Source organism: Micromys minutus, assembly GCF_963924665.1.
Source record: "Micromys minutus genome assembly, chromosome: 22".
In the NCBI taxonomy this organism is placed as follows: domain Eukaryota; kingdom Metazoa; phylum Chordata; class Mammalia; order Rodentia; family Muridae; genus Micromys; species Micromys minutus.
In genome coordinates this window covers 43,645,255-43,789,433 of record NC_137957.1, presented here as the reverse complement: position 1 = coordinate 43,789,433, position 144,179 = coordinate 43,645,255, and the positions used below count along the sequence as shown (strand labels likewise).

At 42.5% G+C, this 144,179-nt stretch overlaps 3 protein-coding genes and 1 pseudogene across 4 annotated transcripts; 2 read left to right on the top strand and 2 right to left on the bottom strand.

The window, feature by feature from the left end:
* Nucleotides 1-7,580: 7,580 nt before the first annotated feature.
* Nucleotides 7,581-7,888, bottom strand: LOC308435161 (histone H2A.V-like; annotated as a pseudogene). The gene has a single exon. The product of its transcript is annotated as a histone H2A.V-like (transcript).
* A 38,813-nt stretch (nucleotides 7,889-46,701) lies between these two features.
* On the bottom strand, nucleotides 46,702-47,400 carry ASCL1 (achaete-scute family bHLH transcription factor 1; the record flags this gene model as incomplete). The annotated part of the gene is made up of 1 exon (XM_080935070.1): nucleotides 46,702-47,400. The coding sequence occupies one exon, from the start codon at nucleotides 47,398-47,400 to the stop codon at nucleotides 46,702-46,704; it is 699 nt and encodes a 232-aa protein (XP_080791196.1).
* A 14,975-nt stretch (nucleotides 47,401-62,375) lies between these two features.
* Nucleotides 62,376-62,930, top strand: LOC308434838 (large ribosomal subunit protein uL22-like; the record flags this gene model as incomplete). Its single annotated transcript, XM_080935274.1, has 1 exon — nucleotides 62,376-62,930. One exon carries the CDS (start codon nucleotides 62,376-62,378, stop codon nucleotides 62,928-62,930), a length of 555 nt encoding a protein of 184 aa, XP_080791400.1.
* An 8,990-nt stretch (nucleotides 62,931-71,920) lies between these two features.
* On the top strand, nucleotides 71,921-131,374 carry PAH (phenylalanine hydroxylase; the record flags this gene model as incomplete). Its single annotated transcript, XM_080935267.1, has 13 exons — nucleotides 71,921-71,980; nucleotides 77,968-78,075; nucleotides 85,877-86,060; nucleotides 103,117-103,205; nucleotides 111,580-111,647; nucleotides 115,176-115,372; nucleotides 117,577-117,712; nucleotides 118,687-118,756; nucleotides 123,854-123,910; nucleotides 125,666-125,761; nucleotides 126,253-126,386; nucleotides 129,215-129,330; nucleotides 131,206-131,374. 13 exons carry the CDS (start codon nucleotides 71,921-71,923, stop codon nucleotides 131,250-131,252), a joined length of 1,362 nt encoding a protein of 453 aa, XP_080791393.1. The 3' UTR covers nucleotides 131,253-131,374.
* Nucleotides 131,375-144,179: the final 12,805 nt, after the last annotated feature.

Below are 144,179 nucleotides of genomic sequence, written 5' to 3'. Positions count from 1 at the left end.
TAATACTGGCTTAGGCCAGTGCGGTAAGGATCCCGAAAGACAAGAGCTCAGCTAACTCTGTTTCTTCCTCTGCATCTGTCCTGCCCGGGTCGCCAGTGCTCTTAGAGATTCTGAGTAAGAAAAAGCCCGCTTCGGTGAGGGCTGCAGAGGCAGATTGCAGCCCATGGGTGTTACATCTCTCTGCAAAGAGAACCTGTTACCGGGAGCATCGTTGTGTGAGAGCTCCTTTGCCACATACTTGGGACTAGGCAGCCGTGCTCACCCTGAAGCTGGGCACTACCCAGATTGCTCCCAGGTAGCCAATGAGTGAGACAAAAGTCTGGTTTGCCCAAGCAGATCTCTTCCAACAGCTCTTCCACTGCCTCGCACCCTGTCTTTTTTTCTGCTGTGCCTCTCCCCTCGTTTCAGAGGTTACGGTCGTCTGCAGGTCTCTGCGTGTACCTCTGCTCCCTCTTTCTTTCCTCTTTCATCTCCCACAAGTCTTCCCTGTGAGTAAATCTTGCACGCCAGGTTCCTTTTAGGCATCTGCGCCTCAAAGGTCCCACGCACATGCGCAGAATCTGTCCTCTTAGCTTTATGCTTTAATAGCTCTGTTCTCTCTCCTGTGCTTCTTGGAATTTCCGTTACCTGCTTTAGCCAGTAGGAAAAAGAAATGATAACAAGCTAAATATAAACTGAGTTCTTGCTGTGTGTCATGGAGAAGGTGCTGGAAGTTTCCAACGTCAAACGGTTTAAGTCTTAGTCCATTGTGTGATGTTGTAACAGGAACGCCTGAAAGTAGATGGTTTATTTAAACAAAACAAAACAATAAACAGCAAACAAACAAAACCCCAGACATTTGTTTTTCTCATATTCCTGATGACCGGGAGTCTAATGTTACGTCTCTTGCAGGTCCAGTGTTTCTAAGACGGCACGTGTTGCTGTGTCCTCCAGAAATGAGGAGCTCTGTTTCCTTCTGTGAAGAGACACAGAAAGGTAAGTGAGTTTAATGCTATGAGGGTCATTTTTGATAAGAGCCTTAATACCATTCATCACAAAGAAGCCCTCCTGGTCTAATCACCATTAAAGGTCCCTCCCTTAGTACCATGCCATTAGCAATACCTGGACTGGAAGACAATTCAAACTATGGAAACTAGAAAGTGGAGGAGCAGGAGCTGGACTTCGGTGGGATCCTTCTTTGACCAGTTTCAGGCTTTCTATCTGGAATGGGTACATATCTATGCCATGTCATGCCAGCAAAAATGTCACAGAACATCTCCCTTCATCTCCCTTTTATTTTGGACTTCCAGCCTCCAGATTTCTATTACAATATGCTGATGTTGTGTAAGACACCCAGCTGTCCTGGCATTGGCCATTTCTTCTTGTTGTTTATTATTTCCTGGGCTCCATACTGTCAAGTGGCTCTTCTCTAGCTCACAAACAACTAAAGATTAAGCAACCAGCCTGTCCAAGTCTCTAGGCATGGTGACTGCTTTATGGAAGCAGGCTAGAGGACCTTTACTAAAGTCCTTCTCAAGAGCTGCTCTACTGAAAGCGGGTGAGCTTAAGAACGGTGATGCTCATCTTATTAAAGTGCTTTGCTAGCATCTTCATCCCCACTGATGATGGAATTCCACATTTGGAGATGAGGACTTCACATAGCTGCTCAAGCTGAGAAACTCCTGGAGAGAAAGAAATCAATGCCATGAAAAGCCAACCTGGGAAATGACAAGAAAGGGGCTTCCAACAAAACATCATTTGAGTATGTTCCTGAAGCTGTATCCTCTGCACATTTGCATATATGCTAAACAAATTCTCTCCTATTGTTTGAATTTGTTTGCATTTCTTTCGAAAACAATGAAGTTTTAGCAGAATGGTGTAGCTAGCTTTGCCAAAACTAAACAATCTCAGGTCACTTTTTCCTTCCTTCTTCACTCGGTCCTCCATTATCCATCTGGTAGGTTGTCCCCTCCTGCACCTGTGGAGAAAAACACCAGCACAGGGGTGAGGATTAAAGAGGATTTACACATCTCATCTCCTCAGTTTACACCAAACTTGAAAGGGAAGGTAATTTTAACTGGTTCTCTTGCAGACTCACCTTTCCAAGTCTTCCTCTTACAAGTTCAACCTCAGTTATAGTGCGCCAAGGACACCTAGAAGGAGTCTGTAAGGGAAACTTCTATCTTGGTTGATCTTATCAGTCTTGGTGCTGAGTAATTAAAATTAGAGTAACAAAAGAAAATTGACAAAATGAACTGGTGACCTGCTGTCCTCAAATGTGGCTTTTTCTTTTAGAGAAAAATATATAAAATTGATTGTAAAGATTGGAAAATTCAAATACACATGTAATTTTACTTTTGACCACGAAATTAAATACACTGAACAGGATAATATGCTGAGCTGTCTGTGGTCCTGAAAAGATGGTGACTAAAAATATGAATATTTTTGCTATTTACTTATATGTTGTAATGACATATTTCCCACACCCATAAAATTCAGCTTTTATATTGTTATACATATGTAAGTAGATGGGTGTAAACCTTGTGTATACCTTGAATTACTACCAAACAAATGGAAAGAGTGATTCATCAGACAATCAGAAAGTACATTATATATTAACCTAGATAATAAGGTATGAGTAACTGTGTGTATTACATTCCAGGCACACTGCGAAACTCTGAAAACAACAAATGTTTTCCTACCTCTCAGGAATAATTCAATATATTCTTTGTTAAGCTTGGCTTAAATGTTGGTTTGTACCCGTGCACATCTCTTCAACTTGAAAATTTCTTACTTCTCTCTTCCGACAGTTATTTCTAGCTGGATGTACATATTTATCTATATTAGCTTCCATGGAGCTCTGGGCAGTCAAATAACAGGAGCTATATTTGGGGAAACAGCAACCTTTTACCACTGTATACAGAATTGGATGGCCTTGTTGCTGGGTACCCAGAGCTAGAAGGAAAGACTCCTGTTGCAGAGTGGTCAAGAGCATATTAAGCTCCCCACTGCTGGGTAAGGATGAATGAGCAGGCAGAGAACTTGAAATAATAATACTAATAGAGTAAATAAGAGTGCAAAGGAAGCTGCTAATGAGAGCCCTCTGTGGGGAACAGGAGAACAAAGATGAAGAAGCCCCTGCTCATTCCTCTAGTCTCAAGAGCACTATAAGGATGCTTCTTTGGTTACCATTAGTTTCTTATCTCCTCTTGTTTCAACCATCTTCCAACATCTCATCCTGAAGCTGTTCTTGCCAAAGAAGTATAGTGACTGGAACCAACCAGGTTTTCTGAACAGCAAGGTTCCCTTCTGGGATCTGTTACTTAGCCCCCAGGGCATAGCTCTCTCCTTGGCATCTCCTTTACCAAACTTATCGGAGCTCATTCCTGTTCTCCCACTGTATGTTTATAAATGCTTATTAACTGCCATGAATCCCCTGATCATCTCCTCCCTACACGGTTGGGGGGCTCTTTAAAGAGGGTGGCCATTCCTTTAATCTCTGAATTCCTGGATCCTAGATCATGTGTGACCCATGGAGTAACCTCTGTCACATGCAATGATTTAATGCAGTGGTTCTCAACCTTTCTAATGCCACAGCCTTTAAATATGGTTTGATATGTTGTGGTAACACCCAACCATAAAGTTATTTTATTGCCAGTTTGTGACGCTAATTTTGCAACTATTATAAATTATAATATAAATATGTGATACTCAGGATATTTGATATGCTACCCCAAAAGGGTCGAGCGCCACAGGTTGAGAACCACCGATTTAATGACTATATTGTGAACCTCCATTCTTCTGCTTTTTTCAGTATCTCATTCCCTCCTACCAAAAATGACACGAATTTATTTTTAAGAAGCTGACACTCCTCTCCTGACCCATACAACATGACCATATTTTAACCCTGAGCAGAGGGACACAAATGCTCAGTAAGGGCGGGGTTTAATAATTTTGGTAGTGCTGTCCAGATGTTCCTAGCTGCTGATGAATGGTCAGAATCCACTGAAGGAAGGGAGACGAGGTAGAAGGTAGCACATTTGCTAAGTGTGCAGAGACAGCTAGATCGTGTCAACCCAGCTGAGCTGCAGACAGGGCATAGTAAACCCTAGGGTCTGCGCACCTCCTGACTCCTTCATTAAACAGCTTTGTATCTGAATGGCGGCTTCCTTGCCTGAACTATTTTGGTACATCTATTATTGGCTCCCATTTAGCGTCTGTTTATTTAAATCTGCTTTCAACTGGAACATAATTCTCTTGATTATTGGTTGATGCTGAGACACAGTAGGAATACAGATAATTGTCACTGTGCACATTCTGCTGGAAATGTAAAATTATTATCTTTAGAGCTGTTGAGTAGGGTGTTTGAGCACTAATGTTATACAGCTTGGGCGCGTGGAATGTGTAGAGTGCTAATTTGTTGGCTCCCTTGCCTTCCTCCACTGGCTGTCATCTGAGCCTCCCCAGGAACCCAGGCAAACACCCAACTCCCTGGAGCATCTACTATTCACTCCCGATGGGGGAGAGAGAGGGTCATTTCCAAACCTTAAGAACATTGGGGCTTCCTTTGTGGTTATCAGAGACCAAGGGATTGCAGATGAAGGTCCCACCCTTGACCCTCACTTGCCCAAACCTCTCTTGCTTTTCTGGGACTGCCTTACTCAACTGCAAAAATCAAAGTGGGTGGGATAGCTGCATAGCCCAAGTCTCACTCAGCAAAGACATGGTTAGAATGAAGGCTGTGTCCACTGTCTCTCCACTGTTCATCCTTCCAATTCCTACCCCCTTCACTTTTCCCATCCCCCCCCTGTCCTCATCCCTCTCTCCTCACCTGCTCCAATCTCCCCAACAACCCACACCTACCTCCAGCTGTCAGCTCCCCACCCCAAACTAGCTGCCTCTTCATTTACAAGCAGCATCACTAATTGCTTTTTAGGGTCCCTTTTCTGCTCTCTGTTCAAAATTCACTGGGCGTTCCCAGCCCCTTTTATGCTACTTTTTCTGAATCTTTTCAGCCTCTTTTACAAACTTAGCACTTTCTGTGCCTCTTTTAGTCTTTCGGAGAAGAAAGAGACTTGAGAGGGTTGGGTGGGTTTTTTTTTTTTCAGTAAAGCGCCTTCTCTGGCACCCCCTCCCCCGCTCCCTCCCTTCCTCTGTCTCCACCCCCACTCCCCGCACAGCACACGCATTGGCTCTCCTCCCACTGAATGGGGCTTTGTGCAGGGAATTTCCGGAACATAGCCCAGTGCCCAGGCCCCAGTGTGAGGAGAGGAGGGGCCCAGCCTGCAAGGAGACCCTTAAGCCCACCCCATTACCACGGTCACTGTTTGCCCCGGATTCTCTAAAAGGCCTATTGTTGCCTGTTGCCAGGTGTTCCTTAGCAACGCTTGAGCCAAGCTGCCTACCCTATTTAGACCCAAAACTTTTCAATGGCCTCCAAAACCCGTGCTTGTCAGTGCTGTAGACCGCTCCTCAAACAGCCTCAGAAGGGAGGGGGGGGAGAAACCAAACCATCCCCCAGCCGTCTGCTTTACAAATATCTGTGTTTGAGGCTGCTTTGGGACGTCTTGTCTTTTGCCTAAGATCAACGGGCCAAACAATCGCAATTAAAATTTCTCTCTCCGAATGCTTAGGCTCCTTCCCCCCCCCCCCAACCTCCACCCCTACCAAGTCACAGACCCCTCTCTAACTTAATATTCAGCCAGGACTGGGTTTCATCATATTCTGCAAGAGCCTCGTGACTTTTCTTCTTAAACCATTTCCAAGGAAATTGCTTTATTGCTCTAGGACAGTTGGATGGGCTTGTGTGCAGGAGGCTGACCCTTTCTTCACTCTGGAGGGAGGAAGGTAATAGAATCATGGAGTCTGTGCTCCATGAGGAATCTTGGTGATGGTCCCAGATGAGGGGTCTGGAAGTCCAGATCCCGGAATGGTCTGGCACGACTCACCTAGTGATTTACAACAGATGGGGGATTCTGGACCCTAATGCCCCTGACCCCTAAGCCCGGAGCTTCCCTGTACTCCACTAGGATGAAGTCAGAGAAGCAGGCTGTAAGAGGGGAAAAGGGAAAAGGCAGAAAGAGAAAAGAAATCGAGACAGACAGACAGACAGACAGACAAGGTCTTCGCTTTCCAGGCATTTGAAGCATTTAGCGTTACTCACTCTCTTACTTAGATGCTAGGGACAAAGCATGTCTTCTAAGACACTCATTATGGTTTGAGTATAAACTGTCCCTTCAGACTTGGGTATTCTATCTGTTCCCTGGGCAGTGGTAACTGTTTGGGGAAGTTATGCAGACTTGTGGATGTGGCGTCTTTCTGGAGGAAGCGTACCACCGACCATTCTGAGGGCTGTACCCAGCCTCCAGTCCTCGATTTGCTTCCCTGACTGTCATGTGCTCCTGCTACCATGCTGTCCTACCCAAGTAGAAGAGGCCAAGAAAGCATGAGCTTAACCTTCTGAAGTATCAGAGGCAAAACAAGCCCTCCCTTGAGGTGCAAACATGCCCTTGAGTTTCTCTCTACCTATATCCCTTCTGAAAGTTCCAGGCATCTCCCCAGATCCTGAATGACACGGAGCTGGATGCTGTGTGGTAGAACTTAGGAGCCAGGCAGCTGCACTGTCTCTCTCATGATTATCACTTGATGGGAGGAATGGGACGATTTAGCCACAGTTCCGGGACACGCAGAGCAACAGCCGAGCAAGCTCCCTTTGCTCTCTTGTCCAGGATGGTCTGGTGCCGTAGATCCCGGCTCACCCTCTTATTCAGGTCACTATTGTCCGTTGGACACAACAAACTTCCTCTAGTCTCAGGACCTTGCTCTGTCCTCTGCACTGGAAGCTCTGTCTCTAAAGTCATTTTAAGACTGGCTCCATCTCGCTCGCAACCCTCTTATCAGCAGATCATCCCAGACTCACACTCTCCAGGTTCCATTTTTCTCCTGGTCTTTTGCAATTTCCATAACGTTTGACTTTATACACGTTTATGATTTGTTCTTATTTATGAGTTGTGACAGCTATAATCCTATTCTTCAACCTCATAAAAAATTGTTCTGTGCAGGCGTGTGTAATTGATTTGTCATAACCCCAGCTTCAAGCATAAACTCTGGGAGCGAGAGCTGTTGCCCTATCTATGACCACAGTGACAGAGTCTAGTACTGAGCCTAGTCCGCAGAAGGTGCTCACTGGGTATTTGATGAATGCATATGCAAATGGGATGTGCTCATTCGTGGTAGAGAAGGAAAGCGTAAAATCCAAATTTCCATTTCTTAGGTGGCATCTTTCTTCCTAAGGGAAGAATAAAGATAAAAAGGAGAATAGTTGTAAAGAGTCTGACTTCTTTCTTACTTTCTTTTTTCTTTTGTGTATATATATATATATATATATATATATATATATATATTCTATTTTTGTATTAAACACAAGTTTGAATCAACACGTGACTGTGACCACAGGGAAAAGGACTTATCAAACTCCGAGAGTCTAAGAACATACAGATGTGTCTTTTATCTTGTCTACAGCAATTGTCTATGCTTTCCCACACTCCTCGCTGGTACCCTCTGCCCCAGTTACACACAGTGAGGAGAGCAGGTCAGTGACTCTAAGCAGTTTTCTGCTGCCCCTTCCTCCGGATCAGAGACTTGTGGATGTGCCGGATCACACCGCCCCCGGCTATGGTACCCTTCATGAGGGAGTCCAATTCTTCATCACCTCAGATCGCAAGCTGGAAGGGATGTCAGTGATGCGCTTTACTTCGAGATCTTCAGAAGCATTACCTGCGAACTCCAACACCTCAGCTGTGAGGTACTCCAGCCCTGCTTCACTGTACACAGCAGCAGTGGCGCCTACCCGTCCACGGTTTGTGCTGTGAGTTTTCAAGTGACTGTGGATGCGGCCCACAGGAAACATGGCTCGGTCACGTGATGCCCACTGCAGCCTTGAGCTGCCGCCGCTGCTCAACACCCTGATTTCTTTGATTGGTTTGTTGTTTACTCTGGCTTTTGTGTCTTGTTCTTGGACAGGAGCTGGCTAGATCGCCTAGGCAAACTTTGAACTTGCGGTGCTTCAGCCTTCGTTGCATAAATGGCACATACTCCCAGCTGTTCTAATGGGCTTTTAAAGTTTCTCAACCTTGAAAATTGTCACTTCTCTTTCTAAGGGACCTTTTTGCCGTTGCTTTGCTCCACACTGTCCCCCACTAAAATTATCAGAGACTTTCCCCGAGTAGTGTGGCCCTCTGAGAGGTTACTAATCACAACAATCTAAGATTTCTTCCCATTTCAGGTGCCAAGTTTTGTGCCAAGTATTACCTCTGTTGAACATGCACGTCATAGCCAGGACAGTGTGAAACATACCAATTTCTGATGGTGCTACAGAGCAGAAAACCCACTGCATCTCAGGTGAGAAGAGAGGCAAGTTTTCTGAGAGCTGAGGTGTGTGAGAACTGGGAGCACGGGCTGGGTCTGGATGCAGACAGAAAACAAGCAAGTAGGAGGTGGAATGATGGGAGAGAAAGAAGCGAGAAAGATGGTGGAGAGACGGAAGAGGAAGAGAAGCCGACTGGTTGGTTTGCTATGAAGAAAGAACTGGAAATGAAAAGTCAGTCGCTGCCCTTGCTCCATGGGAAATGATGAATTACACTGCTCACCAGTAGAGCCACTAGCAAACATACGTGCTGGTGAGCTTATGCCTTCTTCCTTTGAGAAAAGGCACACTAAGGCACTGTGACTCCCAGAGCTACATCCTAGCCCAGGAAGAAGTGCAGGACCTGAGGAGTCTCACAGCTGACTGACATGTTCTCCCTGTGTTGACTTCTCATCAATGGTCTGTCTGCTAATCTCTCTTTGTGGTTGTGGTTTGACCATGAGACTGGCCAACTGCATGTTAAATTATAGTTTTCTGTGATGTGTCTGTGCCGGGGATTTATTTCCTTTGAACTCATTGGAATGGACAAACATCTAACCAGCCTACCTTCAGAAGATACCATTGCCGATGAGGGAGCCAATCCAGTGAGCAGGTGCCAGAGGGAGAGATGGAAGAGAAAGAGGAGTAGAATAGTTCATGCACTATGGGCAGCCTGAGGTGAGCAGTCTGCACTGCTACTTGAGGCCATGGGGAAGTCCCCCATTCATGCTGCCACCGGGGGTTATGTCTGGGTCCGTGGTACTGCAGCAGTAGGGTCTGTGCCCATGTCTGGGGCACACATTATCACCAAAAGCCAGGCAGATGGCCCCTGTATGGGCTGCTGCCTACAGCCATGTAGGTGTCTTAAGACTGAGCAAAGATGGACCCACTCTCAAGGCTGCAGCACTAGGAAAATCCCCTTGGGCTCACAGTTGCATGGGTGTAAGCAAGCTGGCAGGCAGACCAACTCAGCCAGCACCCAGGCCCAGAGCTTTGACTTAGCCCATCCCCAACATTTACCCCATCTATAAACTGGAACGCATGAAGGGGACAGTCCTGCAAAACTAACGCTGCAGTGTCTGCAGGCCAAAGCAGCAACAGGATATCCAAGAGGAGTCTTAGTGCAGATCCAGAGGCTCTGAAACAGACCAAGGACTCATTACAATGAACATTCGCAAGTGGAGCTATTTGGATAGAAGGGTTTTGTTTTGTTTGGGGCAGAGGTTGCAGGGCAGAGGGCAGATATGGGGAGGTGGGGAGATGAGTGGGATTGGGGTACATGATGTGAAGTTTACAAAGAATTAATTTTAAAATGTTTAAAGAAAAGGAAATTAAAAAAAGAAAAAGAAAAAAAATCAGACCACAAGGAGAGAAATGTGTAGGCTTGGGCTTCAAGCCTGGTCTTCATTTTACACATTTCACAAAGGTCTTCGAAAGGTCTTTACAAATATCCTCTTCCTTTAATCTGAGCACCTGGGAAACGGAGGCAGGAAGATATCTTTAAGTTTGAGGCTAGCCTGATCTACATGCATAGCAAGCTCTGAGACAGCCAGGACGATATAGAGAACTCCTGTCAGAACAAAAATCCTTTGGCTTAGGTTGGTGTGGGGTCAAAACTAATTGTCAGCTTCCTACTCAGCCCCTGGTCAGCATAGAATGTTTCCTAGAGCCAGTGTGTGAGCTTGAAGTGGGCTTTCCAACATGCTGTTTTGGAATTCTAAACTTTTACTGCCATTTTTACAGCCATTCCTGCAATGCGTTAATTCAACAATTGTTTACTGCGGCTCTTCTGTAGCCCAAGCACTGTGCTATGAGCTGTGGGGACATTTTCTCCTGGTAGCTGTTTTGTTTACATTTCTATTGTGCATTAAAGCATCAGATTCATTCTTTCTGATGTGCATACATAAAGGAGAAATGATTACTTAACCTTTCTCAAAGCAACTGATCATTCTTGAAGTTCTTAACAACCCTACAGGAGTCCTATAATCTCTCTTGTAGAAAAGGTTGGTCAGTGGAATGGTTTAAGTCCCACTGTGCAGTGCTAGCTGTTTTGTGGCCCATCCAGAACCCTCCATTTCTTTCTTGTGGCTACAACAGGACCTGATTCTCTGGGGAACTGAGCTCTCCTATTCTGCACGGTTCTGGAACGACTGCAATAGAGTATCTTACTCTGCGCTTAGATGGTAAACAGACAACATTTTCACAAGTGTTTGACATTGTGCCCATGCACCCAGTATGACTGGCACTTTTTCTCTGTCTGTTTTCACCTCAATAAAGTAAAAGATACTGTGAGGCAAAACCAGATACAAAGGTACAGAGTTTTACAGGCAAGGGGCCCAAGGAAAAGTATAAGCAAATGCTAGAAGTTGAAGGTCCCCAGGGATCATGAAGGCTGCTGCCACTGATCTCACGGTGAACTGAGAAGTTGGAACTATAGAGCAGGCAGGCAACTGGGGCTCTGATAAGGAAGGTCAAGGGTTATTGTTCCTGAATGTCGTCTAGATTTAGACGTGGGAGTCAAACTGAGAGTTCAGAGTTTATTAAGGAAGAGTTCAATACCGGAGAGCAAATAAGTCAGCAGCTTGCAAATGACACCTGGACAATTGCTACATATGTTGGGTTGCTATCTTTGCTAACTTTGTAGGCCAGTGATAAGGTAAGCCCTAGTAAAGGCGAATGGCGGCTAATATCACCAGTTCAGAAGTGCAGACCCTCGGAGGATACGGTTTCTTCTTTTACAAGTTTCTTGATCCAGGCCTGAGTTGTTGGCTTGATTGTTAACACAGTTGCTGTGCTAGTGTGAGAACCCGGACTGAATTCCTAGCACTCACCTGAAAAGCATGATCTGGTCCTCATGTGTTCATGATCTCAGTGCTAGAAAAGTCAATTCAAGTGGCAGTCTGGGGATCCCTGGTCAGCTAACTCAGCCCATTTCCTAATCCCCCAAGAACCACAGCACTCTGAAGGACTCTGTCTCAGAAACCAAGACAGGAGCATCCACTCTCTCCCATCAATATAGTGCTTGAAGTCTTAGCTCGAGAGTAAGTCGAAGGAGGAAAATTAAAAGAGCTACAAATAGGAAAAGAAGGCAAAACATCTATTTGCAGATAATAGTCTATATACATAAGAGATCCTAAAAACTCCACCAAAACACTTATTGACATGAGATACACTTTCTCATTCAGTTCAGGCTTCCAAATAACAGGTTTATAGTTCATAGTAGTGTGCCACAGCAACATTACTAAATTAACACAACCTTTATCTTCTAATGATCTCAATTGTGTAGACTGGTCTCATAACTGATCACTTGAGAACTCCACACTGATATTTTCCAACTCAGCTTTGCTTCTCATCTTCTTATCCTTGTTTTGTTGTCATATTGAGAGCATCCAATGTCTACCTGGAACTTAAAGAATCCTTTGGTTCTTTCATTCGTTGTTTCCTATGACAGATGGCTCCATCTTGCCCTCTGTTTACCTACTAAATTGATTACCCTAGGTCATCAGATCCTTATCTCTGAGATGTAGACTACCCAGTAGTCCCATCACCGTCTCTTTCCCAACCAGTCATAGTCAATGCCAATAAGGTCATCTTGGACAGCCAAGCCATCCTCCTACGGAGAATATGACCCTGTCTGCACCAGCATAACTACAAAGTAAAGTCCACGCTCTTTAACCAAATGCCATCGACACTTTGCTGTACTGTGTCGCTCTCGTCCCTTATCACTCCTTTCCCTTAAACTGCACATGCACCACACACAAGCACATACGTGTATATGCATGAAGAAAACCACAACATACTACTTCAGTTCTCCCATATTCTTTAGCATACGAGCCTCTTCTAATCCTTCCTTATCCAATGTCTGTATGATATTTCCCCCAGCCCTTCCCTGTCCACATCCAGAATAAGGGCTTTAGTCTGTGGTCCCACACATGTGTAATCCAGGCTCACTTGTGGTGTTCATCAATTGTATTCTGGTCTTTCATTTATGCATCTGCTTTCCCCACTGAAAGGTGAGCTCTTTCTTTGTTTAAGGGCACAGTAGTTTGCACCATGACTTTCCCATTTGCTTTCCTCTTAAACACCCAAATTCCAGCTTGTCAAATTTGGAGTTACTCTCATAAGAGACCATAGAGAAAGAGTTGGATCAGCACTGGCCTTGTTTCTTGTTTCTGCCACATGTGAAGGGGTATAATTTAAGAAAAATAAATGAAACTAACTTCTGCATAAGTACATAACAACGCACTTTCTTTTTTATTGATCCTTTAAGAATTTCACACCATGTACCCCAATATACTCACCCTCTGCCCTTACAATCTACCCAGCAAAAGGAAAAAAAAAAAAAACAATTGTAGAAGCTGTAATGTATCACATTATGTCCCATGGGGTACCCATTTATCTACACATTTTTAATTGCAAAATGTTCATTGTAATGAGACATTGGTGTGGTTTGAGGCTTCTGGCTTAAGCTACACTATCAATAGTGGATTCTTACTGGAGCTCCTCATGGATGGATATCTTTTTGTTCCCCTGTGTCATGAAGATTCAGCAGCTTTAGGTCTGTAGGACCAGCCTCTTCATGCACCTCAGCAGTTCATAGATGGGGTAGATATTGGGGTGGGCCAACTCAAAGCCCTGGATCTAGCATCTGAGTGGTAGCTGAGCTGACCAGTCTGCCAGCTCTGGGGCATCCACATGTCTACCTGAACAAGCTCACCTAATGCTGCAACCAGCAAGGGGCAGAGCCAGCTCTCTTACTCTCACTCCCCTGGGGCTGGTTCACATGCACCCATCCCAGCAGCTCCATTGTGCTGCCCAGGTGAGGTACAGGGCCTAATTTCCCAAATGCTGCACCATATGAGGGGCAGGGGCAGCTCTCCTGCCTGAGGTAAGTAGTAACTGTCAAGGGGTCAGAGGGCATCTCTCTATCATACATGGTTTTGGGACTGGCTCACCCATGCTCACACCCTCAGTGCTACCTCACCCATGTCAAAAATGGACTTTATTAACTTCATGGCAAGAGATGCCTTCCAAGTCATTGGACCTTGTGATAAATATTTCAGTCCTTATAGGCTTGGATTTATTGACACAGAATTTATCTTTTTCCTTCAGAGGCATGTTTTTGTGTTTACTGAAATCCAGTAGTTACCTGTAAAATACTAAATAGAATAAATGCATGTTGCTATAATTTTCACTGATAAAGTGCTCTGAAAAGCAGAAACCTACAAGGCAGATGGTATTTGGAAATTTTCCAAACAGTAGATCCTTAGACCTACCTCATCCAGCCTCTTCTGTAAATTCTGGAGCATTGTAGAATAAACCAATGTTAGGAGAAAGTGACTAAGGTAGAAATCTGAAGTGGCCAGACTCCTCCCGGAGTGCACAAGACAAACATTTACATGAAGAAGGCAAGGAAATGAAAGTTGAGAGAGCTGCTTCCCTGTCCATTGGTTACAGGTTGTCCAGTCAGTCAGTTTTCATCACTACAACCAAAACACCTGACTAAAACAACTTAAAGGAGAGAGGATTCTTTTTGGTTGTGGCTTCAGAGGTTTCTTTCCATGCTCATGCACTGGGGCAGAATGTGCTATCAGTCAGGACATGTGGTAGAGGAGTTTCTTCACATTGTGTGAGTTATGAAGCAGGAAGAGAAGAGCGGGCCCAAGACCAGGCATAACCTTAAAAGGCATATTTCTGGTGACCCATTTTTCTCTAACTAGGTCCTGCTTCCATTTTCAGAAACTTACACCAGCATCCAACACATGAGTTGGCAACATTTTGTATTCAACTCATAGAAATATCCAAACTGAAATCTTGGGGCAGGGGGAGGATATGTTTACTTTATAAATTGCTATAACATCATATCTGTTATGAGTTGACTTTCAAATAAATTAGTATTGCTTTATAAAAATGAAGGCTTTGGGATCTGGGGGGCGATCTCAGTTGGTAAGATACTTACTGTGTAAATATTAATACCTGAGTTGCATTCTCAGCATTCATGTTAAAAGCATGTTATGGTAGTGTGAGATTGTCATCTTAGCCTCTGAGAGTCAAAGGTAACGAATCCCTAGTGCTAGCTGGCTAGCTAGGCTAGACTAATTTTCAAATTCCAGATTCTAGTGATCTTGTCAGAAGACAATGTAGATGGGTACTGAGGAAAGAGATGCATAATTGACCTCTGGCCTCCATGTATGTATGTGTCCATGTATGTATGTATGTATGTATGTATGCATATGCACAAGGATACATTCACACAAAGTTTAAAAATCTTGTGTGTGTGTGTGTGTGTGTGTGTGTGTGTGTGTGTTGTATCCTGTAAAAGTCACATCACACTTGGATTTTCTTTTCTAACATTGTGATGTTCTCTGCTGACTCTCATTGACTATCATAAAAGGTAGGACCGGTCAGTTTTGTAGCTTTGTATGGAGCTACACTGGGAGTTGAAAGAAAGAGGACAAATAGAGTTAAGAGATAGAGTTAAGAGTCGCATGTCCTGAATTCGTGTCTCTGTGTTGTCGCTTCTCAACAAATAAAAGGTGAAACTGAAAATAACTAAAAATGAGGACTCTGGAGAGAATATTGGAAATGAAAGAAAAGCTGTAATTTTCTGTTTGTTGGAAATCTAACTCTAAAAAGAAGGAGTAGGGAGCAAACTGGCAGAATACAACGGGCTACTGGGACTTATTATTCCTAGCTTTTAAGAACCAACTGCTGAATTTCCCTAAATTGTATGAGTCAACTCTTTTAATATGGCCACAGTGAAAAACTACCTTAAATAAAGTTACAAAATTAGTAATCATTATAATTAGCAAATATTTTAAACTCACTGTTCCCACTTTGATGATGTTTCGTCATTACCTATGCTGTTAAGGTTATTTTGTGTATTGAATCTGTGCCTACACGATGGGAATGTTATGTTAATGGTTTACTGCTATTTATCACTTCCTAATTTGGTTAGCAATGCCTAGTGGGTGTTTAAAATCTTCTGTGGTAAGAGGACTGTCTTCTATGTGACATGACAAATTATGTGGCTTATAATGATTCCTTTTTTCCCCAAAATGATACTTATTAAATATAGTCTGGTCAGAAATAAAATTTGATCCTATGGCTACGGGAATATTTACTAGAACAGTTAGTATGTCTGATGAGAAACACAGACATTCTAAAGCTTATAGTGTGAGAAAGACTGGAGGATATAGTTTAGATGCATCATGTCACCTGATAATTTCCATACAAACTTGATAATATTGGCTCCATTTCTATAAACAAAGAAAGTGAGACTCTAAAATGAAAAAATACCAAGTCATTCTGCCATACACTGTTTTCAGTAGCAAGGACAGTGCAAAAGAGATGAGAATAATTAATCCATAGTAGTTTTAATTTAAATAAGTAGTCAAAGCACTTGAAGAGGGAAAGTTTTTTTCTTGGTTACAGAATGCTAATTTCAAAGTAGCTAAATAAATAATAAAATATATTGGCTCCTATAACTAACTATAAAGGGCCAGAGGTGTATATTTAGTTTGTGGTACCATATGCCTCTACCACATATTGTTTTGGGTCTGACTTCATCTCCATACCTGTAGCAGTTTTGGGTCTCACAACTCCATCCAGATAAAATGTCATTATTGCATCCCCACAGATGATAACTCTTCAAAGAAAACTTCCTGTGGTGATTTGAATAAGAAAGTGCCCCTTTAGGTTCATATATATTTGAATACCTATTCTCCCCAGTTTGTGGAACTATTTGGAAAGGGTTGGGAGGTTGACTTTGTTGAAAGAAGTATGTCACTGGAAGTGGGCTTTGAGACTTCAAAACACTCCATAATTTCCCTCTTTCTCTCTGCCTACTGTTTGTGACTCAAGATGCGAAACTCTCAGCTTTTCTTCATTGTGCTATCATGGATTCTAACCCTCCAAAATCATAAACCAAATTAAATGCTTTGTTTTATAAGTTGGCTTAGTCATGGTGTTTTGACACAGCAATAGAAAAGTAGCTAGGCTATCTTGCTTAGTTCTAAGGCAAATTTGAGTTGCAAATCAGTAATTGAGATTTTTCTCTAGGGTCATAGAAAACCATGCACAAAATGCCTAAATTATCAGTCAATTACCCATTCTCACCCCTGAGGATGAGATAAGCATACTCTAAGGTCATAGGCTCTTGAAGCAGAGAAAATCATTTGAATATAAACAAGCTTCTTGATTTTTTAAATTTTTAATTAAGATGAATTGACTTTATTTACTCTTTTCTTTAAAACAACCATCAATAAACAAACAAACAAACAAACAAGAAAACAAACAGCTAAATAAGACAAATAGACTGACAGATAGAGATAAATAGATAAAACAGTGATTTTTCTAGATATAGAACATCTCGGACAAAGAAAGACAGTGATCCAGCCAAAATGAAACACCGAGCAGATAAACTCTGTAAATGTCTAAACTTCATTCTAGAACTCAACTCTGAGCTGTGCTGTGAAAAATGCCAAGTATGCAAATGATGCCTGTTGATATACCTGAAGGCTAAATCTGGAAATTTGAAGAAACCTAGGCAACCAGACATTGACAGCATACAGAAGTAGAGATGAGATAATGAGAGAGAGAGAGAGAGAGAGAGAGAGACAGAGACAGAGAGACAGAGAGAAAGACAGACAGACACAGACAGAGAGAGGGAGGAGAGGGGGAGAGGAAGAGAGAGAGAGGGAGGGAGAGAGAGAGAGAATCATAGAAATATTCAGTAGTTATCTCTAGAGTCATCAGAAGAATGCTGAACAGTGCATAGTTTTGAGAAACATACCCAACACTTTGAATGAATTAAAGCAAACGATGCCAATAATAATGCATATTATCAAGAACCAGACTCAGAAATTTTATTTATAAGACATCAGTTACAGTTCTAAAGGGAAACATAAAATGATTTGCTTAAGGTAGTTAACCTAGTTTAAAGGAATGGCTGAGTTTCTAAAATAAGAATTTCCCCATAACTCTTAAAGTAATTTAATTTTATTCCAGATCAGAGCTCAAGAATACTTGTACGAATGTAAGAACATCTTGCACACAATAGATTCGGCCCAAAGTAACTCTGGTAATTTTTCAAGCAAAAATTACCAGGTAGACATGCAAAGGAAAAAACCAATAACCTGAAAAATCTACTATTCAAATTGACCCAGAAATCTTATCACTAAAATTAATAGATGAATATATTAGCATAATCGTAACTATATAATTCAAGAATTTAAGGAAAGTTGTACATGTAAAATACAGACGTGTGAGAAGATTTTAAGGTCAACTAAACTTACAAAGACAAAAATTAAAATGCCTCAGATGGAATGAAAAGACTAATCATAGCTTATATATATTGATGATTACTGAATATGAATACATAGCAATCAAAAAGACCTTAAGTAAAAAGAAAAAAAGAGAGGCCCATCCTGGATGAAGTAGCTTCAAGTATGCTAAAATTTTGGTAGTGGAGGGTGGGTACCTATAGACCCTATAGGAATATAATAATGTCCTAATATAATGAACTACTAGCAAAAAATGCTAAAACCTGAAGGAAGCTGTAGATTCATAAATTCAAGAATTTCAACAATTCTCCAGCTCGGAAACATGAAGAAAATTACATAATAGTGACATCATGATCAAATTATTTAAAGCAAAGCATGGGAATAAAATAAAAAAAATCAACCAGGAAGAAAGGTTTTATAATGCATGCAGAGAGCAAACATAGGGACAACATTATACATTCCATCAGAAAATACATGTGGGAAAACAATAAAGTAGCCTGACTGAGGGGTTGGGGATGAAGGAGAGAGGAAGACTCTCTTAACTTGAAGACTTATTCCCAGTGAAAATAAATTTTAAATAAAGGGTTTTTTTCAGACATAGAAAAACTCAGAGCTCACAGTCAGAAACAGACTATAGAAGAGAACATTATAAACAGATATATAAGTTATATTAAATAAGTATCTTGACCCACCAAAGAAATTCATAGCATCAAAATTATATGAGAAAGAAATGTGTGCACAGACAGAACAGACCCAGCATGTCTTACTTACAGGCTTCTTTTTTCCAGGGATCAATCCACACAGAACCTGTGTAATGTCCAGGTTTTTGCAGTGGTAGCATATGCCAACTACTTCAGTGTATCAGTCCCCATTGTGTGCTCATTGTGAGGTAATTTTTGTTTGCTGTTGCTGAAACAACATGTTCCTTTATATGTCAGTTTTCCTTGAACTTGGGAACCTCCTGCCATTTGCTTAGATCCTTCAAAATGCTGGGATTATAGATATAAACTATCATGCACAGCTTCATCAGATTCTCTTATCCTCAGTGGGTAACATAAGCACATTCTAGTGATGCAGTTGATTGAGCTGCCATTGAAATTTCTAAAATGGCTCCTCCCGGCCCACCTTCATCAGTTCGGAACTTGACCTCTTACTGTGGGTCCAAGGACCCATTGTTCTTCCCTGATGTCCCTTTCAGTCTCCATCCTTTTATAATTCTCACAAAACCACAGCATAGCTCTCTACCAGGGACCTCAGAGCTACTATCCCCCACACACACATGCTGCTGAAATTCAGGGACCCCCTAAGCCCCATAATTAACTAGGACCCAGAAGCAACCATACAAGAAACCAAAAAACAGACAGAACACCTACCTAGTAAAGATTCAGTTGTCATAACTTCAGATGTCTATATCTCGGTGCGAAAGCACATACATGGACAACCAAAACATTATGCTTCCTCCAAAAGTCTGCAACCCGATTTACTGTTTTAGGCTCTGAGGAAAAGAAGCAAAAAGACAATGAGGAAAAAAAGCAAAAAGACAAGGACTTCAAAATAACAATCAGGAATAAGTTCAAGAACCTTAAAGAGGATATAAATATATGTCATAATAAAGACCATGAGAGGAGGTCCCTGGGAGCAGGGAAGAACTGCAGGAATGCTCTCCACCCTAAGTGGAAGGGTGAGTCAACTTCTTTTACCCATGTTCTACCTAGGTAAAGGCTGCACAGAGCTCTCTCGGTTCAAGCAGTGGAATTGAACAGGGGTGCATACTTCTAGCCCAAGCCCAGACCTGGTCCAGCTGCATCTGGATGGGTGATCCACCCACGCACAGGCCCCGAGAGTTTGGAAGAGCAGCAGAAATGCTTTCCATCCTAAGCGAAAGGATCTACAGGAGAAACAGGATCCACACAGAGACAACAAGATCACCTATAATCACAAATAACAAGATAGCAAGAGGAAAGCAAAAAAAACCTAAGCAATGGAAATCAAGACAACCTGGCAACATCAGAACCCAGCTCTCCCAACACAGCAAGTAGTGGCTTGCCAAACACACCAGAAAAACAAGACTCAGACTTGAAATCATACTTCAAGATGATGATGTAGATCTTGGAGAAGCATATAAATAACTCCTTTAAACAATTACAGGAGAACCAGAAAAAAAATCACTCAAAGAACTACAGGAAAACATAACCAAACAGATAAAGGAATTGAAAATGGAAATAGAAACAATAAAGAAAACACAAAAAGAGACAACCCTGGAGATGGAAAACCAAAAAGAGAAATCAGGAGTTAAAGATGCACGCATCACCAATAGACTACAAGAGATGAAAAAGAGGATTTCAGGGGCCAAAGACAACATAGAAAACATAGACAAAACAGTCAGAGAAGCTCCTAGCCCAAAATGTCCAGGAGATCCAGGACACAATGAGAAGACCAAACCTAAGGATAATAGGTGTAGAAGAGGGTGAAGAATATCAACTAAAAGGCACAGTAAATATCTTCAACAAAATCATAGAAGAAAATTTTCCTGCCCTTAAAAACATAAACATACAGGATGCCTACAGAACTCCAAATAAATTGGACCAGAAAAGAAACTCCTCCCAACACATAATAGTCAAAACACAGAATATTTGAAACAAAGAAAGAATTCTGAAAGCTGTAAGGGAAAAAGGACAAGTAACATATAAAGATAGACCAATCAGAATTACTCCAGACTTCTCAACAGACTATGAAAGCTATAAGATCCTGGACAGATGTCATACAGACCCTAAGAGAACACAAATGCCAGCCAAGGATACTATACCCAGCAAAACCTTAAATCACCAAAGATGGAAAAATCAAGATATTCCAGGACAAAACCAAGTTTACACAATATCTGTCTATAAATCCAGCCCTACAAAGGATGATAAATAAAAAAAATCCAACACAATAAAGAAAACTACACCCAAGAAAAAGCAAGAAAAAAAATCACAAAAAAAATTAAAAGAAGAAAAGCACACAAATATAAGTCTACCTCTAACAACAAAAATAACAGGAAACAAAAATCACTATTCCATAATTTCTCTTAACATCAATGAACTCAATTCCCCCAATGAAAAGACATAGACTATCAGACTGGATATGTAAACAGGATTCAGCATTTTGCTGCCTACATGAAACTCATCTCAGAGACAAAGTCAAACACTACTTCAGAGTAAACGGCTCGGAAAAAACTTCCACACAAATTAAGCCAGGAAACAAGCTGGAGTAGCTATTCTAATATCAAATAAAATAGATTTTCAACCAAAAGTCATCAAAAAAGATAAGGAAGTACACTTTTTACTCATCACAGGAAAAATCAATCAAGATGAACTCTCAATTTTGAACATCTATGCTCCAAATACAAGGGCACCCACATTTATAAAAAAAATCCTACTAAAGTTCAAAGCATATATTGCACCACACACAATAATAGTGGGGGACTTCAACACCACACTCTCGTCAATGGCAGATCATAGAGACAGAAACTGAACAGAGACACAGCGAACTGGAGGGGAAGGGGTGATGGGAATGGGCGTAGTAAAGGGATAATATCTCAAATGTAAATACAGAGTATCTAATAAAAATATTTTCTTAAAAAAAGACTGTGAGAATAATTTGAGATATGAAAGTAAAATTTAACAAAGAAATAGGATCATTAAAGAAGATCTAATCTGAAATAAAACTAAAAATTAAAACTTCAGGAAATTAACAAATTTCAGTTCTTGAAGGCTAGATAGAAGAAATGAATACTCTGTTAATAAAAAATAAAACAAACCAAAAATGGGTTAAACCTCGACAAAATTTCAGGCACATGAAGTCTCATGACACTATGCAATGACCAAACCTATGAATAGTTATAGAGGAAGGAAAAGAAACCTACGTAAAGGGCAAAGAAAATATATTTAGTAAAATAATAAATGATAATTTCCCCAATCTAATGAAAGAGATGCCTACCAAGGTACAAGAGGCATACAAAATACCAAATAGAACCAGAAAAGAAACTCCTCATGACACATAATAATCAAAACACTAATCTACTAAACAAACCAAGGATATTAAAAGCCGCAGGAGAAAAAATATCAAGTCATTATAAAAGCATGTTTATTATAATAACTTCAGGCTTTTCATGTTGAGTCTGAAAGCCAGAAGCACTTGGATGGATATTTTACAAGTCCCAAGAGACAACAGATGCTACCCCAGAGATTTATGCACAGAGAAACTATCAGTCACGGCCTGTGAAGGTAAAAACAAATTTAAGCAATTCTGTCCACCAAACCAAGCTCTATAAAAGCCACTAGAAGGAAACCTTCAGTCTAAAAACACAGTTAACTATACCTAAGAGAACGCAGAAATAAATAATCCCAGGCCAATTGATCAAAATAGGGGAAGAAATATACCAAAACAAAATATTAGGAGTCAATGAACACTACACAATAATAATTCTCAATACCAATGGTCCCATTAATTGCCTAATAAAAAGACAGACTAACAGACTAGGTTAGAAAAATAAAATCCATGTTTCTGAGGATCAAAGAAACACTCCTCACCATCAAGGACAGACTTCACCTTAGGGTAAAGAATGGATAAATGGTTTTTTTTTTTCAAAAATTTGAAAACATTACAAGAAGATGGAAACATTTCTGTATTATCTTCATTGTGATGGTGATACAATATATATGTGTGCATATATTATATACCCACCCATATATGTATATATGTATATATGTGTGTATGTATGTGTTAAAGTTAGAAAAATGGTATGTATTAGCATATGCAATACAGACTATGCTAATTATTTCTCAAAATTGTTTTAAAAAGTAGTTACCAAAAAAGAAAAAGGAAGATTGAGTTTTTACGAGCTAACAAATGATCACCAAAGAGATTGGATTTTCTCCAAAGTCTTGTTGCTAATGTTGGATCCAGTATTATAAACTTAATCTATTTTATCCCACAGTCACAATCTATTAGAGTGGCAAATTAAGAGACATAAGTGTTATCTACTGCCATAACAATTTTGTGTAATGAAACATCCCCACATTAGATAATGTGGACCTTGTCAGAGACTCTGGAACCACACATAGCCTAAAACAGGCCGATAGCTTTCCTATTACTCTCAGTTAGGAGCATCCAAGATTTCCGTGCCAGGAAAAGTTTCGGTTAAGGTAGAGTGGGTCTGCTTTGTTGAGCTGTGCAAAGATATGAATTTAGTTCAATAGTCAAGCCAAAGCCAGGTTCTATTTGTTAGAAAAAGGCAGAAAAAGCACCCTGGCTTCAGAGAGCATGTGATTCTATTGCACCCAAAATAAAATGCAATTTTAATAATTGTTATTAATTAAAATGTTGCTCTTTAAAAATGCTTTTAAGTATCTAATTATAAACCATCTTGCAGAGCTCATTATGGACAGACACTGAGATAAATGCAGTATAGGAATAATTGTATTCAATCTTTGTAATAGTTCTTTGACATAGAGGATGTTAATAGCTCCTTCTTACAAAGAAGCAAAGTCAAGCCTAGAAAGCTGGTAGCCCGTGTCCAGAGAGGCAGAAAGCAAAGTCTCCACCTGAAGCCTGCCTAACTCCTTGCAGTCAGACAGACTTGAACCATCAGAGACTTCTTCTCCATAACATCACTCAGGAGAAAAATGATCTCAAAGATCATCTACTGGCAATGCAGACACTATGCATCAGTTTAGGAAGAAAAAAAGATACAGGAATCTAAATAAATGAACCACAGGCAATGAAGTGGCAGCTGTAACCAAACAGAAGCTTTGCAGTCAAGTCAAAGTTCAGACAGAAGACCTGACCTTGCTAATCCTCAATAACATTCCACAAAGTAGAAATGTACAAATTCATACTATACAAAACTGGTATCATCCTAATAGAAAGTCCTGACACAGACTCAATGGCATAAGAAAACTACAGGCCAATATCATCAATTAAATATTTTTAAATTAAATTCAACAATAGCAAAATAATATACAACAGTAACAAAACCACAAATTGAAGATGCCAGAGATGTTTGTGGGTAAGGAAAAGTGGTATTATTAAAATGACCGTATTGCCAAAAGTGATCGGCAGAGAGTGCAACAGCCAACAAAATTGCAATGACATTCTTCACAGACATTTTTTAAAAATTTAATTTCATGTGTAACACAAAAGACTCCAAATAAACAAAGCAGTTCTGAGTAAAGAGGAAAACTACTAGAAGCATTTATCTCCACCCTTGATTTCAAATTAACAGCAAAAATAACAAAAACAGGGTAGTGTTGGTCTAAAAATACACATGGAGACCAACAGAATACAAAAGGACCTAGAAATACAGCCAATTGTTTCTACACACACACACACACACACACACACACACACACACACAGCCTCTTCAGCAAATGGTGCTGCAAAAATTAGATTTATACATGTTTATAAATATAAAAGGCTGAAACTAGATTCCTATATTCCAAGGGTAAACAGATAACTCAAAATGGATCTGAGTCCAAAACTTCTAAAGGGAAATATTCCAGATATTGTAATATGCAATGATATTCTGAGTAGGACTCCAATGGAACAGAAAATGAGAACAGCAATTGGCATACAGGACTACATCAAGTTAAAAAACAAAACAAATGAGCAAAAAGCAACATGTTGAAGACTGTCGTCAACAGAATGAACACAGCACCTATAGAATAAAGAAAATCTTGGCCAGCCATTTATCTCACAAGGGACTAATATCATGTATATATAAAGGACTCAAAGAATTTAACTACTGAAGAGCTGGTGATCCAGTCAGCAGATGGGAAAATGATCGAAATAGACACTTCCCAAAAGAAATTTTAAAAAGATCAGTAAATACACAGGAAAGTTTTGTTTACTGTCTATATTGTAGGAAAACGAAATAGAAACTGTTGCGATTCTGTCTCTGTCCAGATGGCTATCCGTATAATAAAACACTTGCTGGGGAGAATGTAGAGACAAAAGAAACCTTTCCGTTTACGCCAGCTATGACATTCCTGGTGTATGCTCAAAAGAAACAAGGTCAGCGTGTAGAAGGCATCCATGTTCTGTGTCTGTTGCACTGCTGCTCATGGTGGGGAAGCTATAGAATCAGCTTAGGTTCCCCTCAAAAGATGAACAGAAGAAAACATGGAAACATGGGCACACACAATTTTCAGACATGAAGAAGAATAAAAACATGACATTTTCAGAAGGATAGAAATATTGTATTTTCTGTATTGTGTATTGGTGTTGTATATTGTATTGTATATTTCATTGTAATTAAGTGTTGTGTATTTCATCGCAAATAATATTGTGTATTTCAAAAAAAGATATGTTGTGTGTTTTATCTGCTGGCTTGGAAAACTGAACCTCAAATAAAAATCAGAGGCAGTAAAGATCTGCTAAGTTGCATGCTCCTCTACCCATCTTGGTTTGAGAAAAAGAAGGATGGCTGGATGTAGTAAATTGACATTTAGGGAAGACTGGGATAGACTATATGGAAGATTGAGGGTAAGAGAGGGTAGTGGGGAAGGTGAGTATGGATGAAATGTCACATTGAACTCTTGTAATATGAGTAAGTACACGCATGTATGGTCATGAGCAGAATATTAATGACTTCCCTCAAAGTTGCTGATCTTTCCACCTAGATAGAATGACAATCCTGGCTAGAACCTACACTAATAAATAAGGAAGACCCAACTTGCAGGAGGATGGGGGTGGCATAAAGATTCTTTGGGTGGGTGCTATCAAGACTTTTATATGAACTTTCCAATGTGAACAATTAGTTGTTTATGTTATCAGTTGAAATATTATTCATCTAAATCTGTGTGTGCATGTGTGCATGTGTGTGTGTGCATGTGTGTGTGTACATGTGTGTGTGTGTGTGTGTGTGTGTGTGTGTGTGTGTGTGTGTGTGTTGAAATCACCACTTCTGGTACCTGTGGATATGTAGATTTCTAAACTAACCTTTAGATATAACCAGGCTACAGGAATTCAGGATCCAATGAGTGATATCCTTACAAAACGAGAGAAATTTAGACATACCCAGACAAGAGAATACCAGTTAAAGGCAAAGTCAAGTATCAGAGTGAGGTGCCTCTGAGCCAGGGTCACCAAGTACTGTTGGCAGATATGTGATTTGGGCGAGAGAGATATGGAATCAAGGTTCTATAAGATCCTTCACCCCCCTCCTTTGTGCGGCTAGATGCAGATGCATAGCTGTGACAAAATACAAGAGGGTGGCGTACTAAGTGAAGTCAGCAAGATGAATGAGACTGGGTTCTACTCTTGCGGATCTTCAGAGCCAGCTTGCTTGAACTTATTACATGGACAGGGGTGAGAGAGAATTAGTTTTCTAGCTTTAGTTTTTTACTAATGTTATAAATACACCCCTGATAACCGAGTGGTCCTGTGTCCTCACAAAGGCAACAGAGATGCGTCAGATGCTAGGCTGTGGTTTATGGTAGTTGGTTAAATCATGGTGCTAGATAAGATCCGTGTCCTGCCTGTTCCACTCTGAAAAAAATAATGAGGATGAGGATAGATCTCATTACAATGGATGATATCCCAAGGAGGACCACTTTTAGCAACAATGGAACTAAAGAAAAGACAAACATGAGACTAACACGTGTGTCTTAGTTAGGGTTTTACTGCTGTGAACAGACACCATGACCAAGGCAAGTCTTATAAAGAACAACCTCTAATTGGGGCTGGCTTAAAGGTTCAGAGGTTCAGTCCATTATCATCAAGGTGGGAGCGTGGCAGCATCCAAGCAGGCATGGTGCAGGAGGAGCTGAGAGTTCTACATTTTCATATGAAGGTTGCTAGTGGAAAACTTACTTCCAGGCAGCTAGAATGAAAAACTTATAACCCACACCCACAATGACACACCCATTCCAACTGGGCCACACCTTCTAAGCCTGCCACTCCTTGTATGGGCTGAGCATATACAAACCTTCACATCGTGGCTTCACAGCATAGTGAAAAGTGGCTGAGCCATTTTGGAAGTCATTTAGAGATGTGCGCTAAGATTTTAAAAAAGGAATATGTTCCATTAGTCAGTCATTTTGCCTTTCAATGTCTAGCCTTCAGATAGATCACAGATATATGGCTAGGTGGTATACCTAATGAGATGCTTGCATGAATAAACAGCAGTGCATGATGTATCGAGGCTGTCTCTAGAAACTGGATACAACTTTTGAAGTTTTCTGTAGCTATTTTCATTAAGTGTGATCTGTTTATATTATACTAATACAGTTCTCAACCTTCCTTTTTTTTAAGAATTATTTATTTTATGTATATGAATATATACATAATGTCTTCAGAAACACCAGAAAGGGCATCATACCCCATTACAGATGGCTGTGAGCCACCATGTGGGTGCTGGGAATTGAACTCAGGACCTCTGGAAGAGCAGTCAGTGCTCTTAACCACTGAGCCATCTCTCCAGCCCTAGTTCTCAACCTTCCTAATGCTGCAAACCTTTAATACAGTTCCCCATATTGTGGTCACCCCCGACCATAACATTATTTTTATTGCTACCTCATAGCTGTAATTGTTCTACTGTTAGGAATCGTAATGTAAATATCCGATATGCACGGTACCTGATATGTGACCCTCAAAGGAGTTGCGACCCACATGTTGAAAACCACTGTCCTAATACATAAATAAGACGTATTAAACATATTGCTCATGTGCTTTAAAAATAAATTTAGAATAGTTTATAAATGTGACATAACATATACTTTATAATTCATATGCACGTAGATTTTTTGAGAGAGCAATATACTATAATTTTATTTTACACTGTTTTATTAGTTCCTTGAGAATTTTTTGCTGTGTTTCGATCATATTCACCCTACCATCCCCAACACTTTGCTTAACATGATAATCTGCAGGTTCGTCCATCTTTCTGCAAGTATATGCACTGTAACTTCATTCTATTTTTTAAAAATTGCTTATTAATGTTTATGCATGCATGTGTCACTTTTAGATGGGCATGTCAAATATGCTGAAGATGCATTTGAATGAGCAACTGGTGAGGGTTAACAGGTTTTAGAACCCCATGTTTCCCTGCCCAGGCACCAACCTTGGCATCTCAATACTCCTGCATCCCCTCCCCCCCCCCCAGCTCTGCACAATCCTGTTCTCCATCGCATGACCTGTGCTGTGCGGAGAAAGCTGTGGATAAGACATCACCTGGTCCCCGACTGACCTTTACTTGTCTTGACAGTGTGAACTGTAAGATTGCTTTCTTTGGTAACAATCAGCTCCTGGCAAGGTTAGGGTTGGCATAACCCCTTTGTTCTAGATCAACTTTGACTGCATAGACAACACACTCGAGAACCTTGAAGACCATGGCTGCATAGGCTGCACACCAGACCAAAAGCTCCCTGAACACAGGACCAGCTCTCTATACCTTTGTGATTCCCAGGATGCTTTTAGGACAACTGCCAAGCCTGGACACCATGCAGCTGCATGATAAAGTTGCAACCAGTGAGCTAAGGAACTGAAAGACAGACAAATTTCAAAGTACATGATGGTACCAATGGACTCATAGACCACAGGGCCTTTGTTCTAGTCAGAACGCTTCCCCTTCAGACAGATGCTGGGCTGTGACTCCCTGCCTTCCTCAGGTGATGGACAAATCACACTGGCCACCACATTCCACAGTGCATTCTACCCTTAAGCCCTTTTCTGTGGCTTTGGTTGCTTCTTGCTACTGGGTTCTGTCTCTTTCTTTTACATGGTGGACAAAGAATCAGCTTGTTCCTTTACTTTCTTCGTCATTGTGTCTCTTTAGAATAGAAACATTCTGAACGCAGGGGACTTTGCTGTCCTCCCTAAGTACCATCAGAGTCTAAAAGAATGGCACACATGAGAGGGTGTAGTTGCACACACACACACACAAAACCCAGGCAGAAAAGGCCCGCTAGATCACTGGCTTCTCCAAGCCTCTCATTGCTCTGAGAACAACATAGTCTAGAGACTATATCTCGAGAAGAAACCAACTGAGAGTCACAGAGCAAGCGGTGGCTAAACTGGGACTGCCTTTCCCCTGCCCACTGCATGCTCCTAAGACAGCATCCTCTCACCATCTTGAGCAGGCTTCCTGCTCCAAGTGTCCAAAAATTGCTTACACATGGACAGCCTTGAAGAACAGCCTTTGTTTTTGCCTCGAATGTTCAAGTAGAGGACATTATTCACAGTAGAAATTGGTGAACTCATTTTTAGATTATAAAATACCACCAAATGAGCCATAGAATTATTCTGAGCCTAGAGACCACGTGGAAAGATTTTCGTATTAACCATTTCTATTTCTAAATGGGTGTTTTTTTTTTTTTTTGTTTTGTTTTGTTTTGTTTTGTGTTTTTACATAATCTTGGCTGAAATAAAGAAGCTGTGGGATCTAGGCTTTGGATTGTGTAAATGAGCCCACTAGTCCCCACACTTTTCAGCAAGATAAGGCTGGAATTACATTTACAGAAGAGCCTGCCTATCTCTCTAGCAATCCGGCTCCTATGCTGGCCCCTTGGTAACAGCCTGGCAAATCCGCAGAAAGAATGCAACTATACGGTTTGTGTATGGACTGGGAAGTTAGTATGGCTTCCAATCGCCTAGCAGGTCATTAATCATAGGCCAAGATAGGCCATCACAGCAGCCCAGAGTAAAAGCACCCTGTATAATGCCTGCGACATCATGTGTAACATGCAGCTTTTGGCAGCACAGATATGGAGGGGGAGAGGGAAGGGGGAAAAACCATTCCCCTTTTAGGAAAGAAAACTTCTACTTATCTTTGATTTGCATTCAGCCCTCCCTCAATAGTCCTTAAGCCTGTTATTTAATTCATTTTGGTGCCAGGGTTCATCACAAAGCAAAAACCTATGCAGTCTGTGACCTTCAAACCCCCTGTCTTTTCTTGTCAGTTCTATGTCATTTGTGCAGTTGAACTCCACCAATTTGAAATGCTGACCTCTTCCGTAGACAACCGTATTCTCCTTCGGTGAAAGAAAAAGCCCTGGGCCGACAAACCACTCAAGCGGGAGATGGCAAGAAAAGAGAAAAGTGGTTGACTCGTAAATCAATTTCCACAGCCCACCCAAAACCCACACACACATTGAATTTGTATAATTTAAAAAAAAAAAATTGCTGAATGGGTTGATGAAGAGGAGGCCTCCAAGAACAAATAAAAAAATATGAATTGGAGGTGGGAATTCTGTCCCCAGCCAGCAACAACAGCATGGGGGCCCTCGCCTTTACACCTGGGCTCTCTGGGGTTGTTTGAAAAGAAAACGTTGAACATAAAATGCAGAAGAAAGTTTCTTGTCCCAGCCAAAGAGAACAAAAGGGAAGTGTTCGCAGGGAACCAGAAAAATAGGACTGGAGTCATCGAGCCTAAGAGTTGGTAGTATGCGGCTTGGGTTTGTGTACGACCCAGGTCATAGGTAAGTGTTGTGAAGACAACACTTGTATTTCCTACTGCTAACCTAACCTTGAGAACACAAACAAGTATTTCCTACTGCTATGCCTTAACTCCTGCCTGCTTAAACTGTAGAGCTTTGCTGGACATGTGCAGATTTATGTAACTATTTTTTATAACCCCATCACTCTTCAGTTAAGTTTTTCCCATCACTGGGACTTACCGATTGTATGCACTGCCATTTTATTAAAATCTACATGCACTGAAAGTCACCCGAGTGTGTGTCTGCACTAGATACCAAGAATGTAAAATGCTGTCCCTTCCCTAGATGTCTAACAACTCAGTGTTCAAATAAAATATAAAAGCCCCCTCTTACATGGAAAAAGTCATGAGAATAGAAATGAATCTTTCCCTTAGCACATGAATCTGTTTCCCTTGAGTTTGCTTTCTCCCATCCTTTTATTCTTACTGTTAGGCTGGTTTCAATCGAGAAGACAATTTCCAACTGAGACTGAATTTCGCTATCTGTTCCCTGGACCTCCCGACTCTAAAGAGTTAAAAAGAATGGGTCTCTTCTTGTGCTGTGGAAATTGTGTTTCCCCATTATGAGGCACAGTCTAATGAACTCTTTTATTTCAGTTACTTTCAAGATTCATGCAACACTGCTAGACAATTAATGAGGATTCACAAACTGTTATAGCTGAATAAGATAAAGTGTCATGGAGTTTCTGGCTCCTTTTCTTAAGGGGCATTGTTCTCCAAGCTACAAAATGCTCATTGTAAACTCCTGGTGGTCACTATGAACTCTCTCTCTCTCTCTCTCTCTCTCTCTCTCTCTCTCTCTCTCTCTCTCTCTCTCTCACTTACTCACACACACACACACACACACACACACACACACAATCAAATAAAAGTGATTCTAGAAGTTTGTCTGAATTTGAAACAAAGTTCAAAGTTGCTTTGCTTTGACCATTTCTTCCTCCTTGAGCAAAACAAAGAATTAACTAGAAAGGCGTTAGGCTATACAGTGAAAAGAGATACACATAACAACAAAAATATGCACATATTAAGGGCAATGTGATTAATTTGTCTAAATGGAATTAAGGAAGACTTCAGAGAGAAAATGCTGTTTGAGGCACCAGATCTGTAAAAAGAATATCTACATAAAAAGATACAAAGAGGTAGAAAAGCAGGATGTTTGTTATTTCCTGGGCGAAAGGTCTGTCAAAATGACTGGAGATTATGGGGAAAGCTCCATCTAGAAGCTACGCCTTCAAAGCCCTTCTTGACTGTTCTTTGGGATGGGTGTTCCATGGGCTACAGCATCATATTTGTGAGCTTTACCCTGACCCATGTAGCATGCTCTCAGGTTCATGGTAAGAATTTTCAGTCATAGACTGAGTAAAGCAGAAGCTATCATGGCCAACAAGAAACTATGAAAGTATCTAAACCAAGAGGTACGATATGGTCCCACTCTGGTGGCACTCATGTAGTCTCTATATTATTCTAAAAATATTCTGGTAGCCACAGTGTGAAAGGCAGATAGATGGAAGAAAGACAAGAATGAGGAGACATAGTAAGATGAAAAGTGTCTGATACAAGCGATGACTTTCTGAACAAAAACAGAAGTAGTGGATTCAGAGGACAGGAGCTGAATGTAAAGAACCTGAAAATGCCCAGAATCAAAGAAGTAATTAGTTGCTTGATTATACACACACACACACACACACACACACACACACACACATATATATATTACACAATATGCAACATACAACATATAACATACAACATACAATATAATATATAATATGATGTATGGTATGTGATATATAATTAAGATATGACATATGTTATATGATTGCTTTATGATATATAGTATATTATAAATATATTATATAAACATATATAATATATGTAAATATATTACATATTATATATATTATATATTATACACACATATATATAGATATAGATATAAAATCCAAGGAAAAAATATATAAAATTTGGGTATACAATCCAAGGAGAAATAAATAACAACAAAACATACGCATGTATCATGGAGAATATCATCTACTTTTCTGGGTTTAAAATCATATGCTAATAATATGTCCTTCAAATTGCAGGTGTCATTACTGACAAATGTCTCTAAATATGAAGACTAATGCCAATAATTATTAACCGAGGTATGACTGTAGTAAAGAACTTCAGTATTTTCTCTGCTTTCTAGAGATTTGTGACATCAGACAAAAAGCCTTTGGAGTTAACGACATCCACTGGAGAATGAACAAAGAAAATGTCAGATGACCTGTGTTTCTGGCTGAAAGTGTTGCATGAATGGAGTGTACAAGACTGGAAGGCAAATTGAGCATTATTCTTGCAACATTCATTATTCTTGCAATATTCATTATTCTTGCAATTTTTATTGAGAGCCAGGGAGCTATTAGTGAGTGTTCGTTTAAGACCTCTAGGAACACTAGAATGAGATAATAAGAAAATTATTGGTGTTTACTGAAGATGCCAGCCCAGCATCTGTATAACCCTCCTTGGATATTAGCAGAGCCTAGGTATCCATTTTCCCAGCCTCCTTTACATCTATGCTGCCACCAGCAAGGACATCCAGCCCTGCCTGCGCAGGAACATGACAGTAAGTAGGACAAAGAAGGCAGGAGAACCTGTTGGAATCACAGTACCATTCAGGGCTATGGCAACCATCCAGTCCAGCTAGCAACATCATTAACATCTAGTGCCTGGTCCTGGGGTTAGTATTGGTTCAATCCTTTTTATCCAAAGACAAGTGACAGCAGAGACTATAACCAGATCTGTCTAGTCTGGGCAATAGTTAGTTTGGGCTGCCTTAAAGCCTCATTTTCAAGGCCTATATTTCATCACTGGATTTAATATTTAAAATAATTCTATAATGTAGCCAAAGTTCTTTCTCCTTTAAAGGCCTAAGTTTCTCTTTCTTGTGATTAAGTTTGTATGTTTCATTTTCCTTGTTTGTACATCAGTTTTACTTCATAAATAAAATCATTTCGCACTCATCGTCTTCCCCCTCCTCCTTCCCCTCCTCCTCTCCCTCCTCCTCCCCCTCCTACCCCTCCTCTTCCCCCTCCTCTTTCCCCTCCCCCTACTCCTTTTCTTCTTTTGACAGTTCTGTGAAGTATATTTATATGTCCCCTCAACAGGTGAAGAAGAAACAGGGGCTGTGTGAGGCTAAGGAACCTCTTCAGGTCAACACCAGGTTTTTTTTAATAAAAATAGAAAATGTGATTCTTCTATGCCAAGCAGGCAGAGGACTTTTTATTAACATCCTGCTCATTGGTTTTCTTATGAATTAAACAAATCACTAATTTTCAGAGCCAACAGAGGCAAGAGTGCTGCTAATCCTTACCAGCGTCATCTTTTCTGGTCTTTTTTATTCCTGTCCAGGTGGCTTTATTTTTTCATTTGAAAATGTCATCGCTGCCACGTCATTAGCAATGTGCTGCTACCTGACAGTAGGAAGGCTCATCCCCAAGCCATATGGCCGAATTGAATCTACATGGTCACGGTGTAATCCCGTTGAAATGGTTTCCCTTTGCAATCAAAACCGAATTTCACACTCTACCAAGATGGGGACAGCTCTTGTCTTCCCAGGAGTAATATAGATCTCCCCAGGCAGCCAAGGCCAATGAAAATGGCTTTCTTCTCCTGGCTAGCAGCATGTGGGGGCAGGGCTGGGAGGTCAACCTGAATGGGAAGAATCTTGGAGGAGGGGAGGAAACACTAGGGAAATCAGAATCCAAAGAAATTCTCTCCACCCAGCTTCTATGGATGACCACCAAGGATGGTCAACCCAAGTAACTTGGCGAAATCAATTTATGGAATATATATGAAATGTTTTGGGGGAGAGGTGGATTTTCTAAATGACTCGAAGCTGCCATTTCTAGAGTTAATTATATACCCACACAGGAAGGTGGAGATGACTAAGTTGCCCATATGCTGATCTTCTATCCAAACCATCTGGTTGTCCAAAAGCCTTGTAAATGTTAAGCAAACCTCTCCTCCCATTTATCCCAATGCATTCCATTCTAGTCATGTGAGCAAATGTGACCTCAAAGTCAGTGTCTCTAGTGTAGTAAGACAAGCAGAATCAGAGAATGAGGTAGCTCTTTTGCTTGGTTAGCACACTTGTCATGGCGATTTGGTATTTGATTGTATGTTAAGATTTTTGTGTCACATAAGGACATCCTCATACAAGTATGTAGTGTACATTGAGCATCTGTGCTTTTTTTTTTCAATAAGCAAACACCAGTTGGCAACATTGTTTAAAGACTGGCAACATGCAATGGTTTTGCATGCAAGTTGATACAGTGCTGACAGAGCCCTAATTGAGTCAACCTTTTTGAATCCCAGAGGAGAAAATAAATTCAGTTCCCTCCAACAATGCAGCTTTCCTTCTATAGTTTTGTCCCGAGGATGGAATGAAATTGGTTATAAAAGTTTCCATTGGTTCATGCGTAGGGCAGAGCAAAATAGGAAGAGAAAGAAGTTTCTACAAAAATAAATGAGGGGTGGGGAGGGCTAAGATATCACCCCCATCCCATCACCATTGAACCTCTCATTATAGAAAACAAAATGTTTATAAATACTTGACCACGAGAATTTGACTTTCTCCCTTACCATACCAAATGTGGGGGACGGGATCAGGGGAGTATTTTGGACTGCAGCTTTTGGACAGAATCTGGGAAAGCATTTGTGTATCTAATAATGAATCTAGTAAGCATGTAAAAGTGATGGGCATAATGTTATTTTTTTTAAACAGGCAGATGTTGGCTGTTCTCATGCAATAAGGGCTTTGTCTTCTTTGTACTCATGTATCATTAAATAACAAGAACACATTCCAATCTTGCTAAACATAAAGCTACATCATCACTTTAAGAGTTAGAATACAGGGCCTGAAAGATGGCTCAGAAAATAAAAAGCATTTACAACTAAATCCGAGAATCTGAGTTTGAGTTTCGAGCTCTACATGATGGAAAGAAAAAAACTCCTGCAAAGTATCCTCTGACTACATACTCTGGCTCATGTACAATAGGTCAACACACACCCACAAAATAAATGTAATAGAAATTGTGGAATTACCCGCCATCACTAGAGAAGCTTCCTCCTGCAGCAGGTGGGAACTATTGAGGGTCCCACAGCCATAAATTACACAGAGTGAGAGACCTTGGCACACTCACCTCTAAATGGGATGTATGCGTCAAATTCTTCCCCTCAAAACTCAGGAAACCCTGCAGAAGAGGAGCCAGAAGGAGTGTAAGAGCCTGAGAGGAAGGAGAAAGCCAGGAAAACAAGGCCTTCCTAAATCAACATAGGCAAAGCTCATATGAATTTACACAGACTGAGGCAGCACACACAGAGCCCCCACAAGTCTGCACCAAGTCCTCTGTGTTCATATTACAGCTTCCAGTTTAGTGTTTTGATGGGACTCATGAGTGTGCAAATGAGTGGGTCTCTGATTCTTGTGCCTTCTCTTGAGCTTTTTCTTCTGTTGGTTTGTCCTAACTTCAATATGATAGTTTTGCTTTATTTTTTCATATTTTATTTTGACATATTTTCTAAAATAGATGGATGAATGGATGGATGGATGCTTGAATGAATGAATAAATGAATGTATAGATGAATGAATGAATGAATGAATGAATAAGAGAAAAATGTAGCCATTGGAGTAAAGGTTAACAATTGAACCTGCCATTATACCCACTGGGAAAAGGAAAGGTTATGTTCCCCAATAGAGTGACATTGGGTGTATCAACCGCTCCAAGGTAGCCTGGAGTTCAGGAGTAGTTAGTTGATCAACATATATAAGAGGCTTCTGAGACTTTTGTATGTTTTTATTCGGTTACAGTTTGGTTGGTTTACGGGGGGGATATTTTGTTTTCTTGATTATTGGGGAGTTCTATTGTATTGAGTTTTTGTTATTTTGAGAAAGCACATAAAGTTGACTGGGAAGGGAGAAGAAGATCTGGGAGGATTGAGGAAACGGGAAGGATATGATTGAAATCTATTTAAATGTTAAAATTGTTTTAAATAATCAAAAACACAGTAATAATTTTTTGAATTACATTTAATTTTGAGGACACACAAGTAATTATGTAAGCCAATATTTTAAGAATTCAACTAGCTTCATATATTTAACATTATTTTGTAAAATCTACCCAAAAAAAATACTGTCTGCTGTCTATGTTTTGAACTTGTCTGATTTGTTTTTCCTCATAAACAAGTACCCAGGATTATATCAGAATTAGATGATGTGTTGTCATTTTTAAATCTCTGGCAATAGATGAGCTACTCACAGATGTCACACAGAAAATGCCCCTAACTTATGTGCCTAGTAAATGAGGGTGACATTACTGAGGGTGGGGGAACAGCACAAGTCGGGCACCTTCTAGGTTACCTTCAGCAGGAGGAAGTGGTTCACAGAAGTATGTGTTTCTACTGCTTCCAAGTGATGTATCCTCCAAGGAGCAGGCACTACCCCAGGAAGAGGAGTCCTAAGGCTGACCTGGCCCAGCTTAATCTTCCCAGGACTGAAACATTTGGTCACTGTGGTTTCCTGTAGGTGTTGGCAAGCAAAGAACTTACCGCTAGTATGCCAGGCCCAGGACTGATATCATTCTTCATACTCCCGGGTATCCATTTAAGCAATTGTAGGTAAGATGCCTGTGTGGGAGAGGCCAGGGTCTTGCTCATCAGGTCTGCCTTTATTTCAAACATTAATAATCTGAGAGTATTAAAGCAGGTTCGCATGCCTCTATCCTGCCACTGTTTTGACCAGCAGCCCACAAGATGATTTGTTGTGGATCTGTGCATCTGAAATGCAAAGATGCTTTTTCAGAGGCGGAGGAAGAGAAGAAGGAGGAAGGAAAGAGAGAAGAGGAAGAAGAGGGAGGGAGGGAGGGAGAGAGAGAGAGAGAGAGAGAGAGAGAGAGAGAGAGAGAGAGAGAGAGAGAAGCCAAGGGAGATAGAGTGAAGATCAGCCCCAATATCCAGAAACTAAAACATTACACAGTGAACTGGTATAAAACTGAGAAGCTGAAAATGTTGGCACAATTATTAAACGTGCATGGGATTATAAACTGCTTACACTCTTCGGTTTGTATTGATGTGTGAAAACTGTAATAACTGATCTATGGCAGAATGAGATCTGTATGTGGGCAGATCAGCATAAGTAAGGCACCTTCTAGGCTACCTGCATATCCTAATGCAGATCCGAGAGTTTAGGGAACAAATCTAGAAGATGTCACCAGTGTCTAATGTAACGGGAATAATTACCTCCTAAATCTCTGTGCATGGTTTTCTGAAATGCTTCCTCCTGATGCCTACGGAGAACATCTACATTCTGACCCACTTTAAAACATGAAGAGGGTAAGGATACAGAGAGGAAGCAAGGGTACAGCTGACTCAAAGGCCCAGTGTTCATTTCCTCCTAGCTTCAGTATTTTCCTCCATGAAATGGGTTGACAGTGACCTACCTGCCTTACTAAGGAAACATAGCACATACAGGAAGCCAGTAACTGATTCTTGTCTTGGAAGCACTCCCTAATGCTCTACCACAATCTTTGTTTTAACCCGAATAGCGTTGGCAGTGTGAACAACACAGAACAGTGGCACCCATGCCAGCAATCTTTGTCATTCATGGATGTTGTTGTATGCATGCTTAGAACATGCTTCCTTCATATATAAAAATGATTGACTCATTTCACTTGCCACTGATTTCATGAGCATCTACTATGACTTCATGAGAGGCACGTTCATAGGATTTATTTGAAACTGGTTTCGCCATGGTCCTTGCACATAACTACTGTCATCTCCACTGACACAAGTGTGGGTCTCTGTGATAAGTGGCCAGCAATGGAATCCTACTCGAATCTCTTGATTCAGCATCAAATATCCGCCAGAACAAAAACAATGCTCAAAGGAGATCCGGGCAGTCTTTCTGAAGAGTTCCTCTCTTTCTACCTTTCTTTCTTTCTTCTTTCCTGTCTTTCACAAGTTCATGGCTATCAAGTATCTGGTGCCAAATCCTATTCTAAATCAGGGAATATCCTCAATGCTTTAGTTAGCTTCTTCCTTGCCGGGACAAGGCTCCTGACAGAAACAGTGTAAAGGAAGAGAAGGTTTGTCTTGGCTCACGGTTTCATGGATCCCAGTCATGGTGACAAGGAAGGCATGGTAGCAGGACTACCTTTTCTTACGGCAGCAGGGCATGACACGCGCAAACGGGAAACATGACTGGGTCAGATGTCAGAGTGGCCTTTTAACTCTGAGCCACAACCTTCTATCTGCTTGACCTGCCATGGTCCCCAAACTTCAACACCTTCTGAAACCGCACTGCCCACCAGGATTGCTCAAGAGTCAAGCACATTTTCCCATTGAGGGGGAACTCTCACACTCAAACCATGGCACCCGAAACATGGTGGAAGATGGCTAAGGACATGCTTATGTACTGGTAATGCTCTCAGAAGCATGTGCAGAGAGTATTGCTCCCTGTATCCTAGCACAGAAACAAGAAGCTGGATTATGTTGGAAAGCCTATAGAATCCGGAGTTGGCAAACCTGAGTTCAAAGTCTGTTTCTGCCACCACCTGTAGCTGTGGTCCTGGGTAAGTCATCTCGGGTCTCTGTAACATACTGTTTTATACCCAGAAGGTAATTCTAATATACACCATATGTGATAATAATATACAGTCTTGAGGGACTACTCCACTCATAAACAAAATACACCATCTGTTGCTTGAAATACACTCAGTAAATGTGATAGTACACACCTTTAATTCTAGCATTGGGAGGCAGAGGCAGGCAGATCTTTGTGAGTTCAAGGCCAGACTGGGCTGCATTAAGAATTCCAGGACAGCCAGGGCTACACAGAGACCCTGTTTCAAGGGGTTTTGGGATGGGTGAACAAAACAAAAGAAAAATAATATAGTCTTTCCTTTAAATATTCCCCTAATTAAAAAAAAAAAAAAAAAAAAAAAGCAAAGAGGGCTGCCTCACAGTCTTCCTGGGCAAAGAGCTGTCTACTTACAGGACTGTGCTGTGACCTCTCCCTGTGACCTTGAGGAGAGAGCAGAAGCTGGGGACATCCCCACACACCTAGGCTCTCACAGAAAGAACACTCCTGTGGACTCCAGCTCCTTTGGCTTGCAAATCCTTGCTCCTTTGGCTGTCGAAGACAAGGGGTGGAGGGTCAATTCGCCATGGTGGTTTGTATGTGCAGCATGTCTGACAGGCTGGGAGAGGAAGGCGTTAATGTTTTCTGACAGGCGACCCCTAATTGTGGGAGCTTTTCTTCTGGTGCTTTCTGTGAAATTCTGACTTAGGCAAGCAGCATAAGGAAGCGCTCAGGCATTGAGCAGGGCTTGCCCTACACTGAGCTGGGGAGCTTGGGGTGGGGGGTGGCCCAGGATTATTCATGAAGACTTTTCAGCTGGTTTTGTCTTTTAACTAACCTTTGAGTTTGATCAGAGGGCTGGCCGGCCTCCCTTTCGCCAAAGGCCCTGCTGGCACCTGGACAATGGTGACAGACTGTTTTTCTAGTAAAGAAAGATAGCGGGGGGGGGGGGGGGGGCGGGGGGGCCAGGGTAGGGGACAGGGGCGAGCTGTGAGGACTCTGAGGGGGAGGCGACGTGCCACCATTACTTCTGTCTGGGTCTTCTGGATAGGAAAGGTTGTTGACAGAATTCCCAATCTCCCCCCAACTCTGAGGCCACCGTTCTGTCTTCTGCTTCTCCTTTTTCAACAACTCTATCTCCTCCCTGCACACAGTGGCTGATTCTCCCATTGGCGACTCTAGTGCCCCGCTTTCCCGCAGCAGTCTTCTTTTGCTCTCTCTTCCCTGCCACCACCACCGCCTCCCCACTCCCTTCTTCCAAAGAGTTTATTGGCTGGAAGCTGCTCCAATTTAAAAAAAAAAAAAAGTGTGATTTTGCTGTTGAAATTTTAGACCGGAAAGGGGGAGGATAAAGAATGGTGACAAGAGGATGGAGAAAAAGGTAGGAAGAGGTGGAGTGGACGACAAGATGTAATTGTCCTGGACCCTCAGAAAGACGGGTCCGTGTGGGACAAGGATTGGGGAGATGGTCACTAAGTGCCCTTGCTTCTGGCATGTGGGGAGCTTTTTGTCTCCTGCATCTATTTTGGGTGCGAAACAGTTCAGACGCAGGGCCCAGACCTCTACAGCCCCGCACGATATAGAAAGTGACTCCCTTAAAGAAGCGTGGGTTGGCCGCTTTCCCCCAGCTCATCCCCGAAATAGTCCCAATAGCCTTCGCATCAAAGGTGGCTTTGTGAGAGTCTGGCCGCCTGCGGAGGGGCGCACGCCAGACTTCTGGGAGCTTTTCCCACTGGGCTTTGCAACCTCTCTCCATTCTCGGGCGCCCCTCTTCACTTCTTCCTCTCCTCTTCCCTCTATCCGATCTCCCCTTTTCCTTTCCTCCTCTCTACTGTCTCCCTTAATCTAATTCGTTCATTTTGGGCTTCACCCCCAATCTATTCCCCCTAGCGAGCGCGGGTCCCCAACCTGCTCTCCTTTCACCTGGGCCCCTACCTCCCTTCCCCACTCCCTCTGGATCAGGTAGCCCCGCAAGTACCCAGGCAGCAGCTGACAGCAGACGCATGCCTGCAGCCAATCAACGCCCGGATGCGCTGCAGCTTGAATAAATTATTAAGCCCGACACGCGCTCGGGGCTAGCGCTGCACACTGCAACTTGCTTCCTGCCATTAACCTACACACCCTCTTTTGTAACAACCTAATCTTGCATACAAAGGAAGAACGCATATAACTTGGACCCACGCTAGGGCCCAGCCGTTCTCGCGTGCAGCAGGGAAAGAGCACTGGGGTCAGGAAATCTATTTCCTTTCCTCCCTTTGCCTCTATATCCTGGAATTTCTGGGAGAAATTTGAAAACAGACATGTCTCAGCCCAAGGGTGGAAAGACGTGTAGAGACTCCAAAGCCATAAGGAAAGTGCATGCAGTCATTCATTGGCTTTAGTACACGGGAAAGGCATTCTTGGCGTTTTCTTTTCTTTTCTTTTTTTAAGAGTCATATATTGACGATTCAAGCTATGACAATGAAATCCTAGAGATGCTTGGCTATTTATCAGAATTTCACCATTGCCCATTCCCCTTTAAATAAGTGCTTACTAACGGTCATGTGACCATGGGGGGGGACCGGAGGCTCCACCTGCCCTAGCCTTTGCTTATCTTATCCAGCACCATCTCTCCCAACTTCATAAAGATCAATAAAAAAGGAGAAGGTTGAAAGACAGCCATTAGCAGCTCTGAGGCCCTTTCACTTGGTGTTCACCCCTATTAAAGCTATACTATACTCCAGCGCCATCAAATGTATAACTAACATCTTTTCCAAACTCGCAGATAAGTCATTGCTGGTCTAAAGAGATGGAATAAGATTTTCCCGAGACGATGTTGGAAAAAGTTTGTGTCAACCTTAACAAGCCTCCTACTTGAAGTCTTACACTAGAGTGATCCTTCCATTTGGTCATGAGACATGATGGTTGAGAAACAGTCAGGGACAGCAGAAGATTTGCCCCATAAGGGGCAGATGAGAAGAGTCAATAGAGAGACAGAAATACTGAGGGGTGAGGGCAAATGATCCTGGAGAGGCGGCACCCAAGAGCAACAGCTACCTGCAACAATGGGAAGCCACTGTTAGCAGCATCTGAGCCTGCCAGAGGGAGGGATGATTGTTACTGAACACCAGCAAAAGGTGTACCTGTGGCAGAAACAACTCGACAAGCTGTAGCCTCCACCCAAGGGGCCTCCACTTCCAGAGCAAGTGAATAAAAACACAGATTCCCCCAACCCATCTCCTTTTCTAACTCTGTGCCCTTTTCTGGTCCCTCTCGCTGGCCAAACCTAGCAGGAAAGCAAGAGAGCAACAGAGCTCCTATGACAAATTCTCTGTCAGCTTGCTAAGACACGGGGGCAGAAACAGACAGAGAACAACTTTGAAGGTTAAAGGTAGCAGAATGTGACACATCAGCGGAACACTGCAAGCCACCCAGATGGTTCCTTTTCTCCAAATAATAGTTTTCAGTCACCAACGGTGTTGATGATAAACAAGACAGGTAAGGTCCTTGTTCTCAGGCATGGAACTTACTGCTGCATGCCCCATACAAGGCAAGTCACAGCAATCACACAAAAAGCAAAAATACAGAATCTTCACATTCACAGGTAAACCCTAGGGAGAAACAGAAGAGTAGCCCCACTGACAGGCGAAAAGACTGGGTGATGGGGGAATGCTCCTTGCAGGAACTGTGTGAGCTGGAGTTTCTAAGAAACTTTGATTCTGCTTTGATGCTCAGATATTGTTCTGTGTGGACACTCAGTACAAATCCAATCTGATCAGTGATTTAGGTAGGTTTGGTTAGTAGTCAGGGTGAGAAAAAGAAATCGTGCAGGCATATTTGCATTGGGCTTGCAATTTCTACCATAAGGCTAGTTATTCGATCCCTTTGTGTGGTTTAATCTACATTCTGTGGATGCTGAGGAATTAGGTTGTTCCTTCCCTGGGCTAATGTCCCTGTGGTAAGGTAGAGTGGGAAAGCATGCTTTGCCTCCTATGCTGCAAGGCACCCCTACTCTCCTTTGAAATTCCGGGTAGAAGACAGTAAGAGAGCATCTTCCCCCCATTGCCTGAGGGTTCCACCTGGACCTTTCCCCATTCATTGGCTCCTACTTCTGATATTAAGACCGGATGTGGCCTACTAGCCTACTAGCTCTCCATCCCAGGTTCTGAGGAGGAGCTACCAGCTCCAGGGTTAGAGAGTGCTCCTCCCTCTCTCCTCCCTCCCTCCCTCCTTCCACCCCTCCATCCCTTCTCTCTCTCCTCTCTCTTTTTCTCCTCCCTCTCCTCCTTCTCTTCCCATCTCTCTCCCTTTTCCCCTTCCCCCTTTTTTCTCCTTCCTTCTCTAATTCTATTTCCCCTCCTCTACTTCAGTCGGATATTCACACTTCACTAGTGGTCTTGGTGTCCAGGTTGTTTACAGAATAGGTAAGATTTCTCAGTCAATAACACAAACCAAATCTTCCCCAGAGTGCCTCCCCCAGAGGCTTAAAATGTGGCGAAGGGCACAGGATGGCTGGCCGCTGGGGTCTACATTTTGTATTTCGCTGACAGCCCTAAGCCCGCCGCGCAGCCAATAGGCAGCGGTGATTTATGGAGCTGACTAATGCTGGCTGAATGCGGCCTGTCAGAGCTCCGTGAATGGCTTCCCTTCGCTGCACAAGCCCAGGCTTTGTGTTGCTAAGCGATTAGAGCAGATGTAATGAGATTTTGCCCATTCCTAGCTTCAGGAAAATTGTGTGTGTGTGTGTGTGTGTGTGTGTGTGTGTGTGTGTGTGTGTGTTTTGTGAATTTTTGGAGTTTGCCTTCACATTGTGGCAAACGACCCCCTAACTTTACCCAGAGTTTAACCGTCTTGATATTTCCCATTCAGAAGCGAGTGAAGGAGCACCTGTCCTTACAGGCAGGAGAAGAAGAAGAAAAATCCCTTTTGTAGGAGTTGAAACATTATCCCAATGTTATATTCATAGTCATAAATGACTTGCAACACTTTCTTTGCATACTTAGGCCACTAAATCAAATGGAAAGGAGCAGGGGTGGGGAGGGGTGGAGGGGAGCCCTTAGTTCTGGTCTTTCAAATAAGATAAAAAACAAAAACCACTACTACAGAAGCCCTGCTTCCCCCCCCCCCCAAGTAAGCTCTAAATTGGCCCACTGCTGGCAGAAAGTCCGATTATTTATGGCGATGGGGAATTTACTGATTTTTTCCCCTTAATTACGCCCATCTCTATGAAAGGAACTGAAGCCTCCATGCGCATTCTATAGAGGGTCATTTAGCAAAATGACATCAGAGGCCATGGCATGCTCCACGCATAGCGGCTTTATAAAAAAAAAAAGTTATTCTGTGCCACTAAATGGTATAGATATACCAACACAGACTAGATTTTTAACTCTGGAAGACGTGCCGGCTCTGCGCTCTTTGTTGGGTTTTGTAAGATGCATTTTGCGCCTGGCTTTCCGCTTGGCTGGAGACACGCAAACTGAATCTACAAGTGACGCCGGCAGCGAGCAAGGAGCCTGCTAGCGGCCCAGTAGGATTCTGATCACGTACTTGCTAACTGACAAGAAGCAAGCCAGCCAAAAAAACCCACCAATTTCTTTTTGAATCTTGGTAATTGGGTACTTTTACACGCTGCTCACGCTATTGGGATAGAGTCACGGGCTTAGATAGGCCAGTGTCTCAAAGCGACCACACATTTGTACTACATTTACATATTCAAGTCTAATCCCTTCTGCGAGGAATTTGTGTCATATGGAATTTTTACTTTAAACTGGGATGGAAAGTGTATATTTTGAGGTGAGATGTGTATTTTTATGTTGAGTGGAAAATATGTGCCTAGAAGCAAGAGCAGAGGCATCCACCCCATCCCTGGAGTTCATTTGCAGAGAGGGAGACCAACTCCCAGCACCAGCTTTCAGCATCCCCCAGAGACCCAGGCCCAGAGGAACTCAGATCATCCAGTGCCCATCTCCTTACAAGGATAACCTCGAACGGGCTGAGTGGAATGTGGATCCGAGGAGCATCTCCTCCCAGGTTACTGTCTGGAAAATTGTCTAAGGATGCATAGTGCCCAGTGGGATGATGTCGCCACAGATTACCATCTATGTCCCTAGGAGCTGTGTATATGCATGGCGAATAAAAGAGAAGGGACAACCCCCTCCCCCAGCTTGCGCACACAATCAAATCATCACAAAGCTACCGCTGCAGCAGGACACGCTGAAGCGCTGAAGCGCTTATCTCTCTCAGCACACCACCACTGCACACCCTTGGCATCACCCTCCCTTTTCGTATTTTTGGTAGCCCAGCCAGCAGCAGCAGCAGCAATGGCAGCAGCGCCAAAGAAGACATACAGGCAAACTGATCTTTCTTTCTCTCTCGCTTCTTTATATATATATATAAAAAGGAAAAAAGTTTTATTACAAAACTAGTTTGTATAAAACAGGGTTATACATGTCTTTGTAAGTTTGTAATAAAACAGTAAAGGGTGAGGGTGGGGCGGGAAAAGGCAGTGATAGAAATTTCCAAAAGGCAACCCATGGAAACCAACCGGCTGCCACTTTGAGTTTGGAAAGTAGCTGCATAAACTTTGTTCTCCTTTAACAGTTTTTAATAACATCATTAATACATTAACCACGTTTCTGTGAAGTAAGACACATTGGTGCTGAAGTCATTCTGGTGGCATTTAGATCTCACCTATGAGGAGAGTTCTTTACAAAACCACATTGGGGTGGGGGGGATGGCAGTCGTAAGGTGAGCTACACATCTAAAGTATGCAGAGGTAATCGCATTACATGTTAAAGTATCAAGATATACACATTTTAAACCATTTGTACAAAACTTCTATAAATTTTTTTCTCTCTCTTTTCTTATGTACAAAAATATCTTAATATATCCCCAAACTGGTTAGGATAGATACAAATAGATTTTTTTCTTATAATAAAAAAAATTCACAATGATTGGAAGCATTCTATGAAGAAACAGAAGCCAAAGACAGTGGGAGGGTGAATGTGGGGTTTGGGGAGGAGGCCACCAGGCTAGGGAAAGGGTGTTCGAGAACTGAGTATGGCGAAGGTAAATTTGCTGGAGGCAAATGTCCACAGCTCGCTGGAATGGGGGTGACAGAGGAAGGACATCAACCCAGTTTCAGGGGGGCTAAGACAGCTTTGACAGAGGGTGGGAGATGAAGGCACTTGCAATGCGCTTTCAGCCCTGCCTGTTAGTGGTTGTCTGGGAGTTAATATACTCTGTGTGTGTGTGTGTGTGTGTGTGTGTGTGTGTGTGTGTGTGTCATGCTCCAGGAAAGGAACCCATGACTTTTGCACACCATCTGTGACTGGGGCTTGGGTTCAGACAGCAGTCATTCCTCTGGTGTCTGGAAAGGATGGGAGTGCGGAGACACTGGTTGAGCCCACCCCTGTTGGCTGAGAACATTGCATCTTAGTCAAGGTGCCCCTGGAGACTGGGTGTCTGACTTCTTGGTTTCTTTTCTTCTTCTTTTTTTTTTCTTCCCTTGTTTTTCTGCCTCCCCTTTCGAAGTCGTTGGCAAGAAAACACTAAAGATGCAGGATCCGCTGTCACCCTGTAACAGGAACAAGAGAGGTCAGTGTGATTTTGGATAGGTGTGGTAGAGGCTGTGAGGAGTCTTTCCGGGTAAAACAACTCTTTGGACAAAGTCCCGGGATTCAGTACCCAGGGTCTCTGCGCATCACCTCTATCTTCTGTTCTTGGAAACTTGGGCAAAGCTACTTTCAGGGGCCAAGACTGAAGCTAACACACTAGAACTTGAAATAGACAAACTAACAACATAGTAACCCATCCCCACCCCCGCTTTCTTGGAGACAGCCCCTACCTACCATGAACCCCCCCCCCAAATAGAAAAGGGGGCCCAATCAAGAAAGACTCTGCCCATCCCCACACGAAGTGTACCTGCTTCCGAAGTCTGTTCCCAGGAGGGCCTGGCAGCCCCTCAGAACCAGTTGGTAAAGTCCAGCAGCTCTTGTTCCTCTGGGCTAAGAGGGTCATAGGATCCCTCGTCCGAAGAGTAGGATGAGACCGGAGAACCCGCCATAGAGTTCAAGTCGTTGGAGTAGTTGGGGGAGATGGTGGGCGACAGGACGCCCGCCTGGAAGGCGGCGGTCACTGCGTCATGCTCGTCCAGCAGCTGCTGCAGCGCGCGGATGTACTCGACCGCCGAACGCAGCGTCTCCACCTTGCTCATCTTCTTGTTGGCAGCGCCGTTAGGGACGTGCTCCCGGAGGGTGGCAAAGCCCAAGTTGACCAACTTGACCCGGTTGCGCTCGCGCTCGTTACGGCGCGCCACGGCGGCCGGCTGCTGCTGGGGCAGGCTGTAGCCGAAGCCGCTGAAGTTGAGCCGGCGTTTGCAGCGCATCAGTTCCGGAGAGGACGAGCGCTGGCGCTTGACCTGCTTGGCCGCTGACTTGTGACCGCCCCCTGAGGGCTGGCCGTCCGCCACCGGGCTCAGCTGCGGCGCCTGCTGCTGCGGCGCCTGCTGCTGTTGCTGCTGCGCGCTCTGGGCTGCCGCCGCCGCTGCCGCCGCCGCCGCCGCCGCCGCGGTCGCGAAGAAGCAGGCGGCAGGCGGCAGGAAGGGCTGCGGGGGCTGCGGCTGCGGGCCGGCTCCGCTCTCCATCTTGCCAGAGCTCTCCATGCCGGGCCAAACTGTCGCGGGGGAGAACGAGTCGGGGACGCTAGAAGGGAGCGGGACTGCGAAGCGCGATCAAGGAGGGGGCGAAGGAAAAAGGAGAGGGGAAGAAACGAGCCCCGGAAGAAAGTTAAAGGGGGAAGAAACGCGCAGAAGAAGGCAGAGTTGTCAAGCTGCCGCGGAGGAAGGTGCCTGGGTGATCGTCTTCCCTCTGCGCCGCCTCCTCCCTCCCCTCCTCCCGCCGCGGTTGGCTTCGGGAGCCTCGCGTGGCGCTCGCGTGTGCGGCCGCCGCCGGCGCCTTCTCGGTTTTAAAAGAGGGAAGGGAAAAGGAAAGCAGCCGCAAAAGTCAGCGCGGAGCGCGCTCTGCCAGGTCGAGCCGCTCCCGGGCTGCGCTCTCTTGCGCCCGCTCTCTCCTGCTCCAGTCTGGGCTTGAGCCTGCTTCTGGGATTATTTGGTTGAACCCCCTTTCTTTCTAATTCCTCTTTCGTTCCCCCAATTCGCCCTCCCTAACCGGCTCCCAGCCGGTACGCCTTCCACGTTCCCTGGCCAGAAGTGAGAGAGTGCTGGGAGGCTGCGGTGTGGCCGCCTTTTCAATGGGACACCCAGCCCCACGCGCAGCCCTGGCCCCGCCTCGCCCCCCACTCCCCGCTGCTGCAGCGAGCGGCTGTAGCCCTCACTCCCCCTCTTTCCCCCCCAGCTCCCTCCTCCCCCCCCAGCTCCCCCCTCCCCCGTTTGCCCGCGCCGGCTCCTTGCAAACTCTCCATTCAGCCGGGTTTGTTGTTGCAGTGCGTGCGCCTGGCGCGTGCCGGACTCCCGGCTGAATAAACAGGCTGCGCGCTCGGGGCGGTGGCTGGGGAGCCAGGGTGTGGCTCTAGAAATGGGGCCCTTAAAAATGGGGAGGGAGGTAAATGACTCCTGGATTTGGGGTGTCTAAGTGAAAAGTCTGGAGGGAAAGTGTCTTTGAAGCCTCTTGAGAACTTGGGAAAAATGCACGGAAGGGTTTAGGCAAAGTGGCAAAGGGAATTCGTGGAAGTGGGGGGCCGGGTTTCTGCCCCCTCTCACCCTTTCTTCTCTTCACAGTAACTCCGGAGAGTTCTTTGGTGACCCCCAAAAATAAAACATATTTGCCATTAGGTTTAGGAGCAAAGTATTGGTCGCTCGCTGTATGAGAACTTGAGTTCTAGCCCCTTTAGTCCTCTAGCTAGCTTTTGGCTCTTGCTAAGTTCTACCTTGTCTGAGCGGCTTTTCCCTCTGTAGCCATATGGGACTGCCAAGGCAGTTCCATCCAGCTTCAAGGATAGTGTGCTGGACACAACTCGCTAAGGGTGGGAAGGATAGGGAGACACGAACAGGTTGACAGTTCACTAAGAAGCTGAGACAGGAGAATCATAAGTTGGAAGATTGTTTGAACTACATTTTGAGACACCCCTCAACTTAAAAAAAAATGTGTGTGTGTGTGTGTGTGTGTGTGTGTGCGCGTGTGCGTGTGTTCGTGCGCGCGCTCAAGCACTAGCAGGTGGCTGTGCGGAGGCACGATCATTGTTGTCAGTAGTTTAGGTAAGTGTGTGCAGGAAGGCACTCGAGGTTATCTGTTTCTGGCCCTCTATTGCACCCGCCATTCCTCGAAAAAAGTGCTCGCTAGACACGATGGGAAAGAAGGGCACGCCGGGATATTTTAGATCGTCTGGAGAAAGAAGCAGTGGGCTGTGCGGAATGGAGGGTGGCTGAGTTTGAGCTAAATGGAAAGGCTCCTTGTCCCTCCTTGTCGCAGGCGCCTTGGAGGCCTTGGCGCAGCCTCCATCCCGCCCCAGGCGTGTGCCTGGCGGACCGGTGGCAGGCGACTGGGAGTGGAGCCCGCTGAGGCCGTGTGCTGGCACCGCCAGAGAAGGGGAGGTGCCTGCTGCGGTCACTGGGACAGTGCCTGCTTAGGCGCATTCCCTGGGCCCTCGGCCTGGCACTCTCTGTCCAACCAAGTCCAGCTTAGAAACGCCAGGCACTGCAGACAAAAGGTCTCAGACTGTTCCGGTGCACCCTGTAGGATAGTTTCTGGTCTGGTCTACATCAGCAGAACTAGGCGAAGGGCACGCCTCTGGTAGATTTGTCCAGAAGTCCCCAGGCCTAATCAAGGACTGGAGTTCAGTAATGATTATGGTTAAGAACCAGGATAATGGCGTCTGGTTAGTCGCTATTATTATTTTAATCATGAGAGGAGCGAATTTCCAGTGTCTCATTGCACAGCCTAAGCTGGCCTCTTGCCAATCTTCATACCTTAGCCTCCTCAGCCCAGGGAGTATGATCAGGCCACCACTTCCTGGCTGGGACGATTGCTTCTAGATGAACCTTTTTTTGTGAAGATGGGTCATTCTACAGAGTCCACGAGGATGACCCAGAGAGATGTCCTAGACGCGAGTGAGTGGCTATTTAAGTAGTAGTGGTATTCCTGTACAGGATGAAAAGGTGACTTCCTAAGTGATTCGCACACACAGGTTGCCTTGGCGTTCTCTTTGTATGAGGATAGGTTTGGGGAGGACAGGGTGTAGCCAGGCCAATTCTGTGCCCCCCCCCCTACTCACACTGCAGGTAAGCTCTATCGTAGCTAGCTTACTGACCTCCAGAAGTCTGTTTCCTCACCTGAGCCATGGTTCCCCCACACCCTCACAGAAGCAGAGACTGTGAAATGAGACTGGATCCGTGAAGCCATTCTCAAACACCCACCTAGGGCATGCGCTGTGAGAGGGTGTGTATACTATCTCTGTATCAAAACTACTAAACGTCTGGGGTGCTTTATGAAGAGGAAGGATTCATCTAAGCTCACAGTTTTAAAGATTTTAATCTGTGATCAATTGGTCCTTTTGTTCTGAGCCTGTGTGAAATGGCATATCCTGGCTGAAATACATAGATTGGCAAAAACCACTTGCTTTATGGGTAGAGGAAAAGGGGGGAGGGGACAAGAGAAGAGTTTTGGTTGTTTGTCTTGTTAATTTGACATACCTAGACATATCTGGAAAAGTAAAATCTTAATTGAGATAATGCCTCTGTCAGATTATCAGTTTACAAGTCTGGGAGGGGCTTTTTAATTAATTAATTAATTAATTAATTATATTAAGGACATAGTTAACTCTGAGCAGTGCTACCCCTTGGGCAGGTGGGCCTGGGCTGTCTAAGAAAAGAGGCTAAGCCCGTCATGAGGAAAGAACAAACCACTAAGCAGTGTTTTTCTTTGACTTCTGCTTTGGTTCCTGCCTGGAGTTCCTGCCTGGAATTTTTCCCTGGATTTTCTTTCCTGATGGCCTATTGCTATAAAATAAGACGAACCCTTTCTTTACTGAGTTGCTTTTGGTGATGGTCTTCACCACAGCAGTGGGTTCCAGGTCAATGTCCTGATCATGTTGTTCTGGGAGGATGTAGGGAGAACTCTGTAGCTTTGGATTAAAAAAGCTGTTCAGGGCTCAACACACTGTGGCTATGGTGGGAGCTTGAAGGAGACACAGATGATGAAAGCCTGGGTTGTAAAGTTTTACAGGGAAGCAAAGATCATTCCCGTATTAATTTTAAACTAAGAATTAAGTTACTGGTCTTCTAAGGCTGAAATATCAGCTGTGATTCACAGAAGGACAGAAACACTCAAGTGAATTTTTTTTTTTTTTTTTTTTTTTTTTTTTTTTTTGCTTTGCTAGGATAATTAATTGGTAAGAGTCACCTGGGTTCTACTAGGTTTGTAGGCATGAAAGCATCTCGAAAAGCAACTGAGGCTTGGCACTGCATGATAGGATTGAAGTCCCTGAAGAGACACCTTTGGTGAAGGTGCAGCTTTACTTACAGGAGAGAATCTGGCATATCAAAGATACCAGTAGCATAAGATTACTGTTTTGAACACCCACAGCTGTGGAGTGGATCTATCTGAGCCTATGGGATAGGTTTTGTGTGTTTTGAATGGCAGAGTCAGAGAAGTGGTCTGCCCAGGTACTTGGGAGGCCAGAAGATTATGAGTGAGTCCCAGATGTTGGGCACTAAGATATTTATACTACTGGGGTTTGGCTTTGCTTTGGCTTGATTGTGACCATGCCCTGATTCTTCTCTTTTGGAGTAAGAAAGCATTTAACTTATACTTTGTTTTTACAGAAGCCTAGAATTGAGAGACTTTAAACTTTTAAAGAGGTGTTTAGCGAAAAGCACACGGGTTTTACAGTGCCACAGGGTCAGTCTTGAAAACATACATAAAAGTAACAGTATAAACACTCTAGATTTAAAAATATATATGCATATACATATCTTTATGCAATAACAATGAAAAAGAGGCTATACATTTGAATGAGAGTAGAGAAGGGTGTATGGGGTGGCTTAGAAGAAGTGAAGAGAAAGGATAAATGTCATTAAATTATAATCTCAATAATAAAGAGATGTGAGATATTCAAAGAAAACCTTGGATTTTAAAATATTACAATTTTTACCACTGAGACTCCTAAAGTTATGGTATGTTTATATTTTGATATTAATGGGAGATTTTAGAGAGGAACAAGAAAGGAAAAGTTATGGTTTAATCAATGATGTGTGTGTGTGTGTGTGTGTGTGTGTGTGTGTGTGTGTGTGTGCAATTGATCTATTGTTAATTGCACTGGTTGGTTTTGCCAATTTGACACAACTTAGACATATCTAGGAAGGGAACTCTCGGTTGAGAAAATGCCTCCATCAGATTGCCTGTAGACAAGCATTTTGGTTAATGATTGATGTGGGGGTGCCTAGTCCATTGTGAGTGGCGAAACAGTGGGCAGGTGGTCCTGGATGGTATAAGAAAGCAGACTGACCAAGCCATCAGGAACATGCCAGTAAGCAGCATTCTTCAGTTGCTGTGTTGAGTTCCTGCTTTGGTTTCTTTAAATGGATATGTCTTCATTCCTTCTTTCTTCAGTGTGATTCAGAATAATTAAACCAAAACCAACCAACCAACCAACCAACCAACCAACCAACCAGACAAATAAAAAACATACAAACAAAACCATTCCTCCTTAAGTTTCTCTTGGTCATGGTGTTTTTTCATAGCAACAGAAACCCTAACTAATACAGAAAAAGATGGAGATTCCATAATCCCCTTTGGGCCTAATGCCTCCAGGGACCTCAGAAGCTCCCCCAGAGACCTTACCTTTTAAAGGTGCCCCCACCACATCATAGCATCACCCTGAAGAAAAAAAATCTATTAAATCATGAAACTTTAGAGAATATTTAAGATCCAAAGTAATATGTAGCAGAAGACGCCTAGCTCTTGGCTTTCTGGAGCCTCTCACGGTGATAATTGTTCAAACTACTGGAAATTCAGTATCATACCCCCTTGTTCTAGCATTTAATGTTAAATCATCTTTTTTTTTAAATTCTTGATGCCCAGTGATGATGGTGGTAGAGATAGGAACCACATTTTAAAACTACCAACAATCTTGACAGCATTAAACAGAGATATACTATGTTATCTCCCATGATAGAGGCCACAGCAGAACCACTTGCCCAGCATTTCACATCAACTGTCTGCGGCTCCCTTGCCTCCCAGTGGGGTGACTCTAACCAAGTCCCCAGGCCTTTACCTGATCAGGTCACTTGAACAAAGTCCCCTTTATCTGAACGTGAGGGACTAAGATACTTCGTAGAAGAACTGCATGCCTTTATCCCAAATGGTGTGGAGGTGCAGCCTTCGCCTGTCTATGAAAGCTGTTACGAGAATGAAGTCAGAAGTCATTGATGAGTTTCCTTTGTAAAAAGCCTTATGCCTATCGGGAGCTGCTCTTTCATTTTTTCCAACTATGGGGACACAGTGAGTGCTCTGTCCTGTGATGGGGGAGGGCAGCACATTGGGCCCTCTTTGGTATGACCCAGAACACAGACATTCTGGGGAAAGGGGAATGTTCATCTTATCTTTAAACATCATAAGGGACTTAGTTTCTGCACTTGGTTTTTCTTGTATTATGCTCAAGCTGCACCATACATTAGACTGGTTCTTGTCCATATTCAGTGCATCTGTAAAGGGAGAAGGCTTTCCTACTGATCCATTGGAAACACCTCCTAGATGACTAGAGACTGTGCCTTTAGTGTTTTGGAATGTTAAATTTCACTCACATTCATTCTCTCTGTGTGTTCCTCTCCCCGCCCCCTCTCTCTGATATAAGGTATTTCTGTGTAGCCTTGGCTGTCCTGGATGGAACTCACTCTGTAGACCAGGCTAGCCTCAAACCCAGGGATCCTCCTGCCTCTGTTTCTCAAGTGCCAGGATTAAATGCACCTAGCTAAGCTAGATTTTTCGTGGACCAATAGTTCAATAAAGTTGTGTTTACAGTGGCTTTTAAATGAGGGGTAAAAATTGAAAAAAAAATGCAGTTAAATCTTGGACTCTAACATTGGTCCCAACATTTTCAGGGCAACCATCAAGTTGGAGGAGTTTTGAATCCAAGAATTCCAGGTGCTCTGAGAAAAGCGGGTGTATAGTTCCTGCCAGCCACAACACAAAGCCCCGTTCCAGGAGGGGAAGCTGCCCTAAGCTCATGCTGTATACTGTCTTACCAGGGAAAATAAAATTGCACATCTCTAAATAATCGCCCCTTGTCAGGCACACTTTTGCCAGGTAACTTCGGTGCACCTGCTAGGTGTGCAGCAGAGGCAGAGGGCCACTCTGCTGGACAGGAGTGCATGCTTTGGTTCCACAGCTTGGTCCTAACAGCCAGGCCTGCACCTGCGTCAAGAACTCCAGGCTTCTAATGAAGCTATTCACTTTTTCAGTATGTCTTAAAAAGAAAAAAAGAAAAGTTGGAGAAAACGAAACAAAACAAGCACAAAGTATATTTTATTGTGGCTTTTTGGATGGGGAGAGAAGGTGGGGGGAGGGGCAGTAATTTGCAGTCACCCTAACAGGAGCTTTTGAAGTTCTCCAAATGAGGAGAACTAATGCTAAGTCTTTATTTTTTTTTTTCTAAAGCCCCATTTACATTATGATTAAATACCTTCCTTGGATAAGCATAAAGAAAGTCGTTAATCTATATAGCTCTCCAAAGAATCAATACACTCTAAACTTTTGTAGGATTTGTTACACTCTATTTTCTTGTTACAGTAGGCCGGCCCAGCTCTGTCTAGGCACATGGGTCTTCTGCCCTCCCCCTCAGTACCTCCTCCAAGAATGAAAACAAAGCAAAGGTCTTTCACCGTAAACAAAACCAGCTGATTCTTCACAGAGCACCCCTGAATAGCTTGAGAAGAAGAAGGAGGAGGAGGGAAAAAAAACTTACAATAAATGGTGCATTTTTTTTCTCTGCTGGGCATAGTATTCAAGGATCAGGGCAGTATTCAAACAGAGGTCCATTTTTTTGCTCAGCAAGAGAGTTTAGAAAAGAAGCGTGGGGTCCATTCAGTGCTTCCCCGTCACAATCACAGGGCTCTGTGAAACCTATCTTCCATGCCTTGTCAGAGTGTTTCTGGGGACCAATTAGCGCTTTGTTGCAGGGCTTCTTTGCTGAATCTTTGAGCAGCAGGAAAAAGCGCTCTTGAGTCTCCCCTTATTTTGACCATTTCAGTCATTGCTTAGTGTAATAATTAATATGACAACTGGACGCTCCCGTTTGTATAGAAACACCTCAGCGACAGGAGCGAGTTTGCAGTGGGTGGTAATGAGCCGCACATCGGCTCCAGAAACCACACACACAAAAAGGGATTGAATGGCGACAGAGAAAGAGAAGGAATAAAGGTAAAATAGTTGGCACAAGGCAGAGGGACATAAAACAGACTGGAACAGGGAGAGGGAGGAGGAACCCGGACAATTAGAAGGGGAGGGGTAAACACCCTGCGGAGGTTAACTTATTTTGAAACTGTTTTGTGAATAGAACTGTGGACGCGAGTGGCCAGATTTCAGTCCATCGCCCCCCCCCCCCCCCGCGCTCCCCTCCCCGCCCCTTTTAGGGACTATCTTGGCCTGAGGAGAGCAGAGTGGGATGGGGGGGGGGGCTGCTGCAATCTTTTGATTCTTCTCAGACTTCTGGAAAGCTCCCACTCTGGCTCCCATGCTAAAATCCCAGCAGCCCACTCTCTTGGTGTTCAGCAAAAGCCAGGTTACCTCGGAGGGACCAGAGTTCTCCTACGGTCCCAGGGATGAATTTAGGGGTAATGACATTTCAGAAAGGCATCAACTTGGCACAGTCTAATGCTGCAGAACTCCGGAGCAAGCAGGAGCTCTTGGTGACAACAGGTCGACTGAGTTCCAGTCTGGTGCTCTGCGTCCCCCCCTTTGCTGCGCCCCAATGGGATGGCATAATAAACAGACAAATAATAAATTGAGCGTTTAAGCGTGTTGGCCACAGCCCATGCTAAATGAGGCAGGTAAGAGCTTACTACTAAGCCCAGAGGGCAGTTTACATATAAGACAACACCAAGCAAACACAAACTCCCCCAAACCAAACCCTGCCCCCCCCCCCACTTCTTTATTCTGGAATTTCTGTCCCTAAACCTTTCCCTTAATTCTGATTTCTTGCACACATGTTCTCTCCCTCATCAGACACACACTCATCATTACATTCATCCAGATGGGCGTCCTCCGGAAGCCACCCTACTCCCTGCCTGACTTAGATCTCTAAAAGTTTACTCCCAGCCACGCTGCCTAGCCAGATCACCAATGTGATGCCTTTATACAATATGGAATGAATCCTAGCTCATATCCTGAGGGTAGGACTGGATAGCTCGGGAAATCCGGAGTTTCTGTAAGCCTGCAGGTGCTTCCAAGTTCAAGGGGTCAGGGAAGCCTTCTTGTGGGTAAAGAGCAGGGGCACCTGGCACCTCGGAGTTTCCGAACAGGTCCTACTGCCTCCCGGAATGTGGAGAGGGTTTACCCAAGTGTCTGAGGTCAGTCGTGTGTCCCCATTGTGTGGCCACGCGTCCCGTGTCCATCAGAGTTTCCACAAAGTCCAGACTCAGACTGACTCCTTGTGGTGTGGCCTGGGAGTACTGTGGCTTATCAGCAGGCAGGGGATTGCCTGGTTTGCCACCTCAGGCAAACCAAGTGCTGGCCCTGAAGGGAAAGTTTATTGGTAAGTAACAGGTTTCAGAGGAAGCAGAAGCAGACCAGTCACAGCAGTCTTGCCTTTCTTGTCCTTCTAGGCCACTCATCCATAAGTCCATTGGTAGCACAAGCAAAAGACAGAAGCCAGTCAATTTTCAGTGGGTGTGCGTGCGCGCATGCGCGGCCGCACATGGGTCGGGGTAATTTATTTTATTATATTTTATTTTATTTTTGATTTTAGTTTATTCACTTTACATTCTGCTCACTGCCCCTCTCCCAGTCACTCTTCCCATAATCCTCCTCCGTCCACTCTCCCCTTCTCCTCTGGGTAGGTGGGACCCCTTCAGCATCCCCTAACCCTGGCACATTAAGTTTTTTCAGGGCTCCGTGCATCCTCTCCCACTGAGGCCAGGCCAGGCAGCCCAGCTGGAACATATCCCACAGACAGGAAATAGCTTTGGGATGGCCCCCACTCCAGTTGTTTGGGACCCACATGAAGACCAAGCTGCTCATCTGCTACATATGTATGGGGAGGCCCAGGTCCAGCCTGTGTATGTTCTTTGGTTGGCGGTTCAGTCTCTAAGAGCCCCAAGGGTCCAGGTTAGTTGACTCTGTTGGTCTTCCTGTGGAGTTCCTGTCCCTTTTGGACACCTCCGCCACTGCAATCCTTCCCAGGGGGTAACTTTTAACATGGCTATTTCATGTTCATGAAAACCCAAGCAGCAACAAAGACAAAATTTAAGGACATATTATTTATAAAATTCTCACATTGCCAAGCTCCTAGAACCCCCGAGGTGTATGTTAAATATAACACTCACACTGAAATATGTAAGAAGAGGCGCACATTAGTCCCGTCTGTCAAGTGTTTGAAAGCACTATTTAATCGTAAAAGCAATTGAGGCTGATATGATCCTGTCTCTAACACAGAACTGTGGCAAATTTGTAAAAAGGACAGCCGGTCACAGTAGCTGCTTCCCACGAAGTTGCAGATGGAATAGTCGGCGTGAAAGGGAAGGAAGTCCATTAAGACACAGTGGGGCAACGCCCAGTCCCTCCATCTTCCCTTTATCTCTAGAGCCCATCTCTACATACCCTAATTACCTCCTCCCTATATAAATTTCAGGTAAAAGCAATGAGCTGCAAACGCATGCATCCTCAAATCACCCAGAGTCTCTCTCCTAACCACACTCTCATCCGGGATTTGTGGACCTGGTAATTATTTGACTTGGCTTCCTTTGCGGGACGTGTGGGTCGCTTGCCACCTGCTGGTTGCTTGTTGAACTGCAGCAGGAACTGTGGAGGAGAAAATCCGCAATGGGATTCATATTTCCTGGCCATTGAACTCCAAGTATTCTCTACTTCTTTTTCCCTTACAGTACTGTAACTGGTTTTTATTTTATTTTGCTTTTGATGATCTGAACATGAGTCCACATATTTGAGCTGAGAGAACTTTATAGACTGAGCCATTTCCTCAAATACTTGAGGTTTGCTTAACATTTGGATTCTGAAGCTTCACCTCATGCCCACCCAAATATAACTGGACATATTTCCTATGTGCTTTCTTAGCAAGCCTTTTCCTATGCTAAGGATCAGAACTGCCTCACCTAAGGCTTGCTGAGTGATAAGGCAGTGACACTCAGCGAAGGCTGAATCTTTTCTAATAAGAAATTTGTATTTGTCCTGCAAGATCAGGTGCCCTGGTGGTTTGAGGGCAGAGGAATGGGTTAGTTATTACAGAGATATATTTTTCTAATGGCCCTAGTGAGTGCTCAGATACCTGACTCAGGAAAAGGGGCCAACAGATAGCTTTCTCAGTGAACTGGTGAAGACCTGTTCAGACCCTGTGCATGTTGCTTTAATCTCCTTGAGTTCATAAGAGCTTTGCTCATGGAGTTTTAGAACAAAGGCTCTCAATTGGTGGGTTATGACCCCCTTGAGAATCGAATGACCCTGGTGTGCTTTAAATATTTTCATTGAGATTCATAATTGTAGCACTGTAGTAAAAATTCCAGTTATGAAGTAGAAACAATAAATACTTTTGTGATTGGAGGTCACCACAACACTAGAAACTGTATTAAAGGGGCATAGCATTAGGAAGACCTTGATTTACAGGGTCTTTTTCTGTTGTCCTTTACCATTTCTGGCTCTTGTACTCTTTCTGCCTCCTCTCCCAAGGGTTCCCTGAGCACTGACGGGAGAGATTTGTAAATACCCAATAGCCAATTTGACTCAAGGCCTATGCCATAAGATATAACCCACACCCCAAAATTGCTTGGGTGGCCAAGAATCTGAAACTTTTTTGGGACTTAGGGAAAAATCAAATACTACTATTTTTGTTCGTTTTAAGAAAACTGTAGTGATAACATGGCCCCTAATGATATTTTACTGTTCTCATAGATCATCGCCCTGCTCAACCTCCATTGGAGAAACTTCCTTCTGCAGCAGAAAGGAACAGATACAGAGACCCACAGCCAGACATAAGCCAACAGCGAGAGACTTTGGAACACACAGCCCTAAATAGGGCATCTCCATCAAATCTCTTTCTCTTTGTCCCATGCTTAAGCCTGCATCATAGACTTAATATCTTTATTAAGCCACAACTGTACTCATAAAACGAGCAAACAAAAAATGCTCTTTTGTTTTACCCTAGAAGAAAGGTTCTCATTTGTTGACTCTGTGAGAAGCTTCACCACAGTTTCGCAGTTCATAGTTCTGATTCTCAGAGACATTCAAGATGGAGCCATTCGCCAATGAATGTCCAGTTTGCTCAATGAATCAGATGCTTCAAGCACCTGATTGGCATAAGGCATTAGGCCCTGCTGTTCTGTGATGTTTAATCTTAGTTGTCAACATAATTGTATCTGAAATCAATAAAAAGGCAAGAGCCCGGGCACCCCTGTTAGGGCTTTTTCTGAATCAGATCATTTGAAGTGAGAAGGGCCTGTCCTAAGTGTTGGTGCCATTTTCCAGTGACAGCCCACATAAAAGGAGATTAAAGGGAACTTTGTTTTTCTTCTCACTGGCAGGCTGATAGATAGATAGACAGCCAGCCGGATGGATGGATGGATGGATGGATAGATAGATGGATAGAGAGATAGATGGATAGATGCATGTGTGCATGCATAATATAGGCATGCATGCATACGTACATGCATACATACCTTGCTGCTGTTGCTTGCCTATGCTGATGCTAGATCCAGCTTCTTTGACCTCCCAGCATAGACTGAAGAGAGCAGCAGCTCTCCGTGAGTCCTCTTCTCTTTCAGCACCGTGCTGGAAGTGATGGGGTGCTGTGCCTAGTTTTGTGGTTTGAGAAGCTACCGGATTCTTATCCTCTCCAGTGTGAGACATCCAGTGTTGGACTATTCAGACCATACAGCGTAAACCAATCTAATAAATCCCCACTTAGTGTATTTTACTGTTTCTGTTCCTCTAAACATGATGTAAGTCCAAGGTAGGATATCCATAGAAGGATACCCAGTCCCTCAGTTCCTCTTAAATTCTCTTCCTTGAGTTGCCATGGTTCTTATCTCCTTGCTCATAGCAGGACAAAAATAAAATAAAGAAGTATATCTACATTCATTTACATTTTATTATCAAGAATAAATCCCCCACCCCTTTCCATGCTGCCCAGGGACAGGTCTACATAGCATTATTTTTTATTCATGTAATTTAAAGGGAGCTACTTTACCCGATGTCTGGAGCCCTTTATGTCCTGGAAATCAAGAAGGGGATGTGCTCAGATTTCTTTCTGCAGGAACCCACTTAGGTGTCGCCAGTCTTAACTGTCAGATGGAGTAGCAGATCTACAAGAAGTGGCGACTGATTCTGGAGTGGACCACTAGCCACCCATCCCAGAGGCTTCTTATGTCAACTGGTCCACCATTGCTCTGTTTAACACAGACTCTATGCTAGGTGGACATTGCCATCCTATGCAACAAGAGTGCTCGCTCTGTGAATCTGATGTGGTGGATCCTGACCGGGAAGTACTCCGAATGCGCAGCACCATCTCCTGTGAGGTTATGCCTGATCTCTGCTTCTAAAGTGACCTGGAGAGATTGAAGAGAAGCAGACTAATGCTGAGGAGACTGCGGTTAAGGAGAAATCTTAGGGCAAATAGTCTGCACCAGCTCCTGAGTTTAACTGTTGCTCAGCCAGAGCAATAGGCTATGTAGGCTTAGATTTTTTAAACCTACTTTTAATAAGGGCTCTCAAATGCTTTGCCCCCCCTTCTCCCATCTAGCCCACCATCCAAAGGCAGGGGAGAAAAGATGGGAAATTGGACAAGGTGATGTGAAATCGTTCTTTGGGGTGATTCCAGTCTCCACTGTCAGGACACCAGTCTTCCAGTTCAGTAGTGTCAGGATACTAAACACGAATCAGCAGCAGTGGCACAACCCAGCCCGGCCTCCACCAAATTGACAAAAGACATCAGGAGTGACCAGGACCAGCTGAGACACCAGGAGAAGTTCTCTACCATGCCTCTCTCAACAAAGTGAAGATTAGCAAAAATGAAGATGTGAGACCAACAAAGCATTGCAAAACTAGCCAAGCAAGCCCCATCACTGTCTGTTGAGTCCTAGTTATACTCTCTTTGAACATCACGTACCTTCCCACAGGTCTTGCCTCAGCAAAACACCACGTGAGTCTGCGTCACATGACATACAAAAACTTCCACTTCTGGGTTGAGTCTCATATTTTTGACATACATACTTTGCTCAATGGTGAGTGTGTGTAATTAACCTTTAAGTTACAATGATGTTTAGCATTAGGGTTAGCAAATTCTTGAAAAGTCAGCTCGCGAAAGCCTGGATGAGCTTGCCCAATCTGTCACTGATTATGGTACATCAGTTGTGTGAACATATTTTGTTCATCTAACCTCAGCTCACACCTTTCTTTCCCCCTCTGGGTACAGGCAGCTTTAGGTATACTCCTGGATGTTCCTGAGAACTGTCCCATTTAACTCTACCCTGGAGATTTTACAGGCATGAGTTCTTTCTATTAGAAACCCCTCTTTGCTCCCAAATCTGCTCATCCGTTTCCTTCTCTGACTCAGTCTCAACTCGAACTCTCCACGTTCAGTAAGTCCTCTCTTGCTATAACCAGCCTTCTTTAAAGTCTGTTTCATAGTAGCTCTTCATAAAACTTAATGTCTTCTTGGTCAAACTCAATGCTGTTTTATCTTTCCAGTCTTCATGTCTACTGCTCATGTTCCCACTAGACTGTGAAATCAATGGGAACGGTCACCTTGAACGCCTGGACATTACTGTCTAGAACAGAGCCCCGTAAGTATATCCAACAACTGTTTACTGAGTTCATGAGTGGACATATGGCCACACCCAGTGATCTCACTCTGATGCTGATGAAAAGGCTCCAGAAGCTGTGCTATTTCCACACACGTTTACTTTTCATTTAATAGACCTTTAATCAAAGGCACTTGATTTACTGATTTCATTAGAAGCCCAAGTTCTGCTAAGAATTCCCGGAATAGCAAGCCCTAAATATTATTCTGATATATATAAAAAAGCATGACTTCATAGCTTAATCACATTTTGTGTATGGGGGAATTAGTCAGTAATGACATACGTATTTCTGGGTTGTCTATGTGGGGAGGAAGATTAGAAGGAATGACATGGTTGAAATAAACTTCCAGGGTGGGAATTTCCTAAGATTAAAGTGTGTTCTTTAAGTCCTTGTGAAGAGAGGGCAGTTCTCCTAAGGCAAGTCTACCTTGTGTGTCTTCCCCTTGTGTCTTATCTTGGTAGGATTAGATGCAGATGTGGAAAACAAACAAACAAACAAAAACCCCTTCAAAATCCTGGGTTTACATAAACTACCAGTTCACTTGTTTTTTCTACAAATGCCAGTCAGTCAGCTACCCTGCCCTTTCTCTCTTGACCCCATTTTTTTCTGTATTGAAAAGTGTGGATGGGTAAGCGGCCAGAGGTGACCTGTAAAGATGGTTTGCTACTCTCTTGACCCAGAAAACCTCACAAAATCATGCAAATCCAGAGGTTCAAACCTTCGTGTTCATTTTAAGAACACCCGGGAAACTGCCCAGGCCTTCAAGGGTATGCATATCCGTAAAGCCACCAAGTCTCTGAAGGATGTCACTTTAAAGAAGCAATGTGTGCCATTCCGGCATTATAATGGTGGCGTTGGTAGGTATGTCAAGGCCAAACAGTGGGGCTGGACACAGGAACGGTGGCCAAAAAAGAGTGCTGATTTTTTGCTACATATGCTTAAGAATGCGGAGAGTGATGCTGAACTTAAGGGTTTAGATGTAGATTCTCTGGCCATTGAACACATCCAGGTGAACAAGGCACCTAAGATGCGCCGGCGAACCTACAGAGCTCATGGCCGAATTAACCCATACGTAAGCTCCCCCTGCCTCACTGAGATGATCCTCACGGAGAAGGAACAGATCATCCCAAAGCCAGAAGAGGAGGGTGCACAGAAGAAAAAGATATCCCAGAAGAAACTGAAGAAGCAAAAGCTCATGACATGGGAATAAATTCAGCATAAAATAAATGCAGTTAAAGTAAAAAAACAAACAAAAAAACCTAAAGAAAAGTATAAATGGTTGTTGACATTCTTAAATTTATCCCACAATCCAAAATACTGCTCCAATGGGGTTTCCAAATTGGAACCCTCAAGGGGCAAAAATGGAAGGAGAAAGGTGAACCTCCTTAAAAGAACTTTCTAGCAATTACACAGATTTTTCTCGATGCATTTCTTCAGTCATTGCAGAGAATTTTTGGGGTAGCTTGGCAAGAATTTGACATTGGGCCAGGACAAGGAAGTAGTACTACTTCAGGCAGGAATTTGACATCGGGCTAGGACAGGGAAGTTAGCTCAGGCAGGAATCTGATTTTAGGTCAGAACAAAGAAGTAGGCTTCAGGCAAGAGTTTGACTTTGGCTTAGGACAGGGAAGTAGGCTCAGATAATCCTGGTCGTCTTTACAAGTCCTTAGAAACAGTGATATGGGATTTTGTTTATGGCCTTGTTTGTTCCCTGTTTGTTTGTGTTCATTGTTTTGCTTGTTCCCTTAACCTAGAACTGACCTTATTATTACTTGCATGTAATTAAAATAGTATAAAAGAAGACTGAAAACATTAAACTCCCCTTTCAGCCTCAGAACTGGCTGGGGGTCACGCTACAGTATTGTCTAATCATCTCATTCTTTCTTATCCTCGCTCTGCTGCTGGAGAACCTCACTGACTGACTGGGCGGGCTTGGTCAGGTCACACACTTGATTTGTAGCTGCAAGAAAGACTGAGAATTGCATCTTTCATTCTACAAAATATTTCAGCTGCAACCCAAATCCAAGTTACTACTTTTGTCAGTGGGAAGAATACTGCTGTGTTGTGTAAGTGTGTGTGTGCTGAAGCTCCTGTTCTTCCCATTAGTTGGCTCTGAAATTCCTGAAAGTGGGCTGGCCATATACCCATATGGTGGGCCTGTGGGGAAACAGTAAGCACAAATGAACTCAGTTTGTTATTGAAAACATGAAGAGATAATATGACTTTCATTGGCCATTCTCATCAATTTGGATGACCTTTAGGTAGGATCCAAGCCTAGAATGTTCCGCAGTGGAAATTGAGGGCAACTAAATGCTCTTTTCCAAAGACAGGCATGGTTTTTAACTCCTGAATAAAGCATGTTTTTCTTTTTCTTTCTTTTCTTTTTCTTCCTTAGGGAAGAGGAGGGAGACATTAATAAAATGGAATAACTTCAGAATTGGGGATGATTTCCATTCTTATTATACTGACCTCAAAATGTTCTCTGACCCACAGGGAGAAACAGTCGTTGGACACTTATAAAATGCTGCATCAGAGAAATAGTCTGGAGTAAAAAAAGAAGAAAAAAAATTTAGAGGACAATAAAATACCACACTATAAAAGTTAGGAAATAGACACCAATATGATTATTCTGCAAAGTAGTTATACTCTTTTTCCTTAACATAATATTTTTATGGATTCTATACAAGTTTCACATCCTCCAACCTGATCAAAATTCCTTCTCAGTCCATCCGTGTCCCTGCCTTCTTGTAACCCCACCCCCACGAAGGAAGTAAAGGATAAAAATAAATTTACAAAATAAGGGAAGATGAAAAAGAAGGTCCATTTTTTGATATCTATATACTCGCAGGAGCATGGCTAAATTCTTAGTGGCCTGCTTCTTAAAGAAAGCCAAGTCCTTCTCCTCCTACACCTGTGCCAGAAGCCACTCTGGGTTGGGTGCGACGGCCTGGGGGCGGGTAGTGGTTGTTACAGAAGCCTTCCATGTCTCTCCTCAATTGTGTGTCTGTCTTAGTATCATGTCACTGGTATCATGGCAAAGGTGCCCTCCTTGCTGTTCACAGTCAGTGGGAATATGGATCACGGATCTCGACTCATTGTCTAGTGAGAGCACAGACCATGCACATGGCCCCATGCCGCAGTACAACCCTGGACGCAGACAGGGTCCTTGGGGGCTGCATGGACCACAGACATCAACATCGCCTCAAGGTGGCAGCGTAGGCCACTCACATCAGCATGGATCCAGGCCTGCAGACAGCCACTTGGCTTCAGGTTGCCTCCCAGACCATAGACATCTGCGTGACCTTTGGTGCTAGTGTGGGTCATGGACATCAACACAGACTTTGGCTACAGTAGGACTACAGGCCCAGACACGTCTTCTGGTGGCAGCATGGGCCCAGACATCACCATGGCCTCAGGTAGCAGCACAAGTCGATGGTAGAGGCATGACCTATGGACACTGTGAACACTGGCATGGCTTAAAGCAACAGCATAGACCTGGACATCTGCATGACCTTTGATGGTAACACTGGCTACAGACATCAACACATCCCTACAGCATGGCTCACTGACACTATCCCCATGGGTATAGTCTTAAAATAGCTCCAAAGGAGTTACTGCTAGTCCCATAAATCAGAGTGTCATTTAGTCCAACCCAGAGGAGTTTTACCTTTCAGTAGATGACAACTAACACAGATCCCCAGTTGGTCAATGTGCAGAGACTACGAGGATGCCCAGTGTTCAGTCCTAAATGGGATGTCCATATTAACCCCTTGGCCCCAAGACTCATGAAAGTTAGGAGGAAAACTTGTGTAACTCAGAAATGCTAGGGCCTATTCTGAAGACTAACAGGGCAACACCCACTAGACTGATGGGGGGAAGTATCTCTAAATTGGGTGGGAAGGGTTAGGAGAGTGAAGAAGATTCTCATTAGAGGAGCTGGGGTAGTGAATATGGTCAAAACACATAGTAGGAAATTATCAAAATTTTGCTAATTTTGGTTAAAGAAAGAAAAAAGCACCCAATGTCATGTTGCAACTGTGGAACTTCCTTTAGGCCTCAGTGGATCTGGATATGGAAGTAGGTGCTGGGAAGAGACAAAACTTTTATCCTGCCTGATATATTTTTTAAAATCTTTTTTATTTTACAGTAAACTGAAATAAATTCTATTTATAGAAGCAAGTATATAGCTCGGTGGCAGAACATTTATCTAGCCTGTACAAGATCCCAAGTTTAGTCCCCAGCATCACAAATATCGCATAAAAATATATGAAAGCATTGCTTAAAATAAAAGATACCATAATTTAAACTCATAATGCATGAGGCATGATGAGAATTGCTAATTAATATGCCTTCAACCAAAATCACTTGATTTACTAATTAGTCTCATTATGAGGTAATGTAATGGATAAGTTCTAAGAATTCCTTTTTATCTATGTAGGACGTAAAAGTTGTGAAATTTTTATGGGTGGCTAAAGGCTACATGTCTATGTATGTAATATTTGTTTTGGTCTTTGAATCAATTCATAAAGGCTATTGCTTTGAATTACATCCATCCTACAGGGATTGGTTGTGGTAAATGGGGAGTTTGCTCGGGTGTAAGGAGAGGTTATGTTTTATTTTATTCATCTGAGCATTCAGCACACGCATGGACCTTACATGTTATATTCACTCCAAGTGTTTGCATCTAGGGAAGGTTCTTCCCAGAATTCCTTTGGTGTCCTTTCCATTAGTCTGGGGAGTGAGGCGTAGAGGCAAGCTGCCACAAGCTCTGATGTTCACACAGGTGGTGTTGTCTCTGAAGGGAATTGGTCTTCTGAAGGCTGCAGGCTTGTCCCAAACCATGGGAATGACCTTCTCCTGTAAAAATGGCTAAGCAGACCACTCAGGATTACTTAGCTGATGATTGGTCTTTCTTTGTGTCTGAATTTATTGATATTTATTGCTAGTGTCATGTTCCGGCTCATCTTGTGTTACAATAGGTTTAGGGAAAAAGCATTGAATTTTTCCAGTAGACAATAAATTGGTAGAAACCAATCAGAAATAAAGAGGAAAGCCGAGAGTATCCCATGTATCTGGAATGTAAACAATATACTCTCTAAAACTCTTTTATGTTATTGAGATTACATTCAAACCTTCAAACTGAACCACAGTAAACCAAATAAATGGAATCCAACTACAGTAGTACTTGGACATATTTCATTTTAACTGTATTTATTAGGAAACACAGATGACCGGAAACAAAACACTGCTCAACCCTAGCAGTTTGGAAAGAACGGACAAAGCATGCTTGAATGACGAAATGGTACGGACAAGAGGAGAGCAATCAGTGAAAGAGAGAACATCACAGAGACCAGTGTTATGAAATGACTGCTCTTCATGGACAAACACCTGGCAAGATGAGAGAAGATGTGGATAGACAAAGTACAATACAGGCTGGACAAGCCAGTCTGAAAAGTGCTTGCTGTGGAATCAGGAAGAACCAAGTTTCATCCTCAGAACCCATGCAAGAAGATGGGCACAGGGACAGATGGCCTGGTCACAATCCTCGTACTGGGGAGGTAGAGACAGGAGGATCCCTAGGGTTTGCTGGCCAACCAACCCAGCTTAATCAGAGAGTCTTGGAATCAAAAGACAGGTATATGTCACTGGAGAAGGAAGACACCCCAGGCCATCCTCTGTACACCCACAGACATAACAAGCGTGCATGCACCTTACACCCCAACAAAACAATGAATAATAAAATATAGAAAAAAAAGATAAAAATATAGGTAGGAATACAACATTATGAGTAGTAATATATTTGTTTCATGGAGCCCTTAAACAGCTGCATTGGTTTCTGGGAAAATATAAAACTGGCTGGAATAGATTTCAGAAACAACATAGTAACTGTTAAAGAACCAGACTGTAACCTTGAACTTTCCCCTGAACACCCGCTACTCCTTTATCTCAGGCCAAGCATATATAAAAAGGCCACCAAATTCTCAAGAAACAAATAACTTCTTTCTCCTCTTGATAAGAATCAAAATTATAAAAGTACAGAAAGCCATGCTAAGTCTTACATAAGGTAGTTTTAATTGTTATTTCAACACGAGTTGACATCTAAGTAAGGAGATGAAGGTTCCTCTTTTCCCATAAACGCCACTGGAAAAATCCTACATGAGGTATGAACTAATGGGCCCCATGAGACAGCTCAGTGGGTGAAGAAAAGGCTCCTGCCACCAAACCTGACAACTTATGAATGTCTTCTGCACCCCACATGGTGAAATGAGAAAACAGACTAAGCAATTGTCCACTAAGCTGGTTGTCCATCCACTGGCCTCTGCACACGTGGCATGGACAACTCACAATTGCATGTATACACAGATAAACACATAAATAAATTAATGAGAAAGTTAAAATGTATGAATAAACCATATGCAATAGAGCATTAAAATTATTAAACCATGAACAAGGGTTACTTTAGAACAAAAACAACTTAACATCTGAAAAAAAATTGTGCCTATAATCTTAACATGTTATCTTGTTAATGGTTAGCCACATTAACTGATTAAACGGAAAAGATCCCATACTTAGCAAATTCTAAACATCAGTTGTCCAACTCAGTGCCTTATGTTGAAAACAAATGCACGTCTCTCTACAGTCAGAAGGATTTTACAAAGTCAAGAAAGGTTACAGCATGAAAAATTTGCAGTGATGATTACACACAGAGGAAATTTTACACCAAAACAGATCATCAGAGAACTAAGTTCACATTCCAGGCCAGGCTTGTGTCTTCAGAGCAGCATCTGAACTGTACAGCACATGTATATATTATATATATATGCACCTATAGACCATCACGTATCAGGAAAACACACTCCTCTTTACTCATGTGTACATCAAACAGAACAGTGAAGGTACCAGGGAGTTGAGTAATCAAGATAAGAGAAGGAACAAATCCAGTAAGAAAAGTGACTTGTAGGTTTGGGTTATCTGCCATGAACTCATGGATTATGATTAACTCAGCCCCGTGTGCATAAAGTTAAGTAGAAAGAAGCCGAAAAGCTAGCAAATGTTGGGAAATGTTCAACTTTCAAATCAGTTAAGTCAGCTCTAAGGTTGCCAAGTACAGAGCTAGCCGATCATCTGGATACATGGTGCTGACTTCCACAAATCCATTACCATGCCCCAGTGATCTACAGAGCATCTTTCTCAATACTTCTAGATCTGTACCTTTTTCTGGATTTTCTTAGTGCTCGTCACTGCCTGTTAGTTCTAGCACACGTCCCACCCAGTGACCCAAATGTGTGCTTCACCAGCAATCTCCTATGCTGTCCAGTTTTGTCTTGGTCCATAGATAAATGTGATCTATGGTTTTGCAAAAGTAAATTTGTGTGTGTGTGTGTGTGTGTGTGTGTTTGGAGACACGCTGTCATAAAACTCAGGCTGAGTTTGAACATACTTCAAAGCCAAGGATATTCTACAATTTCTGATTCTCCTGTTCATATTGTCACACTGCTGAGATTACAGGCATGTGCCACCAAGTTTTCTAAAGGGCTGGGGATCAAATCCAGGACTTCTAGCATAATAGGCAAATATACTAACTACTAAGTCACATACCAGCCCTAAAGCTTTTCCTGTATTTATTTTATTTTTTTAAAAGAAACTATTCATACTCTTTTTCTACCAGGACAGCAGGGAAGTATACCGTTTTTTATTCAATCTAGACTTGGGGCAATTTTTAAAATGTGAAATAGAATTTAGAATTTATCTATAAAAAAGATTATTTATTTATGTATTTATTTATTTTTTTATTTATTTTAAGTACATGAGTGTTTGTCTTCACACCTACCCTGGAGTTGGATTCTATTATAGATAGTTGTGAACCACCGTGTAGTTCTGGAAGAGCAGCCAGTGTTCTTAACTTGTGACCCATCTATCTCTCCATCCCTAAAATTCTATTTTTAACTGATGTTCAGAGAAAAGAGAAGGGTCATCAATGTGTTTTTCCCGAAAACAAACAAACAAACAAACAAACAAACAAACAAGCCATGATGCTTATTTCAAAAAAAAGAGAGAAGATATATTTAATAGCCAAGGCTATGGGCTTGAGTTGAACATGGTTTGAATTCCAGCTGTGAATTTAAATGTCTTGGGCAGCCATTGTTTGGTGGATTCAGAGTAGAGGCACGGTCTGAAAGACGGATGGTAGGAAGACATGAAATCTTGCACTGGAAGAGCTTGGCGCTTAGCACACAGTGTGCATGCAGACAAGGCCACCATCACTGTTGCCTTCTTCATTCATTGCTTCAGTTTCATGCTGCAGATTCTTTGGATGGCATTGCCCTCCACAGTGTATGGGCAATGATGACGGATGGAGTGGCATTTCTACTTCACATCTATAATCTGTAAGCCAGTGGTTCTCAACCTCCCTAACACGGCGACCCTTTAATACAGTGCCTCATGTTGTGGTGACCCTCAACCATACAATGATTTCATTGTTACTTCATAACTGCGATTTGCTACTGTCATGAATTGCAATGTAACTATCTTTGGAAGTAGGATGACAAGGGGCTTGAGACTCATTGGTTGAGGCTGTTGCTCAGGAGGTATAGTGGACTCCGACAGACAGGTGGAAATTCAAACATGTGGCCTGGCAACTGACCAGAGAGAAGATTAACCAGACACCTAGACATGCCTTTGGACAGAAATAATTCTTACAGTATTGATATTCTTGGAACTCAGGAGAAAGCCGGTTGCATTATAGAGGTTCATGAAATCCTAAACAATGGCCCTAGACCCACATTTTAAAAACAAAGACCCCTGGGTATGTGTGGGAGTGGCTGTCCATGCTTTGAAGGAACTAAGCCACTTGCTTTGAATGTCCGACTTGAAATATTGTTTTTTCTCTTTTGGCAGATACTTGCTCTCTGGGTCAAAGGATTGCGGGAGGCGATGGGGTGGACTCCTAGCCCCTTCTATTATTGGCCCGTTTCCTCACAGCCTATTAACTGTGCCTGGGTAAATATTAAGCAGGCTTTGAGTCCCTTGATGCCCTCGCCTTTTCAGTCTTTCTGGAACTCACCCTCCCGTGTTTTTATACCTTGTTTGCCCTGCTAGCACTGAATATCTGTCTTCGGTTTCCTCCTCTAGAAAAAAATGGGGTTCTGACATGGCATCTTCACGTTTACGTGAGACCGCTCCCCAGTACCTAGTCCTCAGCTCGTTCCTTTGTCTATCTGCCCCTCCCCCGAGGCTTAGGCTTGTTTGAACTTGTTTGTTTTGTCTGACCACTAGAATGGTGCAGTGCTGACCGGAAGGTGGTTTGAGCCTGCTGTAGTCCCGGTGCTGACGACCCCCACCTCGCGCACAAAGAGCAAACGCTCCGTGGCTGTCCTTTCATTTTCTGAGACAGACATTAGCTTCCATTTATGCGGTGTGAATGGCAAGGACGGTCCGGATTGAATACACAGAGCATCTCCTCATTGGTGTGATTCATGCACATGACACATCTTAGCAAGGTGGCCCTTCTGTCCTCTTTGTAGTCTCAGCCACCAAACAAGTACCGATACCCCCTGGCTTTTGTGCATACTCAGCCTGGCAGGGTCATCCAGTGCGGTTTCCTAGAGAAAAGTGTGGTAAGGAGACTGACTTGTCTGATGGGTAATAAAAGATGAGTAGAGGGTGGCGAGCATTTAAATCATGATCCTGGTTCTATTTCTGTGCTCACAGGGAACAATCATTCTCTATTTATTGTTATTATTATTATTATTATTATTATTATTATTATTATTATTATTATTAATTATTCCCAGTTTTCTCTAGTTGCAGAGAATCCATACTCCAGGTATTCCAATGTCTCAGCACTGCCAAACCTGTCTGAGCTTTGGGAAGTAGGTGCTCTGGGCTCTCTGTCTTCTACCCTTACCCAGGGCACTATGCCAAATGAGTCCTGCTGTGGCTACCACCCCTTCGGCAACACCTCCCCCCTGGGCCACCCCAGGACAGGTGACCTAGAGTTGGGCATGGGCTGTTCATATCCATCCACTGTGACGTCAGGGCAACGCCCACTGAAGCATGACCTTCTAGACTTCGGTAGGAGACACCCTTTGAAGCCTCTCCCCTGTCCTGAGAGCCAGATTAAAATCAGCCCCACATCCTGAGTGCAAACCTTTCCTAGCCCTGCTGCTAAGCTAGACACCTCACTCACTGAGAGCCAGCATGGCAGCTGTTGTTCTGGAGAATGGAGTCCTGAGCAGAAAACTCTCAGACTTTGGGCAGGTAAGCCTGGTGGGCTTCCACTGCCAGGAGAGAACTGGTGGCCCAGATGTGAAAGCAGTGTCAGAAATACTGTGTTTCCTACTTTACTAAAGCTACTAAGAAGTATGAATTTATTTAGAGGGGAGGGAAATGCCCAGGAAGTCAACTGATGAAACTATCCTTAACAAGTTGAGAATACAGAAGTTGGGGATCTGAGCTGCTACCAATGTCTATGTGTTTTTGGGTAGCCCATTGGTGTTCTCTGCCTATCTGCTTTACCTTCTGTACCCTGAGAGGAAAGGACTGGTACTTAATCATCTGGGGTAGGAGTCCTATTACATCTCTTCAGGGATATTCATTCAATCCTTTCTTCTGGGTATAGAAATGACAAGTGTGTAAGAAACGGCCTTTCTTTAACTTTCAGGAGGTGACAGAGCATGAGGAAAGAATTTTGAGGCACTTACTCAGATCTAGGAGGGAGAAATTAAGCAGAAGGGTCAATCAACAGGAGTTAGCCAGGAGGCTGAAAGTGCTTTGGGAATGACGCAGGAGGTAGAGGGAATCCATTCCCTCATGACTTCCTGGCCATTGTCCTCCCCAGGGAGCTCTTGCGGAACTTGTTCTTTAGTGTGATATTTGTATGTTCCTCAGGTTGGAAATCGTAGTTTGCACACTGAGGTTCAGGCCCTGGAGGTAATGTACCTGTGCAGGCAGCTGCTTCACACAGTCCTCTGGAAGTCCACAGTCTCTAGGGAGCTGAGTAGTTCAGGCCATTATGAGAGAGTAGAGGTCAAAGTCACGATAACTAGATAGACAGCAGAAATCTGTAGTTGGCAGCACGTTCTGGACTAGGGGAGATGCCTTTTCTAGCCTCTCCTCAGACAGAACTGAGAGGCTGAGGGCTGCCTGGAGTCAGAGAATTTGTGTTGAATAAGCTTGGTGTGAGGGGTAGGCAGGTCAGTCCACAGATTCTGGCTCTACTGTATTCTACGCTCTTACGTTGCTGGCTGCACAGCCCCTTGGCCATCTGGGGAGCTTAAGCCAAAGAATTGGGGGTGAAGAGTTAGGAGGAGGGGTTTACATCTCTATTTATAAACATTTAGATGTTAGGTGTTTGTGAATCCACAGATTGTCCCTACCAATAACAGGGACACTCATAGAGGGCCCAAACATATCCTGATCCAGGCTCAGCATCAGAAGCAGAACATTTTCCTTCAGAAATTAAGAATGCCTCACCCTCCAATTCTAGGATTAAGATGAGAACACCTGATCAATCTTTCACTATGTTTTCTCGAACATTTGAGACTGCCAACGTGCATTTGGTCAAAGCTGGTTAGTTTGTTCGACAGAATGAGTCTTGAAGAGCAGGAAAGACAGACAGCAAGGCAGATGCTGTGCTTAGTGTAGCTTGCTCATGAGAAATCCATCACACACACAGTCCAGACACCAGGGTTGTCCTATTTGAGCACTTAAGCTATGTAAAGAGAAGCCACTTGGCTGGGATGAGGAGGCTGCTTAGTGCCTATAGACTTGAGGTGGCCGCTGAGATGCTTAGTAGTTTGGGTTCCTTCTAGCTCTGTCAGTCTACAAAAGAGACACATTTATGCATTCTTAAGATGTTCAGTTATGTTTATGTGTGTGAGGAGGTGGAGCATATGCCGTGGTATGTGTAGAGACAGAAGACAATTTGAAGAGTCACCTCTCTCCTTTCATACTGTATTGAACTCAAGTCATCAGGCTTGACAAGCAAGCTCTTTTATCCACTGAGCTACCCCGGCAGGCCTGCTTACATCTTTAACATTTCTAACCCAGATGGACAGTATAGATCTTACTTGATTCTAATAACAGGGACACTGCAGGAAGGAGTCACCATTTATTGAAGGCATATATTATGTCAAAGATATACCCACTTAACAAGCGTAACCAGTTTGTGGAAGTGAGTGATTTAACACGTTCAGTCACCCAATAGAAGAAGAAGCACCTACTGTGTGTCAGACAGAGCAGTATTTTCCTTTGGTAAAACTACTTTTGTTCAGGACATAAACTATGAAGGAACTAACAGCATACAAAGCATCCGGTAGTTTCTTATAGAGACAAGTGTTGTGAATAAAACTTAAGCAAAGGAGAGGGATCGGTGAGAAGCTCAGAGATAACCAGTGGGACAGGGCTGCTAGAGCTCAAATCCAATCTACTTCCTACAACAGAGCAAGCACATTGCATTACCGGAACATTGCCTCCGGTGGGAAAATGCTGTAATCTGGACGTGTGTACATCCTACCACACAGAGACAAGTGGCTTAGGATGTTTGCATCCTGTTTTCCGTAGTTCCTCGGTATAGATGTATGCAAGGTGGTTGTGGCCACACACGCAAATGCCTATGTCTTCCATGAGCCCCAGATCACCAGTACTGACCCTAGAATGCCCTTGGCAGAGCATATTGCTTGTCAATGTGATATGTGATTATTTCCAAGGATAACAGAAGGCATTTGCATTCACTCGTAGCTAAAGAGAACAGGCAGTCTTTATTGATGAATGCATTGCTCAGAGATCAAAGTTTCTCACTCTCTGATTCCTCACTCTTTTCTCTGCATGGTTTCTTCCTAGACAGTTTTGGAGATAATGTATGCTTGCATGTCAATCCACATGCCTGTTAGAATCAAATAGGTATAGCTTCCGAGCCAACAAAAATACACTGTGAAAGAGATGTGCTCAAGGCCCCAGGATTGGCTAGGTAAACCTTGAATTCAGACCCACCAAGGCCCACAGCACCTCACAAACTTCTCTGAGCTTCCTTTCAAGTAAAGTCTTTCCTGCTTTGAAAAGAAGAAGCTGTTGTGTTCGTCAAGGGTATCACTGGGAAGCAGAGTAATGGTGTTGAGACAGTTAAACAAGGGTTCTAGCCCAGGCTTTGTTACAAAGTAGTTGGATTGCCTGGGACAAGCCTATTGACCCGTGTCTTCATTTTCAAAACAGCAGCACCCCCTCAGAGCTTTAATGACGACTTAATGGTCAGTTCCAAGTAAACCATGCAAAGAGTAGCAGCTGCTGTCAATGACAACATGCAGGTGAAATGACATGGTTTGGTTCCTGGAAATAAGTGGACGCCTGTTCAGGGGCAGACCAGGACAGTTAATGCTAATTAACTAATACCAGCAATGTTAATGCTAATTTGCAGGCAGCTGTGGGGAAAGATATAACTTATGTATATATTTATTATCATCGTTATTTGGAAATGTCCATGGTTAAAATTCATTAACAGTGATTTTGGTGATGAAGGACATGGGAGAAATCCTGTTAGGATAGGATCACTGTAGGACAGGATCACCCGAGCTAGATGCATGCAATGGCAGTGGGAACCACAGAAAAAGACCCGGATCTTAAGAATTGTTTCTAGAGACAGTGACACCAAACTGGGTGATTGCTGGACACACACAGGAGAGGGGTTGAGGCCCACTGGGTTTATATGACAGGTATCTTCACCTCTGAGCTGCCCTAGTCGGAGGTGGCACATGTTGACATGTATCAAGAATACCTCCCTTTAGGAGGTCAACAAGTCAATAGTGAATTAGAAACCAAATTTCTTTTCATTTCAAGAAAACTAGAAAGAACTGAGAGCTCAGTGTTCTCTGCTGTAAAGAAGAGACCGAACTCAGGCTCATCTGTGCATGTAAGGCAGGCTGTAGAAGAGAAAGGCAGAACTAAATCAGGTCATGGCTCATGGACAAGCATACTCCAATGCTAGTTGTGGAATTAAAGGTCAGTTGCTTGACTCTCTCTCTCTCTCTCTCTCTCTCTCTCTCTCTCTCTCTCTCTCTCTCTCTCTCTGTGTGTGTGTGTGTGTGTGTGTGTGTGTATGTGTGTGAAAGAGAGAGAGAGAGAGAGACAGAGATAGAGACAGAGAGACAGAGACAGAGAGAGATAGAAAACTCAGGTGTATGTAGTCGAACAAATGTTTGAGCCAGAAGACAGCTTCCAGAGTCATTTGTTTGGCATCTTCTATCATATTTATTGAGAAATGGGTCTCAGTTGCTGGGAACTTGCCCCACACCTAGCCTGGATGGCCAGGGAGGTCCAAGGATCCATCTGGCTCTATCTCCCAAGTTTTGGGATTAAAAAGTACATATCTGAGTTATCTCTATAGCCCAGTTCCTTAGGTTCTCTAAGGCTGAATCTTGACACCAGTGGAAAAGGGGACTTAGTACACAGTAAAAGCCATTTTCTTGACTGTTTTCAAGTTAAACGAGATTGTCCAAATCAAGTGGTGGACCTTGATTAAAGTTAAAAATTAAAAAAAAATAGCACAGCAATTTTCTTTTAAAATATTAATTATGTGTATGTTTATGCACCTGAGTGTGCACAAACAGAGGTTCATAGAGGTCAGTGGAGGCTCTAGATCCCCAAGATCCTAGGAACTGGAGTGACAGAGGGTTGTTAGCACCATGTAGATAGTAGGAACTTAACTCAGGTCCTTCGCAAGAGCAACAAGTGCTCTTAACCACTGAGCCATTTTATCAGCCCCTACATATTACTATTTTTAGAAGATAGATGATAACATAGTCCAGGTAAAGACAAATCTCTAATTTATTTTGAAACTTCCAATTTGCTGGTAAATTTGGTACTTCCAGCTTCATCATATAAGATTCTTGAGGGGGAATATGAATTTTCAGAACTTAAATATTTTTGTTCTAAGTGTCTCCAGTGTTCTCCAGCTTATGATTCTGAGTCCATGACTAGAATCTTTCTACCATTGTCTCCTGTCCCTGAGATGATGAAGTATCCACACCACCAGCTTGATTGACTAACTTACAAGAGAGTAATTGTTCTTCACATTTTCTGCTCCTTTCAGGGGATATGCTGTGCATTGATGGGTACACGCAGAATGTTGTGTATCATTTTAAAACTTAAAAAATTGTCTTGGCAAACTCTGGAATACCCACATACATTCCATCTTAGTTTGTTTCCTCATTGAAGGTGCCCATTGTCTGATAGCTTAGTATCCTTCTTGTGACTCATTTCAGCAACAAGTTATCACCTGTTGCTGCATATGGGACAACTTGATGCTTGTTGCCTAAACCCAAAAGGCCATTAATATATGTGCAATAGTATTTTTTAAAAAATATTTATTTATTTTATTTACTTATGTGAGTACACTGTAGCTGTCTTCAGATACACCAGAAGAGGGCATCAGATCCCATTACAGATGTTTGTGAGCCACCTTGTGGTTGCTGGGATTTGAACTCAGGACCTCTGGAAAAACAGTCAGTGCTCTTAAATGCTGAACTATCTCTCTAGCCACCAATAGTATTTTCATGGTTTTACACACAACTCTACTATTATGTTTAAATTTCTGTTTTATTTTTTCCCAACACTTGGATATTATTTGGCCAGGGCTAATTCTTACTATTATTTTGAGATACTGAGATAAAGGCAGTATTGAGGACATAAGTAAAGTGACCACTCAGAATGGTTTAGGTGGTAAATGGATGAGAGAGGATATACTCAGGTCTTGGATCCACATCCTATAAATGTCCTTTCTTCATTCCTTTTCACACTGTGTTTCTCAGTGTCTTTTTAAGATTCTTTCGAACCACTTGCTCTTCCTCTGAGAATCTCCTGGCTTCTTGTACATGTGTCTGATGGTCAGAATTTTAGTACTGAAAGGATGGGTGCATTTGCCTCAATTCAGATTTATATCCTCTCAGATATCACATAGGGTCTGGTATTGGGGCACTCATTAAAACATGCTGATTTTTGTCAGTGACTAGTGACATCAGTGCTTAACTAAAGGTTCTAGAAATTGAAAGCCAACTGAGGAATGACTTATTCTCCCATTGTCCACAACTTACTTATTTCTGATCACACTGCCTTCTGTGAAGAATACACAGGGTTCACTGTGTTTAAAAGCTTAAGGAACAGAAAAAGGTTATTCTTACCTCTTTTTGAGAAATTTCAAGGGAATAATTGCTAAGCTGTGAGAAACAGTTTAACCAAGTGATCTATTTATGTAGGAAACAAGCTATATTGAAGACAACTCCAATCAAAATGGTGCCGTATCTCTGATATTCTCACTCAAAGAGGAAGTTGGTGCCCTAGCCAAGGTCCTGCGTTTATTTGAGGTAAGTGTGTAACATGGTTTGATTACATTCGCCCTTCCTCTGATTTCTCCTAGATCTAATTCTTGTTCCCTATCTTTGTTGTCCTATCCAAATTTGTTGACCTACCAGGGCCACACCCTTAAAAAATCAAAACAAAACTAAACTAACTTCCTTCTTCCACCATCAATCATGTGACAATAGCTCCTCAGTTAAGGGTGGGACTTCTGGTCTACCTCAACTTTCTGTGGTGTTGTTTTGTTTAAATTGAGCTCCCACATGTCTTGTACTTGCTCCAAACAACTGTTTTGAGTTCATATATATAACCTCACTTCTAAGTCTGAAAAACACTGCTCTTCTTTAGTCATTCATCCTTTGGCTCTTACAGATGTCCCAGTCCTTATGCAATGACTTCAGAGCCTTGAAAGGAGAGATATGATACCTATAACTCATTTAAGGTTGAGCATGCTAATCTCCTTTTCTCTGAAACTTGACCAGCTGTGGGTTTCTGTTAACCACCATCTACCACAAACAGACTTTTATTTGATGAGAGTTGGAAGAGACACTGATCTATAGGTATTGGGGTGATAAGTTATTAGAAATTGGTTTAATATTATGTCAATTTAGCTGAATAAAAGTAGTAGGTTCTCTCCTTCATAGTCTGTGACTTGCTAATGTACTATCACAAACACACACAGATGTTTGTTTTCTAGCTGAATACAAACCCAAATCAAATTGATAATGAAAATCATCCATCATTAGAAGACATTAAATACAAATTGACAAAATATAAGTAACAATGGTCTGGTATTGTGTATAAAATACAGAGTTTCTCAGATGGCAGGCAAGTGCTGTAATTCTGAGAGACACCTTCAGCTCGATTAATCCATTTTGGACATCTAAAAAATGCTCTAGAAAAATTGAGTGTGTTTAAAACTTAAAACCTGATTTCTAAAGTGGCGGCGGTAGTTGTGGGTAAATCAACGTTCAAGAGAAAGCAGAGGAGAGAGAAAAAAAGCGTTTTCTGAAAAATAAATCCCAAAAAAAGAACAACCAACCAACCAACCAAACAACAACATCAACAAAAAACCTGCTCCCGAGAAGACGTTTCTGTAAAATGCTCCAGTGTGCCTGCTTAGCCTTTGTGTCAGGGAATCACATGTTCTTGAGCAGTTGCCCCTTGGGACTGAGTTAGTTAATGGATTAAATAATAATAAATGAAGAGGCTGTTTACAATATAATAAATAAACCGAAAGCGGTAAATTAGCAGAAGTGGACCCGAGGAGCGTGTGTGTGTGTGTGTGTGTGTGTGTGTGTGTGTGTGTGTGTGTGTGTGTGAATGTATATGTGTGTATATATGTTCATGCAGGCTCATACTCTTGTGGATTCTTCGATGCACTTATCCAGATCTCAATTCCTTGAGGACCTCACTACCCATCCATGCAGAGGAGGTCATGGAGCTCAGCAAGGATGGTGGAAGGTTGTTATTAGTGTTTATTAATATTTTTTTTTCTCCAAACACGCTCAGCAGTTTTCATGGAAACTCCCCATACTGGTACAGTTTTAGTTTCCTTAATAACAGTCTTGTGAAGCTCACAGTTTAATTACAGCCACTCAAAGTACTGAGTTAATCAAGAAAGCAGATTCTTGTACTATGATGCCACACATATGCATCAGGCTATATATACTCCTTGATTTGATATCCATTCTTTTATCATATGGACGAGGGAGCTGAGGCTCTAAGAAAGGTCGAGCAATTAATTCAAGATTATTCAGGGAATGTGCAAGTGGAGGTGGAGCCCAGACTTCCAAGTCTGTGATCCGTCTGTGACACCTACCCTTCTTCCAGTTGAAAGGAGCTTGTCAGAAGAAAGAGGAGGGAAAGTTGCTGAGGTCTCTGCACCTCTTGGCTTAGTTTCCTTGGTTTCAAGGTGAAGATAGTGATAAACCTATTATAGGGTTCCTACAAAAATAAAACCAATTAATTTGTGAAAACTAATTAGAATAGCAACTGGCATAGAATAATATCTCAAGAAGCATTTTTCAGAAACTATTGCTGTGTACTATAGCCTAACACGTTCTTAGAAAAACTAGTAAAAGGATTAGGTTAATTTGGTGTGGAAGGAAAAGACTAGGAATGGGAATATTCACCTATCTGAGGCTGTCTGTGGAAGGAGACGTCTAGATATTTTGTTACTGTCAGAGACAAGAAAGCAATGAGTAGAAATACAAGGAATATGTTTCCGATCACTTACAAGTGACTGCTTTAATATGGGGACACTGGGAGACACTCATTTCAAGCATTACCCCCACAGGATATCAGAGTAACAACTGTGCTATAAATATATGTATCTTTCCTTAATAGAGGCAGAAGGTAAAAGTCTGTATTCTCAATATTGGTCTGAGAGGAAAAAGCATCTCATGTAGGGATAATTACCCATCTCCTGCAGCTTTCTTACTAAATAGCCTTACAATGACTCTAGGCATAATGAGCATCCCCAACCCTGTTATATACCTGGATAGTTAGCCAATTTTCACTAAATACTCAGAGGAATAAGGAGAGACTCACAGTGATGTGAAGTCTCTAGTCTAGAATGTGAAGGGTCAGACTAGACCACCTGCTCCTCTGGCCCGATGTAGGTGGACACTTTCTTGACTTGGCTCCTCGTAGGATATACTAAGGCCTGCTGGCTTCTCAGAGAAAGAAAGGTCTGAAGTATGTGTGCAGAGTCCTCTTGGATTAGTCAGGATCTTCTACCTTCTATTCAATTTCATCTCTCTGTGGGTGGGATAGTTAACTCAAAGCCACCACCCCATAAAGGAATCACTCTGCCTGTCCTTGGCCTTATAGACTTCAGCTGGTAACTATGTCAGAATGCATACCAACATAACCCATATTTATTTTTTGTTATATTTTTCCAGTAATTTATATTTTCATTTCCTTTGCATCCTGACCACAGCCCCCTTCTCAGTCCTACTTGGACAAATCCCTTCCTCTATTGCCCCCTTCCTTTCTTCCTCAGAAATAGGGAGGTACCCCCTCTGTTACCACCCCACTCTGGGACATCAGGTCTCAGCAGGATTTGGCACATCCTTTCACACTGAAGCTCAACTAGGCAGTCCAGGTAGGAGGAAGGGGACCCAATGGCCGGGAACAGAGACAGAGATGGCCCTAAAAGAGACATAGATCCCTTGTTGGGCATAAATAGGAGGAAAGGCCCCTGGTTCAATGCAGGCTTGAGGTTCCAGTGTAGGAGAATGCCAGGGTGGGGAGGCAGGAGGAAGTAGGTGGGTAGGTGGGGGAGCACCCTCACAGAAGCTGGAGCAGGGGTGGTGGGATAGAGGGTTTCCAGAAGGGAAACAGGGAAAGGGGATAACATTTGAAATGTAAATAAAAATTCTATAAAAGGGAAAAAATAAGAGAGACATGGATCACTGTATTGGTGTATGTTAAGTGATGGTTAGAAATTAAGTAGATGTTCTGGTAATTTCTGTCCAAATAGTTAGGAATGTGCTCAGACCTCTGCTTACTGACCCTTGGATGCCCTCTGACCTATGGATGACCTCTGACCTATGGACGACCTCTGTACTCAGCAGATTTCTTTCCCTCTCAGTTCTTTATGCATTTGTTTAAACATTTTCCACAGCATTTTGTTTTTAGTCCCTCTCAGCCTATAGCCCATGTTTCTTAGGGAAAAAAGCTTTCTTACAAGATGCTTAGTGGTAAACCATAAAATCAGAAGCAGTCTCCTTGGAGGAAGAACCAAAGGAGAACGTTTTTCCTTTCTCTTCACCTGCCTATGAATTCCCAGGGAAGGGACTACGCAGAGACACAGAACCACAAAACCCCGAGTTTTGAGGCCATCTTGGTAATTCTCCAGCTGGACTGTTTAGCTGGTGGCATCGAAGAGCTTCAGGATAAGCAAGCTGTCCACACCTGTAGAGGTACAGCTGGATATCGCTCCTGAATTTATACTCCACTTTGATGGATATAATTGGTCTTTTAGAAGCAATTGAAAGGAACCTGCCTACATTTGTTACACAGCTTTTCTGTGCCTGCCCTTGTCCAGGGAATACAGTCCTGCCACCCCTCCACTGTTGGATGTGCATGTGTTGTTAGGTCCTATGCAGGTGATGGAGACCCTCCTCGGTGGCTATAGCACTCAGACTTGTTACCAGGCAACGAAAGTGGAGTTATTATCCATAACTTGCCTTATGAAAGCAGTTGTTACTTGTTTTGTAAGATTTCATTAGGTGATTATGCTATAACCCATTTAGCCATTCCCCTGCTGAGGGTGTTACTTCACAAAATTCGGTGAAAGACTTTGTGAATGCATTTTCTAAGCTCTAGTATTATAACAAAAGAAGACATGGTGTATGAACTGCTTGGGTTATTCCCAAAGCAAGGAACTGGTATTGCTTCCCCCACATCTCTTCTTTCCCCTTCTCTTCCTCCTTCCTCTCTCCCCCCTCCTCTTCCTTCCTCCTTCCCCACCTTCTCTTTTTTTCTCTCCTCCTTATGCTTTTTTACTGGGGTGGTGTCTCACTAGCTTTAGCTTTCCTGCGACTCACGTCGAGAGACCTCCTGCCTCTTTCTCCCTAGTGTGCCACCACTTCTGGAGAATAAGGAGCTTAGAGAAAGTGACTACTTTCATGGACGTCTTGTGGGTGGTTAGTCAGTTTTCCTGAAGCGTGGTTTGCCTTCTAGCATTTCTTCCACATCTTCTCTCTCCTGTCTTTGTACCTTCTCAAATGGTTAGACAAATATACAGACTCACCTTGGTTATTGGATTTATTGTATTCTTTTCTGTTTCTGGCCACACACATAAACTTTCTTGCCACAACTTATTAAGTGTTTTTCATTTTCTCCATCCTTTCATGCCTCCCAGATCCTCCCCACTTTATATAACACAGACCTTGGTTGCCTCTTAAATTTCAACAGAAGTAAATAGGGGAGGGGAAGTGACCCCAGGGAAGGGTCACGAATTCTCTTTCTTCCTAAGCCAAAAAACATGACGTCACTTTTTGATTTGCTTAGGAAATGACCTCTGTTTGCTCAAAGAGGCTTCAGGGTTCCTGCTGTCTCTAGGGCCCCCTGATGTTTCCCACCTCAAGCCTGGGTTCTCTCTGTCTGCAGATCAGGATGTAGCTCTCAGCTACTGTTCCGGCACATGCTGCCATGTTTCCTGGTTTGATAGTATTTGACTAAACCTCCGAAACTGTAAGCAAGCTTCCAATTTAAATGCTTTCTTTTATAGGAGTTGCATTGGTCATGATGTCTCCTCACAGCAATAGAACAGTGAGTAACGCCCACACACGTACATACACATGCAGAGTCATTTAAGGGAAGCTGTGACTAGTGGTATCATCTTGGGGCCTCAGGGATCGCAGAGAAGAATTGTCAGGAAGAGAGCCTGTGTCAGGTTCCTGATTTGGTTCATTGTGCCCAGAGAATCTGATCTTTTTGTGTTTGATGTCATATTAATGATAATAAAAAAGTCAACATTTTAAGAGAGCTTACTATATCCTTGGAAGAAAAAACAGTGTTTACAAAAGAACCATGTCTTTAGCAGTGAAAAATATACTTTCTCCCTCTGTTCTTCACAGCAAAGTGTTTTCATCTATAATTTTATTGTTTCTCTTCCTTAGTTTCCCCAAAGACCAAAGAGAAGAGTCCACAGTGACTATTATAGGTGTTATTTGAGAGTGGACAATGTCATCATTTTAGTGACATTTGTTCTTATCAACAATTGAGTAAAAGGTTCAATAATGAATTATTAACTATTTTTATATACCAGGTTAAGAAAAGCACAGCATCGGGAATCCTGATGGTTGGTACAGGTAGAGAACATAGGTTCTCTCATGGAGACTAGAACAGCAGTAGCCCCTTTGAGAGAAGTGGATAAGACGCATAAAGAAACTTTAAGGGGTGAATTCTTTCTGGTTCACCATGGAGGTCCCAAGGCATTTAATTAGGAAAATGAGTTAGCTCATCAGAGACAAGCATGCAGACAATGCCAGTCATTGCTTTTAGTGGCAAAACATATGAGGAAAGTCACAAGCCAGTCACCAAAACATTGGCTATAGAAATCGAGGCATATCCAGATAACATACTCTAGAAAGTGCTGAGAAATTGTACAATGGTTGGCTGGCAGGTTGAATGGTTGAGTCAGTGGGTGAAGGCATTTTCTGCCACGTCTGATGTCTTATTTTTATCTCTGAGATCCACAGATATGGTAGGTGTGGCTAATGTAAAATAAGAGGTTCATTTCTCTAACTTTTCTATAATACTTGATTCAAGAAAGAGACTCTGGGGAGATTTGTGTCTGTGTATGTGTGTGTGCGCGTGCATGTGTGTGTATGTTCCTTCTTAGGATTTCTGAATTGTCACTCAGCTGCACAATATTTAAAAACAAAGGATGAAATGGGACCAAATGACCCCTTTTCCATTTTGTTATCGACAAACTCCTCTCCTGGTCCTTATAGTTCTGATCATTGAGGTCATTCCATGAAGTACCAGCATATGACTCTTCCTGACACTGTAACACTTGATCGACATCATGGTTACCATCACCATATGGGGTTTCAGAAGTGATTTCCCAGCAGGACTCGACAGATTGATCATGCCAACTCAGTGAGATCGGGGTGTCTGTGCAAAACCTCATAAAGACCCCTATGTCTTTCAGAATCAAGACCAGACTCTTTCAAATAATTTGTCTAGCTGCCCTTCATCTTTGTGGCTATTCTGACTTATCAGACTTGTTTTTATTACTTCTTCTAGGCCAATCCCACCCATCATTCCTATGGGGTCTCCTTTAGGATGTGCATAGGGTTTTTTTTTTTTTTTTTCTCAAGGAGGCCTCATGTGCAGATCCTCTTAAATATTAGACTGTATCCTAACCCTACACCAGGACAGCTCATCCATTTCATCTGCCCTGCCTTGTATTTATTTTTATCCCCATCACTGTAATGTAATATATAAGTTAATTATCTTTATGGCTGCTGTCTTTATTACTTCAACTTGAGTGTAAAATTTCAAAAGGAAAACATCTAGATCTGTGGTTTTTTTTTTTTCATCTAAAGAGCTATTGGCATCAAGTGAATATATATATTTATAAAGGTTATATATGTAATAAAAGCATTACATGTATTTCACATCTAATACAAATACTATATCTTATATAGTTGTGGAACACATGATGACATTAATAGTAGTTCTACACACTATGTGGCACACATCAGGGTGTATGCATGCGTTAACTTGTCCAAGAACCCCAAAGAACTCATGGAGCAGGTATTAATGAGACCCTCCGTGTGTTGATGGGGAAACTGTGGGATGAAGAAGCAGGAAAATAAAATGTCTAGCATCTCACAGATGATCCAATTTAGAGCTTATAGATGCAGAGCTTGTGACCATATTCAAGCAAAACAATGTTGTGTATATATTATTGATTGAAATTCAGTGGCATTTCACTGAGCGAATGGGAGGCTTTCCTATGCCTTATCTTTGCAAGTATTGTCTTAGACATTTGATCCAAGCCCAAGTCTTACACAGACAACGCTAGGCTGTTATTAGATTTTTATGTGATTAAGTTTGTGATACACTTGACTCGTTGTCCTTCCTGTATATCACATGTCAGTTGGTGTTTAGTTTTGCAGAAGGTAAAAAATGCCCCTAAACGTATGTGGGCTTCCATATGCTCCTGCTTATTTAATTAATCCCTGCTCTCCAGCTCTGGTTTGCTGTCTTACATCCTGTTTCTGTACATTTGGACCATGTGAATAACGAGTTCCAGTCCCTCAAACCTGTAATTTTCTCTTTTAGGAGAATGATATCAACCTGACACACATTGAGTCCAGACCTTCTCGTTTAAACAAAGACGAGTATGAGTTTTTTACCTACCTGGATAAGCGTAGCAAGCCTGTTCTGGGCAGCATCATCAAGAGCCTGAGGAATGACATTGGTGCCACTGTCCATGAGCTTTCTCGAGACAAGGAGCAGAACACAGGTGAGAGTCTGAAGAATCTCATGAGCCAAACAATACCACACTGTCTTCATTTAACAAAGTGTGCTTAACAATATGGGCATAACATAAGCTAAGGACCTAGACAAAAACCTAGCACATCACAGACACAATAATTCTCTTTCCCCCTTCCTTGGTGTCAGCTATTTCTGACACTCCTTGAATATGTTTACAAGACAAGATATTGTTTAGCCTAGAGTGATCTCAAGCTCATTAAGTATCCAAGGTTGCTCTTGAACTTCTGATCCTCCTGATGGGGCTAAGATGAAATAGCATGACAAAAAGCAACTTAGGAGAGAAAACATTTATTTCAGCTTATATTGTCATTATCGTGGGGGAAGTTAAGGTGACAGAAGCATGAGGCAATTAGTTACATAGTATTCAATCAAGAACAGAGAGTAAACAAGTGCAAGCATGCCCAGTGATTAGCTCACTCTCTACTCTTACACAAACCTAGGGGATGGTGCTGCCCACTTTTAGGATGAGTTTTTCCACATCAGTTAATAAAACAGGAACAACTTTCTCCCCTAAAGACATGCTCACAGGCCAACCTGATCTAGACAGTTCCTCAGAGAGACTCTTTCCCAAGTGAGCGACATTGATAATTAACCAATCACACTCAGCGTGGTTTCTAAATGAACGTACACTGAAAACAAGATGCTCTGTTATATCTACCCCAACCGAAGAGTTTTCCCAAATTCTTATCACACTCCAAACCTGGATCGGGGATCACTTAGTCCCTTTATCCCAGTACTTCCACTGTGGTCTTCCATCCATTTATCTCGCTTTTCCACTGGATCACTTGTTTCTTTTACTCAGATCTCTACTTGAAGACTGTAGCTCAGTGTGTGGCACAGAGTAACCACTGATGAGCAAACAACTACCACAGGCATTGCAAGCAAACCAACTTTTCACTGGTGGCTTGTGGTAAGACTTACAGGTCTGACAGGCTTGGAGCTGGACCAGTTCGGTTCAAGTCCTTCCTTCAGTTTCTGACTAAAATCCCTTCTGTGTGTTTTCCTAGAGCTTTTGTTATGACTAAGACCGTAGCACAGATGCTGTGTGGCATATTGTCTAGTGTACTTTAGGGACGGGCTCAACAGCAATACGGGGCTGTTACACTTAGGTCTAGCCTATGAACAATACGGACAAGCGAGATGCCTGATGGCCTTTTATTTTAAGATTAAAAGTATATTCGTGTGAACTATTTTGAATAGAATTTGTTTTTTATTTTAGAGAAAATTGGAAAAGATGTACAGGGAATTTTTCTGCATTGTATTGCCCTTGTTACCAATCTGCATTCATACAGCACATTTAAAAAATAATCGGTGGACAAGTAGTGATTGATTTATTACTAGGAAGTAAAGTCTATAGTTCACATTCAAAACATGCTGTGTGTTGTAGAGCTTTGTTGGTTTTAACCAATGCATGGTGCTCTGTGTCAGCCACCACCATGACATGCAGCAGAGTGACAATATCTTAAAACTGCCTGTGCTGTCCACCCCTCCTTCATACTCCCTTTCTCTTACTTATAGTCTTGCAGTTTCATCTTTTTCAAAAGCAGCATTTTAGATGAGCTTTGTTCATGTTTGACTATATATATATACATACATATATATATACATATATATATATATATATATATATATATATATATATATATAATTTCATTGTTGCCCTTGAATTTTACCCAATGTATTAACTTAACCCCAGATTGCCTATTCACCTATTTTAATGACATCTTGGTTGACTCCAATTTGGAGTTATTATGAAGAAGCATATTACAAACATTCATGTATAGGTTTTTGTTGTGGGCATGTTTTCAATGCATTTTGGTAGATACCTGAGCGCATGCTTGTTGAGATAAACATAATTTCAATCAACTCTTTTTCTACCTCAGAATCTAAAGTTGCCTTACCAAACACCAAATACTTTGGGACAAAAACACACTGTTGCTGTTAGTCTACAGGTCCAGGTACTGAGCATTAATTAGATACAAGAAACAAATCCTGGTGTTCTGTTGTACAAAGGGATGACTCCAAGTAACAATAATGTGCTCTACTCTTTGAAATATAAAATAGAAGAAATATTTTAAAACATTCGACCAAGTGATCAATGCTTGAAAGGGATACATATGATTATTCCAATTTGGGTATTACATAATTTACATGTGTATAAAAATATTACATTACACCATCTGAATTCTCCACCCACTCCTTTCTCTCTTTGTTCAGGGTATCAAGTCCATAACCTTGAGCTCAACACAAAATCAGTAAAGTTCTCAATGTAATGCCAATAAAAAGTCATTTATAAAATTTTCACTTAAGAAGCAGAGGCTCTTTAAAATAAGGTAAGATGCACCCTGTAGAACAGGCAACAGAAATGTCTCTGGCAAGGCTGCTCCAAGACCCTCTAAAGATGTCTTCTCTATTCTCACCTCTTATATATATAACTCTGACAAGAAGCCCCATCTCTGGCTTGCTCTTGCCCAGAGTGGTCATAAAGGTTCGAGTCTCAGAATTCTTCTAATCCCTCCTTATTCCGTCTCCTTCTCCTTCTCCATCTTACTTCCCAGGCTGGTGGCTGTCCTCTCCTACTTTTCATAACACCTGCTCCCAACAGGAACTTAGGGCCCTCTGGACAAAGAAAGGGCCTGCCGAGTCCTGGGACAAGCTCTGTCTCTGGTTGGAGCAGGTGGAGTCTTGGCCAGCTGGGCTCTGGAGTCAGAAATTAAAGCAATTGACAGGCAGGCAGGCGCCACTTGGCGAACTGGGAAGATGTATGTAGGCCAGCTGGAACACTGCAGCCTGAGATGGAAGCTCCAAAAGGAGGATCTTGGGGAGGATACAGAGAATTCATTACGAGCCCAATTTCTTGAATCAAAACATAGCACACTCGGTGTGACTTTGAACAAATCGCTGAGGTGGAGGATCTCAAGCCGCAGCCAGTGGAAGGACTTCCTGGCATTGTGGGGCTAATGAAATCGCAGCAGCAGGCACTGGAAACAGAGCAGAGGATGTTGAAGGTCATACATGTATTATTATCAGTTATGAGAAAAGACACCACTACAGGAGTTACTGCAATCCAACTTGTACAAATACTTTCTTCATAGATTTCAGGAGCTGGAATATGATCTCAGAGGTCATGTGGCCCTACCAACTCCTGAATTTTACATAGTGCTAAGAGATGTTGTGACTTGCCTTAAGGCAAGCTAAATTCTGTGCAGTCACGGGGCACAGTATGTTAAGTACCAACTGATCTGTGTCAGATACTGTGTTAGGAGTTGGGAAAAAAAAGTCAAGTGCTTGTGACCAAGTAGCTTGGTCTGGCAAAGGGCACAAGACACCCAGGTAGGCACAGAAAAGGCACTGTTGCCGTAAGGAGACCGATGCTGTATCATGTAGCTCTCGAAATGTAGCAGTGAGAAAGTAAAAACAAGGCGAAGGTTTTGCTACAGAGGATCCCTGCAACCGCGGCTGAGCTTCTTAGACACAAAAAGTTGCACAAAGACCATGCTTTAGGGGACCGATCATCTCCTTGCTCAGATGGCAGGGTGCTAATGTTTGAAGTATGGGTGTGTGTGTGTGTGTGTGTGTGTGTGTGTGCAGGTGAAAGGGGATGGCAATTTGATGTCACAAAGAAAAAATAGCCAGTACTTTCCGCTCATCTCCTTGCTCAGATGGCAGGGTGCTAATGTTTGAAGTATGGGTGTGTGTGTGTGTGTGTGTGTGTGTGTGCAGGTGAAAGGGGATGGCAATTTGATGTCACAAAGAAAAAATAGCCAGTACTTTTTGAAGCGTGTTCTGTGATACTGCTGCTTTGTGACCCCTATTTCTTGGAGCAGCTGGTCGTCACCCATAGGGCGGTTTCCACCTGGACCGAACTTATCTGTGGCTCAACAGCTGCTAGGGATATGGCAGATGCTGACATGACACCTGCTGAGAGAGACTGCCCATCAGGACTCCAGCAGTAGATGTGTGGAGAGGAGTCTTGGTCCGGAAGTAGGACTTTTGAAAGAAGCAAGCATGGCTCTGTATAGTTTCTCTTTTCTGTCAGCCTCACTGGGGGAATGAGAAGAGGAAAAAAGCTTAGGAGTAAATCAAAACCTTTGATTCTTTCTCCAGACAAAATGCTCTTTTTAATGAGGGGCTCAGATCTCAGGGGCAAGTCTGACAGCAGGTTCAAGTGAGGGACCTGAACCCCTCAGATCAATTAAGCTAAACCACTTTGCACTCTGGTCTCTAAAGCATTCAAACAGTGGCGTGGGTGATAGAAAATGAAAGTTTCTCAGTTTCTTAATTGCTAATGTGCCCCACCCAAAACAGCTTGGGGGAAGGTTAATTATGGTGACAGGTTAAAGAAACCCCAACCTCCTCAAATGCCTCCTGGAGAAGCTGATGGGAACTTAATAGGATTTTAATCCAGAGTGCCTTTTGAATACTTAGTCTATTCTCCTGCTGCCTTCTCTCCTGATGACCTCAAATCCTTCTTCAACCCAACATGAAAGAGCATTAATATCGGCCATCGATCCATCTACTAATCCGTTTACTTTCCCTTTGAGTCTTCTGCATGACATTGCATTTAGTGGGGGGTGGAAAATACCTACATGGAGACAGACTGCAGCCAGGGGAAGCAGACACCGACACAGTGTCTTAGGTAGTCAGAGCTTAGGGGTCTTTTTGAGAGAATTTCCTCTTTGTAGATGTTTCTTAAAAGCAAGTGGACACTCTGTAGACTTTATCCAAAAGGGGATTGATTAACAGGATACTGTGTGGAAACAGTAAGCCAAGATTCCCATTACTTTGTATTATATTCTGTGTGGACAGAAAGAATGACTGATATCTATCTATCTATCTATCTATCTATCTATCTATCTATCTATCTATCTATCATCTGTCAACTATCTATAATCTATCATGTAGATTATCTATTATAATTATAATTATCTATTAATTATAATTATCTATTATTATCTATCTATAATCTGTCTTTCATCCATTCACCTGTCTTTTTATCTGTCTGTGTACATAGGAACACATGTTTATATGTGTATCATCTGTCTATCTTATCTGTTTATCTGTTTATCCCCCCTCTATCTATCTCTTGATATCCATCCATTCATCTGTTTTTTTATCTGTCTGTGTACATAGGAAGACATGTCTGTCTGTCTGTCCTATCTATCAGTTTATCTGACTATCTATCTATCTATCTACCCATTCACCTGTTTTCCTATCAGTCTATGTATATGCATAAGTACATATATTTGTATATATGTATGCATCTATCTATATATCTATATATCCATCCATCATCATCTTTGTCTATCTATCTATCTATCTATCTATCTGTCTGTCTGTCTGTCTGTCTGTCTGTCTGTCTATCTATGTATCTATCCATCCATCCATCCATCCATCCATCTATCTATCTATCTATCTTATCGTTTATTTATCTGCCTAGCAGAAAATTAAAATTATTGATAGGCGACAGAAGAACCATTATTACACATGTTTATTTCCCTCTTAGCTCGATCCCCTATACGTTTCTCCTTTCTTCTTCAATACTGCTGCTCCGAAGAGCCATACTGAGTAAGACAGATGCTTTAGATTCATTTAGGATTTCTGTGACCAGTGATAGAATCCCACTAAAGGCTCTGACCTGCCCCTCCAAAGACTTGGCAAAGTGGTGCACATGTGTGCATGCCTATTTGCTTTTAAGATGAGAATGCTTTTCAAAGGAGTCATGGTTCCTAAAGTGTTAAGAGTCTTTAGCAGAAAGCTGCTTAGGGCTGAGTGGTCCAGATGGTTGGAGTTTCTTTAGTTTCACCACCTGCATCTTTATTTTTTCTACTGCTCTCTTTGTTTTATGTATTCTGTTTCTAACATCTCCTTCCCCTGTCAGCTGAAAACTTTCCCCCCATACATTTTTGCTTTGCCCTGTGTATGGCTTTCACATCCATAACTGTAGGTTCTCATGGTCCTATATCTAAAGGAGACAATGTATCTCTAGATTTGTGGAAACTCATGGTTGTGTCACTGTTTTAAGACTTTGTTCAGATGCTCCCTGGATATCTTGATATTGCTATAAGTCCTGGCAGCTAGGGATATGACTCCTATGTCTTCAGACTGCCCCCATTAAGACAAGGTGGCCCAGTCTGGGAGGATAAGCACATGCAGGAGGAAAGGAGGAATTCTGGGAGTCTCTGTAGAACCACATAATGCGTTTGATATTCTACTTACTCCCACGTTCTGTCAATAATTCATTGGCAAAGACAAGTCCAAGCAAATGCCTGGTGAAGCTGTCTGGTTGACCAGGCCACTGAGTTCAGGCTGAAGAAGACCATAGACTGATGAGAAGGCAGGAAGCAGAACTGCCCATTTGCATTTCAAATTCAGCTCTTAGAATTCTTCCTCGTTTTACTTGTCTGCTTAATCTTTGCAATAACTAGAGTAACCAGAGAACATTATTCATGTTTCCAGTATTAGGAGATGAGGGAGAGGTAAAGTTGGGAGGCAGAATGGTTTTGCATTCTTCATTGTTCCGGTTTAATCCCTGGTCTGTAGCATTCTGCCAACTTGCTTGCTCTCCTTAAGCCTCTTGCATCTCATTTGAAATGTGAAGCTATTTAGTGCTAATGTGATCATGTGGATTACACGATATAATTTTGATAGAGGCCGACACACAGGGCCTATGTTGTCAGTAAACTAATACTCTAGTCTTTTTAACAGGATACACAATGATTTTCAAAGGTGTTCAGGTTCAGAGTCCCCCAAACTCACCATATTTGTTAAACAAAGAACACTATCACATGCTATTTGGGCTAAGACTAAAATTGGGAAAGTTAGAAGGAAAAGACTGAGAACGTCTTTTCTCTATGTGACACAGATGACCCCCAAATGATTGTAACTTAATGCCAACTTGTCATTCATACTGGGCCAAGGAGATCCTCATAGTGACCTAGAAAGAGCAATAATTTAAAAGTCAAGAGCCAGTACTTGCTTTTCTGCTTTCTCCATGGCCACTGGTCCTCTTTCAGTGGGCAATCCCATTAGCTTTTTCTTCTTCATCAGTGGGACATAACTAAAACCCAGTCTGCTACTTCCTAACTTTATGGGCAAGACTTGGGAGAGGCTGTGATCTTTAGGCCTAAATAATTACACTGAAGTTGATCGAGATGAATAGGATCTTAGTCTCTGCCACATTTGGGCCTCAATACCAAGATACCTCTGTCATCTGTAACTTCAGCCAACATTAGGTTATTCGTTACCACCAGTGCCATGGTGTGGATCCAGGATAGTAATGCAGAGGGAGTTGGTGGCATCATTTCCCACATTAGGGTCGATGTTACACCCATCAGTCAAGAACAACTTTGGTGTGTGGGGTTCTGTGGTGGCCCTGAAAATACATTTCCATTTCTAAGGCTTTGGGTGTGGAGCTGTGAAGCTGTGCCACTTAGCTATGCATAGCAGGGGCAAGAGAGCCAGCGAGCAGGAGTTTCTCCTCCCCCTTCTTGCTCTCTTTGCCTTCCTCCTTCCATTCCTCATTCTTTTGTTCCACGTTTTCCTCCTTCCTTCCTCTTCCCTTTTCTACCAATTCTGACTTCTTGCTCTCTTTGCCTTCCTCCTTCCATTCCTCATTCTTTTGTTCCACGTTTTCCTCCTTCCTTCCTCTTCCCTTTTCTACCAATTCTGACAACCCGTGTTACCCAAATGATGTCTTTCCAGGGACTATTTTGACCATCTTAGATGTCTCTGCATCATTTGATCCCCTTATCTCTGGTTCTTTGCCATTTTATACATTGTATGACCCACCTGCTGTCATTTGCTTTCTGTTACTACTCTTCTTCTTAAACTTGGGTTAGCTTTCCCACTCTTTTCTCTTTCATTCACATTTACCCTCTGAGTTTCCTTCACTCATGGCATTCAGGGTTAACAGTGAGAGGGGACGCAGAGGTGGTGCCCAGCCTGGTGTGGAGCCATCACTGTATGACATGATACATGGCAATGATGGGAGACATGTTATTTCTAAGAGGTATCCTTTTGCGAACTCAGTCTTTGGTCCAACAGGTGAGAGGAGAGGAAGTCCTGGGGTTAGATAAGGCATCCCATGTATGATGTTTGACCCATACAGACAAATTGATCACAGCTCAAGTTGTGAGTATGACATACCAGCTGATCTCAGATCCTGTAAGGATTTAGAAGGCAGGATTGGATGTGTATGGGTTATAGCAGGTAACCTACCATTAAATACATGTAAGAGACATGTAGTATCTTTGAGGCTAGAGAGATAGATGGTTTATAGTTACACACTCTACTCTTTCTAAAGAGTTGGGTGCCCAGAGCCCAAGTGGGGTGGCTTACCACAACTTTCTGTAACTCCATCTCTAAGGAGCCCTAAAAACCTGGCCTCTTCTGGCTCTGGCACTCACATGTGCATGACTTTCCCTGTTAAAATAAAGTAAATCTTAAAAGAGAGAGAGAGAGCGAGAGAGAGAGAGAGAGAGAGAGAGAGAGAGAGAGAGAGAGAGAGAGAGAGAGAGAGAGACATGACCCATTGGAAGGGACAATGAAAGAGGAGCTCCAGGTTAGGGGATGGTTAGAGTAAAGGGCCCTACAGATTTTTATTTATTAATAACGTCGGTGTTTCACTGATATTTCTGGTCTTCACTCATTTCTATGTCTGATTCTAAGAACCAGATTAGTAAACAGGTTGTATGCTTTGCCAGAACCCCATCACAGCTGATACTGGCTATCCTGTCGGCCAAGCTTTCTCTCCCTTACTCTTGCCCAGACCTTGCTGATGGTTGTTCTTTCCCTAGAAACAGACATAGTTGTTCCTTAAAAGAACAATAAGACCCTGGAGGTCTTCACCTGCAAGATCAGGCAGCCATGCCATCTCCCTTTGCAATGGCTCCTGGAACTCACACAGTAGCCGGTTCAGTACGAGGTTAGAGGCCGTGGCCTCAGAGGAGACATAGGGGAGCCTGGAGTTGGGGTGAAAACACCCTTCTGTTCTGGGTCTCTGAATCGGAGGATTTATTGCTCTTCTTGAGACAGGCTGGCCACAATCCCGGGTGCCTTGTTGACTCAGCCCCGGGGCTGGTGAACATCTGATGGAGGATGGGAGTTAGATTGGGATCTGTCTGCCTTGCACTACTGTGGATTTAATGGACTCACACTGACCACGAAGCAGGAAGTCGGCTCTTGTGGAGCCTTTTCTTTGGGAACACTCCGGAGCCAGCCGTCCCTTGACGTCTGGGTAGAACAGTTGACCCTGACTTAATGGGACCACAACGTGGGTGTCCGGAGGCCTGCTCTCAGGCAGGCTGCTTCCTTTGGAGCCAAATCAATATTTATTAATGATCTGCACCCCTCCTGGGTGCCACTGGCTTCACAGAGAGCCTCTGTTGCACCAGCCGGCTCAGTAATTCATTAACCCCAAGCCCAGTGCCTGTGGAGGGGCTTGCAGAGCCTGGCCCACCAGTGGGGTATTCGGCAAGGTCATTAATGAGCTAATCTGATTTAAGTTTTCAAAATGAAGACCTGGGTCACTGGGGTCAGTGCCTATTCTCAGCATTGTGAGTGAGATCCCTCTGTGTGTGTGTGTGTGTGTGTGTGTGTGTGTGTGTGTGTGTGTGTCGGGGGTGGGGTTGGGGCTGCAACCCTACCGAGGAGAAAAAAAGTATGGAGAAGAAGGTAGGTTTTGTGAAGTTACCACTGATATCCAGGAAGGCCTGGATGGAAGACAGGAAGGAATTCTTCAAGGCCCCGTGGGGTTTTGTTTTAGCTCATCAAAAGAAGGAATGTAATTAGAACTTTTGGACTGGCAAATTGGTCAGGCGTACGGGCTGGGGGCACAGAAGTGGGCTTGGGCTCTGCCACTGGTAGCTGGGATCATTAGTCAGACAAGCACCCGAGAACTTTGTTATGAGGTTCAAATGCAATGGCTGGGGATAGAACCACCTGTTACTGGTTAGTTGCTTCCCATACCAAAAGGGAGACAGATGGCTAGTTTAGTTCTCCCATACATTTTACAGAGGAAAAGTCAGACTCTTGGGGGTAAGCAAGTAATTCACTCAGATTCACATGGTTTATGCTTAGGAAGATATACTCGGGCAAGGTGAGGCCTGCTGGCTTCCTGTTTTGGATGCTCACCCTTCCATGCATGGTGTCAGGGCAGATGTGTTTGGAGCCTAGTACAAAGCGTGCTTTTCCTCTGGGCTCCCTACTTTAGGCTGCTCGTCCCTCACACTCTGAAGAGAAATAAAGCCATGTGCCTGCAGCCATTCTTACCCATGTCCTGGGAATTTGTCTCCACTGGGAATCTTTCCTCAAGAGTCCTGCCTTAGTCCTAGGTAATAGCCTGCAAACTTTTAATGGACCTGGGTCCTTCTATTCCACAGGACAAAGGGTGTTGGCCAGAGCTTTGGAGGAGGTAAGGGGTGTCCAGGTAGAGCTGGGCAGCTGTCAACCGAGAATCTCAGGCCAGTCACCTTTTACCTTTGAACCTTCAAGCAGCAGCAAGAACAACAGGATTATATACTTTCAAATCCCTTACTGCATGTTAAACACTGCTGTAAGGTTTCCTTATGGGCATATACATAGTTCACCATTTTTAATCTCTCTCATGTGTGTGTGTGTGTGTGTATGTGTGTGCGTGCGCAGCGCGCGCATGCACACACAGTATGCACTGTGTACACATCACAGAATGAGTGTGGAGTTTGGAGGACAACCTCTGGTATGGGTCCACTCCTTAGACTTTAAAACAGTGTTTCTTTGTTTCATTCTCTGTGTATACCAGACTGCCTGGCCTGTGAGCTACTGCGGAGTCTCCTGTCTCTGCCCCTCACTTTGATGTAGGAGCCTTGAGATACAGGTGCTTGACTGGCTTTACATGGAGTCTGTGAATTTGGATCCAGGTTCTCATACTTGCTAGGAAGGTGCTTTATTCACGGAGTCATCTTTCCATCCCCACTGAGTTCATTTTGATCCTCACCAACTTCCTGAGAAACATGATTTTTGTGTTCATTTCTCTAATTTATTTGTTTATGATAATTATTTAAACCAATTAAGTCATTTCTTTTCTACTAAGAGTCCTGACCTAAGCTATAGGAGCCTGAATAGGTTGTTTTTGCTCTAAGAGAAGAACTCGCCAAAGCTTGGACCTTTGTTGCACTCTAGGGTTCAGTGTGTGTGGGGGGGGAGGGAGGGGTAGCACAGCTCTTTGTTGCCCCCTGGAGTTCAGTGGGGGATAGCACAGCTTTTTGTTGCCCCCTGGAGTTCAGTGGGGAATAGCACAGCTCTTTGTTGCCCCCGGAGTTGAGTGGGGGGTGGGGCAGAGATAGCACAGCTCAGTCTGTGGAGGAGTCCACGGAGGAGATACTGTGGATGGTGACTTGGGTGCTGAAAATGTAGTGAGTCTACTCCCAGAAGATAAGCACAGCTGTTCTGCTGACTGTGGTGGGAGCATCTTTTCCTGTGTTCTCTGGCCCGCCTCTCACAGGGTTCCCTCCAAATTCACCGAGGACCATAACAAAAAGTAAACACAACATGCATGGCTTAGAGGGGGAAACTGAGGCACAGTAGTGGGAAGGGTGTTAATATCAGGACTGGATGGTGAAGCAGTTCTTCACTCCAAACTCTGGTTCTCCTCTTTCTTCCATTACTACCAGAATTATTAAATCTGTCATCATAGCAAACACGGATGAGTCCCTCTGTGTGCTGGCCACAGGGCTAAGTTGGGCCATGTCTGCTGCTGTGACACTCAGTTCATTCAGCAGCAAAGAAAGATGATTTGAATCTGTTTTGTGCACCCAGAGGACAAAATACAACCCTGTATATAATTACAATACAAAGGAAGTGGCCTGTGTATTAGTATTTTCTGGAAAATTTGCTCTGCTTTTTTTGTGTGAGGAAGAACCCAACTCTCTCTCTCTCTCTCTCTCCCTCTCCCCCTCCCCCTCCCCCTCTTCCTCCCCCCTCTCTTCCCCTCCATCTCCTGCTACCCCTGCCCCTGTCTCTCTCTCTCCCTCTTCTCCTCCCCTTTTTCTTTCCTTCCCTACTCTCGCCCTCCTGTGTGTGTATGTGTGTGTGTGTGTGTGTGTGTGTTTGTGGGGCCACATAGGCAGTCAGGCCCATATAAAGATGTTATCAACAACAGTGGACCTCATATAATGATAATGCTCAGTGATAGTGACGTATGAGTGTGCATGAGTACTCTCCAGATCAAACAGGATGAAACTGTACACTTCCCAGAATGCACTTGGAATGTGTTGTGTGCATGTGTGTGTGTTTACAATTGATCTATAATGCTATTCATTATGAGCCACAACTTTTCAGAAAAAGCATATACAATGACTTACTTAAGTGCCTGTTGTTCTTATGAAGTTTTGCTCTGTAGTAATTCTCCCATTACCATTTTACAGAAAAAAAAAAAAAATACCGAGGCCCAGGAGGTTTCATTACTCTTCAGGTACCTTAGATGACTGACAAGAGCAGAGACAGGATGCAAATGAGGGAGTCTGGCTTCATTGTGGGGCTCTTTGCCTTTGCCAGACCAACTGTCCTCAGAAGACACAGGAAAACAGTGAAGCAGGCACAAACTGTCCCAGATCCCACTGGGTTCCACCAGAGTAGGACCGAGTGACTAGCATCTCGGGGAACTGGAAGCATTCATGTCTTTACATAACATCCTCTGACACACAGAATGGAGAGGAGATAACCAGTGTTGGTGAGGGCATGGCATAAAGAACCCCTGTACACTGCTGAATGGACAGGAAATTGGTTCCGTTTAATGGGACCTGTATGTACTTACCCCTCGTATTAAAATAGAACAATATATGACCCAGTCATACCACTTAAGGTTGTACATTCAAAGAATATAAATTCAGTATCTTGATAATACACCAGAGCTTTCTTGTTTACTGTGGATAAATTTTCATAGATAGAGAAAATATTGTGTGTGTGTGTGTGTGTGTGTGTGTGTGTATGTGTGTGTGTGTGTGTATGTGTGTGTGTGTGTGTGTGTGTGTGTGTGTGTGTGTGAATGGAATACCATTTCACCATGGTAGTTGAATTTCTATTTGCTGCAATATGAATGGGTGCCTTTGCTAAGGAAAATAAGCTCATTGTAGGAAAACAAAAGCTTCAGGACCTTTCCTATACTGGGAGCCTGGAAAGTCAAATTCACAGGGACAGAGAATGGTTCTTCCCAGACGTTGGGGTGAGAGAAATGGAGAGAGAGTGGTCAAATGGTACAAAGTTTAAGTTGTATGATAAATAATAATAATAATAATAATAATAATAATAATAATAATAATAATACAGTGTGTACTTGAAGAGACATTCTGTATCTTTAACACACAGGTACACATGCACACGGACACACATATTCATGTATAGAGATGTAGACATGCACACACTACATATATGTACATACATCTGCACACATACACACAGTGGTAAGTATATGAAGTAATGGATAAGTTCATTAACCTGACTGTGGTAACCATTTCACAGTGCATATAGATATTATTATTGTTAAATAGATACATTCATGTATTTTGTTAACTATACCTCATCTTCTGGCTCCATGTTCCTCTTTGGGAGCTTCTGGTGCTGATGTGTATTTGTGGGTGTTTTTTTTTTTTTATTATTGCTTGTTTTGTGTTGCCCCCATAGTAGGTCGTCACTACAGGGTAGTCCTGGGTGTCATCACCTTTCATGCCCAGGGCCTGCAGTGCAGAGGCAAGTGACTTTCAAGTAGTCAATCAATAAATTAGCCATAAGCAACAAGTGGTAATCGGAAGTGACGGGATGGGACTGTTAATTGTGCTCTGTGTAGGGGAGAGGGGGAAGTCTCCTTGCCCAGACCAGGGCCACTGAGAGGGGCCTTTTGGTGGCGACACCTGAAGAGACAGGTGAGGTCTCATGGGAGGCGTGGCCTTTCATGGCACCTCTGATCTTACTAGAAAACAGACACCAGTGTCAGCGCTGATGGCGGAGCTTCAATATGCCAGGGAAGTACAGGGCCGGAGGAGAAAGGACAGCTTGGGGCAAAGCTTTGGGGACAGGGACGGAGAGCAGATCTCATGGCTGTGGGGCACCGGCAAAAGAGATGATTCTTGTGAGGCAAGAAGGAAATCCGGTTCAACACGACCTAGTTAGCCGGTGATGGCTCAAACTTCCAGCCTTGGTTCTGGTCAGTTCATATGTGGAAAAGATTTTCTGGTAGCGTATATCTCAATGTCATGTGGGCAGTAAAGCTTAAGGCAGCTGAAGGGTTTAGGGGAGGACCAGATGTGGTCCTGGTCGTACAGACGATGTACACATCACATCAGCGAGCAGCACCGCTCAAGCGAAGGGTCCAGATAAGTGCAGTAGCCTTGGAGAGTCCGGTATGGCCTGGCCTACGGATAGCACAAATCACCCGCCTGGTAACTGCACTCACCCCCAGCCCTCGGGGTGCGAAACGGGAACACACACCCGCTTCACCAAAGCCATAAGTCTGCCGGTGTCACATTCCTGGTTTCTCTAGGGCGCGAAAACCTTCTGTCCCCTAGACATGGTGGGCAGGAGAATGTATTGTTGAGTCCAGACTCCAGAGTTCCAGCGATCTGGAGTAATAAGTTATCTTTCTAGACTTGTTTTCCCCGTTTCTCAGTGCCTTCATCCATAAAGTAGAAAAAAAAAAGAGAGACCTAAGTCATGGTGCCCCCGTGAGGGCAGGAGGGGACAGCCTAGTTTGTTGTCACCACTCAAAGGATGATGCAGACAAGTGACCCGTGCTTTTCCTTTTATAGAGAGATTTATTTATTTATTACATATAAGTACACTGTAGCTGTCTTCAGACACCAGAAGAGGGCATCAGATCTCATTACAGATGGTTGTGAGCCACCATGTGGTTGCTGGGATTTGAACTCAGGACCTCTGGAAGAACAGTCGGTGTTCTTAACAGCCGAGCCATCGCTCCAGCCCGACCCATGCTTTAAAGTCATGGAAACCCCAGTGTGAGGAACTAAAGTGCCAATCAGGATCCAGAGTCAGTGCTGTCAATCAGGTGGCTCTGTCATTGCCCCCATGTGACACCCGGATTGAGATCAAGACCCAAGGATCAGCATGGAGGCAGCTGGATGTGAATCATGACTCCGTCATTCACTAGCAGTGCATGCACCCGTGTGTATGTGTACATATACTTGTTCCCGTGCATGTGGGTCTGTGTGCATGTATACTGCGGGTTACCTACAGAACTCTGAAATTGAGTTATCCCTGATATTAGCCAGAAATAAAGGGATGTTTTTGAGGATAAGTTCCTCAGCCAAAGTGGAGACACACTTGAAAACCTGTTCATCTTCTGTACAAAACCAGAGTGCTTTGTAGTCACAAAGCCTTTGAGTACTCTGGTGATTTTGTTACACAGGTACCAAAGAGCTCACTATGTAAAGAATATTCAGAGCTACACCCGAGTCAGTTCTGCATTGTTGATGTGGAAAGTGTAGAGCTCGAGTATTTTAAATCCTCATTAAAAAAAAAAAAGGGCGCAGACTTTATTTTATGAGCACAGTTGAAATTTTAGGGAAATACCTGTTGGGGCTCCTGCTTAGATCTCCAGGGCGCATTTCCTCAAATGGACCGCTAGATGGCAGGAGTGTTCTTTCTCATCCCACTGAGCCAGTAGGTGGCAGACATTTACTTTGGGTTATACCCATTGCTGCCTTCAGTCCTTCCTCAGATTAAAGAACGAACTCCATCCCATTATGTAATTCTGGTACCTAGCAGGTGGTAATGCTTCAGCAAACACCAGCTGCCCTTCCTATTGTTACCGTTTCCATTTTGACAGAGAAGGCAGGGGACACAGAGTCTGCCATTCCTCTGAAGCCAGGCTGGCCCCCAAGCCTCCTTTCAGGGTTAACAGCCATTGCCTTGGCTCCCTACAGAACCCTGCCATGTTTGTTTGCTCTTATTCAGGCCCTATCTGAGTTCCGGTGTGATCCTAAGCTAATTATTTTGATTCTAAGTATTTTAAATCCTCGGTTTTTTTTTTTTGTTTTGTTTTATTTTTTTCTTTTCATCTGTATTCTAGAGGGCTTGAGCAATAGAAACTAGGTCAGAGTAGAGGCTACGAATGGCTGTCACTATTGTGAAAACCTTATATGTTAATGTAACCAGAAACCTTCCCTTTTGCTCTCTTCCCTTCAACCTCTTCACAGCCACTGGCCTCAGGGGACTTAGCAGCCACACTTTCCAGGTCTCTATTCATACAGAGGGCGGTTACACCCCGTGCATCTCTTACAGAGCTCAAGGATTCAGGTGGTGTCATCTCTTCCCTCTGGTTTCTTTCTAGGAAAGATACCATTATTGCAGACACAAAACTCACATACCTTGTCCTTCGCCCACAGTGTTACTTTGGAAAACAAGCTCCAAGGGACACGACTGTCACTTTCCTAGGGGGCAGTAATTTGCTTTGAGATCAAAAGGTTTTGTGGGGGTGCCCCGGGTACTCAGGAGGGGGTCATGAGGTAGAAGCTGGTGTCTGAGGGCTCATCTTTCTAACTTATGTCTAATTTATATTTGGGGCTTTACACAATTTTTGCTGCTAAAGAAAATCTTTGTCGACAGCTGCTACAAAGGATGGGCAGGGGACAAATTTGAGATGATTCATGAAAACTTTCAGGCATGAGATGGAGGTGTGGGCTCTGCCTCAGAGTTCCAAAGGTCTAGTATCCCAGAACTTGTCCTGTGTTCTGTGGACAGGGAAAGAGGCCTTTAGTGGGCTCCAGTAGAGGACTTGGGAGTAGACCTTTCCATCCCTTCATCTCTGAGACAGGGGGTCCCAAAGGACCACCTTGGCCAGGGTTCAGTTTAAGTCTGATGGTCTCTTTAGGTCGTGTTTTAAAATCAGTTTTCCAAGCAAATGGAATTTAAATTTATGAGTTCTGCAGAACTCTGTTTACTGTCACCACCACATGACTAACTGGGTATCAGAGAGGTCGTTAGCCACATGCTGGATCACGGACACTCAGGACTTGGCCTTTTCTGTGTTACAGTGCCCTGGTTCCCGAGAACCATTCAGGAGCTGGACAGATTCGCCAATCAGATTCTCAGCTACGGAGCCGAGCTGGATGCAGACCACCCAGTGAGTCCAGGACTCAGGATTAGAGTCTCCCAAGCTTCTCTTCACCTCCCCCCTCCCATCTTTCCCTCTTCCCTCCTCCTACACCTTCAGTTTGGGGGAAAAATGCGTTTGTATATTTTGCTAAGAGAGTTTTACTGACTGAACTCCTACGTATGTCAGCAAAGATCAACGGGACCGTGAGACCACACTGTTGTTGTAACTACGGTCATTCCTGAGGGACTGTGAACCAGTGGCCTGAAAATGCTAGCTCTACACGGCAGTGTGTATTTATTTATCCTATGGACATTTACGTTTAGCACAACTAAGGGACAATGGGCCTTCAGAGAGCTGAGAAGTAGGTTCTAGTCAGACAAGGAGGGCTGGGGCATTTGGCTAAGAGACCCACATCTGCTTTGAAGGGTTCAGCCAGTGGTGTAGATGGGTGGGTGGCACCTTATGACATCATTGAGAGAGCCGGCTGACGCATGGGTTGGGTAAGACTTTTAAGTCTTACGCACCAGAGTGGTGGCAAAGTTCACTGTGCCCTCAGGCATCTTGTGGCAGAGGGCATGTTTTTTTTTTTTTTTTTTTTTTTTTTTTTTTTTTGGTTGTTTTGGTTTGGCTTTTAATGGGTTCTCATTAGAGGAATGGATCAATGTGTGGTGTGTGTGTGTGTGTGTGTGTGTAGTCTTATTCCTTCTTCTCGGGCCAATGGTCCTTGGGCATGAAACTCAAGCTGGTCTGGCTTTCTTGGGTGGGCAGTGTATTATTATGACCTTCTGTTCTCTACTCTCTGCCATACAGTGGACTCTCTAGTCTTTAATAACCAGACGACTGTTTATACAAGGTTTTAGTGTGGCTGGTGCTAGGGTGTGTCTGCATCTATTCAGCCCCACCTCACTGCCTTGTGAGGTCCGACAGCTAACAGGAGGCTTGCTCTTTCCAGAGGCAGTTTTCCATAAGCAGTTTCCCACTCAGGCCCAGCCATGACAGGTACCTTGTCTAATGTCTTCTGAGTGAACTTTGGCTCTTTTGGGTGTTACCCCAGTGCTCAGGGTAGTTGAAGACACAGGACTTGCTGGTGGCAGAAACTCAAGAAATGGGGAGGGAGGAGTGGCCTTTTAAAGTATAAGCATCTGGAGTAACAAACCCCGATGAGCAGACTTGGGATGCGCAATGAAAGCAATGGGGTTTCACTTATCCAGCTACTTCAGTTATCCAGAATTTGCTCTTTATCTCCTTCTTCAATTAAATAAAGAAGGAAAGAAAGAACAAAGAAAGAAAGGAAGAAGGGAGAAAGCACTTTTTGAACAGAAATAAGGTGTGAATTAATCCTATGCTCTACACTTCTAAGCAGGATAAAACACTATTTTCAGATTTTTCAAAAACAATATTTGGTGTCTGCAAGAGTGCCCCTACACTTGCATTCACACGTACGTACATATATGTCTGTCCACCCTGGGCTGTCACTTAACCAGGCATTGCCAAACACAAGCCCATTTTCACTGCCACAGCCAGTCTCTGCCCCCCATCTTCATGTGGGACTCCAAAGGCTTTCCTGAACCTGAGCTGTGATGTTAGAATGAATTGTCTTACAGTAAGGGCAGCCGTGTTTGTAGGCCTTCTATGTAAGCCTGCCATACTCCTCCTCACAGATGTGTGAGCAATGCTGAGCCCCAGGCAGGAGGCTCCTGAATTCTAAGACAGCCCTAGGCTATGTAGTAAGTCTCTAAAACCAAACCAAACCAGAGCAGACCAAAACCAGGTCAAACCAAACGAAATCGAACCAAACTGAAAACAATTTGAAACATACCAGCTTGGGGGACACAGATTCTCTCTTGTCTTCCTGTATATGAGACAGCCCCCGTGTCATGGAGCCTAGAGGGGGCAAAGGCCACACTTCGGACAGAGACTCTGAAGTCCTCTCTAACAGGCCTCGCAGCTGGGGGCCTGCAAGCAAAAACAGCTCCAGATTTCTTCCCCTAGGAAAGCAAGTCTGACCTGCCTCAACCTGCGGGGTGCACACATCAGGACTTTTCTTCTCTCACCAGCCTCCAACATCCTGCCTTGACCCTCCGTTCTTCCCATTGGCCACAGTCCTAAACATTTGAGTGGGTGGGAGAGGCCAGTCCAGAGAGAGCGGGACATGTCCTTCCCATTCGCCTCCCGTCCCTTCAGAAGCCAAAGCTGGCCTTAAAACTCTCCGAAATCTATTTACTTCTGCCAACTAAGGCCACATCTTTGGCTTCTCACCCTCTCCGTGTCATGAGTTTTATCATAAAAACACAGCGTATCAGGTATACAGTCCCCCTGTAGAGGAGGCGCCAGGGTCTTTCTGTTCCCTTGGTCTTTCATCAGATGCTGGGAACAGGGGCCAAGCACAGAGCAAAATCGCTGGTGTTTCCCCGAAGCCGCCAGGCCCCAGAGGTGAGGGAGGAACTGCAAGCAGACACCAGCCTAGCGGTGAAGGGGCTGTTCTTCTCCAAGGACCCTCTGTTCTGCCCTGTCCCTTGCAGTCGGTGTAATCCCTTCCTCCCCTGACCCCATGACCCTGGCAAGATGCATTTGTGTGTGACCTAGGGCTTCAGAGACTCCCAGACAGCCACTCTGTGGAATGAGGGAAAGGAAGGATTGTTCTAAAAATCCAGGGTAATGCTGTTCAGCTGAAAGCTTCAGGGAAGCAAGGAATGGGATGGTAGTCCGTCCTTCACTCTGTCACTCCTGCTTTATTTTCATCCTCCCTCCCTCCCTCCCTCCCTCCCTCCCTCCCTCTCTCTTCCCTCATGAACTTTCCCCCTCTTCCTTTCCACAAGTACTTATCAAGCTCGACTAGCTAACCTTTTTTGATTATGGGCTGTGTGTTAGGCTAAATGCTCGGCATGTGGTTCATGCTAGTGTCAGTCAGCACCCTGGGAGGCCTCTATGGGGAGGTTGTGTCTGTGAGCCCTGTTCCATAGCAGTGAGGAAAGGGAGTGTCGCTGGGGAGTTTCCCTCTGTGCTCACCAGTCTACCTAAGTGTGCAGCAGGAGGGGAAGAAGGTGCATCAAGTTTTCTCAGAGTCATACCAAGGGACCCTGAGAGAGCAGCTATAAGCTTTGCTGGCAGAATCCTAAGGGATGTGCTTGATTTCCACACTCCCCCATTGACCATTAGACCACCCTCCATTTGAGGTGCTCCTCACCATACCATCTCTGTTCTTTCTCACCGGCAAACATCTCCCAGGCTTTCCAAAGCTGCATTCTCAACTCCTGCCCCTGAAAGCCACCCTTCCATCTCTTCCTCCGGTGCCAGCGTCCCGTGCTGTTACCATAGGGCTGTGTACCTGTGGGTTTACCTAGGAGCATGTGAATTCTGCTTCCTATGTTCCAAGAGACCCCAGACCGGTTTATGTAATGGCTACGCTATTTTATGTCCCCACAAGTAGAATTCAAGCGGTTCCTCTTCTTTACAAAGATATTTCAACACCCGCTCTCTTTTATTTTAAAAATTAAATTATAAGCTGTGCTTGGTGGCACACAATTTTAATCCCCGTACTTGGGAGGTAAAGTCAGGCAGATCTCTGATTCTGAGGCCAGGCTGGTCTACACAGTGAGTTTTAGGACAATTAGGGCTAGGTAGAGACCCTATCTCACAAAATTATAACCATTAGAGAGAAAGGTAGAATGTGTGTTCATGCATGTGTGCAGACCAGAGAACAGCTTGAGGGTGTCCTCTTTTGTTCCATGTGGGTATCAGGTACTAAACCCAGGAGCTTAGCCATCTGGCTGCTCCCATAGGTTTCTTTAAAATGCCCAAGGGTCTATGAACGAGTTCAGGGTTCTATTCCAGAGTGTATTTCCTAGGGTCTGAGCCAGAGTCCCCAGGTCTCATGTTTTTGGCTCTTTGCATACATGTGTCATTCTTTGAGTGCCTGTTCTGGGCTCACATTTTAATTAATTAATTAGTTAGTTAATTAATTAACTAATTAATGTTAATCAACCCATATTCATCAATACAAATTAATTTTGATTCATCCATTACTTTTTATTATTTAATCAATTAATTATTCACTTCACATCTCATGTCCCCCTCTTCTCTCAGTACCCCTCACACAAATCCTCCCTCATTCTCTTCTCCCCTTCTCGGAGAAGGGGGGGCTTCCTCTGGGTATCCTTCCCCCCCAAGACAATCACTATGGCAGCTCACTCGGCTAGGGAAATAGGATCCAGGGCAGGCGACAGATTCACAGACAGCCCCTGATCCAGTTGTTGGGGTACCCACATGAAGGCCACGCTGCAGGGGGACCAGGTCCAGGTCCTTGTGCTCATATGTTTACATGTTCTGCCTGTGACTGAACCTGTCCACGTTATTCCGTGAAGCAGGTGTGGTCAGCAATCTCCTCTTTCTTAAGAGGGAACTAAAGTGTCTAGACATAAGACCACCAAGAGGCCACGCCCCTAGTGAGGTGGCAGTTCAAAACCCAGGATTTCCTTGTTGTCCTGAAGATGGCAGATCTGAGTCTTAACAAGCAGTGCTGACAGGAAAAAGGGTGAACAAAATATGTCAGCCTACTAGAGTCCTTAGAAGGATTAGCATGATACTCTTAAGCAGTAAAATGTCCGAGGGAGAAAGAGATTACACATAGACTCTGATGGTACCATGATTTCTCATCTTACAGAATCCCATCTCCTCCTTCTGACCCACCCCCCTCACCACTTCCTCACTGACCATATGTTTTCCTGTCAAAACACACTTGGTTATACGCAGGGCAGCCCAGATCACTATTAGTTTCATGGAGACAGGGTGATTATAAATAAATTACACTTGATGCTCATGAAATTGCTGCTATTAGTCTAAACCGAGACAGCGCGATCCGGTCAACACCAGTTTCGGTTTAACTCAGAACGCAGCTCACCGGACGGTCACCTGGCAACCGGAAAGATGGGCAGCCAAGATCCCGGAAGGATAGGCGTCAAGGTCACACGTCTACCTATTTAGGCGCAGTGACGGGGAACTGAGTGGGGGGAGCCCTTTGCAGGGGAGGATGAATGCTTTAAGGACTCAGGCCTGGAAAGGAACATAGTAAAGAACCGTCCCAACTGATACACCTCCAAAGCATGCCATCCATGTCTGCTCACGCACCGAATCTCCCGCCACTGTTTTCAAGTCACGTGAAATAGGTGGAGTATCATTTCCCTTCCTCCCAGTGACAAAAACAAAATACATACTCAGAGCGGGAAGCGTCAAAAACACGCAGAGCGTTGCTAGCTAGCCACTGTGCCCATGGAATGTTTATTTGAGTTAGGGCTATGCCATCCATTGTCCCCTTATGTGTCTCCCTCGACACGGGGACTGTCTATTAGATATGTAATTTCATTGAGCTTTTATTTCTGCGGGTGGAAAAGTCCCTAAAGCATCCAGACAAGGCACCTTCATGATGAGTTGTAGTTGAGTCGGGGTGAGAGCTAAGTGTGGCATCCCCTTCCTGGAATGGAAATCCTTTTCTCTGGTGTCCCACTGCAGTCCCCAAATCTCAGCCTGCCACTGTAGTTAGGCTTGGAAAACCTCAGTGAAGACGTCCTGTTTAGTCGTTATTTATTTATTAGGCTTCAGGACCGTTCGGCAAACAGTCTAAGAGGGCTCCATTGTCTACCCTTCTGATACCAAAATGAAACCAGACATTCTTCAGAGTTCCTGATGCTGTGAAAAAAAAAAATCACTCTTTGACATTTTGAGGGGCTAGAGACACGTACTATCATCTCTTAAGACCATCTAGTAGGAATGACAATTGCTAAATTTAACTTTATATTATCAGTTCAAGTGTGAAGATATGGATAAATAAATGTTTATTGTTTAGTCTAGTAGAGATGTTCCCACGATGGCGTGCTGGTGATGATTGGACATTAAACTAGTTTTCCTCCTTAGAATACCCAAAGACATTCATCTTTGGTCAGCACAAATGAACCCTTATGTTAATTACAAGTTCTTAGGTTTTTGGTGCCTGTGTGGTTTGTGTATACTTATAACCCCAATATACATGATGATCATTCTAAGCTAGCCTGTTCTACAGAGAAGGGCCCTGTCTCCCATACTGACAGAAAACAAACAGAAACCCCCAAATTCCCCCATTTGTTTTATTTTAATTTTACTTATGCATAGGTGTGTGTATTTGTGTCAGAGTATCTGACTCAAGTGTATGAGAACCCATGGAGCCCAGCAGAGGATGAGGCCCTGGAGTTGGAGTTACCAGTGGTTGTGAGCCACCTCGTGTGAGTGCTGGAAGCCAAACCCGAATCCTCTGGGAAAGCAGCAGAACTCTGAACCACCTGAGCCATCTCTCCAATGTCCCTATTTGTAATTAAGGATTTAAATCCAGCCATGTTTTAGGGACATCAACAGCTTGTATGTTGTAACAACCATGCCTTAGAATCTTGAAACTGAGAAATATTTCTTATTGTTGGGGTGTGGGTTTGGAATAACTATATGATAATTTTACTTTACTGGTATGAAGCATTCAGGGTTTATTATTATTATTTCTTAAAATGCATTTTAGTAAACACCTAGAAATATTCCTATTCACATTTCTCCTGTTCTCTCCTCCCCTCCCTCCACCCTTCTACCTCCTTCCTTCCATTTCTTCTTTCTATGCCTCCATGATCCAGGTTATCAGGTAAAATTACCTTATATAAGTTGCTTTATTTATTTTATTTATTTTTTATTGTTTGGAAATGTTGGTTTATCCTGATTTTAAAAACAAGGAAATCCTAACAAGCCAGTCAAGCAAAGAAAGTAAAGGCAACATTTGAAAGTCAGGGAACAGTGATGTTCCTCAAAGGCATCTTTCAACATTGCCTGTGATACAGAGCTTTAGCGTTCAATCCAGTCTATGGTATGGAGAACTGGAGAGACAGAGAAATTGCAAACCAAAGTGATTTCTGGAAGAGCTTCTTGGGAAGTGTTTGCAAGAAACAGGGAAGAGTTCTATGCTGGTGGACCAGTCTCTTGTCTCACCACAGCGAACATTTCTGTAAAATACTCTTCTAGTCTATTCATGATGCACCCACTTGAAACACTCAGAGACACACTTGGCTGCTTCGCAGTTGGAAATGTGCTGCTTGGCATGACTGGAAACATTGCCTGCCAGTCAGCCCCAGGGGAGACATTGCCATCCCTCTGTCTGGAGTGGCTTGCTCAGTCAGTGGAACCCTGCCAGGTCAGAAAGGCTCACAGATACTGAAGGGCAGTAAAAAGAGAGGGGGAACTGTGTGAGCCACAGCTGGGCCTCTCTTTTATGGAACTACTTCCTGGGGACTCGGTTGATTCTGGAAGAACTTGATTACTGATCAACCTGACAAGTTTGTGCCAAAGTTGCCACAGGTGTCGAAATGTGGAGAACAACATTTCCCTAGCACTCTTGGGAGGCTGAGGCAGGAGAACTGAGCTCAGTTTGGGCTGTCCAGAAATACCCTATTTCAAGAAATTAAAATGCAAAGCATAACTCTGACATAGCAGGAAGTACGTTTCCATCTGTCTGTCTACCAAGGAGCGAAGAGGGGCCTCCGCACTGATTTCCATAGTGGTGATTACTTTCAAATGGAAGCTGCGGAGACAGCCGATTTAGAAAAGTACAGATGTAAGTTGTGATGACCCATGTTCTGTCCCCAGCATCCATGTAAAGAACTAGGCATGGTGTCACATGCTTTTTTCATAAAACAAGGTGGAAGTTTCCGGAAGATTGACACCTGGGGTTGATATTTGGATTCAGCATGTTCCCAACTTCTGCTTCCCAAAATTCAAAACATCCCTACACACACACACATAAGCTCATACACATACACATGCATAAACTTACACATACACACATATACACACATACATGCACATACACTTACCTATACACATAAACAACATACATACACACACACATGCACACACATATACATACACACATATGCATACATAAACACATGTATATACACACATATATATACATACACATACATACACACATATACACACACACACACACACACACACATACAGAGATAAGGAGGCATTATTAAACAGAACACTTGCCAGAAATTGTGTAAATTTTCTATGCCTTTATCATAGGCATCTGATTTGGCTTGATCACGGTAGCTCAGAAGCCGGGAATGGAGTGGATGACATTTCTTTATGAGCAGTGTATATCTGTAGACACTGAAATCTCATCATTGCATGGAGAAGATTCTCCTGAATTGAAGGTGTGTCAGAGTGTGTCACTCACCCCCTCTGTGTTTAGCAGAGACCTTGTGTTAGAGCATCATCAAGGAGACACGTGTCATCACAGCCCAGAAGCTTCCACTCAGATCATTGGTAGAGGTGCCAGGCCTCTCCCTCCGCAGACCCAAGTGATCAAGTGTCTTCTCTCTCTTAGGGCTTTAAAGATCCTGTGTACCGGGCGAGACGGAAACAGTTTGCTGACATTGCCTACAACTACCGCCAGTAAGTCTTCCTGTTGGACAACTGAGAGAAAAGCATACCCCAAACCCCATTCTAGGTTGGAAACAATCAGCCTAGAACCCCCTGCTTTGTGTGTGTGCCCATGTCTGTGTATAAGTATTTGTGTGTGTATGTATGTACATATGCATATATGTGCATGTGTATGTATGTGCATATGTGTATGTGTGTATGTGTGCATATGTTTATGTATGAGCATGTAAGTATATATGTGTGCGTACATGTGTATGTATGCATGGGTATGTTTGTACATTTGTGTGTATATATGTATGTATGTGTGTGTATACATTTAAACTCTCTCAATAATAATAATACATTTTGAAATGTTGTCTCTCTAGATCAAACAAAATACCCACTGTGCTGCAGCCTAGGTCTTTCCTAAGCTTTGTTAGCTAATGTCTGTTGTGTCTAAAATGATTGGAAAGGCTTCCATCATGAACGAAACAGGCTCTGGTGTTCTCCACATTACACCAGGAGGAAGAAAGCTGGCTGCTCCAGCGAAGGAACAAATCACCGGAGCCTTCGGCCCAGCTGCACTTTTGTGTTCTACTTCTCTGGTTTGACCCAGTCCTGTAGGGCAACTGCCAGATGGGATGTATTTCTTCTCCGTTCAGCATTCTATCGTATTTCAGCCAAGAGAAAATGGCCATATCAAATGTGTTGTTTGGGAACATAATGGCTTTGCTGTTGTGAGTCCTCAGGGAATAATATGTAAATTGTGACTTGGGCAACTTGGTGTTTTGGAGACAGCAGCTTCTGAGTTAAGGGAATAAATAAAAAGATATTCGCAAAAGGAAACTCTAGAGCTGTTCTGGAGACTGAGGTGTTAGTTTTTTAACAGCATTGGTAGAACACCAATGACATAAGGAAATTCTGGGCTTTTTGTAGTAAACAAAAACTCATGTGTGGATGCAGAGACATCTAGAACACTACCTTCTCTGAAGCATATACCTGTGTGTGTGTGTGTGTGTGTGTGTGTGTGTGTGTGTGTGTGTGTATTTGGTGTTGTAATAAATCCTCATTTTTCAGATGAGGTAACTGAAGCTAAAATAAGTTAAAAATCTTTTCAAAGTCATTTACAAAGTGACAAAGGCAGGTTTTAATGTTATCTGTCCCCAGAACCATTGTTAGCATCTCCACTGTGTCTATTAACCCTGTGCCTAGGCAGGTCCAGGACTCAGGGTCTCATGTTGCTTTCCTGGCTCAAGTTCTTAGGACTGTTGTTTTCAGTTCTGAAACGTGGACTCATCTGTAAGCCGATCACTGTGATCAGGATAAAGAAGTTCATGTCTGTACAACCGTGACCACACTCCCACATGTAGAGGGAGTGCTGAGTGTCCTCTTCCTCAAACCCCACAGGATGAAAGAGGTGGGAGGTCCTTTACTGCAAGAAGGGGAAGAGACACTGGGTAACTGGGAGAGAAAGTATGAATCAGGACAGCTGTGTGTTCAAAATGTCACCGCTTCTAAAAATTTATCGTAGCTGAAGTACTAGTTATCTTCCTTGTTTTTGTTTTTACATTCATTAATTATTGGGGTGTGTGTGTGTGTGTGTGTGTGTGTGTGTGTGTGTGTATGTGTGCGTGTGTGTATGTGTGTGTCTGTGTACCTGCTATGACTCAAGTGTGGAAGTTAGAGGACAATTAGTGTGTATCAGCTCTCCCTGCCATGTTGGTTCTGGGCAGACTTGGTGGCAAGTACCCTTAACCACAGAGAAATGCTGCTGGTTCCATCAATCCCTACACACACACACACACACACACACACACACACACACACATATATTTCTTAATGCATATAAACATAAATACTTAGAACACTTGCCAAGTACAGGACTAAGACTCAGAATTTCGCTAAACTACCTGAAACTACACATCTAGAAATGGCAGGACCAGGTTTTGATCAGTTTCTATTTCCAAAACCTTTTTTTTCTTCCTTTGCTACTTAACCCTGAAGTATGATACAGTCTCAGGCAAAACTTCACCTGACAGTTTTGTAGTCTTTGCCGGGTAACCAAACCCTCTGAACATAAAACCTTCTCATTTCTCAACCAACAGTCTATCTTTCCACCCCAGTCCCTGTCCACCTTTCTGTAGAAAATAACAGTTTTTGCTCTAATGTCCCTGGATGAAGTTCAATTTTGAAAGTTCAGGAGGAGCCCAGTTTAGAACCAGATTCACAGTTCCAAGGTAAACAGTACCACTTTGTCCTAGACTTCGTGTCCCTAGTGAGAGGAGCAGGCCTTCAGCCCAGGGAACAGTCTCTGGCCCAGGAGGTCAGCCTTTGTTTGGTTTTCATTGTTTCAGGATACAGCCCAGAAGCTTCCAGACTAATGACTCTTAGCTGCAGCTGGCGTCAGTCACCTGGGGAGCTTGTTGAGATCAACTTGTCCTTGACAGTCCCTCCCCAAGGCATTCAGGACAGCAGACAGGGGTCTCATGTAGATGCTTCGACAAACCTGGCACATACAAACATGTCTTATATCTTAGCATGGGCTTGCTCATTTTGTTCCCCATCCCAATATTTATCGGTGTCATTCTTTTGAGCCAGAACTTTGTTAATTGACAAATCTCATACTTACAACATGCAGCATCTCTCTCTCTCTCTCTCTCTCTCTCTCTCTCTCTCTCTCTCTCTCTCTCTTTCTCGAACACACACACACACACACACACACACACACACACACACCTTAAGTTATATAGATTTATACATGGTAGAACCCTAGCCTAATTTTAAACAGCTTTGTAATTTCCCAGGATCAGAAGCATTAAAGTCAGCAGGTGCAAATTCACCAGCCAAGTTTTAAACACACACACACACACCTATCTATCAAATCCGGAGCAGCCAGAGTTGGTTGCTTTCATGGACATGATGCAAGGCACTATGGTGTGTTCACTGAAATTGGGTGCCTTTGCTTGGAGAGAAGATGCACTGTCCAGTGGTCTCTGTTCCCATTCTCCACACTGCCCTGGACAGTCTGTTCTACACATGTTCCACCTGCCTAGCTCCTGAAAATAAATTTCTACCTTGAACAGTCTAGAGCAATGGCTCTCAACTTATAGGTCATGACCCTTTTGGGGCCAAATGATCTTATCTTAGGTATCATATATCAGATATCCTGCATATCAGATATTTACACTATAATTCATAACAGTAGCCAACAAAGTAGCAATGAAAATCATTTTATGGTTGGGGGTCATCACAACACGAAGAACTGTACAAAAGGTTTGTAGCCCTAAGAAGGTTGAGAACCATTGGTTTAGGCCCTGAGAAGAGCAGAAAGGCCAAATGACTTCCAAAAATGATAGGAAATCCTTAACCAAACCATGTTTTCATGGGAAAGCCAACACAATGGTGTTGACTATGAGACTTTTGTCTTTCAAACTATGGTGGAAGTCCTTGCTGGTCACTGGCGGCACGTCACAAATTCTGACTCTCTGTACTGACCTTACCACATCGAGTGCCCTGACCCTTCCCTACTGGAGACACCTTTTTTTCATGACTGTATTCTAGTGGCCAGCCCATCCCTCGGGTAGAATACACAGAGGAGGAGAAGAAGACCTGGGGAACGGTGTTCCGGACGCTGAAGGGCTTGTATAAAACACACGCCTGCTACGAGCACAACCACATCTTCCCACTTCTGGAAAAGTACTGTGGCTTCCGTGAAGACAACATTCCGCAGCTGGAAGATGTTTCTCAGTTTCTGCAGTGTAAGTCCACATTGGGGTCAAAGCCCTGCAGACAGTAGAGAGGGGAGAGGGTAGGCAGGGGAGGGGGGAAATAGAGGCTGTTGTGAGACTTGGTGGTGTAGTACAGGATGAAGTCTCCCAGGAAGAACTCAGCTGCAGTGTCTCCTGTCTTCCCTCTCCCCTCCCTTACTGATCATCCATCCGTGAGGGAATGTCAGGTGTAATTTATTTTTTACCATATAGTTGTCTCTGAAAGATTTTTTTTTTCATATTCAAAGTCCAAGGTGCTCTGTCTCGTATTTACCCTTAGGAAATGACTGCACTGTCAGTTTGCTCTCTGTGGGCCAGTGCCAAGAGAAGCTCGCTCTGAGTCTGTGCATCTGAGATGGATCCGGGCTTTGACATTTTCTGCTTGTGTAAAGCTGCCTTTACTTCTGTCAAATAGACACAGTTGCCCAATTTGCATCCCTCATAGACTGAGATAGATGTCATATAAGAGAGCACCGGCATAGAGCTGGGTCCAAAGTCAGTGTTCTGTGAGTTTGTGGGTTGGTGGTGATGTGAGATGCTCAGGGGAGCATTATCTGAGTGCTCGGCTTTGGCACAGTCTTTCCAGGGGCGTATGGCTTTTTCCCTGATGCTCATTCAGCTTACTCAGCAAAACCAAAATAGCTGACTAATTAATATTGAACACCTACTATATGCTATCTGAACAAGGAGAGGTAGGGAGACAGACCACAGTTCTCTAGAAGGAAAAAATTTTTCTATACATCAGAACCATGAATATATAGGAAATGGACCGGAAAACTGTATGGCAGGGAGGGAAGTTAAAATGGGAACGGATTGGATGAGGTGATGATTCTCGATGTCTCTTCTACTTCTAGGATAAAGCAAGGAGCAAACATTCAAACAGTAATGAACAGCAAATGTCGAGTGATGGGAGAGAGAGGAGGCCGTACAGACGGCCTGCAGCCTTAACCCTAGTGCTGTGGCCAGTAGAAAGAATGGAAAGCTCAGTGTAGGCTTTGAGGCTACATGGCCTGTGGCTTGTGATCCTGGACTAAAAGCTTTAACCCATACCTCAGCTTCCCATCTTTAAAGTAGGGATGATAAAATGGCTTCTGTATAGTGCTTGCAAAGGTTAGCTTGTGCAAAATGCTTGGAGCTGTGCCTGGCATATGTTAGGCAGTATGTAGTGTTACTTACTGTCGCTTGCAGTGCCGCTGTTCTAGTTCCAGTGTGGAGCAGAGCAAGAAACAGATATAGAAAGCAGAGGATGGTTATTAATTGGTAGCTTTAAAGAAAAGCTATTTAGAGGGTGTGGTATTGATGTGTTCTCAGTGCATCCAGTACTATAAAACTAAGGGAAACCAGCATGAACTATGAACTGTTTTGTGTATAGGAGAGGGAAGAGGGCAAGGGAGGGCAGAGGAGGGAGAGAGGAAAGGGAAGAAGAGGGGGGAGGGAGAGGGAGAGGGAGGGGAGGAGGAAGAATGGGAGGGAAAGGTAGGAGAGAGAAACCGAGAGACAGAGAGACGGGGTGGGGGTGAGATTTGCTGCAAAATTTCTCTTCCCCATTGCTCCAGTCAGACAGTGCATTTCTCCCCCAGCACTGGCTGTGTGTGACACGGTAGAGAAGGCAGAAGTGTTTGTAGCATGTTCTACTCCTCATGTTGATCGTACATCTTGATGGTCAGAGAACATGAGAAGCAATGGAAAGGTGTTTGGCCCTAATTAGCACTAACCAAAGAGAAACTTACTGGATGTTTGCAATGGGCTAGTGTCTGCCACATAACTGTTAGGCATTATTGTTTTGATGCTTACGACATCCCTCAGTAGTGCCAAGTGTCATTTTGCTGGGGAGAAAACTGAGGCTCAACAATGTGAGGTTACGTAACCTAAAGAAGCCAAGGAGACAGAGACCAGAAACCAAGTCGCTGTGGCAGCAAGCTCGTGTTCTTTGACATTGATTCTTTACAAGGGGGTTTTTAGCTTCTCTGGATTTACCATAAGGCTTATGGTTCCCAACCTTCCTAATGCTGTAACCCCGTAATTCCCCCAACCATAAAATTATTTTGTTGCTACTTCACAACTGCAATTTTGCTAGTATTATGAATCAAACATTGGATACATTCAATATTCAGGATATCTAAGGTGCCACCCCCATGTGGGTCATAACCCACAGGTTGTGAGCCTTGAGTTTTAGGTTCTTTTCTGCTTTTCAGCTTGTACTGGTTTCCGCCTCCGACCTGTTGCTGGCTTACTGTCGTCTCGAGATTTCTTGGGTGGCCTGGCCTTCCGAGTCTTCCACTGCACACAGTACATTAGGCATGGATCTAAGCCCATGTACACACCTGAACCGTAAGTATCATTCCCAGTTAATCACAGAGGGTACAAGTTCTACCTGCTCTCGAATTGCTGATCAGTTCTACTGAGGGCTGGTCCCCATAATTCATTGCCTGCTTTATTTGATTGTAGTTCTAAGAGAAACTCAAACTCTGTGGATTTTCTCTGTCCAAATAGATAAAATTTGAACACACAGATTTGGACATCCTGTGAACCAAGGATTTGCAACTCCTTGAGTACCAGAAAAAGAGGTTCCGTCAAAGTCAGACCCCTGAAGTTCCAAATAGGACAGGAATAAGAATATCCAAGTGATCTCAGCATCTCCTAAATGCACATCTGGATGATTCCAGCTCTTTGCCTAGATTATTGGCTAGGAGATAATTGGTGGCCACTCTGCTTCCTATTTGGGCCTTTAGTCATCTATTAGTCACACAGAAATTGATCCAAAGAGACCAGTATGAGTCCCCTAATAATTTTCCCTCTTCACGATGTCAATGGCTCCTAATAAGAATGGACCTGTTGCTGTGGACCTGGGAATGTTTTAGATACATGTAGCCTTTCTTTCTTTTCTTCCTTCCTTCCTTCCTTCCTTCCTTCCTTCCTTCCTTCCTTCCTTCCTTCCTCCCTCCCTTTCTTTCTCCCTCCCTCCCTCCCTCCCCCCTTCTTTATTACTGACCCGTTTTTATTGAAAAAAAAAATGGCACATTTTCCTTTACCAGGTAAGTCAGTGGCATAAAGACTTGGGGTGGGAGAAGTCTGTAAGTAACCCACAACGAATTTGGGTATCTAAAAAGAGACCCATAGGAATTTTGGGACCTCAGCTCTGCATCTCAGCCCCTCCTGTCTCCTTCCTTTCCTTTTATTCCTTTCTTTCAAGGGATTATTTGCTCTGCCCCAAGGTTCTGTGAATTTTTTTTAATGTAAAATCATTGATACTAGCTTGGTTTTAACTTGCCCTTCTTCTAAGCCCTGTGCCTTCTGTGTTTTAGTGACATCTGTCATGAACTCTTGGGACATGTGCCTTTGTTTTCAGATCGCAGCTTTGCCCAGTTTTCTCAGGTAAGGAACAGATACTTGGTCATTGGTTAGGGACTGTACTGCTGGAATGAATTAATTCCTCTGTTAGAATGGAAACATTATGCAAGTGCATGATCCTGAGCCTACCTGAGAAGAATGGTAGAAAGAAGGGTGTGTGGTTCTTTGAACCAGGCTGAACACTCATTCTAAGAACTGCAGCCTGGGGTTGTTGGGGATGGCTCATCTTCTGGTCAATTTACTGATCTCAGTGATCTTACCAGGTGCACACCAAGAGTCTTCTCACTGATGAAAGCATCTCTGACCTCTATGCAGACATCACCTCCTATTTTCCATCCAGTACTCTTTTTAGAGACCTTGATACTTTCCGTCTTGTTAGGTTGTTATCTGTATGTATCCTTGAACTACATAAGACAACATCTACCAAGAATCCAATATCAATGATCTTATGTACACTTGACTAAAGATAGAAGGAAACAAAGAAAGATAAAAGAAAGAGCCAGATGTCTTGTTGCTACAGTCAAAAGAGCACCATGGCTTAGATTCTTATTTTACACTAGTGAGAAAGCTCAGAACTGTTTTCTGATGTGTTAAAAATTATAGCAATTCTCTTTCATCACTAAGAAGGAGTCTAAAACATGGTTTTGTAGGGTGGAGAGTGTGAGGGTGGGTCTAGGGGGATGGCTCAGTAGTTAGAAGCATATACTTTTTTTTGCAGAGGACCAGTTTTTTGTTTAAGCACTCACATCAGGTAATTGATGGCCATTTGTAACTCTGGCTTCACAGGATCTGATAACTGTGATGTCTATAAACTATGCACTTGCACGAGCATACCCACACATAGACACATAGGCATTTGAATGATAAAAAGGCTATAAAATATTTGAAAACACTGATGGGTAGCTGGGATCCTGAAAGAGTAAATGATGTCTCTAAAGTACTGATAGGCCCAATTCACAGCACAGATGGCTAGTAGCGGTGTAAACCCAGACAAACTGTGAGGCTGTCCTGTTCCTCAGTTTTCACAGATTTGGATCAATGACATGCCTTCCTTCTAAGTCTTCTTTCTCACTAGAAAGAACTATGATCAAAGGATGAATCATTAGGAAGCACTGCTCCAATTAGGAATTTCAAAGTAATGGCCTTGCGTGCAAGTTTACTAGCATTTCCCGTTAGTTGTAAGAAGTTACTTCCACTGAGGGATGATGAAGCTGCCACTTGATATTTGAAACAAACAAAATAAAAAGTTCAACCAATTTCTTGACTTCTTAGGAAATGTATGTTCTCCAAACAAAAACACCTGTTCCTTACATGTGAGGGTTTTGGAAATATGGAGCCCAGAAACCATTGGATTAGAGACATGGGAGTGTCTGGTTGAACTTTAACTGTGGAAATGTTATTGCCAATAGTGTAGTTATAGCTGCCAAGATGGTGCTGATTGCTCAAGATGGTTTAAAAACAGGGACTTGTTACTGTGACAGGAGAATTAAATGCTTTCTCCTTGGAGAATAGAAATCTTGAATTTTTGACTCCAGGGATATTCTGTCTAGCTAGAGGGCTGTTGGAAGTCTTGCTCAAATCACTTGCATTTTGGATAGCCCTGGGGAGGAGTGGACACTTAATGTCAACAGATATTGTAGGATCTCTGCTTGACACACTCTTAACGTTGACATATATGGTCCCAGGGCAAAGAGTTGTTTTATGAGAATATTTTCTTTTGATTTAAAGGCAATTTTATTTTATCATAGTAGGACAGTATTGGATGATGATAAAGTGCAGAGGGATATTGGTGGCCCTTGTTTTATTCAAGCTCTTGGCTTGCAAAGAATGATGACAAGATGTTTAGTGTTGTGGCACATTTCAGCACTCGAGAGATGTAGGCCGGGAGATCAGGAATTAGAACCAAGCCTTGACTATATAGTCATTTTTAGGCTAGCCTGGAATGCATGAGACCCTATCTTAAAAAATATGTCAAGAGAAAAGACAACATCTACCAAGAATCCAATGTGAATGATCTTGTGTACACTTGACTAAGGATAGAAGGAAACAAATAAAGATAAAAGAGTCAGATGTCTTGTTGCTACAGTCAAAAAAGCACCATGGCTTAGATTTATATTTTACACTAGTGAGAAAGCTCAGAACTGTTTTCTGATGTGTTAAAAATTATAGTAATTCTCTTTCATCACTAAGAAGGAGTCTAAAACATGGTTTTGTAGGGTGGAGAGTATGAGGGTGGGTCTAGGGGGATGTCTAGGGGAGGAATTTGACCTAGTTTTATCAATAGATTCTGTTAAGCTCGGGACTGACCTATCTAATAATGTGGATAGAGTAGACATGGAAGAGAGATAGGGTAGTAGAGCTAGACTAGGCTCTATGTGAATTTGTTTCACCTTAAATTCGACAGTATTTTTTAATATGGATGGTGCAGGCCAAAGTCCAGGTGTATAAGAGGGAGGTACATTGGCATAGAGTATGAAGCCTCTTGCTTCATGGTAGACAAAATTCTAGTCTTTCTTGTTGTTCATACACATTACTTTGGTTATCTTACCTAACCTCATGACTTTGAATAGTGTACCAACTGTAATATAATAACAAACACTCATGTCTTGTCTTCAATGCCAATTTTAGGCTTACACATGAACCATCAAGTCAGTATCTCCACTGGGTATTGATTATACATCTCTATAGTCCTGCCCAAAGATCAATTCTGAGCCTTCTTCAAAACTTCTCTACCCTTAGGGTTCCTTGTTTGTATCTATGGCAGCTCTATTTCTTGAATTACTCAAACCCAAATCACATCTGGGTTGTTATTGACTCCTTTCTCTGAAACAACCAAGTTTTTCTAAAAGTTTTGTGTACTATCTTCAAACTGTATAAAAATGATTGTGATTGCTTCTCCTCATATCTACTGATACTAATATGATCTCAGCTACTATCATTCATTGTTAATTTTCTGTAGCTTCCTTGCTGCCACCTTGCCCTTGCCCTTGACCCCTATAGTCAATTCTTACAAAAGTGGCTAAAGCAGCATTTGATGACATGCACTAGATCTTGCCCACTGCAGAATAATTTATATACATGCTTGAAATTACCAAAAAAAGAGAAAACTAATAAAAGATATTAAAATCCCAGAATAGGTTTTTATTTCACTAAAAACAAAGAAAAACAAAAAAAAAAAAAAAAAAATACCCCAAGTCTTAAAATATTTTTTTAAAATGTCCACATGATTGCTTTTAGGATCTTTTATGTTACCTACCAATACTCTCACTTTGTTTCAGCCATGCTTGCCTGCCTCTGCTCCTTGAAGTATCCCACATTCCCCTTGCTTAGAGAGGTTTCCTCACTGATTGTATGCTCGCTGTTTGGTCTGGCTCTTAGACCAGACAATTAGAAAAGTTTGTTAGAGTTAGTTTGAAGTCAAGCAGAACAACCCATGAGAGGCTGAGAGAGAAACCAGATGGAATCAACCATCTTGGAGAGGAGTTTGAGCCAGAACAGCTGAGATGAACCAATAATCCTTTTCCCCACCATCAGTAGAACCAATAACAATCAAGTATTTCCCCATGTACTACCTCCTTGGTGATGCCTCATGGGAACCCAAATTAATAATGAAGCCTCCCCAAGATTACTTGAAGCTCACATTCTTTTTGTCTCATTCTCCTTGTGTTTCTTTTTCCATAAGACCTTGAAAAACTTTAACATATCTAAAAACATATTAACAATTATGTATCTTTACTATAAGCCACAAGGTCAAGGGTATTTTCCAATTTTGTATATGTCCTGATACACAGGAAGAATTTAATGTACACTTTTGGAGTGGATGAATGGATATGTTTGGAAAGATACACGTGGAAAGAAATAAGGGGAGCTATTGAAGAGACAAAAATACCACTAGAGGACTCTTGTAGTTACCGTTGTAATTAATGATCAATGGCGTTTCATATTATCTAGCTATGTGTTGCTGCAGGACCTTTGAACACACAATGAACCCAGAGATTGTGTTGCTTACTGGAAAAACCTATTTCTTGTTGTGGCATGGCTCAGCTTTAGCACATATCTTTAGTTCCTCTGGCTGGATACAGACACACCCTTAATATACACCTTTAATCCCAAACAACAAAGGTAAAATTAGTTTGTAGAAGGAAGCATATTTAACGGAGTGGCAGACAAAGTGATGAATCAGAGAAAGATTTGACAGAATAGGATCTGCCCAACGCTCACAAGAAGAGAATGTAAAAGGAAGCTACTTAAGAGAGCAGTGCGGAGAGGGGTACAGAGGGAGGCAGTTTTACTGAAACAGTTGTATAGTGACAAGTTGAAGAGAGAAAAAGCTAGACATAGGAAGACATAATGCGTCAGAGTGAGAAGAAGCCAGAAGATTAAAACAGATTGCTCGAGTTAGTTTGAGATCAATAAGAGAAATTCAGGAGAGGTTCAGAGATAAGCCAGATGAATCAGTCAGCCTGGAGAGGGGTTTGAACCAGAACAGGTGAGTTGAACCAACTAGCAAGAGATCAGGGAGAAAAGAAAGGGTGAGCTTATTCAGCTGCAAGTTCCAGAGGATGAAAACATTCTGACCTACACAAGATTGTATTGGAGGCTAGAAGTTCCTAAGATTAGGCCTAGGTCATCACATGGAGGCAGTAAGTCTCAGAGACCATACTTTCATCAGATGAATGAAAGGTACTCTTGTAACGTGGATTTTTGGAACAATGTAACCACTTCTCTGCTGTCTTTCTATGGTATTTTCAAGATACTTGATTAAGATTCAGTCTATATCCCAGAAATTTCTGTCTAATGCTGGGTGTATGGGACTCACTAGGCTGCTGTCAAGAGATGATGTATTAGATAATGACTGTGTGATTTCACATAGTCTGCCTTATTATTCCTTTTTGTAAACTGAGTACAAAGGAACCAAGTATTGGTGAAACATTTTTCTCTGCTCGTGAGGTCTGTGTCTCTTTGCTATGTGACCTGGCTGGGACAGATATCTAGGAATACTCAGGGTTTATCTGGGCCTTTTGGATGGTACTCAGTCATGCATTTCCCTGCCCACAATTATGTGCCATGTTGCCATTGAGGGTAAAATTTTAATATGTCACTCTGCTTCTCTATCCAAAGGAAATTGGGCTTGCATCACTGGGGGCACCTGATGACTACATTGAGAAACTGGCCACAGTAAGTCTCTTTTTTCCTTGGGGGGTGGTGGTGCGCAGAATTATGGATATGTTATAAGCCTTGATCTTCATATTTTTAAAAATTTATTCTCTCCCTGGCATCTGGGCCATTTGAAATAATAAGAAGAATGTGGCAAGGTGCATTCACATGAATGAAATGTCATGTTTCTAATGGGCTGAGTTTTACATCAGCTTGCATGTGGACATTCCCACATAATCATTAATAGAATCTTCTTGGAAACTCCAGCCAGCTGGAAATCCTTTGGTCCAAAATGTGTCAGGGACTGTCTGTATTTACAGTTCTGCTTGGAGAGTGGTTACCTCTCTGCCTCTGCACTAGAACCAGCCTTAGGGTTGTTTCCAGAGTGATGGAAAAATGGGGCTGGTCTTCCCATTTTTGCCAAACAGTTCCTACTTACAAGATAAGCAGACGCCACACTCACATGGGAGTTATGGAAACACCAGATCTGCACACCATTGGCATTTCCTTCCTTACATTTTCCTGTTTCAGTTTATCCCTCTCTGGGTATAGAACCATGTTTCTTATCATATGCCCAGCCTGGAAAACTAAAAACCAAACTTCTTATTAAATTAAAAACTACCATGGATGTAAATACGGGTGAGATATGTCCAGTTTACACTTTCACTCTCCCAGAAAGGCTAGAAACTTCTAGGTTTTGGTTACTGAGCATCTACTTTGAAATTCAGGGTAAGTGGCTTTTGGTTATTGTCTGTCCTAAAAGTATTTCATAAGGGTATAGAGAGCTAAATTTGTGTGAACATGAGATTTTATATTTTATATATCTTTTCAAAAATTTTAGATATCTTAGAAGATGATCATCATTCAAAGAGATTGAGAAAAAGTAGATAGAATTTATTATTTATAGGGAGTGAAATCTTAAAATTCAGAGAGCCTCATTATGTCTCTCACTGATAAAAAAAAAGACCCAACATATTGTTATATTGGACTTGGAACAGACCCATGCCTCTTCTGTACCTTTAATTTAGTGTGTCACTGTAATCATGCTTCTGGGCTAAGGACTTGCTGTGCATGATGAAGTCATACTGACTGGGCTCTGATGAGATTCTTGAACTTAATATTTCTTAGTCTAACAAAGAGACTTAACTGTTGACCTATCTCTAATACTTCAAGATGGTGACCATCTCCAGCATCTAACTGAGTCCTGGTCTTCTCTGGGTACCAGAACTCCAGGTCAGGTATCAATAACATGTTGGAACAGAGGGTATGATTATATGGAGACACACATGTAGAGACTGACTTTAGCAGGACCTCCATACTTTTGCAAAGCAGATGAAATATGCACGTCATTGAACCTCTCACTATCCAGTTCCTTAACCATCCACTTCTCTGCCTGATAAAATTACTAGATGAACCCTAATAATCTAAGAGAAACATAGAAAAATCTAATATTCTTGTTTGTGACACAAACAGAAAAGCAAAGGGCATGGAAAAGTTTCTGTCACACAAAGAGAAACTTATTGGGAATGTTTTTGTAGGATCTCTGTATACTCTAACATGTCTGATATCACACTCTGACTCACCCCCCCCCCCATCGATTGATTCAACAGGTGACTGGATAGAATAAGACATGGGACACCAAAGTGATGCTAGGTCACACTGGTTCAGAGAACATATTTTCGTAGACTCCTACCAACCAGATCTGTCTTGGTGCTTTGTGTATCTGGATGCCTTGCTCATCTCTGACATGTGCCTTTTGCTTGCTTTCTGTTTCAGATTTACTGGTTTACTGTGGAGTTTGGGCTTTGCAAGGAAGGAGATTCTATAAAGGCATATGGTGCTGGGCTCCTGTCATCCTTTGGAGAATTACAGGTATGAGTCTAATAGAAACCAAGCAAAAGCAGGGGTATGGGGGACCACTCTCAGCCTCATGGCTTTGCGAAAGTGCAAGTATCTATTAATAGATTTTTGTGGGTGCACTTGCATGAGCAATTGGTACTTTAGCACTATGGTTTGACCACATCTATGTTGTTAGAGATAAAAATTAAAGTATGAATCTACAGGGCTGGGTGGAGAAGAGGCCTATTAAACCCAAGGCTGACCTAGGACTCCAAGTTTGTAGGTGTAGTTGATGCTCATAATGTCTATTAAAGTTCTTATTAGAAAGGGTTTAAAATGAGTTGCTACCTTCTAGTTAACTGTAGGTTTTAGATAAGCTATGAAGACTTCAATCTAGTCTGTGCTAAATATCTGTTTAGTAAATTTTTACTGGGGTAGGAAAACAGGAAGATGGGAGAAGCTTTGCAGACGGACTACAGGATGCACGAGGGAACACAGACTTAACTGGAAACTTTTCACTGCAGTACTGTTTATCAGACAAGCCAAAGCTCCTGCCCCTGGACCTGGAGAAGACAACCTGCCAGGAGTATTCTGTCACAGAGTTCCAGCCCCTGTACTACGTGGCAGAGAGTTTCACTGATGCCAAGGAGAAAGTGAGGTGAGGTTACCAAAGAGCATCACTGATGTCTGGGTCCCATGGACCAGGCTAGCAATGATGCCCGTATCCACAGCAACTGTTCATAGCAGATAGACCTTGCCCTCTCCACACTCACTTTTCCCCATTTTGTTGGGAGGTTGGACATACTAACCTCATTTCCCAACCCTAGTCCAAATTGAGAGAACCTTACCTGTTCAACACAGACACAAAGTTCTCCTGTGTGCAAAGCAGTTACAAAGCTCACCACACCAAACCATCCAGATGCTTTCAAGCCTTAGAAAGTACCTTCTCCTCTTTATTGTCCCAAATACCAGCATAGCTCACCTCATCACCTCTTCATATCTTCCCCCAAACTCATCTTTTTTTCTAGCCAAATATAATCATGCCTACAAACAAGCAAGCTGCCTTTGAGAAGTGGGTTATTTTGTGATTTCAACATTGTGTAAACATCTTAGCATATTACATACATAGATGGTATAGAACATAGATGCTATCTACTATAGATATAGATTGTGTGACCTATAAATTGTATGACCTAAGGTCATGATGAACCAAATAAGATGAAATTACATAAGAGAAAAGGACAGAAATAATAAATTCTGACATAATAAATTCAAGCTGTTTGAGGGTGTTGTGGGTATAATATGGCATATTATTTTATCAGTATAATCTAAAAAAACACTGGAATTAAAATATGGTTCTTATATAAGCCAGTAGTGTAGAAACTTGTTAGCATTTTTAAGTGCTAACTATGAATACTTATAACCACAACACCTTTGTACAGCTATTAATGCAATGGGTTGTTAGATTCTCATACAGACATAAGCATGAGTTGTAGTATGACTTTTCATGCCTGTGTATGATATCTCTTGGAGATAATCATCTTGCAACTTTATCACAATAATATGGCATCATGTACATATACCACTGGCGAAAATGTGGTTATACGATACATGTTCATTAAATCCTCATTCTGCCTTTTTCTGTGATTGATCTTTTCTTCATAGTAATTACTGACTTCTATATATAATTTAGAAAAGCCCCACACATAGAATTTTTTAAAAACTTCCTTTAATATGTAGGAATTTCTTTAGTCCCCTTAACAGTGCCTGGCCCATAGTAAGAACTTCATGAATAACCGATGAAGGGATGGTCTCAGAGCAGTTCAGAGGAGGCTGACAGTGGTACCTCAGACTGTGGGACTCTCAACTCTCTCAGTTGAGAACCCTGTCTATGAGCTATGCCACCTTTGAGCTACGTAACCTCATCTAAGCAGGGGGCAGTCTACTTGGAGTTCTACCTGGGAGTGGATATCCTGAAACTGCTACCACCTTTAGAAAGCCACCTTACTGATGGTGGATGGTGGACAGAGGGAATTTAGGTCTCTGCAGTTTCAGCTTTTATGTACATGTATTAAGAAATTATAGTACTGGCCCACAGTTTCATTTGGTGTTGCCTACAATGGCCCCTTTTCTCCTCTTGCTAAACTCCTGTTTTTAGATTTCTTTCTACTCTGGAGGTTTTTCTTCATCTTATCCCTAAGATACCACTGTTTGTACTTCAATGCAACCTGATGCATCCATTTAGTAGTCTTATGTATATATGTGTTGGTGGGCTGACTGTTTGGGTTTGGATTGACTATCAGGGGACTTGTACCTGGAGAGGACTGTTTCTCTCTCACACTCAACAGCTATTAATTGAATGTAGGTTTTCCTTTTGTGTTGTGAGCAGAATGAAACAAAATGGGTATATTTTCCTAGATCCTGGCACTGGTGGCACAGATGAGACTTTAAAGATCTGATATGCTGCGTGCTGACAATCTTTCTCCTGCTATTGTAGACTTATCACTTGCTGGCTAGGGACCTGTCTCTAGAAGAGACCATCTTGAAAGTTCCTTTCAGAGAGGGGAGATGGAGAGGTTGACTTAACAAATTCATAAGTCCCCAGCCATAAGAGGCAACAATTAACCATGGCTTACTCTGTGGTGTGACAACACTTGTCATGCCTTCTGAGCTGAAGACTGTTACTGCCCTCATCTTACAGAACAATAAAAAAATGAGAAACTGAGGAGAAGAATCATTGCCCATGATCATGAAGGCTGAGGAGGAAGGAGCTCAGACAGCCTGACTTGGGTACTTAGGATGCTGCTCTTGCCAAACCCTGGACAATCAGCTGTCTGTTCCAAAAATTGTTATTTTCAATATGCATTTGATTTCATCATAGAAATAATATTTGAGGTGTCTTTAAAGTATCTTCTTAATTATATACTCATAAAGATACTCCTGGAAGATACCCTCAGAATTAGGAGTCATGCATAGGGAATACAAGAAAGCACCCAGGCTGCCATGGGTAGCTGCATTACTTGATTCTTAGGGCTTTTGTAAATGATAACATATGAATATTTCTAAAGGGTCAGACTAATTAGAATTTGCTGTGGTTTTCAGTTCATATCAGACATCTAATCCATGTAATTCTCCCTGCTGCTACATTTTACTGAATTGTCCAGGACTGTGTTTCTGTTTGCATTGATTGCCAAGTAACTTAGAGATATTTTTTAAATAGCATTCTTGCCTAGGTTTCATTTATTTTTTTATCTTACATAATAAGTGTTTATGGTTTCATTGTATTTTGTGTCTTTTCACATTCAAACAAACAAAGGTTTCCCCATAAGACCTCATTCAACTGTATTTCACATCTCAGTCCAGCATCTGAGCCTCTGTTCTAGGAAGCTTCAGGGCTCACAGCAAGGTAAAAGGCACTTGGAACTCCTTTGGAATAACCTGTCTCTAATGGTATCCTTCATCCGGCGCCCTTGGTTTTGGTTTCAGGACTTTTGCTGCCACAATCCCTCGGCCCTTCTCAGTTCGCTATGACCCTTACACTCAAAGGGTTGAGGTCCTGGACAATACTCAGCAGTTGAAGATTTTAGCCGACTCCATTAATAGTAAGTAGCTCACACCTGCTGGAACTACCTTCTTTCTCAGAAATAGAGGCTGTGTGTCCTTACATTTCCTATAGGGACAAAGCCAAATTTCTTAAGTGTTGAATTAAGGAGAAAACATGTCCACTTTGTGGTATAAATAAAATGGGTTCTGTTGTTACCTGTTCCATGGTCTCTCTCTATGGGACCCACTCCAGTGTGGAGCTGGACACCTGGTCCCGCACAGTCCTCTAGGAAGTTAGTTACCAACCCTGGTACCCACACATCTCATTCCTCGGGCCACATGTGCCCTCACCTCGCATACACAACAGAGCTGGAACTGCAAGCTCCAGCTGCCTCTCAGCTATTGCTTTCACACGATGTCCTCCACAGTCCAGTAAAAACATGACTCAACAATCAATAACTTATCAAACAGATTTATATGTTAAATTTTCAATCCACAATACATCCAAACAAGAAATTCACTGCCAATTAATAAAAATATAAACTGCCCACATAAACAAGATAAAACCGATCTAGTTCACCATGATCTGAACCATCCTCCTCTGCTGCCTCCATCTTGAATCTCCTGCTTTCTCCTTCTCCTCCGCCTTACCAACTTTGTCCCTCTTCCACTCTCTACTGCCCAATCATGTATCACCTCAACACCAACCTACAGTCCATGTATACCATTGGTGGGGGGAAAGAACTATGCAAATTTCCTCACACGCCCCTTTCCTTTGAACTCTGATATCCCATCCCATCTCTATAGCTTAATTCTCTAGAGCCATTGAAATAGCCCTGTAGCAACATGATCAGCTTCTGATCACTGTGCTTTCTTCTGGCTTTTGACTTCATCCTTTCTGTTTAAGACAGTCTTCTACCATGCCTATGAAAGATGTCCAAAACCAGTTTATCTCATATCTCATATGTCTAGAGTAGACTATCTCCCTCCTGGGGATTCGTTATTGTATTACTTTTAAATTGTTTACTTTCTGCTTCTCAAAATTATCAAAGTTTTCACAACTCCAACACTGTGTTACACAAAACTGGGTCTAAGTGTCTAACAATATAGCCTGGGTTTTCTATGTAAACTTTAGTGTGTATCAGAACCATTTGGAGAATCACAGGAACATTTTTAAAGAAAAACATTTAGTTGAGATTTGCTTACAGTTTCAGAGGCTTGGTCAGTGTGGCAGAAAGCATGGTGGCAAGCAAGCAGACATGGTGCTGGAAAGGCTATATCTGAATTGGCAGGGAGCAGGAAGAAGTCTACAGGACCTTGTTTAGGCTTCTGAAACCTTAAAGACCACCTCCAGTCATACCCTTTCCTCATTGAGGTCATACCTATTCCCTCAAGGCCATACCCCTTAATCTTTCTTCAGTAGCTCTACTTCCTAATAGCTATGCATTCAAATATTTGAGCGTATGGTGGCCATTCCTATTGAATCCACCATAAGAATTGAAAAAACAAAAACATAACCCTGAGTTATAGTCCCAAAATAAATTTACTGAATTTGTGCAACTGTTTGGGACCTCAGATGATTCTAACATGGGCGACTTAAATAACCCTGCTTAAATAAGCCTCTCTTCTTTAGGTTTAATAACCTAGTACCTTGAAGGTTTTATGGATAGGTATGTCAAAAAGAGCTAGGCATTTGTTCGGAAAATCTGTTGCTTAGAAAAAAAACCGTGGAAGCTCTAGGAAACAGCTTGTGAAAGAAGGAAGTAAATTATACAGACAACCCCAGGTCTCTTTACATATACCAGAGCTGGGCTAGTGTAGTCTCCATAACTAAGCTGTAAGCATTGTAAAGTTTAGAATGATACATCCCAGAATCCCATTGGGCTGTGCATTTATTAACGAGTGTCTAACTTTTTTGCTGTTCTTCCTTGTAGGTGAGGTTGGAATCCTTTGCAATGCCCTTCAGAAAATAAAGTCATGAACAGAAAATGACATCATGGGCTGAACTTAGGAGGACAACCAAAAATCGGCCGATAGAAGTATAGTGACTGCTTCTTTTCCCTGAAGGAAAAAAGTTTTATTTTGAAATGTCAGCTTTTATTATTTTTGGAGCATTACAAATAAATCAAAATTTTCTGAAATGAAAGTATATCAAAACCCACTAGTGGTAGGTTTTGATTTAAACCAAATTGAAGGTACAAGATATCTAAATCGCATTTGATTTAGATATCTTGTACCTTCAATTTGGTTTAAAACATAATTTCTCAGTTCTCATCAACATTCATCAAATTTGGGGCTCTTGTCATTTGGACTTTATCTGTTCATTTTTAACCCCCATGTAATACGTATTGCTGAGTGTAAAATGGAAGACTGTCACCAGGAACAAATTATTCCATTCAGTGAAGATTGTAATCTATAAAGCTTTGTTTCTACATTCAGTCATTATGGCTCTGAGAACTGCTTTGCTAGTGTGCTTATATAAATCACCTCTGATCTAAGATCCTATTAAGATAGTTATAAGCAATAAAATTTTAGAGCATTATATAAAACAGCCTGTGTGCTTTATTATATGTGTTGCAAACTGTTGGGAGGTATAGACTTGCCTACCTGATCCCAAAACTTCTGACACTATTTTCATGGTATTTTTCAAATATGTTTGAGAGATATTTGGGAGGTACTTGTGATTCACCAGACATTAGACAAAGACACAGTAGATAATTGTGAGACACCAGGGAAACAGCTGGATACATTTTAAAATAGTAAATTCACTAGAAAAGAGAGAGTTTTATCTATGTTGGAGAATGATATTAATAATATTAATATCACATAATTTAAAGTTTTAAATGCTTGTTTGAATAAAATATTTCTCTCACTGTTTTACAATTCTATTTGCTGGAAAAATCTTGTGACAAAAATTAGATAATTAGCTGCCCAATCCGCTGCATGAATCTTTGTGATAATTGAAGTCAGGGGTGGAGAGTACACAGACTTTGATTTTTGTTGGTTATGAATTTTATGTGTGTAAATGTTGATTTTATTTCCCCAGATAAAGGGATGAGATCAGAGCCATACTCAAGCTGTGTGAATGCATGGCTTGGGCTGAGTCCAGAACATTTCCTTCTTTGACCTAATTATTTCTAGGCCTAGGCTTGGAAGCTTCTTGCCTCTATACAATCTAATCTTCCAAGATTACAGATTCAGTTGTCTTCTCTTGGCTTCTGCATGAATTGATCTGTCTGGCCTCATACCAACTTTGGCAATATGCTCTAACCTTCTGGCTCCTTCTGTCTTCATCTGTCTACTTTATTCTTTTTGTAACCTGTCTTTGTAAAACTGTCCTGGTAAAACTGCCATATATATACACAAACCACGCACCCCTTTGCTCTCTCTTGTTGCTCTTAAGTTGCCTCTCTTTCCTCTGCTGTTCTCATGTGAGTTGGGCATATCCTATCTTTGTTTCATTTTTAAAATCTTTCTCTGATTCATCATTTTGTCTGTCCCTCAATTAGATGACACATTCAGACATGGCTTCTTTTTTCTAAAAACTAACCTTACCTTTGTTGTTTGGGATTAAACGTGTATATTAAAGGTGTGTTTGTATTCCAGCCATATCATAGTTTAATCCAGGGTGCATATGCATTCTAGCTGGATTATATTTTTGCATTTGATCCCTTGCCAGAGCAGCTATGGTGCTGGATTAAACTTCTTTTACATACATGAACACATGCAACATATCAGAAGATATTAGGGTCTCTATTTTCTTACATTACTCAAAATTGATTGTTAAAGCAGTTAAGTCTTAGGAGATTTACATGGTGCTTCTTCACGTGTACTGCTCAGATTAGTTGTAGTACCAACAATCAATGTACACACTCTCCTGTCTCTTCCCATTTATGGTTACTGAGCAAGATGCTCAGAGTGCCCCATTTTAGGCACCCCACGTTATTTTTTCTTTTAAATTAACTTATTATTTATTTATCTACTTATTTATTTTGAGGTGTGTGTGTGCAGGTGTAATATATGCACACATCTGTGTGTTTATGTGTGGGTAATATATGCATATACAGATGTGTTTGCCTATGCTTGTTCATCTGAAGGTCAGAAATCAATGTTAGGTTTCTTCCCCTAATATTGTGAACCTCAACTTTTGAGGCATTGTCTCTTTTTGAACCTTGAGCTCAATGATTGTTTACAATGGGCAGCCAATTAGCTCATGATTCGCTGGTCTCAACTCTCAGTTCTGGGATTACAAGTAAATACTGTCTCATATGCCCTTTTGCTTGGGTGCTGGGCATCTGAACTAAGGTACTCTTGCTTACACATCAAGAACGTTATCTACCATGCTATCTCTCTACCTCTCTACTCTCTATTGCTAACACAGCAAGAACTTTATTCACCACGCTATCTTTCTAACTTGCACCCCAAATTGGAAATTACTAAACACCAATGAAAAAATGGAAGAAGAAAGAATGGAGAGATATACTATGTTCATGGATTAGAAGAAATAATATTGTTAATAAGTCTATCTAAGGATGCATCCCCTTCCATAGTCAACAGTATATGGAAAGCACAAATGGATTCGGTGGGGTATTAAACATAAAGAGAACATGAAATTGGGAAGTGTGGGGGCAGGGGGCTAGACCAGGAAGAAGTCATAGAGAGGAGAATGTGGTGAATATGATTAAAATACATTGTATGCAATCTACAAAATTCAAATGTGCATATAATCTAAAGCAATTTACAGATATAATGCAATCCCTGCCAAAATTCCTGGTTTTTTAAACAAAAATGAAAATATATATTCTAAAATTCATAAGACCCCTCAAAGTTCCTTATTAGCTAAGAAAATCTTGACCAAAGCTTGAAATATTATACTACTTGATCTTATGTCTTATAAATCTTAACAATCAAAATATCATAGAATTGTCATGTGAAAAAGACATATAGACAAATAGCAGAATAGGGATCCTAGCAATAAATTCACATTCTTGGTCAGTTGAAATTTGATAAGTATGCCACAGATATATCAAGGGGAAAAGGCAAACGTTAAAAAAATAGTATTGTAAAAGCTAAATATACATATACAGAAGAACGCAGTTCCGATTTTATCTCATACCACATATAAAATTCAGCTCAAAATAGATTAAAGAAATACAGCAAAACAAGCAACACTAAAAAGGCAACCTGCAGAATAAAAATATTTCCAAAGTAGCTAACTGCATATATATCAAAAATACAGAAAAAGCTCAACTAACAGGCAAGAAAAACATCTGATTGCAAAATATGTGAAGGACCAAATTCAGCAACTCCAAACTCCTCCCAGTTTGTTCTAAGGTGGTACTGACCATGGCCTTAAATACCCAGTTGGCAATGCTGGCCAGGACTAAGGACAGCTCCCAACCTCATGGTCTTTGTATGAATCAATCTCCAGTTCTAACCAATGGAATAAGCATGATGTAGATGGAACCGTCTTTTACTAATTACAACACTGTATTCTCACCTGTATGCGTTCTCTGGGCTGTTGGAGTTCAGCCTTGATCTAGGAGGTCCACAAAATTCCAGAACCAAAGAACTCAAAGACACCTAACAAAGAAAGAAGCAGGCAGTGGGCTAGAGCTATTAGGGCCTAAGTCACTGCTCTTTCTTTAGTGGGTGATAGTAGAAGTGAGATGACTTGTTGAAAAGAGGCCAGGCCTGCTCCCTTTGTGGTCTTAGACACATCCAAGAAAGGAAAAAGTGAAAGAGAGACATGTCAGAGTCCTCCACACTGAGATATGGATAGAGATGGAGTAGATAGATAGACATATAGATAGAAGATAGATAGATGATGGAAGATAGATAAAGGATAGATGATAGATATATAGACAGAAAAAGTTAGTTTTATGTTAGTGATTGTGTGTATATGTGCTGTTCACGTGGAGGCAAGAGGTCAGTGTAGCTTTCCACTTAATTTTTTGAGACAGAGTCTCTCACTGAACTTGGAGTTTCCTTACTGAGGGAGTATGACTGGCTAAGGATGGGACTGAGATAGACTTGGCAGAGCCTCTCTCCTCCCTCTTTCTCACACATCTTCTTGTCCTTTCTCACCTGCTTGTAATAGTGTCTTTCTATTTGATATTATTCTTTTCAATATTTATAGTTCAGCCACCAATGAGAGGCCTTCATAGTCTATCAACATTATTATGTAGTCTTTGAAAATTCTCATGTATTTGTACAGTGTATTTTGGTCATAGCCATTGCTTTCTTCTGACTACCTCTAGTGTTTCAAGCCCCTCAACTTCCTAACTTTGTGTCCTCCATTTTACTGATATTATTACTGCCCAGTTAGTGCTACTCATATGTACTAACATACGTATGTGGACAGGGAGCCATCTACTAGAGCATAGACAACCAACCAGTAGCCACATCTCCAAAGTTGTGTGACTACCCCTCCCTCAGCATCCATCAATCACCAACAACTCATCCACTAGGGGTGATACCTCAATGGCTCTGTCCCCATCTATGCTGGAGTTTTGATTGGCTCAACCTTGCTCAGGTCCTGTGAAGGTATCCATAGCTGCTTGGAGTTGATGTGTATAGCAACCATGTCATGTTACCCAGAAGCCAACATTTCACAGCTATCCTCCTGTTCTAGTTAATTTTGACTGACAGCTTGACACACCCTAGCATTACCTGAGAAGAGAAAGATCCAAATGAAGAATTGACTCTGTCAGAATGGCCTGTGAACATGTCTGTGTGGGCATCAACTTGATTAGTAGTTGATGGAGGATGGTCCAACCTTAGACGGGTTAACATGTGTTGTATTAAAAAGCTAGCCAAGCAAGGTAGAGAGCAACTTGACTCTATTGGTTCTGCCAATAGAGAAGTTTATGTGACTGTAATTTTGGCTGTTGATTTTATTATATCTTATATATGACAAATACTATTTAAATCAGAAAAGACCTCAGTATGTGAAGATGTTATTCACTGATAGGATACCGTCATTTAGCCTGTTAGAGAAAGATTTCTCATCTGTAACCCAGAGCTGCTTCCAAAACCAAGGGTGGTTTTGCCTGAGAGAAATTCACAACAAACAAGACATTCCTAAGTCTGGTGCTAGCCTATGTATCTATGTCATAAAATAAGGCTCAGATATGTGCACGCCTGCCTCCAAGGAAAGGGAATCTCATTGTGTTTCAAACTTTATAAAGCAAATAGGCTAAAGATGATACTGTCAGTTGTCCTAGACTAGCTATGTGTAGTAAGCTTGTTTAATTTTAAAGGTTGTTCCCAGCACTGTAGAGTGCTGCAGTCTAGAGAAGTGGTTATCAGAATATAATAACTGAGCAAACAAGTCACAGAAGCTGAACCCCCATTTTCTCAGGCACTGAGTATATGGCTTCAGACAAGTTGATTTTATTACATGTAGTTTGCCTTCTTCATCAGTACAGAGAATACAATAGAAACAACGGTATAGGTGTGATAAGGGAATTGAATAGATCCATAGAGTTTAGGAGAATGCTAATTGCCATCTCTTTTTATCACTAGCCCTGCCAGGAGAATTTGAATTTAATTCCAGAAAAAGCTATGAGAAACAACCTATGTGTTTTTCCGGAAAAAAATTCACCCACTATAGATAAGCATGCGGGAGCTGGAGAAGCAAGCATAGATTAGAAGCCAGAATGGTGGCTCATACTCACTATCTCAGCATTTCGGAGGTTGAGGCAGGAGAAATAACCATTACTTTGAGGCCAGCTACAGTCCTGCAGAAAGATAGATAGAATAACATGATTGATTTCAGAGTCAGAATCACTGGGTTTAATTTCTGACTTAACCAAGTGCCAGCCACCCCCACACAGGCAATCACATCACAACTCTGTCATTTTCTCAATTATAAAGTGACAACAAGAATGATGCCTGCATTACACAGAATGACAAGTTCTACATGACATTCACAGGAGGTGATAGCTGCATGCCATGCCCCATCAAAGCAATTGTGTCCGGAGCCATAATAGGACAAGCTGAATACTAACAGATGATCTTCCTGAGATGGTCTGCTTCGGACATTTGCTCTTATTAGCCAAGACCATAAGATAAATTATTTTAGGAAACATTCCTGCTATTAACATGCTTTTCCTGTTATAATCAATAACAATACATAACAATTACTAGGTATTGGCCCACCCCCTTTGAGCAGATCTCTGCAGATCTGTGAAGATGTACTCTCTGTAGCCATGCTATATAAATAGTTGACTTCTTAAGTCTTAATGATGATTCCATAAGAATTCCTAAAATTATAACAGTGATTATTAATTTTTTAACAGTGGGACTGCTATCAGGCTTTTTTGTGATAGTTAAAACTTCAGCAAGAAGCCTAACAGTCTCCCATGTATTAATTGCTCTTAGATGGTAAACAGACTTTCTTCTACTCAGCACACTCCAAGAGGTCGTAAAACAGTTAACCAATTGTCATAAAAGGGAACTAATGATTTATTGTAGGTCCCAGGACAGAGGATAAAATATTGACTGGGTTTATCTATACAAAACTTCACTATTAACTTCATTATTGTTTTAAACCTTAAGTGAACCTGTGGAGTTGTGTCAGGTGATGGATGTTTAGCCAGATAATTACTCCTAATGGATATGCATGCAAACATTTTCTGTCATAAACTATTTCAGTTTATGATTTTTTTGTCTGAACTTGTGATGAGCTTTTTAACATGTGATCATGTATTCTGAAAGATGTTTAAGTGCTGAGGAGAAAGAGAAGAGTCAGAACTGAGCAGAGAAGAACTGAGCTGTGAGAAGGAACTAAGCTGAGGAGTTGTTTTAGACAAAACTAAACTCAAAAAGAATGTAGAAGTATAGGCATGGCATTGGGAGAAAAGGCATTGACAGTAAGAGCATTGTTGTGACTTCAGAACAGGAGGAGAGAGCAAGGTTGGAAGGAGAATGCAGACTGGGGTAACTTAGAAACTATAAGTAACATAAAAAAACTAAGAGAGCAGTGTGCAGAATGCAGAGGGAAAGAGGAAAAAAGAAGAGGCTGCAGAGAGCAGAAGGAGCAGGCAGGCTTATCCGTACTATGGAACAGAACAGGTTGTTTCTTCTTTTTTTTTTTTAATGACTTTATTTTACAAAACAAAGATAAATGTACAGATTTTAAACATTTTTTGCTTAAAATTATACATTTTTGTCAGTACTGTTTTTTCAGATATTAAAATAATTTTTACATAAAACTCTGTGAATATATTTTTTTAGTCAGTACTTGATTTTTTTCAAGGGCTTGACAGTATGCATTGAAACCTAATAGTTACGATGAGCGTAAAGTACATGCAAAACAAAACGCAACCTGGAAATAGTCAAAGTCTTCTTGTTTTGCAAATATATATATATTTTTTGTTTTCTTTATTTCTTGGACTTCATACAGTCTGTGAGTTGTTTCTGGGGGAGTGCAAGCCTCTGGGGTTAGCATCCCAATATCAGTGACTGCATATTATGTCAGAACAGGTTGTTTCTTAATAATAAGGCAGGCTTAGTCTTCATAAAAGGAGCAAAGCTTTCTTCATACAAACTTGGGTTTAATTAATTTAGCATTGAAAGGGTAGAAGCTTTTTCTTTCTCTATGCAATAAAGATTGGAGCTCTTTTTTTTTTTTTTTTCATCCAGAATGAGTGAGTTCTTTCTGCACTGGTGCTTGGTCTTTTGTTTCATATGCATATGTAAGTATGGATGTGTGTGTAAGTATGTAATTGAGAGAGTGTATGCATGTGTTTGTGTGAATATGTAAGTTGGGCATGCAAGTTGGACCCAACTAGTTTGAATGGAAATGTATAAATGCGTATGCGTAAACTTGTATATGAACTTATGTGAGTCTATGCATATTTGCTTACATAAAAGTTTTTCCTTCATTGAGTGTTGCTCTCTTCTCCTGATTCAATAGAAGTTTATTGCTCCAACCTTTCCCCTAGCCTGACAAGCATGAGGCATCTGAACAAAAGGGAAAAGTCCCTAGCAATTAATCCTTCACTTAATCCCCTGCTGTTTTAGGATGAGGTGCTAAGTGCCAGAGACTGGAGTTTCTGGCCTCAGAGGAACACAGAAGGCAGGTCAGCTACAGTAGCATTGTAACTTAGACTTAGACAAGTAAATTTTTTATTATTATACAGCAACCCTAGATATCTCCTAAGACCAAGTCTTACACCTATATCTCCTAAGATCAAGTCTTACCCACCCCTGACTCTCTTCCCCCTCTGCTGTCTTTAGAAGAACCAACGAAAAAGAAGACTCCTACTGGGGTTGGTTTCTGATGCTGTCATTGGTTAGTTTATTTCTTGTGCTATTCTTTAGTGTGGCACATCACAATCCCAGCTCCTAGAGAATTTTGTTAAAAGCTTGATTGTATTCTGAGCCAATTTACTTCCCCCATGGTGAACCAGAAATGCACAAAAATGAATAAATCTCCGGTGGTCCTCCACCAACGACTGAGAGAACCAGCAATATTTTCTCACTGGTTCTCAAGTTTCACCCCTGGCACTGAGCTCAGTTGCCTATAATAGCAGCTGCCCAGTCATTCTGCCCTTAACCTTCCTTGTACCTTCCCTGTCACCTCCCCCACTTTCTTCAGTGGTAATAAAGAAACAATTTGCAGTGCAATTCTTTTCTTCATGGCCACTCATGGGAGAACTTACACTATGGCAGAGGCAGCTACGACACAATGGTAGCACATAGACTGCTCATACAAGTTCTAGAATGGTTGCCTTTCAAGAATCATAGTCACAAGCTCTTATCTAAGGAAACTATTTTATGCTTCCTTTTCCCTTCAGTTTAGATATATTCACATTTATTTTTGTATAGCTCCGTAGTTTTCAGACTACATAACCACTAGTTGTTAACCAAGTACAAAATCAATATGGACTGCAATTGTTTCGTAAACACCATCTTGTCTATCACTTCATCCTGTAACTTATCATTTATCGCTCCAACAGTTAACAGACGATTCCAAGTGACTGCCAATCTATACCGAAAGTAAATACTGCTAAGGTCATTGTCCTGTAGGATTCTGACTGGCAGACTCATATTTTTCTAAAGGTATGTAGCATTATGAGCATGGATTCAGTTCAGTATTTGTATTACACTTTAACCCCAAATGCATAGTCTGCTGTAAACTGAGCTTTCCTTCTCATGTGTACCCAAGAAAAATCATTCTACACACTAGCCTGGGTGGTCTGGAGAAAGATTAAGTTCACACCCTGGCTATTTCACTGTTAGGTGCATAACCAATGACACTTATGTAGATACAACCTTAGGAGAGGGGTTGGTAGGAATTAAATAAGCCAATACATTCTAAGCACTTAAACATCTGGTATGTGTCAGTCTTCACTCTCCCTATTGATACCAATAGCATCATTCTATGAGAGAACCACAAAGAGTCACAGTGGAATTTGTAAATCCCGAGGCTGGAAAAGGGTCAGGCTATCTCAGAACACAACACTCCCAACTGAAGTAAGTTAAGAAGTTGTGACAGACATGATTTAACAAGCAACCATTTCTTAGTATTATTTGTTCTAGAGGTATTACTGCAGCCACTATAGATAAAGTAGAAACCTTGCTGGAAAGTAAAAAGTCTACAGGTCTGTGTAAATACCATGTATTACAGGTGACCAGCAGCAACACCAAACCACCTGCTAAGAATAGAAGACTACTTCTATTTTATAGGTGATGCTATTGCCAGGAATCCGTTTATCGAGGAAGGGAACTGGCTCTCACTGCGTTATAGTTTCTTAGAAGGAAACATGGTGTGGCTGGATGAACACAGAGGTGCAGAAGAAGGAAACAGTGAAGGAGGCATGGCTTCCTTCTGTTTGCATGTTCTTGGTAGACTTACATCTTAATCAACTAGTTTCTAGAGAGAAAGATAGGCATAACACACAGGTCCATTGCTGTCAGGAGAAGACATATTCGTCGTAGCAATTTTTGGACCTTTCCTTAAATCCTGTGCTCTGGGGGAACTAGTAAAGTGAGTTACAGGAATCGTTCAGAAATATTAATGCAAGCAAAGTCAGGTTACATCATGAACTTATTTTTTTTCTGAAGAACCATTACAGTGTGAAGACTCTAGAATGAAAGGCTCTTCCTGCTCTTTTAGATGGTCCAGGTTTGTTTCCCAGAACCCACATGACAGCTTGCTAACACCTGTAACTCCACTTCCAGGGAATCTGGTTTCCTCTTCTGCCTCCACTGGTGCTTTCTGCATGTGTTACACATACAAACATGATGACAAACACTCATACACATAAAACAAAAATTAAAATGAAACTATTATTTTTATGGCAAAATTACAATCTTAAAACAAGTTGCTATGTATTGGAACCTAATAAAGGTTGTAGATATGACAAGCTGTTAAACACACACACACACACACACACACACACACACACACACACACACACACGTCTACTTGATCCAAAAAGAGAAGCCCCAATAGAACAAAGATCACACCAAAGTTAACCTAGTGAGACAATACATTTTTATTTGGGTTAATAACAGGAGTGCAGGTGAGGGGGGGTTATTTATAAAAGCAGAGATGATTCAGAGCAGCAGCTATATTACAAGAAGCCCACCACAGTATGGCCAACCACTCATGAAAGCTACAACCATGGACTTCTGCATTGCTTGCAGGCTGCTGGACTGGTCCAGGAGAGTGTTTTGAAGCTCAGCTGGTCAGAGTTCCCCAACCTACTCCCGGAAGCTGCTTGCTGGTACTATAAACCTGGAGAGGGGTCTTTGAGAATCTTCAGAGTTTCCACTTTTTGAGACATGATGGTTTTGCTTACTTTTGGAGTTTCATGAGCCTTCTCCTTTGTTATGAGAGATGGATTGGGGAACTATAGTGTGCTTTTCCTGTCCTCGTGCCCTCAGAATAATCACAGTGCCTGGGAAGAACTTCTTGTGATAGTGAATAAAAGTAACATTTAAAGAGAATGCATTTCAGAAATATTGCCTGGCACTGTTATGAATGACTTTAACATCACTGTGACTCCAGCCGCTAACATCATCACTAAGAAAATTAAATGATACTGTGGGGGAAATGTGTTAAATGAGAAGATGCTCTGTGCATCAGAGAGGTACCACTAAACCTGAAGAAGCTCTAGTTCTTTCATGAGCAAATCACAAAACACTCCTGCACATGAAAAAACAAAGATAACAGAGAAAAGGCTTAACCCTTAAGGAAATCTCTTAATAGTAAGCTTAAGGTCCGGGGTCACTATTCTGGGCTCTATCCCATCAGCATGTTCCTTTGTACTAACAAATGTCTCCTGCTTACAGGAAAGCTGATCACATACAACCAGAACAGTTGCTTTTCCTGTCTTGCCAACTAACTGACCAACAGCAACCAGGAGCTCACACCAGTTTCTATTTACTTACCCTTCCTTCCTTCCTTCCTTCCTTCCTTCCTTCCTTCCTTCCTTCCTCCCTCCCTCCCTCCCTCCCTCCCTCCCTCCCTTCCTTCCTTCCTTCCTTCCTTCCTTCCGTGTAGCACTGGCTGTCCTGAAACAAGCTCTGTAAAACAGGCTGATCTCAAACTCAGAGAACCACCTTCCTCCACCTCTGAAATGCTGGTATTTAAGGCATGAGCCACACCTCTCAACCAAACTATTTCCTAACAGTATCCATATACTGATTGCCTTAACACCAGTGTCTGAAGTAATAACTGTAACTGTGATGCTAGGACTAAATTGGACCAGTCACTATCCATGCCCTGAAACTGGGATATGAGTCATACAAAATCTGAGATAGGGTCTCAACAAAAGTCAGACGCTATGCTAAACATATTAAAATGAAGAGAATTTAATAATATGACCGAAGTAGTAAACAATGATCACAAAGGAGTCAACCAGAGGTGGTGCTTCCCTGAGCTGAAAGAAGAGGAATCTGGTATTAGGACATAGGTCCTAAGACCTGTTTAAAGAACATTGCTATTGAGTTTCTTTGTCTATTTATAGGAGGACTCTGTAACATAAGGCTACTAGTCAAAGCAAAAGCCAACAGAAAGATGGGTTACATTGCCCTTAAAGCTTGAGTGCAAGGCAGCCATTAACATGATGCTGCTCCCAGAATAGGCACCTAGAATAGGTTATTAGAGAGAAGGACAAGAGTGCATTTGGAAGAGTAAAGGGATGTTGAGCATGTGTGGTGCAGAGGAGGAAGGGGACATGGACTTGGGAGGCTAAAAAGGAAGGCTCTGTGGATGGCTAGCAGAATTCACTGTGAGTGTATAATTGTTCAAAATAAAGTTATTCTGCTTCTCTTCCAAGTATAAATTATCTGAAACTGCAGACATCTTTAGTTTGTAAGTACAATCCCTCTTGGGAACAAAACAAGAAGATAACAAAGGGCTGAACCATCACCACTTGAGGGATTCAGGGAAAAGCGGGTGTCTTGACCTTTCAGGGAAGACTGAAGAAATCTACTCCCAGGAGGGTTTGCAAAGGGAAGTGGCTGTTCCTTCCATAAGGCCAAGGAGGGCAAGCTTAATGAGGAGTGAGCCAGTTACATGGTGTAATTTACTGAATGATGCTGGCTGCCTCAAAATGCTTCAAGTCAATTTTTTTTCAATACATAATTAGCAGGGGGAAAAAAGAGACTTGGATGTTGCCATTTTCCGAAGGAAACTCGACTATGGTCAGAAATAGAGAACAATATCCTTGATAAGGCTCATGTTTCTACGCAAAGTGGTGTCTCAACTCAGAATTTACACAATGTGTTATTGCCTAGCCTGTGAAGATCATCTAATTAGTTGGGAAACAAATGCCAAGACAAACAGACCCAGTTCTTAAAGAATTCCAAGAAGCCATGTGACTTAAGAGGCACCTTCAGGGGCAAGGCGAGGGCACACCGCTGGTTTATCACTGGCTGGTCATTAGAG